Source organism: Phoca vitulina, unplaced genomic scaffold, assembly GCF_004348235.1.
Source record: "Phoca vitulina isolate PV1807 unplaced genomic scaffold, GSC_HSeal_1.0 scaffold15, whole genome shotgun sequence".
In the NCBI taxonomy this organism is placed as follows: domain Eukaryota; kingdom Metazoa; phylum Chordata; class Mammalia; order Carnivora; family Phocidae; genus Phoca; species Phoca vitulina.
Genome location: NW_022589718.1, coordinates 25,280,686 through 25,424,864, shown reverse-complemented (window position 1 = coordinate 25,424,864; position 144,179 = coordinate 25,280,686). Strand labels below are relative to the sequence as shown.

At 44.6% G+C, this 144,179-nt stretch overlaps 2 protein-coding genes across 7 annotated transcripts in view; both read right to left on the bottom strand.

Moving 5' to 3' along the window:
• The window catches only part of CENPU (centromere protein U), a 35,440-nt gene extending 2,473 nt beyond the window's left edge, over window positions 1-32,967 (bottom strand). Inside the window, exons 1-11 of the mRNA XM_032413793.1 lie at window positions 32,888-32,967; window positions 29,967-30,015; window positions 28,162-28,279; window positions 24,541-24,646; window positions 21,190-21,250; window positions 20,484-20,726; window positions 14,242-14,305; window positions 13,015-13,123; window positions 3,014-3,092; window positions 2,740-2,787; window positions 1,529-1,590 (exon numbers count right to left, since the gene is read on the bottom strand). Of these exons, the coding sequence (XP_032269684.1) occupies window positions 1,529-1,590; window positions 2,740-2,787; window positions 3,014-3,092; window positions 13,015-13,123; window positions 14,242-14,305; window positions 20,484-20,726; window positions 21,190-21,250; window positions 24,541-24,646; window positions 28,162-28,279; window positions 29,967-30,015; window positions 32,888-32,928 (980 nt within the window). The 5' untranslated portion in view covers window positions 32,929-32,967. The remainder of the gene's footprint in view (window positions 1-1,528; window positions 1,591-2,739; window positions 2,788-3,013; window positions 3,093-13,014; window positions 13,124-14,241; window positions 14,306-20,483; window positions 20,727-21,189; window positions 21,251-24,540; window positions 24,647-28,161; window positions 28,280-29,966; window positions 30,016-32,887) is intronic.
• A 15,671-nt stretch (window positions 32,968-48,638) lies between these two features.
• On the bottom strand, window positions 48,639-118,571 carry ACSL1 (acyl-CoA synthetase long chain family member 1). 6 transcript variants are annotated; one of them, XM_032413648.1, is made up of 21 exons: window positions 118,420-118,571; window positions 91,605-91,831; window positions 78,754-78,868; window positions 74,315-74,379; window positions 71,432-71,533; window positions 68,676-68,775; window positions 68,052-68,230; window positions 65,085-65,117; window positions 64,860-64,911; window positions 64,266-64,339; window positions 61,771-61,848; window positions 59,958-60,092; window positions 58,465-58,599; window positions 57,417-57,512; window positions 56,707-56,779; window positions 54,996-55,084; window positions 53,947-54,063; window positions 52,249-52,392; window positions 50,856-50,957; window positions 50,678-50,749; window positions 48,639-50,310 (listed from the first exon to the last, which is right to left on the bottom strand). In XM_032413648.1, exons 2-21 carry the CDS (start codon window positions 91,797-91,799, stop codon window positions 50,170-50,172), a joined length of 2,097 nt encoding a protein of 698 aa, XP_032269539.1. In that variant the 5' UTR covers window positions 91,800-91,831; window positions 118,420-118,571; the 3' UTR covers window positions 48,639-50,169. The 6 variants fall into 6 exon arrangements, with proteins under 6 accessions (XP_032269539.1, XP_032269545.1, XP_032269540.1 ...); XM_032413654.1 differs by lacking the exon at window positions 61,771-61,848 and adding an exon at window positions 61,619-61,696; XM_032413649.1 differs by lacking the exon at window positions 118,420-118,571 and adding an exon at window positions 96,334-97,144.
• Window positions 118,572-144,179: the final 25,608 nt, after the last annotated feature.

Genomic DNA, 144,179 nt, shown 5'->3' with positions numbered 1-144,179 from the left:
AGCTCAGGCCCGGTAGGGCAACAACGAAACGTGGACTGAACGCCTTCCCTCTGCCCATTTTCCAAGGTCCAATAAAACCAGTGGAAAACTTATCAGAGTGACTGAATGAAAACCGCACGGGTAGACTACTTTCTCTCTCAGGGGCTTAGGTTCTCATCTATAAGATAAAAAGGGACATGTGGAATTTTATGGACCAGGAAGGGAAGAGGCTGCCAGTTCTTTATTTTCTTAAAGATAAAAGGCAACTGTCCTCTAATACAATTTTAGAAAAGTCCTTTCAACAGTTTCGTCTGTGGGACAAATGCAGCAGTTGTGGAAGAGCTGACAAGGGTTGTGCTCAGGGGTGCAGGATCAGCCATCGGTCTGCAGATCTGGGATCCTGGCCCCCACTTCTGGCAGGGGGGGACTGTGGGTAAGTACCTCTCCCCCAGGCCTGAGGTCTTCCACACGTCAAGTCAGAATAACGACACACCACAGTTTTCTTTCTAGGCCCTTTCAAGATGCCCTTTACAACACCTAGAATTATATCTAGAAAAGGAACCAAGAGGCTGGTCTTTAAAATGCCCGATTCTGATGAAGCAGGCATCGTGACCCCCCTCCCAGGACTATGAGGACAAGGAGCGCATATATAAAGCGTGTAGGCGAGCGCGCAGCACACCCAGGAAGCTCGTTCGAACGTTTTCCTTAGGCCGGAGCCCGGAGGAGCTCTGCCCCGCTTTGCCCCGCTTTGCCCCGGGCCAGCGCCGCACCACAGCCCGCATGGGGAGCTCGCCCTCTTCCGAACCTTTCTGGCCTCTTAAGACTCGGCACTGTACTTACAGGCGCTCTTTTCTGGTAATTCCACTGTCTTGCCCTGTTTTGCAACACCTCGGAGCACAGAGTGGACCTGCTTCCCTACCCCTCAGCTCGCACCGTCATCCTGGCCGCACGGAAGGCCCCCCACAACCCCTCTGCGCTCCCGGCGCCTGAACCCCACCGCGGGGGCAGCCCTGGCCCCTCTCCCAGCCCCGCACGCAGGAGCGTGTTCACACGAGCACCAGGCCAACGATCCCGTTCACAAGAACCGGGAGCACACAGCACCGACTGAACGCCAGCTACCGTGAAGCGCTGTGTGTCTGTTCATGCATTTAATCCTCCCAGCACCCTGGGAGGGGTGGGTCTTGTGCTCGTTTACAAATGAGGAACCGAGGCCCTGGGGGGATAAGTAGCCTGCCCGAGGGTGCACAGCCGGTAAATGGCCGGCCCTGTGTTCAAACCCAGGCATCTAGTCCCAGAGTCTGTGCACTGAGTCTCTAACTGGGCTGCCTCGTAGGCCGGAGTTGAGAGATCTGATGGCAGAGAGCCCGGTGCTGACTTCTCCTTTGCCAAAAGCTCCAACTCGGCAGCACGATCACCTTCACTGAGTTTCCAGGCACAAAGAAAACCTGGGATTGCACTATAATACAGCAGAGGTTAGCAGCCCCACGCGATGTACTGTAATTAAATCCTTCCAGGTAGGTTCTCAGAGGAGTCTGACACATCATCTTACCAAAGCAGTTCATCCTGGAGTTCAAGCAAACGTTGCCTTTTCTTTTCAATATCTGAAATAATCTAAAGTAATAAAATAATTTGTTAAAATAACGCCTTAAATGTCCGAGCACTGCTAGCTACCCCGTACCAGGTGTTAGAAATGGCGTGAGAAAGAGACTCCATTGTCCCCCGCACGGAACTGTGGTCTAAAGGGAAGACCGGCGCTGCACACAGACCTGACATAACTACAACTCGTGAGGCGTGCTGCCAAGGGAAAGGACAGGGGACACTGAAGAATGGGAACAGCAGGGGCATTTACTCCAGGACAACTCTGAAGAGGAAGCAGGGGCCAGGTCTTTACAACCCTGTGAGCGACCAAGTAAGGAGTTGGGATTTTATGTAGGTACACTAGGAAAATACTGAAGCAGGAGAGTGCCCTGATCCAATCCGTATTTTAAAAGAGTATTTCCACATAACAAATTATCTCAGCCATCACTTTTAGGGACTACCAGACTATTCCACGGCTGGACATTCAGACCATTCCCTTGTAAGCAATGCAGGGTTGACCAGTAGGACAATAAAACTGAAGAAAAAACAACAGCAAAGGTGGCCTGTAATCACTGAAACGAAAATATATGTCTTTCAACTCCATTTCTATTATAAATGTGGAGGGGGAGCTGCTCTTCCATTCCTGGATTCCTGCAAGTGTGGAGCTCAGAGGTCATCTGGTCCACCCATACACTGATGGGGAAGTAAGGCCCGGCATTCACTGGCTCGTTTCTCCTCACATATCCCAGTGGTACAGTTTCCAAGAAGGTGGGAAAACATCAAAGTAGCAGAACCAGGACAAGAAATGAGGTCGCTCACCCTTAATGCAGTATTCTTCCTGGGCTGCCCCTTGAGACATGGGACAGTTCTTTATTCTAAAAGGTCTTACTCTTTGACAGCCACAAAAGCAATAAATATATATTACTTATATAGTTATTAGTTACTTAATAGCATGGAAGTGGTTATTTGGGGCTTGATAGCCTTTTTAGGCTGGTTGGGATCCCCATCCCTTAGCATGCATTAATAGTACACAACCACAAGACCACCCAAATAAAAGCCTGACTAAGAAAAAACAACTTCGACAAAGCGAAGGTCCTGAAACCCAGCGTCAGGGTGTTACTTAGCTCTGCACGGGTCAGTGTTCTATGGGACTGTATGCTTCTAATAACACATGTCATTTACTTTTGTGTTCTTCCTTTTCAGAGTTTTTGACATCTGGACTTCTTTAAGCTGCACAAAAGAAAAAATAAATATTTGTGTGCATTTTCCAAAATTAAAATGTTTATTAACTCACAATATATTGCATTTAGTTGAAAAACAACCTGTGAAACACAAACAGTTCTAATGAGCCCTTTCCCACGTTGCCAGCAAAGGCAATCTTTTCTAAGATAACCATACACTGCCTCAGGATAAGCAAACCAAATTTAGACCAACAAATTTATGTCAAGGAACTTACCATTTTGATGAGTTCTTCTTTCATATTAGAATGAAATTTTTTGATGGCTTCCTTACAAATTTTAGATTCTACTTTTTGTCTATAGCAAGAAAAAAAAGATCAAACTAGGTATCATATAAAGGATTTTGAAAGCTGTGTTTCATTTGCTTAGCACATCAACAAACCATGATTTGGCATACACCATTTTGAATATCTAAGATGGCAGGGCTAGAGATATTTTTCAGACTTAAAAAATATACTGGAGGGGCACCTGGGTGGCTCAGTCAGTTAAGCGGCTGCCTTCTGCTCAGGTCCTGATCTCCTGGGGTCCTGGGATCGAGTCCTGTCATCAGGCTGCCTGCTCAGTGGGCAGACTACTTTCTCTCCCTCTGTCCCCCACCTGGGCTCAAGCTCGCTCTCTCTCAAATAAATCTTTAAAAAAAAAAAAAAAATACTGGAGGGTGCCTGGGTGGCTCCGTTGGTTGAGCGGCTGCCTTCGGCTCGGGTCATGATCCCGGAGTCCTGGGATCGAGTCGAGTCCCACATCGGGCTCCTGGCTCAGTGGGGAGCCTGCTTCTCCCTCTGACCCTCTCCCCGCTCATGCTGTTTCTCGCTTGCTCTCTAATAAATAAATAAATAAAATCTTAAAAAAAAAAACAAACTGGAAACAGCCTCAACAAAAGAGAAGGAACAGGAAATATTTTCCCCTAAACCTTTAGGTATGTGGTCAGCTTCACTCCCTGCCACTGGCTATGTCCACAGGTGAAGGCAAGCGACGTAGAAAGGTGTACAGCCAGTCCCCATCCTTTCCTGCCACCTGATCCAACGAGCAGCAGACTTCAGCCCCCCCGCCTGCCAACAGCTGGAGGATTACTTATGTAACACATCTGGACTAGCCAACAAGTATGGAGAAGCCAGCTGGACTGAAGCAGCCACAAGCCTAGTTCTTCAAAACCTTACAAAGCTGACCCTAACAAACTGGTTCCGGTCCCCATCATCAGAAGAGGGCCCAAGGCTCCCAGTCTGGCGCAATCAGGGCCTCATGGCAGACCCCTGGTGTGCAGCGGCGGCCGCCATCTTCCAGGACAGCAGCTAACCCCCTACTCAGCCTCAGCGCCCTAGGATACCTTTTAATCGAAAGTAATAAATATTTTGTAGAAGTGACAGGTAATTAGAAAATGGTTTCTTGGGGGGAAATCCATGAGCAAGAAAAGTCACTCAGGAGAAGGGGACCGAGCTAAGCATAACACAAGAGAAGGCCTGTACTTTCGACTACAGATCTTTGTAAAAGGTCTCATCAAAAAAGAGTGTTAAAAGGTATTTCTAGTGACATCAGCAAGATAGTGGAATAGGAAGCCCCAGGCCAGGTTCCCTGCACAGGGAAACCAACCTAACCACTATATTACATCCCAAAAGGCCTTGTCCGAATCCCAGAAACCAATTAAGAAGTTGCAGGCAAGTTCAAAGTCAGAAACAGTCCTACTGAAATAGGTAAGAAAAGCGGTTTCATATCAACTTGGACAGCCCATCTCCCAAGCCAGCACAGCTTGGTTCAATCAAGAAGCTCCGCGCATGGTTTCTCCCTTGGGAAAGAAAGAGTGGAACGTGTGTCCAAGGTTCTGGCTTTTCAGGGGGCTGCCCCAGGAACTCCCTTCCACCGCGCCTGATCTGGAATGCTAACGGAAGCGGCATACGTGGGATGCCTGGTTGCCATGGAGACGAGAGTTCAGCGACTGCTGTAGTAACAGAAGCTGCAATGCTACCCACAGGGGATCGGGACAATAGCCCAGCTCGCACCTTCTTCCTTGGGAGGGAAAGAGAAGAGTAGAAGGTTATCCAACGTTTGGAATGGTTTCTGTGTCACCCGAAGTACAGCAATGGTGGGAACTGAAATAGTTTGGATGCCTTTGGTCAGAGAGATGAAAAAGGCGTTCAGCAGCTTGTTGCAGCACGAGAGAACCCACAGTACCACAGAGAGACACCAGAGGGAGCTCTAGTCTTTAGAGATTACAAATCCCTAAAAAAGAAAGAAACAAACCTCTCTAGTTGGGGAATCACATGCACAAGCCCAAAAAAGATACATCCCCAGAAAAGAACTGAGGGACCACCCAGGCTGATTGGCAAAGATCTTCCCCTGTACAAATCCAAAGATGGGGAGGGGTGGCTGCTTTTTAAATGTACAAAACACAGCAAAAAATAACAAGGCACTAGAAGAAACAAGAAAACATAACTCAATCAAGTGGGGGAAAAAATCCCCAGAAATAGACCCTAAATAAAGAAATGGAGACCTGTGAATTGGCTAACAAAGAACTCAAAAATAATCATCTTAATGAAGCTCAATGTGTTACAAGAAAACACAGATGAATAACTAAAACTACATCAGGAAAATGATGCATGAACAAAATGAGAATATCAACAAAGAACTTATAAAAAGAATCAAAATCTGGAGCTGAATAGTACAATGACAATTGAAAAATTCACTAGATGGGTTCACAGCAGATTTGATCAAGCAGAGAAAAGAAACGGCAAACTCAAGAATGAGTCATTTGAAATTATCAAATCGGAAAAATAAAAAAAAGAATGAAGTGGAGAACAGTGTATGGGACTTATGGGAACCATTTGATACACCATTATGTGTGTTATGGGTATCCCCAAAGAGGAGGGAGAGAAGGAGCAAAGAACTTATTTGAAGAAATAATGGCCCCAAACTTCCCAAATCTGAGGATGGAAATGGACACCCAAATTCAGAAAGCTCAAAAGACCTCAGCTAAGAGGAACCCAGAGAGGCCCACACTGACACACATTATATTCAAACTGTCCAAATTCAAAGGCAAAAATAGAAGGTAGCAAGAGAAAAGCAACTTGTCATATACAAGGGAACTCCCATAACGTTGTCAGTCATTGTCATTCTCAGCAGAGACATTACAGGACAGAAGGGTGGGATGATCTATACAAAGCACTGAAAGAAAAAAAGTGCCATCCAAGAATACTATACCTGGCAGAATTATCCTTCCAAAATCAAGGAGAAATAAAGACTTTCCCAGAGAAACAAAGGCTGGGTTCATCATCACCAGACCTGCCTTATAAGAATTACTAAAGGGAGTCCTTCAAGTTGAAACAAAAGGACACTAGACAATAACACAAAGACATATGAAAATATAAAGGTCTCTGGTAAAGGCAAATATACAGATGAATACAGAACCCCATAATACTGTGATAGTGATGCATAAATCACTTTTCATACTGATACGGAATTTAAAAGATAAAAGCATAAAAAATAACTATGAAACTATGTCAATGGTAACAATATACAAAGGTGAAATCTGTGACATCAATAACAAAGGGTTATCCCCATATGGTGGGGGAGGAAGACATAAAGGAGTAGAGCCTTTGTAGGTGATTGAGGTCAAGTTAACATTTTAAAGCAGACTGCTATAAGATGATTTATGTCATCTCCATTGTAAGCACACGTGCACACACAAAATCTATAGAAGCACAAAAGAATAGAGAATCAAGACATGCCACTACAAAAAAAAAAAAAAAATCAATGAAACACAAAGGAAGGTGACAAGAGACGAAAAGAAGGACAAAATAACTATAAGACTTAGAGAAAATAATAGACTTCAGTATTAAGTCTGTCACTATCAGGAATTCCCCAATCAAAAGACATCAGAGTGGCTGATTGGATTAAAAAAAAAAGATCCAACTACATGCTGTCTACAAGAGACTCATTTTAGTTAGGTATAAGGAAATACACAGGATGAATGTGAAAAAGATACTCCAGCAAATGGTAACCAAAAGAGAGCAATGGTGACCATACTTACATCAGACAAAATAGACTACGTCAAAAATAGTCACAAAAGAAGGATATTATGTAATGATAAAAGGGTCAATTCACCAGAAAGAAATAAAAGTTACATGTGCACCCAACACTGGAGCAATTCAACAATTCTGAATTAACAGGATTGAAGGGGAAAGCAGGCAGTAACACAGTAAGAGTAGGTGATTTCAATATCTCACTTTCAGTAATACAGCAACCAGACAAAAGCTCAATAAGGAAACAGGATTTGAACAAAACTATAAACCAACTGGATCTAATAAACCTACACAGAACATTCTACCCAATAACAGAATCCACATTCTTCTGAAATGCACACGGAACATTCTCCAAGACAGATCCCATGTTAGGTGACAAAATAAGTTTTAACCAACTTAATACGACTGAAATCATACTGAGTATCTTTTCAGACCACAGTGGAACAAAACTAGAAATCAACAGCAAAAGGAAACACAGAAAACTCACAAATATGTGGAAATTAAACAACACACTCTTCAACTACCAATCGTTCAAACAAGAAATAACAAGGGAAATTAGAAAATATCTTGGAACAAACAAAAACAAAAACAAAATGTACCAACACTTATGGGATGCAGCAAAAGCAGTACTAAGAGAGAATTTGATAGCAATAAATACCTACATTAAAAAAAAAGAAAAAATACTTCAAATCAACAACCTAACTTTACACCTCAAGGAACTAGAAAAAGATCAAACTCAACGATAGTATAATGAAGGAACAGTAAAGATTAGAGAAGAAATAAATGAAATGAGAAACAGGAAAAAAATTAATGAACCTAAGAGTTTTTTGAAAAGATCAACAAAACTGACCAATCCTTAGACAGACTAAGAAAAAAAGAGAGAAGACTCAAAAAATGAAAGAACAGGCATTACAACTGATGCCACAGAGGTAAAAAGGCTCTTAAGAGACTGCTGTGAACAATTATAAGCCCACAAATTGGGTAACCTTGACGAAATGCAGAAATTCTAAGAACATAAAACCTGCCAAGATTGAATCAGGAAGAAATAAAAAATATGTTCAAACCTACAGTTCATAAAAGTAGACTGAATCACTGATCAAAAACCTCCCATTTAAGACCCAGTGAAACCGGATGGTTTCACTGGGGAATTCTACCAAATATTTCAAGAAGAATAAACAATCCCTCTCAAACTCTTCCAAGAAATTTAAGAGTGCCGGGAGTAGGGTGGTGGGGAAACATTTCCAAACTTATTTTATGAGGCTGGTATTACCCTTATCAAAATCAGACAAAGATACTACAAGAAAAGAAAACGAGAGACCAATATCCTTATTGATACAAAACTCCCCAACAAAATACTCAAAAAGGAAATTCAACAGCACATTTAAATGATTATATATCACAAGAAAGTGGATTTCTGGAATGCAAGGATAGTTCAGCATACAAACTACAATCAGTGTAACACAATAACAGAATGAAGGACAAAAGCCACATATCATCTCAACTGATAAAGGAAAAAGCATTTGACAAAATCCAACACCATTTCATGATAAAAACTCTCAACAAACTATGAATAGAAGGAAATTACATCAATATAAAGGCCATACATGAAAAGCCTACAGCTAACATCATAATCAAAGGTGAAAAGTTAAAAGCTATTGCTCTCAGATCAGGAACAAAGTGGGGATGCCTCACTTGCCATTTCTATTCAACACAGTACTGGGAATACTAGCCAAAGCAATTAGGTGAGAAAAATAACTATACGGTATCCAAATTGGAAAGGAAGAAGTAAGTTACCTCTGTCACAGAGGACATGATTTTATATGTAGAAAATCCTGAAGATGCCACACACACACACACACACACAAAAACTGTTAGAATAAACAAATTCAGCAAGATTGCAGGATACAAAAAACACACAGAGAACAGTTGCATTTCTATATACTAACAATGAACAATCCAAAAAAGTAATTAAGAAAACAATCCCATTTACAATAGCATCAAAAAAAAAAAAAAAAAAAATACTTAGAAATAAACTTAACCAAGGAGGTAAAATATACATTGAAAACTGTAAAAACATTGTTGAAAGAAATTGGGAGATACAAATAAAAGGAAAAACATCCCAAGTTCATGGACTGGAATTCTTAATACTATTAAAATGTCCATACTACCTAAAGCAGTCTATAGATACAATGCAGTAACTACCAAATTCCCAATAGCACTTTTTGCAGAAATAGAAAAAAAAAATCCTAAACTTCATATGGAATATCAAAGGACACCAAATAGCCAAAACAATCTTGAGAAAGCAAACCAAGTACTTAACACTACTGAAATGTATACTTAAAAATGGTTAAGATGTTAAATTTTATGATATATAAATGCACATTTTAAAAATAAATAAAAAATAAAAAATAAGATAAAAATAAAAAAATTTTAAATAAATTTTAAAAATAAAAAATAAAAATTCACAATTAAAAAATATATCAGCTCTATCTAATAAAGGTATTTCTAATATAAATATGAAATCATGATTTTAAGATGTTAAAAACACATAAAAATTAGGAAAACTGATTAGGTCTTTCTGCATATGGCTTACAATGATGAGAAACTGGTAGACTGTACCAACCAAAATGGTGGTGGTCTACATACGATAGCCAGACGCAACTTTTTCAAATTCTAGTATCTTAAAAATTTGGTCAATTCCCTATAAATAACTAATTGAATCAGTTATAAAATAGCCTGTTTGTAATGTTTGCATTTCATGGCATACTTCCCTACTTATATATACATTGGTAAACTGCTTACAATCTGTAAGTTTAACAAATTATTCAGGTGGTGAGTTCCAGATATAGCGTATTAAAAATAGCACACCCTTCAATAGTTAATTTGATTTTGAAAGAACAAAACTTTTCATGTGGTTGAGAATACTTTAGGAAAATAAAACAAGACCAGAGATTCTACCAGAATCATGGGGTATGACAAATACACAGGGGTATAATTTTAAGTCTATGGAGTGCCTGGCTGGCTCAGTCGCTAGTGCATGCAACTCTTCATCTCAGGGTCGTGAGTTCAAGTCCCACATTGGGCATGGAGCCTATTAGAAAAAAAAAAAGGCTAACAAAAATACTATACCTCTTCTAAATCATTTCTTATATCAAGAACACCATGCTAAAAGGCAAGATACTGCCATTTTGCACAAACGTCAGAAATCTAAGTCTTTTCTTCCTTTTGAGGAGATCTATGAATGGGAAAAGGGTAACACAGTCAAGAGATGGTCTATAGTAAGAGACCTTCTGTACCAATTTTAATAGCAAACTGGCTTTAGAACATACAGTACCAAAAAAAACACCCCCAACCAACCAAACAAAAACATAGAGTACAGAAGAACAGACAATTCCCACAAAGATAATGATGAGTTAGCATGACAGGTGAGAAGGGCAGGGGCTGTGGCCCGGGACAGGAAAGGACAGGTCAAGGTTGGCCTCTGCTTCTTCCCCAGCATGATTCTCACAGCTGTGCCTGCCTCACAGCTGCAGCCACTTAGACCTCTGTCCCTGTGACTGTAAGAGTAAAACCTGGGCTGTGCTTGAGGGTCTGGAGAGAAACATGGACACTACCTTTGGGAGCTTTCTCCTCCGCCTTCCCCTGCCAAACCCCCGGGGCTGGAGAAGGATAATCTAAGGAGTGTAGCAGTTCTTAACGCTACTTATCTCTGGAGGGTTAAGGTTAAGTACTGACCTGACAGGTTACTTTGTGGGATAAGTGACTGAGGCTTCCCACCCTAGGCCTTATCCACCCCCATCCCTCGTACTCCTGGGACTGGATGTGAATCAAGGCTTGATCTTCCCTTATATACACTGTCTGTCTGACAAAGAAGCTGACAGACCGGGGTAAATGAGCTCATAGGCTGGAGTAACAACACACTGGAGGAACACAACTATATCAAAGAGAAAGCAAACTATTAGATCAGAAATTCTAAGAGAAGCAGGTATTTCATAATAGATGACCCAGTATTTTGAAATAAACCTAATACATATTCTAAAGAGGACAGTAGCAACAGAAAACATGACATAAAAGGAACCAAATAGAAATATTAGACACTGGGGCGCCTGGGTGGCTCAGATGGTTAAGCGTCTGCCTTCGGCTCAGGTCATGATCCCAGGGTCCTGGGATCGAGTCCCGCATCGGGCTCTCTGCTCCTTGGGAGCCTGCTTCTCCCTCTGCCTCTCTCTCTCTCTCTCATGAATAAATAAATAAAATTAAAAAAAAAAAAAAAAAAGAAATATTAGACAAAAAGTCATATGGCTACATACAGAACTCAGGAGATGGGATTAATGGCATAATGGATATATCAGAGAAATAAGTTAGCAAACTTCTAGTTTCTAGACTGAGGAAATCTAGAAAAACAAAGCGGAGGACAAGGATTAGAACAAAAATATTTTTAATTTTGGAATTAAAAAACCACCTTAGACTGGAAAAGTCAGACCCAATAGAGTGAAATTAAAGGATATCACAGACAAAATATTCTAAAAGCTTAGAAAGAGCAGATCACATATAAATAAGACTTCAACAGACACCAAATTTTCCAAATCAACACTAGATGCAAAAGAAGACAAAGGAACAGTGATTCCTAAATATTTAAGGAAATGATTTAGAACCTAGAATACTATATCCAGCTAAACTGTTATTCAAATTCAATGTCATGACCAAAATAATCCAAAGGATTTAGAAATTTTACAACATAAAGAGCTGCACTCAACAGTGTTGGGATGAAACAAATAAGAAAAGATACATTACCAGAGATTGTTGTAAGAAATGTATGAAATAAAGGTGATCAGATAAATACCTTAATAAGTGTTGTTGCTGTCTAAAAAAGAGAAAAAATTTATTTTACCCCAGAATTAAAAATCTCTGGGGTAGGGGTAAAGAGAGAGGGGACCAAGAGTTAAGAGAGCTTATTAATGGAGAGTTAAAAATTCTATTTTTTAACGAAGTTATAACTAAAAACAAAGTAGAACAAAAAAGATCTAAAGAAGTAAAAACAATGTATCAACACGTTCTTCCAAATATATTGGTAATTATAATAAATGTAAATGGACTGAAGCCAACAAAGATGGACATACTGGATTTAAATTTTACTATTTCTTTTAAGATTTCATTTATTTATTTGAGAGAAAGAGAGTGAGAGCACGAGGGGCAGAGGGAGAGGAAGAAGTAGACTCTCCGCTAAGTAGAGAGCCCAATGCAGGGCTTGATGCCAGGCCCTGGGGATCATGACCTGAGCCGAAGGCAGACGCTCAACCAGCTGAGCCACCCAGGCGCCCCTAAACTTTACTATTTCTTATAAAAAATTTTTTAAGGTCAAAGGCTGGAAATAAAAGGAAGTAAAAAGAATGTAAGTTCTAGCAAATGCTAGCAAAAGAAATCTAGTGACACAATACTAGCATCAGATGAAACAGATTTTAAGACCAAAAGAAGCATTTTTAGGAATGGAGAGGGTACTACAGAAGGATGAAATGTTCAGTCTACAAGACACAGCAGTTGTATGTATGTATGTATGTATGTATGTATGTATGTATTTATTTATTTATTTAATTTTTAAAGATTTTATTTGACAGAGAGAGACACAGAGAGAGAGGGAACACAAGCAGGGGGAATGGGAGAGGGAGAAGCAGGCTTCCCGCCGAGCAGGGAGCCCGATGCGGGGCTCGATCCCAGGACCCTGGGATCATGACCTGAGCCGAAGGCAGATGCTTAACGACTGAGCCACCCAGGAGCCCCGACAGAGCAATTTTAAACATGATGTCCTAACAGAATAGTCTCTAAATATATACAGCATAAATTGATAAGAGAATCAGGAAAAATAATACTGATTCTACAGAGATCCAATAATTAGATTCCCTACAAATTATGTGCTAGGCCATAAAGAAATTTTAAAAAATTACAAAAAATATCACGAGTCTATCAAATTTGATCAGGACATATGTAAGACACAAGGTTAATACAAAAATATAAATTAAAAAGTCACATATTTGGACATACCAAAACATACTACTAAATAATTCACAGGATTAAAGAAAAAATTATAATGGAAATGTAAAAATAGGTAAACTAGATGATGAAAATACACCAAGAGCCATGGGATGAGCAAAAGTGGTGCTTCAAGGAAAATTCATTGGGTGCATATATCACAACATCAGAAGACTTACTTATACTCTAGGATGGTTTTCTCAAATGCAGACAAAACGACATCTAACTCTGCGATGTCACTGGCTTTCTTTCCTTTCAGACACCAAATATGTACAGAGTCGGAAATATCTAGAATATTAAGAGAAGTCCATTTAATATACTGATTATATTTTGGCTCTAGGCCCAGGGTTCTGAAAGCCTACAACAAAAACTGCCCCACCAAATTGCCAAAAATAGCTATGGTTGAAGAGGCACGTGGGAGGAGACCGGACTCACTTCTCCCCAGGCCAGGCCAATCTCACAAATCCCCGTCTACATGCTCACTAACTGCCATCTCCTTGGTTCTCCCGTTTCTACCAACACAGCCTGAAGTACCGCTGACTCCCAGCTACCAGCTCTACCTTTACTGTGTAGTCTGCTGCTACCCAACACTACTTACTGGTCACGAGCTCTTCTTTGTTATAGTTTCTTAATTGTAATCTACCTAATAGGCCACATAGAGATTCCCCACTGTGCTGATTTAGTCTCAGTAATGTGGATGAAAGGTCAAGCGTTCAGTAAGAGGGGGTTGCAGAATACCTAATGATAAGGATAGGATCCTATGCGGGGTGAGCAGTGTCGGTAAAAGGATAGAAGAGTATATACCAAAAAGCAGGGTGGCTCTTTTTTGGGTGATGGGATTCGTAGGTGATTTTATCTTCCTTTCTATACTTTCCAAATGTTTCTAAACATATATGACTTATCTGTTAAAAGATTAAAAGATTATCTTAAAATAATTAAAATATATTCCTTAAAAGGAAATGAAAGAGGAAGGAAAGAGAGAAAATGCTTTATTTTCCTCCCATTTTTCAATAAACTTTTATTTGTATCAATAAAAATGCAGAACAATGTGGATGAATCTCAAAAAAGTTATGCCAAGTGGAAAAAAGAAAAAAAGCCTTTTTCAAGGTAAAACTATGTGATGTGTTCAACACTGTGTTTCAACACTGTGTGATGAAAAATTAAGGTGCTAAAGCAGGTGTAACAGTGAAATCTGGGAGTATAAATATATATTTTAAGATTCACCTTCGTTGTAGGTTGAAAATTTTCATGACATATGTTGTAAAAATCAGTTACTACAAAATCACAAATTTTTAGCTTTTTAAAGTAGCAATTTTATATACTTACAATTTACTACTTTAACAACAACAAAGTTTTTAAAATAAAATTCTTGAATGCTTGACAAAGTATAAAACACTATTTTGTACCTGAGTCTATGGCTTCACTTCTTGATTTCTCCCTTTTGCCACAAAACATCTTTCTCGGAGTTTTCTACAAAAAAAAACAAAACAAAAAACAAAAGCAAAGATGTTTATTTAGGAAAAGTTTTCATTCTCTTAAAACATGTAAGTTATCTGATCATGGTATTTCAAACACTCTCAATTCTGGCTGTTACTCTCATTTAGTTTAAATTATTATGTATACTATCTAAATTAATATAAAGAGACATTGAAAAATTAAATGGTCTCAAAAAGTAAATAAAACTTTTAGTTGGCTTTTAACAATGGTTACCTTGGGGGCGCCTGGGTGGCTCAGTCAGTTAGGTGTCTGCCTTCGGCTCAGGTCGTGATCCTGGGGTCCTGGGATCGAGCCCTGCGTGGGGCTTCCCCGCTTAGTAGGGAACCTGCTTCTCCCTCTCCCTCTGCCCCTCTCCCCGGCTCGTGCACTCACTCTCTCGCTCTCTGTCTTGCTTGCTTTGCACTCTCTCTCAAATAAATAAAATCTTTTAAAAATTAAAAAAAAAAAAAAACCAACAATGGTTGCCTTGGAGGAAGTTCAACTTTTATTACTTAAGATAATAACCTGTAGAGTCAGGCTGCTCTCTGCTCCAAGCTAGGATGAAGGAAGAGCTTCTGAACGAGCTCTGGGGCCACACCCGACCATCAGATGGGGCTGGGGAGGAGGCTCCTTTACTTAGGTGTAGGACCCCAGGGACCCGCGGCAGGGAAGCTCAGAAGGGGAGCCCTAGGAATGCCCGCTCCCCTCTGCACCCACACTGGGTGACGACTCCGCCCACAGCGCGGGACTCCTACTCTGCCGAGGCGCTGGGAGCAGGCTGCTCAGAAATGAGCACCGGGAGTCCAGGTGGGGGTGCCCTGAAGGTCCTGAGTCCTCCGCATGTGCAGAATGAGACTACGTCAAGCTTCCTGGAAAGCGGCTAGCACAGGATTAAGAATGTAGCAAGTAGGGGCACCTGGGTGGCTCAGTCGGTGAAGGGGCTGCCCTGGCCTCGGGTCGTGACCCCAGGGTCCTGGGACCGAGCCCCACATCGGGCTCCCTGCTCCGCGGGAAGCCTGCTTCTCCCTCTGCCTCCTGCTTGTGCTCTCTAATAAATAAATTTTTAAAATCTTTAAAAAAATAAAATAAAAAGGCTTTTTAGGCAGGACTGTAATTCAAAAGGATTGAGAAACACTACCCTTGAGTAAGGCCTACTCTACACCCACCCTGAGAAACCCTAAAACCCATCTCAGACCAGATTCACTAGAAAGACAGAGACTGGAGGTTGTAAGCAGAATTCAAAGATGATCCCCAGTGATTTGTAGAACTCCCTCCCTTGAGTGTGGGTGGGACCTGTGAATAGGATAGGATACTTGTTCCCTCTCTCAGGTTACCTTAGAGAAGACTCCACTGTAGCTGACTCGAGAGATTCTCTGGCTTTGAAGATGTTAGCTGCCATATTGTGAGAGGGCCACATGACTAAGACCTAATGGTGACTCCCAGCTTCAACCAGACAGAAAACAAAGAACCAAATTCTACCAACAACCTGAATGATCTTAGATGAGGATCATGAGTCTTGGATGAGATTTCTGTCCTGGCTAGCATCTTGATTTCAGCCCTATGGGACCGTGAGTAGAGAATTTGGCTAAGAGGGACTTCTGACCACCAGAAATTGTGAGATACAAATGTGTGCTGTTTTAAGTTATAAAGTTTGTGGTAACAAACATGCAACAATTATAACAGATGGTGAGTTGCAGTCGCAGCGAGTTTGAGCTGCTTGGAAAATACATTAGGCTTTCCACAAACTGACCCTAACAAAAGATAAAACCAAGCTTACAGAAGTTAAAGATGATCAGCCAATAAACAGGCCACCAATTAGAATAAAAAGTCAACATTCATAAGAAGATAACAGAATTCAGAGTCTCAACAACCCGTCAACAATATCCAATACACAATCCAAAAGTATTCAAAATGTTATACAAAAAATGGGACCCATAGTCAAAACAGAAAAAAATACTCAAGAGAAACTAACCCCAACTTAGCCCCAAACAAAGACTTTGTTAAAGGAGCTACTTCCCAAAGAAGTAAAAAGAAATGGTGGTCTTAATGACTAAAAAAAACCAGGGTACCTTAGCAGAGAAACTATATTAAAAAAACAAACAAACAAAAAAAAACCCTAAATGGAAATTCTAGAACCAAAGAGCACATAGCTAAGAAGTCACTGGGTCATGTTTGTTTCCTGTGGCTGCTACAATACGTTACCCAACTTGATGGCTTAAAACAGAAATTTATTCTCCAACAGTTCTGGGGGGCAGAAGTCTGAAATCAGTTCCAATGGGCCAAAATAAAGGTGTTGGCGAGACACTTAGGTCCCTGGGCCTATGGTGCTGGATCCCACAGCTCCCATCACAGACACTTATCTGTGGACGGATGCCCAACTGTTGTTGCTGCGGGGGGTACACAAAGGACGTCTTACTCGGCCATGATGCTCTTGTTTTTGTCTTTAAAGTGTATCTCTTGCAGAGTAGCATATAGTTATCCATAGTCTCTCCGTTACAGTTGGAATGTTTAGCTCACTTACTTTGGATGTAATTGTTGGTGTGGTTAGGTTTAAGGCAGCCATATTGCTCTTTGTTTTCCATTCATCTATTTCGTCCTGCTATTGCCTCTCCAAAAGTCCATTTGCTTTTGATGTAATTTTAAGTATAATTAGGTTCAAGTCTACCATCCTCCTTATTGTTTTCCACTGGCCTTTCGTTTTTCTTTTTTCCCTCTGTTGCTAATTTTGGATTAACTGAATATAATTCAGTATTCCATTTTCTTTCCTCGATTGGCTTCTTAGCTATGCCTCTGAATTTTTTTAAGAGTGGTTGCTCCTGGGTTAAAAATATGCATCCTTCAGTTAGCAAAATCTACTTAGAATCAGTATGTTACCACCTCATATCCTACTTTCCACTGCATAAATCTCATTACATAACCACATTATTTTCTTTATCCATCATCCTCTGTGCTGCTTTGGACACAGGTTTTGCTTCTACATACATTGTAAACCCAACCTTATGGTGTTGTCATTTTTGCTTGAAACAGCTGTTTCTTAAGGAAATTATGAGAAGAAAAAAAAATATGTAGTTTTTGTCACCTACTCATTTTTTATTTTTTATTTTATTTTTTTTTTTTTAAAGATTTTATTTATTTATTCATGAGAGACAGAGAGAGAGAGAGAGACAGAGGCAGAGGGAGAAGCAGGCTCCCCGCGGAGCAGGGAGCCCGATGCGGGACTCGATCCCAGGACCCTGGGATCACGACCTGAGCCGAAGGCAGACGCTTAACCGACTGAGCCACCCAGGCGTCCCGTCACCTACTCATTTTTTAAAATTTATTTATTCTCTTTAAGTAGGCTCCACGCCCAACGAGGGCTCGAACTCACAACCCTGTCAAGAGTCGCATGCTCTGCCAACTGAGCCAGCCAGGTGCCCCCCTCCTTTTTTTAATTGATTTTTCTTTTCCAGTTGTCTTTTCTCCTTCCTATAGATCTGAGTTTCCTTCTGATACCTTTTCTCTTCAGCCTAAAGAACATTCTGCAGCATCCTTTTAATGCAGGTCGGCTGGCAACACATTCTCTCAAATTTTCTTTCTGAATGTGTTTATTCACCCCTTTTTAAAGGATGTATTCACTGGATGTAGAATTCTGGGTTGACATTTCTTTTTTCTTCAGCTCTTTAAGTATGTCTTTGTATTGTTTTCTGGTCTCCACTGTTTCTGTGAGACAGCTCTGAGACTTGTCATTGTTCCCATATATATTTACTCTGTCCCTTTTCTCTGGCTGCTGTCAAGATTTTCTGCTTTTCTTTGTTTTTTGGCATTTTAACTATGATATCCTTAAGTATGGTTTTATCTTGCTTTAGGGTTTACTGAGCTTCTTGGATCTGTAAGTTGGAAAATTCCAGTCATTTTATTTCTTAAATTTTAATTTTTCTACCCCCATTCTGACTCTTCTTTCAGAACTCTTTTTTTTTTTTTTTTTTAAGATTTTAATTATTTATTTGACAGAGAGAGAGCGCACAAGCAAGGGGAGCAGCAGGGAGAGGGAGAGGAAGAAGCAGGCTCCCCGCTGAGCAGGGAGCCGATGTGGGGCTCAATCCCAGGATCCTGGGACCATGACCTGAGCCGAAGGCAGACACTTCACCAACTGAGCCACCCAGGCACCCCTCAGAACTCTTATTATATATTTTAGGTCCTTGGTATTGTCACACAGGTTCCTGTGACTCTCTGATTTTTTTTTTTTCCAAACTTTTTCTCTCTGATTTGCAAATTGGATAAACTTCTATTGCTTTGTTTTCAGTTTCACGGACTAAACTGGCTTTTAAAATCTGCAGTGAAGGGGGCACCTGGGTGACTCCGTCGGTTAAGTGTTCAACTCTTGATTTGGGCTCAGGTCATGATCTCAGGGTTGTGAGATGGAGCCCCATGTCAGGCTCCATGCTGGGTGTGGAATGTGCTTGGGATTCTCTCTCTCTCTCTCTCTCTCTCCCCCTCTGCACCGTCCCCTCCCCCACCCCCACTATAAAGAAAGAGAAAGAGAGAGGGAGGGAGAAAAAGAGGAAGGGAGGAAGGAAGGTCGTTTAGTGAAGCCCGTATGTAGTGAATGGTGCCCCTTAAGATATGTCCATGCCCATGAGTGTCATCACAAGCATCCTTTGTGAGAGAGGCAGAGGGAGATGAGACACACACAAAGGAGAAGATGATGTGAAGATGGAAGACAGATAAGGAAGTGATGTGACATCAGCTGAGGAATGCCAGAGCTACCAAAACTGGAAGAAACAGAAAACAGAATACGCTTAACTGACTGCGCCATCCAGGTGCCCCTAACGTCCTGGTTTTAATCACTGTGCTTTGGTAATGTAAAAAGCAAGAATTAGATGAAGCTGGGTGAAAAACATGTGGGAACTTCCTGCACTATTTTTGTAACTTTTAAGTGTAAAATTAAGAAAACAAAGAACTAAGCTACAAATTCATGATGCAAAACTCCGGAGAACTAAAGAGAATCCACAAAATTGGGATATTAAAAACCACCTGAGGCGCCTGGGTGGCTCAGTCGGTTAAGCATCTGCCTTCCGCTCAGGTCATGATCCCAGGGTCCTCAGTGGGGAGTCTGCTTCTCCCTCTCTCTCCGCCCTTCCCCCTGCTCGTTCTTTCTCTCTTACTCTCTCTCAAAAAATAAGGTCTTTAAAAACAAAACAAAACATCCAAAAACTCCACTTTGTAATCAAGTAGACTATTCCCCCACTATAAAAAGACCGTAAAGGAGACATAATAACTGAACATATGTCAGTCACCTTGACCTGAGAGCACATTCCCACAATACCTCAAACAACTACAAATTCAAGTTCACATGGGATGTTCACCAAGACAGACCAATAAGAGGCAAAACAACATGTATAATATGCTTCTATTTGTGTAGAAAGGGGAAACTAAAAGAAGAAAATAGATCCATATTTGTTTATACTGGCAGAAGGAAACTGGAAGAACACATAAGAACCTACTTAGAATGTCACTTGGATGTATATTTACTGGGTGAGGAAGATGGAAAGTGGAACATGATGCAGCAGAAACACATTAAACTTAAAACTTTTTTTGGACATGAGAATGAATTATTCAAAGCATTAAACCAAATGAATAAAATGATATATTAAGAGCTTGACCAAAAGATCATAAATGTCAAGAATTTAAAACAGAGTGCTTATAACCCAGAAATCCTAGCCACTTTTTTCCTAAGGAAATGATCGAGGGTGTATACCAAGATTTAGCTAGAAAAAAATTCATGAAAGCAATTAAAAATTTTTTTGAATTGCAACCATTTGTTAGAGATTAACTACACTGCAGCACACTCATGAATGAAATGGCGTGCGCTCATTAAGATGGTAGCCTAGAACACTCATTAAGATGGTAGCCTAGGACACAAGTGCCCAGGCTGGTCCCACTGGGGGTGAGCAAAGTGCAGGAAAGGCGCTGAGGAGCCTAGACCAAGGAGCAGGGTGGCTCTTTTCGGGAGATGGGATTGATTGTAGGTGATTTTATTTTCCTTTCCATACCTTCTGAATGTTCTCAAACATTTTTACAACAAAAATATATAACTTATCTTTTTAAAGAAACAAAGGAAAGAGAGGAAATGCTTTATTTTCCTCAACTCTTTTTTTTTTTCCCTCCAGGGGGATGGCAGGCACTCTCTTACCGACTGATGTGGTTCTGTCATGGCCTCTTTCTCAACAACTGACTTGGCACTAAGGGGTCTGATTTTTTTAGGAGTGACCGACTCAGCCAGTTTCTCTGGAAGCTCTGAAGATGGACATGGTGTATCTGAAACAGGTTCGTGTGGCTGTGTCCTTATTTTCTCTGCAGACTGAACTTTTCTTCTTATATCACCTTCTTCGGTGCTTTCAGATTCATCGCTAATGGGCTTGACTTTTCTTCTTGGCTATGGCAAGAAAGCAGCATTACTGGTTTAGAAAATACAAATGCTTTATCATCCTTACTGTAATAGTGGATAGCCCTAGTTAAGTCCACATTTCTCATTTCCCACCTTCCAGCTTGAACATAAAGGAAGATGGCAACGAGATTAGCAGGCAGGTGGGGAAACCCAGACTCAAGAGCTCCAAATAAACGCTCCCCACAGTTCGCTCTGCCTTTGTAGATCACGATCTAAACAGATGACATGAACGCTCTGAAAACCGACTAGGGACACAGAGATTGGAGGTCTCTATAAATAAAAGCACCTAAAATATGAAAAGCTATTTCCCTTTTTACAATAAAAGTATCTCCTGAAACGTAACATTCTTTCTCTATGTAAAATGTGGTTACGGCACATTTTCTCTATTTGCATCAATCGAAATAGGAAAGGAAATCTGTTGCAAGATAGAAGAGAGAACACTCCTACATACCTTTTTTGCACTTATCTCTATAGACATGTTTTCACCTGCTTCAATTTCGTAAGTGTCTGACCTGTACCGAAGAACAAACCGTCAATATCTTGCACCTATTTTTTTTTTCACGTCTTGTATAAGTCGCTCATCCAATATTAAAACAAGCTCACTTTCTTTTTTTTTTTTTTAAAGGTTTTTTTTTTTGTTTTTTTTTTTTTAAGATTTTATTTATTTATTTGACAGAGAGAGAGAGCACAAGTAGGGGGAGCAGCAGGCCGAGGGAGAGGGAGAAGCAGGCTCCTTGCTGAGCGGGGAGCCTGATGTGGGGCTCGATCCCAGGACCCTGGGATCATGACCTGAGCCGAAGGCAGACGCTTAACGACTGAGCCACCCAGGCGCCCCACAAGCTCACTTTCATGAGGCGATTTCCCACTTGTCCTGGGCGGGCCTGCCACCCTCCCAGAGTTATGGGTCATCTCCCACATCTTCCCACGCCCATGCCACATCAGTTTACTCTTGGCAGGCAAGTAGGCACCCCATTACTGCACCACCTTGTGGTCATGCCCCAGAACTGCACTTTCCCCCACGTTACCAATCCCGGCTATATATATGGCTCATCATTTGAAATAAAAGCTTATCCACAGACACCAGCCCCATCATTAGGGGATATAAAAGGGAAGTCCTTCTTCTTCCCTTTGAAAAGGAAAAAAAAAAAAAACAACCCTAAATTTCCGATGAGAGATGAGAGTTCATTTTTCCACTCAATTCAACATTCATTTAACGCCAACTTGTACACCATGCATTCAGAACGCAGGGGGCCCCCTGAAGGTGGCAGCATACCAGGGAGAGAAGACTGGCAGTTTAGAAAGATGGCACTGAAAGGTGTGGGGTGGGCGGGCCAGAGGGGAGAGAGCGGTTCTGGAAACAAGGGACAGCAGGCCCCTGCTGCAGGAACGTGGCGAGAGGAACAGGTGGCCAGACCGTGGCAGGGGCATGGAGAGGACAAACAGGACTGGTCAGAGCAGAGAAGCTACCAGGAGTGACTCCTAGGGGACAGCAGGACCATTAATCTAGAGAATCTCAAAGCAGCTTGCTGACACTGGGTGACAGAGGAAAGGACTGAGCTTGGTTTTGCCTTTGTTGAATCTGAGGTGCCTGTGGGCATCTAGGGACATATGGCCAATCTGCAGGACATGGTGGGCCCCGGAGAAAGGCTAGGCAGGACAGACAGACTCGGGGCGCAGTGGCATCTGGGTAGCTAACACCATGAGAGTAACACGGGGGGCGGGTGGAGAGGAGAGAGCCGAGAGCAGCATCACCTGTGCACATAAAGAGGGGAGAGGGGAAGGAGATCAAGGAACAAAGACCCAAACATCCCTGGTGAGGATCTGGACCTAGAGGCTGATGCCCCTGTGAGTCCTGGGAAATGCTGCTCTCTCTCGTCCCTGCTGCCCCGACTCCCCTTCGTGTCCATATAAATGGATGAAAGACCTAAATGGGAGACCTGAAACCATCAAAATCCTAGAGAACACAGGCAGTAACCTCTTTGACATTGGCCGTAGCAACTTCTTACTAGGTATCTCTCCTGAGGCAAGGGAAACAAAAGCAAGGGCCTTCATCAAGACAAAAAGCTTCCTCACAGGGAAGGAAACAATCAACAAAACTAAAAGGCAACCTACTGAGTGGGAGAAGATATTTGCAAATGACATATCTGATAAAGGGTTAGTATCCTAAATATATAAGGAACTTGCAAGGGGCGCCTGGGTGGCTCAGTTGTTTAAGCATCATGATCCCGGGGTCCTGGGATTGAGCCCTGCATCAGGCTCCCTGCTCAGTGGGGAGCCTCTTCTCCCTCTCCCTCTGCCCCCCACCCCCCCCCCCCGCTCACTTGCTCTCTCTCTCAAATAAATAAAATCTTTAAAAACTTTCATTTCTTAAAAAAAAACTTACAAAACTCAACACCCAAAAGGCACACAATCCAATTAAAAAATGGGCAGAAGACTTGAACAGACATTTCTCGAAAGAAGACATCCAAATGGCCAAGAGACACATGAAAAGATGCTCACCACCACTTACCATCAGGGAAATGCAAATCAAAACTACGAGGTATCACCTTACACCTGTCAGAATGACTAAAATCAATGATAAAAGAAACAACAGGTGTTGGTGAGGATGTGGAGAAAGGGAACCCTCATGCACTGTTGGTGGGAATGCAAACTGGCGCAGCCACTCTGGAAAACAGTATGGAGCTTCCTCAAAAAATTAAACAGCAAATTGCACTACTGGGTATTTACCCAAAGAATACAAAAACACTAATTCAAAGGGATACATGCATCCCGATGTTTACAGCAGCATTATTTACAATAGCCAAATTGTGGAAACAGCCCAAGTGTCCATCGACTGATGAATGGATAAAGTGGTGTATATATATACAATAGGATGTTATTCAGCCATCAAAAAAAAAAAAATGAAATCTTGCCATTTGCAATGATGTGGATGGAGCTAGAGAGTATTATGCTAAGTGAAGTCAGTCAGAGAAAAACAAATACCATATGATTTCACTCATATGAAATTTAAGAAACAAAACAAAGGAGCAAAGGGAAAAAAAAAAAAGAGCAGAGGGCAAACCAAGAAACAAACTCTTAACTACAGAGAACAAACTGATGGCTCCCAGCGGGGAGGAGGGTGGGGGGATGGGTGAAATAGGTGATGGGATTAAGCAGTGCACCTGTGATGAGAACCCGGCAATTAGTATTAAAATAAAAACTTTAGTACATGTGCTGCTCGAAACTTAAAAAAAAAAAAAGCTTCTCCCTCCCTCCCTTTACCTCAAAGCTAAAACCCCCTTCACAAGCATGTTTTCTAGGATAGTCTGCTGTCAATTATAACTACTTTGGGGCTTTTTAGATTAAATTGGACTGTTATAACTGAGGTAGAACTGACATATATTAGTTTCAGGTGTACAACGTGATCATTTGCTACTGTACACATTGCAAAATGATCTCCACAATAAGTCCAGTTAACATCTGTCACCATACAGAGCTACAAAACTTGTTTTTCTTGTGACGAGAACTGTTCAGATCTACTCTCTTCGCAACTTTCAGACATACAACACAGTATTAGCTGCAGTCATCCTGCCGTAATACATGCCCAGAACTGTTTTCTAGGACTGGAAATATGCACTATAATTAGTTACTATAAGTGTGTTATTTTCTGAGAACAAGTTTTCATTACCAGTTCTCTTGAGGAAAAACCGAAGTTGGCTCCGAAGATGTCTAGAAAGCTTTAGTTTTATAAGCTTCTATCTTAGAGAGCTTCTCAGAAATCCCATTGACCATGAATAAACGACTGCTTGAAATGTAACCGTACCCTTTCTCCACTTCTTTTCCTTGAGGAGTTGAGGGGATGGATGACCCGCTGTATTCGGAGAATTCTTCTTCATCAGCATATATAGCAGTGCTGTGTAAAGGAGGGTCTACAAAAGATTATTTAAAAAAAAAAAAAAAGCCACTTCAGAAGTCTGGCGGCTTGGGCAGTGTCTATGCCCTTTACCAGGGCAAGCTCAGTCTGAACGACTCACCACCACACAGGCGACTTACTCCCCAAATGCTTTTGAGCTCACACCTCAACACTAAGAAATTTAAACCGTTTCACTAGTACATACATGGACATTTATCAGTTATAACCTGTATTACTGTATTTACATACTATGTGGGAATTTTTTAATGAGCTAAAAGAAATCTAAATAGGAAGCCTGGCATTCTCTGTTCTCACCCGATGGAGCGTCACGGCTCTACGTGAGAGACCACTGCTGGGAAAGGCACAGAAAGGACTCAGTAAAGGAGGACATTCCTACCCGCTCAGGTCAATTGGGACCTCAGCACGCCAGGCCAGGCTGCTGGCTGACAGGGGGAGCTTGGGGGAGGGCGGGGGGCGGCCAGGGATTGCTGCAGGGTGCCTGGTAAGAGCCAAGCAACCATTGCTTCATGCTGAAATTTTAGCATGGTGGTGTAGATTTAAAAGACAGGTGTTCAAATAAACAGCTGCTTAAACGATGAACATTATCAATGCACGATTTTAAAGTTAGTAGTATATTCTGTGTTGCCCTCAACCAAGCAAAGGGATTTGTTTACAACTGCAAATAACAAAGAATAAAAGAAATAAACCAATCCTGAATCTCCATAGGTAACCAGTCATCCAAACTGGACTCTCACATAAAGAGAGAGATAACCCAATTTTAATAAGATAAATAATCCGATTTAAAAATGGGTAAATGATCTGAATAGATAGCTCTTAAAAAGATACACAAATGGCTAATAAGCACATAAAAGGATGTTCAAGATCATTAGCCACTGGGGAAATACAATTCAAAACCAAAATGAGGTACCATTTTCCATCCACTGGGATGGCTATCATCAGAAAAAACCCAAGGGAGGATGTGGAGAAACTAGAACCCTCATGGACTGCTAGTTGGAAATGTAACGGGAATGTTGCAGCCTCAATGGAAAACGGCATAACGAGGCCTCAAAAAAGTGAACACAGGATCCAGCAACCCTACTTCTGCATCTGTACCCTGAAGTGAAAGCGGGGACTCAAACAGATGATCGTACGTCCGTGTTTACGGCAGCGTTATTCACAGTCATCAAACGTGGAAGCAACCCCAGTGTCCATGGACAGATGAATGGATAACACAGAGGATGGAATACGATTCAGTTTTCAAAAGGAAATTCAGACACGTGCTACAACACGGACGGACTTTGAAGACATACCGCTAACTGGGGAAAAAAAAAAAAGGCATGAAAGGAAAAATACTGTAAGAATCCTCTCATACGAAGTATCTAGAGTAGTCAAATTGCAAGAGCCAACAAGTTGGGCTGGGAGGCGTGGACAATGAGGAGCTACTGTCTGGCGGGCAGACTCTCAGGTAGGGGCAAACGGGAAGGTTCTGGAGGTAGACAGTGAGGAGAGCTGCACAACGGCGTGCTGATGTCACAGAACTGTACTCTTACAAGTGGTGAAAACGGTCAATTTCACGGTCTGTAGAGGTTACCACACAAACACAATGAGACAGCACTTCACGCTCATGGCCAGAATCAGACAGTCAGGTGACAGCAAGGGCTGACCAAGCTGCGGGGAGACTGGGGCCTCGTGCATCGCTGGGTGGGGGGCGGCTGCTCGGTAAAGCAGTTCCGCAAAACGGTGACGGGGCACGACCATACGACTTAGCAGCTTCCCCCTCAGGTATGGACCCAAGAGAAATGAAGACACAGGTCCGGACAAAAACTTGTATATGAACGTTCACGGCAGGGTAACTCAGACTGGGCCCACAGGGGAAATGACCCTGTACGTCGACTGCTGAGTGGAGAACAAAGTGAGGTATATTCAAACAATGGATTCCTGAGCTAAAGCGTTTTTAGGAATGAAGCACATCGACACGTGCTACAATACATACGGCCCTTGAAACTACTGCGCTGAATGAAAGAAGCCAGTCACAAACGAACAGTGTATGACCACTCCATTTACAGGAGCAGGCACACCCATGGTCAGGAAGGAGGTGGAAGGTTGCCAGGGGCTGGGGGTGGGGGACGGAGGGGTGAGGAGGGACTGCTAATGGGTACAGAGTTTCCTGCTGGGTGATGAAAAGGTTCTGGAATACACAGTGGTGATGGTCGTACAATTCTGTGACTACACGAAAGTACCACTGAAGTGTACACTTGGGGCGCCTGGGTGGCTCCGTCGGTTAAGCAGCTGCCTTTGGCTCGGGTCGTAATTCCAGGGTCCTGGGATCGAGCCCCGCATCGGGCTCCCTGCTCACTGGTGAACCTGCTTCTCCCTCTCCCACTCCCCCTGCTTGTGTTCCCTCTCTCACTGTGTCTCTCTCTGTCAAATAAATAAATAAAATCTTAAAAAAAAAAAAGAATTGTACACTTGAAAACGGGGAATTTTTTGGTAAGTGAATTACATTTCAATTAAAAAATTTATGTGGGGGCACCCCAGGGGGCTCAGTTGGTTAAGCGTCCGACTCGTGATTTCGGCTCAGGTCATGATCTCAGGGTCGTGAGATCGAGCTCCGTGCTGGGTGTGGAGGTGCTTAAGATTCTCTCTCTCCCTCTCCCTCTGCCCCTCTCCTCCCTCCCCCTCTCTAAAAAATAATAAAATTAAAAAAAAAATTATGGGGTTTCTTTTGGATTCAGATCTTTTACATTTAAATTTCCTTTAAATAAGTAATTAAAACATTTTAATAAAGCCATAACAAAAGATGTATTCTGGTAATGCTTATCTTACAAAACGTACAATATTCTTTTATTAACAAAAGACTAGACTAGAAGATATTAGAGACCAAATTAAAAATATGTCAGAGGGTACAGGTTTTCAAAATGCCCTTTAAACTTATTCCAGCAACAATGTCTGATCACTGCTGATCTCAAAGCACCTGGCACTTTCGTGGAGTGGCCAGTGAGGACCCAGCCAGAAGCAGGCCCAGCTGGACAACTCACATACTCCTGGTCAACTGGGTACCAGCCCTGTTTTCCTCACATTCCAAGGAACACAGGTGAAGCTCTCCCCCGGCTCTCCTGAAGGAACCTCTGACTCAGTGTATTAAGGAAAAGGGAAAATTACCCCTCTTCTCCTCCCTAAATTAAAGCCCCTTACTGAATGACTCTATTCGTGGTATGGAGTGAGAAACACAGTTCATACTCTTCTTGTTACAGAGTACTGTAACGGGTGTCCTGATCGGACTGGCTTGTTGACAAATGCTACTAGAAGAGTTCCACCCCGATAAATGTTTAACAGAGTTCTTAGTTCCAACGTACCTAGAAGTGAGGAAAATTAACTCAAATTATCAAGTACTCCCCCAAACACTATAGTCATATGCAGACATTGGGTTTTTATATTTGAAGATATTTCCATATTTTTATCAATAACTAGCCTAAAGCTTTTAGGATAAACTACTTTAAAATTTTTAGGATAAAGACTTAAAATACTAACCAAAGATTTCGTAAGGTTCTTCATCTTTCTCATTTTCACCCAGTCTGCCGATGCTGGAGATAACAGAATTATCAGGAAAATGAAATACGTCAGTGGGCTTCTGCTTTGGGCCGGCTTTCTAAAAGTAGACAAAGTCAAAGTCATTGAATTGGCGCTAACAAGCAGGAACATTATAAAGCCGATTTATTTAGCAAGGACAATTCCGCTATTCGTGCTGCCGAATGAAATGATCCTTCACACTGGCTGCGGGACGAGGCACAGACCCCTTTGACAAACCAAGGCCAGGACTGGCGAACTTTTCTGGAAGGGACCAGACAGCAACTACATTAGCCTTTGCATCTGTTGCAACCACTCAGCCGCTACCGACTGAAAGCAGACAGCAACAATGCAGAAAGAGTAAACATGGCTGGGTTGCAATAACACTTTATTTACGAATACGGAAATCTGCATTTCAGAACATTTTCCCCTATCGTGAGATGTTCTTCTTTTGACTTTATTTCAACCATTTAAAAATGTAAAAATCATTCTTAGTCCAAAAAACAGGGGGCAGGCAAGATTTGGCCTCTGGGTCATAGTCTGCCGACTCCTGATCTCGGGAGAGCTCTGGGCCCTCTCTCCAGAAATACGCCCATACACCTGAAAGTTCATAAGGATACGGGGCGGGGGGAGCTCCCAACCAAAGGAGAGAGACAAAGGTTTATGGTTCCATATACTAACAAGCCCCATGAAGTTTGCTGCCCTAAATCCTCATGAATAGACCAAAACATACAGAAAATGAGAAAAACTTCCATTATAACTCTGGAAAATGAGGAAGGGTGCCATTAACAGATGAGAAAGTATGAGAAAATTCTGGAAGATATAAAGAAGATGGAATAAACTGAACAACAAAAAACAAAACTTTCCCATTTATAGACCTTCCATCTCCCTGAGGCAAACTGGCCTCCGGCATACAGCCGCCTTCGAGGGAAGAGGTCGGGAGAGCTGAAAAATCCTCCTCGGGCACTCCGGACTTCCTTCCGGCTACGGCAGGCTGGGAGCGGGGCTGAAGAACTTGGAGAAACCCACGCCAGGTACGCTGGATGTCAGCCACCGAGGGCAGAGAGCTGAGAGAAACCCATCCAGAGAACAAGCACGCTAGGGCAGTGTGGGAGCCCAGAGCTGAGCGCAACCTTTGCAGAGGTGTCCCAGGCCTTCCCGCAGGACAAGAAGGGGGTTAGGGCAGCAGGTGGAGAGAGCTCACAGGACAGGAGGGCAGGGCAGAGAGCAGACAAAACCCCCCACTCCCTGCACCCTGAAAGCAGCCACTCTCAGACGTCATTAATGTAGGTTTCCACTGCCAAGTGGATGAGCCACTGGAAAATAATATGAAATGAGCTATGGAGAGTGCTGAAGAAATATACCCGCCTTTAACGTACATTTATTTTAAGACCCTAAAGAGAAACTATAATGTGGACTAAATCAATAGCATGACATCATAAACAATTGTGGGAAACAAATGGAGAAGTGGTTAAGTGAAAAAAGCAAAATACAGAGAGTTGTACACATTTTTATAGGATATCAATTATCCAACTGGAAAAAAAACCAAAAAACAAAACGGAGGCCCAGAAAAAAAGATTCAAAATGTTAACAGTGGTCATTTCTTCCAATATACTGGCAAAGGTGGGAGGAAAAGGAATATGCTTTTCATCACAATAAAACACTGAGTTTACCCAGTGAAATCTATGAGATTCGAAGCTTCCCACGAAACATGTTATTTCATATCATCAATTACGAGAGAATCACATTAAAATACGAAGATAACTTACATCTTTTGTGGAATGTGTTCTTCCTACAGCGTTCTTTGAAGATCTCACACTATTAAACAGCAAAAACACACACAGGAGGAAATATTTAAAATAACTGGGGAAGCACCCTATAACTTGCAACCCTAAGCATTTTTTCTCCCCAAATTATATTCCTTGTTAGTTGCACGAATAGTGTGCACCCAGTGCAAGTCAGGTTATGGCCAAATCCTTTCAGAAAACAGAACCTGTATCTCACACATATTTTTTACAGGTCAAATCAGATCACCGGTGTAGAAAGTCGCACACCTCTCTCCCTCAGAGACACAGACACTCTTCATCCTGCTGTTATCCTCGGCCCTGAGGACAAGTCAACAGCAGCGACTGACCGTTTCTGCAGAACTGAGCAAAAGGGAGGTCCACTGGCATTTAAAAAGCACCTGACACCCGTTCCACCCCATGCCTGGCTCTTGCACATACATTTTCTCATTTGGCTCTCACAGTCCTATAAAGCAGAAGCGAAGCCCATGTTGCAGATGTCAATTCACCCGAAGCAGCACACAGCCAAGGAGAAGCCTGCATTAAAACGTGCACCAGTTCAAATCCAGCTTCCCTCCTTCCGCCCCTTCATGCCCCTCCACTGGACATTAGGATGAAAGGATAAAGTTGTACATCTTCAAGCTTAAAGTAAACAAGATGTAAAAACAGGGACTAAAATACAAACTGGAAATGAGAGTGGCAGGAAATATTATCGCCAGTGAATGTGTATCGAGTATCCTTTGTGCACCAGGCATTGTACTAGGGGCACTGGGAATGCTCTGGGAAATTCCATCCTCAGCCCCTGACTTTACAACACGCCATGCAGACACCCGTTTGTGGGTAGCAAAATCAGCTTAGTGTGTCTGAATCCCTATTTGAGTAATGTTGTATTTGATATAATTTCAAACTTACAGAAAAATCACAAGTGTAAGAACATTCGGTATATCCTTCACCCAGGTTCACCAATTGTTTCCATTTTGTCTCATATGCTTTCTCTGTGTACATGTAAACGACAGACACCATGCACCTTTACCCCTAAATAGTTCAGTGTGTCTCTCCTAAGCAAGAGAGTATATTGCATCGTCATGGTACAATTTCCAAATTAAGAAAAGTAACACTGATATGATTATATAATCTACAGTCTATATCCAAATTTCATCCGTTGCGCCATCATGTCCTTTAAAAATTTCTTTCTGCGTTTTCAAAAAGGAAATACAAAAGAATATAAAATGTAAGATTGCACTGGACATTGTATCTGCATAAACTCTTTCTTGTTCTACACGTGTGTAGTGCACATTTATGTACAGTGATGTAAAAATATCATTATTGTGAATCACAAACAAAAAAGTTGAACTCCTCAGAGCAGCGGTTTTCAAACTTCTGGCATCAGAATCACCTGGAGGGCTTCAAACCCAGATGGCTTGGCCCCAGCCCCAGAGTTTCTGATTCAGTAAGCCCAGGATGGGATCTGAGATTTTGCATTTCTAACAAATGCAAGGAACCACACCTTAAGAACCTCTGCTCTACTGGATTCTCAGCTCCCAAGAAGAAGATAGAACAGGTCTTCATTTTATGGCATTTATGATTCTAGGGTTTCAGAAAAGTGACTTATCCACGGTCATACAGCCAAGGAACAGAAATAGGACTAAAACCCAGATCGCCTAACTTCTTATCCTCCTCCCCACTGGCTCCTGCCTCCTCTGTGCTTAAGAAAAAGTCAGGTTTCCTCCTTACCTTAGCGTAGGAGCAAGGTGAGGTTTCTGAAAGACAGAAACCTCTGTGATACCATATGTAAGATTTTTGGTATATGTGCCGCAGTGCGCTTTAGGGGGAGGGGTGAACAGATTTCAGGAGTCTCAAAGGCAAGAATGTTACATGTATACACACACACACACACACATATGGAGAGAGAGGGCGAAAAATGGGGAAGGGGAAGTCAGGGGACAGAAACAAAAGCTACCTGGCCTATCAGAATAAGCTTAACTCTTGTCAGGTGATGTTAAGGCCCATATTCTTTCCCCATCCTCCCCTCCACTGGGAGAGTCTTCCGTTCTTCCCCACCAGCCACAGAGTCTAGTCTGTTTATTCCACCTGCCTGCTCCGCCCTGCTCCAGCCTTTCCCCGCCCTATACTCTGCTTGGCTCACCTTCCACAGTCAGCTCGCATCTAAAATGCCACCTCCTCCAGGCAGTCTTCCCACCGTCCTGGAGAACTCCTGGATTTGTATGACCCTGTGTACCCACTGTGGCAAGCCGAGACCCTTTAGTGCTCAAGACACTGCCAGTGGGCAAGATGTCAATGAATCCATTAAAAATAACATTTTGGAGAGCGGTTTGGCAGCCTATAATGCATGCCCTTTTTGATAAACAAATAAAAACCAAGTGCCTGACCCATCCTGGAGCGCCTCTTTTAAAAAATAACAAGCGGCAGCTTGGTCTCCCAGCTGGAGATTCGGTTCAGCTTTAAGGTCTGTGTTACAAAACCACCAGGGTCTTGAAAATAAGAATACTTACTCCCAGCCGGAGTGCAAACGTTTCTAGAATGTAATGTGTGGCAAGCAGCAGGTAATCGATGCGTTATTTATTGGATATTTTGTTTCAAAATATTTTGAGTCTACTTTAGACTACACCCGCCCACGCAAAGCTAGCATTAGCAAACGTTCTTTTCCACCCTCCAGGCACAGGGTTCAGCTGTTAACTCCTTTAAATCTTGCGGCAACCCTAGGTAGTCGGGATAATTATTCCCATTTTACAGGTGGAAACCGAGGCCCTAAGCGAGTTCCACAGTGGCAGAGCCAGGGAGCGTCGCTGCGCAGCACGAACAGCTCCGAGAGGCACAAACACCGCAGTAGAGGAACGAGATAAAACCTGTTCCCAGCCCGCGTCCCCCCGGGCCGCACAACTTACCCGCCCGGCCCCGGGCACCGCACCCGCCGCGGCGGAGCCATCCGAATCCACCGCTCTCCCCGCAGTCTGAGCCCGGAAAGCTCCCGCCAAACCCCGCGCCGCTCCGAGCAGCCAATCGGGACAGAGCACGCTCGCCTGCCCCCAAGCCCCTCCCCGGACCTTGAGCGCCAGAGGGCCCGGGGCTCCTCCCCGTCCTGGAGCGCGAGAGAAAACCCGGACTGGAATTCTGGGAAAGCTGGAGTCCACGCCTTACAACCAATTGCTGATGGTCTCTGAGACGTCAGCAGTTTGCCGGGCTTTTCTTCCCACCCGCGTTCCGCGCCAGTTTTCCAAAGCTCCGCAGTTCCTTAACCGCGTGGACCCGCCCACGGGGCGGGGAAGGGGAGGAGCCGGAGCTGAAAAGAGGTGGTGCGGTCGCTCTGTGGACCGGATCCAAATCCGGGTAGGAGCTCCTGGTGCTTAGGCTTAGAGCAATGCATCGCAAAAAGGCAGGATTTGACTCCGCTGCTGCCCTCAACCAGCTGTGTGAGCTGCGCGTGTTATTTTACCCCTATTCCAGTTTCCTCACTGCAAATGGGGAGGGCCCCTTCTGGAGTTAATATTCTCCTATTCTTTGTTTAAAAATGTATTGGCCTGCAAACCAACGTTGGGCCCTAACCATACCGTAAATAAAAATGTACTTAAAATGGATCAAAGACCTAAACTTGAAAACTATACAACTCGTAGACGAAAACAGGCAAAAACTTCATGACATTGAATTTGGCGATGATTTCTTGGATATGAGGCCAAAAGCACAGTTTGGGACGATGAAAAAGTTATGCAGATGGGTAGTAGTGGTTGATTGCCTAACCTGAATGTACTGAAGTAGTGTCGCTCAAGTGTAGAGTTACAAATGAATAAAATGCTAAATTTCATGTTATGTATATTTTATCACAATAAAAAGTTATAACGTATTTCATGCACACAAAAGAATAGAATATATACAATGTACGGATAAAAAGGAACACCCATGGGGCGCCTGGATGGTTTAGTCAGTTAAGCATCGGACTGGTGATTTAAGGCTCAGGTCATGATCTCAGGGTCATGAGATCCAATCCTCCCCACCCCCCACTAACGTGGGCTCTGTGCTGGGCATAGAGTCTGCTTAAGATTCTCTGTCTCCCGGGTGCCTGGGTGGCTTAGTCGGTTGGGCTCTGCCTTCGGCTGGGGTCCTGATCCCAGGATCTTGGGATCGAGTCCCGCGTTGGGCTCCCTGCTTCGCGGGGCGTCTGCTTCTCTCTGCCCTTCCCCCTGCTCATGCTCTCTATCTCACTCTCTTTCTCAAATAAATAAATAAATAATCTTAAAAAAAAATTTCTTTCTCTCCCTCTGCCCCTCCCTCCCCACTGCCTCTCAAAAAAAACGCAAAAAAACAAAAAACCACAAAATAAAAGCACCCATGTACTCACCACTGGATTAGAAAATAAACCATTATCTCCCCCCACCCATCCCGCCAGCGATAACCACTCTTCTGACTTGTCGTCAGACCCACAAACACAAGACTTACAAAGCTTTTCCCAGAAAATGGAGCTACCTTGATAAATCCCTAAATAATGTATGAATTACTGTATTGTTCTAAGCTTTATATAAATGATATTTGGTATTTATATATATATATATATATATATATATATATATATCTGCAAGTGCTCTTAATCAAAGCTATGATTTTTAGATTTAGCCACATCAATGCATGTAGCTGTAGTTCATTTTTTTTCATTGTCTTTGGAATGCATTAAGTAAATATTCCACATTTTATTTCTCCATTCCCCTGTGTATGGCTACATCAGTTGTCTTCAGTCTTTTTGCTCTTACCAACAATGCAGTGCTAAACATTCTTGTGTCTCACATGACATATGTCTGAGAGTCTCTCTAAGGATAGACTCAGTACTAATATTATCTCATAGGGCAATGACATTTTCAGCTCTCCATGGTAATGTCAATTTTTTTTTTTTAAAGATTTTATTTATTTATTTGACAGAGAGAGACACAGCGAGAGAGGGAACACAAGCAGGGGGAGTGGGAGAGGGAGAAGCAGGCTTCCCGCCGAGCAGGGAGCCCGATGCGGGGCTCGATCCCAGGACCCCGGGATCATGACCTGAGCCGAAGGCAGACGCTTAACCAACTGAGCCACCCAGGTGCCCCGGTAATGTCAATTTTTATACCCTGTTTGGTAGACTACAATTTAAATCCCCCATCAGCAGTATATAAGAGTCCCCTTGGCTCTCTATACTTTTCAACACTTAGAGCTTTCAAGACTTTTACATTTTTACCTAACTAGTGAGCTGAAATGCTATCCTATTATGTTTTTGATTTGCATTTTCCTTAAGTCCATCATCTTTTCATTGTTTATAGGTCCTTCTTGATTCCTCCTTAGTGATATAACCCCACCCAGGAATTAAGTGGGCAATTACCATTGGAGAGTAAAATACCTTTGAGGAATTGAAAGTACCTCCCGGCTAATGGGTAGAAATAGGGTTCCTGAAGCCACAGAAATCTGTGGATTTCCTATCCACCCTTAAGAGAGTGGATAGGTAGTTCCATTTTCTGGGAAAAGGGTAGTAGGTCTTGTGCTTGTGGGTCTGAAAAAAAAAACAACAAAAAACAGAACTGCCCAACTGTCAAGACAGAAGAGGTTCAGCACTCTGGATGAAATAAAAACTCAACCCAAGTAGAGTTTAAAAAATAAAAGGAATTTATGAGCTTGTGTCCAGAGGTAGAATGGCTGTCAAGCGCAGTTTGACCTAGAGGTTTGACAAGCCATCAGGACTCTGAATCCATTTTCTTGCCCTCCTTGTACATCAGCTTTTTCCTCAGGCTGGGTACTATCATCACCATCATCATCACCATCATCATCATCATCACCATCATCATCATCATCATCATCATCACCATCATCATCACCATCATCATCACCACCATCATCACCATCATCATCACCATCATCATCATCGCTTGGACTTATTGAGCATTTACTATGATCCAGGCATTGTTCTAAGGGTTTAGTACTTATTAAACCATTTAAACCTCTCAATAACCCTATGTGGTAAATACTCTAATCCCACTTTACAGATGAGGAAATGGAAGAACAGCCCCACAGGTGGTAAGTGGTGGTGCCTGCATTAGATCTTAGGATTCGGGCCCAGAGCTGGCACCTGGTAGCTGTTCCAAGTCTCACATCTGAACTCCACTGTTCAAAAAAAAGGGCATAGCCATGTCTAGCATTCCCAGAAAAAGCCCTAAGCTTTACTCAAATCAGTCCAGCTTTGGTGACATACCTACCTCGGTGAGTCAGGGTTCTCCAGGGAAACAAAACCAATTATCTCACACAATCAATTATAGAGGCTGGTGAGTCTGCAATGAGAGGCCAGGCCAGCAACCTGGAAATTCAGGTAAGAGTTGATATTGCAGCCTTAAGTCTGAATTCTGCAAGGCAGCAGGCTGGAAACTCAGGGAGAATTTTTAGGCTGTAGTCTTGAGGCAGAATATTTTTTTTTTTTTTAAAGATGTTATTTATTTATTTGACAGAGAGAGACATAGCAAGAGAGGGAACACAAGCAGGGGGAGTGGGAGAGGGAGAAGCAGGCTTCCTGCCGAGCAGGGAGCCCGATGCGGGGCTCGATCCCAGGACCCTGAGATCATGACCTGAGCCGAAGGCAGACGCTTAATGACTGAGCCACCCAGGCGCCCCGAGGCAGAATATTTTTTTATCATGCGCGAAATCCCAGTCTTTGCTCTTAAGGCCTTCAACTGGTTGGGTGAGGCCCACCCACAGCATGGAGAATAATCTGCTGTACTCAAAGTCTGCTGATTTAAAGATTAATCACATCTAGGGGCGCCTGGTGGCTCAGTCGTTAAGCGTCTGTCTTTGGCTCGAGTCATGAGCTCAGGGTCCTGGCATCAAGCACCTCTTCAGGCTCCCTGCTCGGTGGGAAGCCTGCTTCTCCCTCTCCCGCTCCCCCTGCTTGTGTTCCCTCTCTTGCTGTCTCTCTCTCTGTCAAATAAATAAATAAAATCTTAAAATAAAATAAAATAAAATAAAGATTAATCACATCTAAAAAATACCTTCACAGCAACATCTAGACTGGTGTTTGGCCAAACACATGACCCCTGAGCCAATTCCTGTGGCCAAAGAACTGGAATAGCATCCAGGAAGCCCATGGATTCCTACTAGAATGGCAGTGGTGGATGGGGGTTGGAAAGTGAGAAAGTGGGAAATGGATGCTGTGGACACAGGCAACTGAAGTCCTTTGCAGAAACTTGCCCAAGCCCATAGAGCTAGTCATAGGGAAGGCAGGATTCCAACCTAGGCTTTCTAACACCAAGCTCACATTTGTTCCTCTCATGCTCCCTTCTCAGTTAAACTGTTAGCTTAGAGCAGAGATTCTCAAATTGGGTGAGGGAAGGGGAGAGGAAAGGGGTCACATTCCAGGATCTCCGGGGCATGCGAAGTATGATAAAACAGTAATACTGTAACATAGAGAAGACTCTCAGTTGCTCTGGTCAGAGGGTGGGTGGGAGGGGCACCTGGGTGGCTCAGTCAGTTGGGCGTCTGCCTTCGGCTCAGGTCATGATCCCAGGGTCCTGGGATCAAGCCCCATGTCGGGCTCCTTGCTCAGCGGGGAGTCTGCTTCTCCCTTTGCCTGCAGCTCCCCCTGCTTGTGAGCTCTCTCTCTCACAAATAAGTAAAATCTTAAAAAAAAAAAAAAAAAAGAGGGTGGGTGGGAGCCTTGCCTAAGAATTTAGTGTTGAATGGCAATTTCCAAGCTTCTGTGGTTTATTGTACTGCTGGGGCGAAGACCAGAACTTTCATGAGCATCTGAACGTAGAAAGCCAAGTGTAGAGCCCAGTCTGGGTGGGAGGAGGCAAACACCAAGGCTCATCATAAGACAGTAAGAGAAACGTGGGGGCTGGGGGTTGGGAGCTGGCAGCTGGAGAGGGGAGAAGGGTTGGTCAAGCGAAGAGGAGAAGCCCAGCAGATCAGCAAAGCTGCAGCCAAGGGCAGATCCGGTCTCTGGGAAACTCTTTAAGGAAGCCATGGCCCATATTTCTATTTTCAGATGGTCCCTGTGTTGTGTGTGCTCTCTCCATCACCATTAACCTTTTGTGCATATTTGTTAAACTCAACAACCTTGTCTCGGTGTACGTAGGGATTAGGGCCAGGGGCCAGGATGGGGTGAAGCATGGTGTTGGAAGGGGGCTGAACACACAGGAGTGGAGGAAGCAGGGTCCTGACCCCTGCAGGTAGCCTGGGACAATGTGAGCAACCAGAAGAGGAAAGGTGATGGCAGAAAAGCTGGAGGATATCTTCATGGGTGGGTGGGTAGGTAGGCGGGGGCCCTTGGTAATAGAACATTCTTTCATGTTTGGAAAATGAAAAAACCCCACAATTATTGCTTTTATAATACACATGCAGAAAATAAAGAACTACAAAGCATCTTGGACGCTGGGATGAATGGAGTGGTTGGGCATGGACACTCCCTTGTGGAAATATATCTTCCCTGTGGATTTGGTTGATATATATATTAGTTTTATGTTTTAGAATTATTAGTTTGATTTTTAAATAAGAATATAAATGAGAATATTATTATTTATCTTACAGGTTTATCATGAAGGTAACAGGTAAAAAATATGGAATCTACATATATAGACTGCATTTATATACATATATATAAAATATCCATTTGTAATTTATTTTTTAAGAATACAAATTTTTGCTAGGAGTTTTAGGAATTGCTCTAACATTGCTTTGGTTTTTTGTTTTTGTTTTTGTTTTTTAATTTAAATTCAAGTTAGTTAACATATAGCAATTGCACTACTAGGTATTTATCCAAAAGATACAAAAATACCAATTCAAAGGGGCACATGCATCCCAATGTTTATAGCAGCAATGTCCACAATAGCCAAAATACGCAAAGAGCTCAGATGTTCATTCACAGATGAATGGATAAAGATGATGTGGTATATATATATATACACACACATATATATATATACACACACACACACACACACACACACACACACACACACATATACAGTGGAATATTACACGGCCATCAAAAGGAATGAAATCTTGCCATTTGCAATGACATGGATGGAACTAGAAGGTATTATACTAAGCGAAATAAGTCAGAGAAAGACAAATACCGTATGATTTCACTCATATGTGGAATTTAAGAAACAAAACAGATGAACACAGGGGAAGGGAAGAAAAAATAAAATAAGATAAAAACAGAGAGGGAAGCAAACCATAAGAGACTCTTAACTCAAGGGAACAAACTGAGGGTGTTGGAGGGAAGGGCGGAGGAATGGGGTAACTGGCTGATGGGCATTAAGGAGGGCGCGTGATGGCATGAGCACTGGATGTTATATGCAACTGATGAGTCACTGACCTCTACCTGGAACCTAATAATGCACTATATGTTAATTAACTTGAATTTAAATTAAAAAACAAAATCCAAAGCAATCTTGGAGCAATTCCTAAAACTCCTGGCAAAAATCTGTATTCTTGCAAAATAAATTACAAATGGATATCTCACTTTTGGCATAAACAACAACAACAAAAACAAAACAAAAGCGGCGCCTGGGTGGCTCAGTCGTTAAGCGTCTGCCTTCAGCTCAGGTCATGATCCCAGGGTCCTGGGATCGAGCCCTGCATCGGGCTCCCTGCTCAGCGAGAAGCCTGCTTCTCCCTCTCCCACTCCCCCTGCTTGTGTTCCCTCTCTCGCTGTGTCTCTCTGTCAAATAAATAAATAAAATCTTAAAAAAAAAAAAAAAACCCCACAACAACTTATTTCTTATTGGGCCTCTGTTTTTTTTTCAAGGGAGCTTTTCTGTAGAACTTTCTGTACAGAGCCACGGCCACCAGAGGGCAGACGAAGACTGGTCCTGGAGGTTTGAAAATGTAATTGGAGCGCTTGCATTTTCAGATGTTGTTAAGGAAAAAAACAGATGAACACAGGGGAAGGGAAGGGAAAATAAAAAAAGATAAAAACAGAGAGGGAGACAAACCATAAGAGACTCTTAACTCTAGGAAACAAACAGGGCTGCTGGAGGGGAGGGAGGTGGGGGGGATGGGGTAACTGGCTGATGGGCATTAAGGAGGGCACGTGATGGCATGAGCACTGGCTGTTATATGCAACTGATGAATCACTAAATTCTAACCCTGAAACTAATAATACACTACATGTTAACTACATTGAATTTAAATAAAAATTTTTTTAAAAATTAGAAACAAAAAGAAGTCTGTTCAAGATTAGTAACACTACTTTTTTTTTTTTTTTTTTTTTTGGAGAGAGCGAGAGAGAAAGTGAGCAAGCATGAGCTTGGGAGAGGGGGAGAGGGAATCAATCCCAGGACCCCAGGATCATAACCTGAGCCGAAGGCAGACGCTTAATCGACTGAGCCACCCAGGTGCCGCAAGACTACATATCTTAACTACCTGTTGCTCAATTCATTTTTCCTGGCCCTGCTATCATCTGTCAACCTCATTCCTGTAAGTTTCCCTGAAGGTGAAGGGGGTGATTTTCTATTATGGAAAAGAAAACACAGAAAATAATTTCTTTCTCAAATGTTCCTTCTGTGTTTTTAAACTTCCTGCAGCACCTACTAATTCCTGGGTGCACAGGAATAACCCATTAAACCTGGCCATTCTCTTCGGGAAAAAACTCAAGTCGTTATCTGTTTCCAACAGACCAACTGCTCCTCATCTGTGACTATGACGCTGCGAAATTAACCGGAAACGTCCCAGGAGGGCAAGGCCGGGGTGAGGAAGGAGGAGACCTCCGCTGGGATGTTCCCATTCAGAAAAAGAGGAAATTAAACCCAGAAAGGAAGTTTTATTCGGTGTATTTTAAAGTCGGAAGGCAGAAAGGTTTTTCTGTTGTGGCAAACTGCAATGACCTTAGACCCTCCGTGTGTCACAAGCTCGCCGGCATTTCCCTGGCTCCGATCCTCCACTGCTGAACTTATTTGCTCTGCCACCAACGTCCTACTTTTTCCAGACCTAACTGGCACCGCTCCTAGCCAAGCTGAGATCACATGGCTAATAGGTCTGACCACTGCATCAGGACCTGCCATGTCACATGTTTCGGATTCCATTCCCAGCTCCCTGCAGGGCTGGGTCTGGTGCAGGAACCCTGGCAGGAGCATTCTAGCAAAATCCAGGGTTTCTCCGGCCGAGCAATCGATGACTCCGACCTGCAGGGGAATTTGTTTTATAACTCAAACTTGTAAAAGGGACACATGAGCACATAAGTGGAGAAAGAGAAACGAAAGCACACCCCATAGGAAGAGATTTTCCGTAAGAAAACAAGAGACATAAAATTTCTACAGTAGAAATTTGTCTCCATGATTCGCTCTCAAGCTGTGGTCAAAAAAAAAAAGTTTCTGAAAACAGTTCTCATCCTTGTAATGACCTTGCTCAGTCTGACATGACTTTGGGGTGGCCTGACAGCACACACAGTTGTGCAGCTGATTTTGTTCCCAGAGTTCAAGGCAGCTAGTTCCCTACCTCAGGGATCTTTTTCTGCTCAGCCAAGAATGAAACAGTAAAAGAGTCAAGGTGCCATCAGCCAGACAACCTCAGGTCAGACAGGCTGCCCTCTCAAACCCCCAGGTGACACAAAAACCTTCTTTCTGGAACCTTCTGTAGGAGTAAACAGCTCCCCCCACCCCACCACCACCCTCTGGCTGCCGCCCTGTGTCTCACAAGCCACCTCTTTAACCCTGTCACTTAGCATAAAGAAAATCATTACCAGCTGCCCTACCCCTTCACCTCACACCACTGCCAGGACACAAACATGCCTGACTTTTTATTTCCTGGGCTTGGAGAATAGCAGAAGACTTCCTAGAGGAAGTGGCATTGACAATCGAGTTGGAATAAAGGGATAGGAGTCAGCTGGGCCAAGGTAGGAGAGGGCTCTAGGGAGAGGGCATATGCAAAGGCCCAGTAGTGAGCAAGAGTGGGATGCATTCTGGGAGCTCGAATACATTCAGTGTGGCTGGAACAGAGTTGGGGTGGTGGCAAAAGATGAGGCTAGAGACACAAGCAGGGGTTCCCCAGTTCCTTGCTCCTCAAAGTGTCGTACCCAGACCAGCAGCATCGGCATCCCCTGAGGAGCCTATTCAAAATGTACAATTTCAGGCCCAATTCCAAATTTATTGAATCCAAATCTACATTTTAAGATCCCCAGGGGATCTGATGCACAACAAAGTCTGAAAAGCCCTCCTCTAAGTATATGAAGCAGTTCAGACTTGGGAGCAACCGGAACTTTCTGAACGATAACACAGGGGAATCACATGATAAGACTTGTGATTTAGAAAATTCATCCTTGCTGCAAAGTGGAGGAAGAGAGGGTGAGTCAGTAGAGACCCACAGAGAGATACAGAGGCCAGTTAAGAGGCCGGTGCAGTTGTCCCAGCGAGAGTCGGCTGCCACCCTGCCTGGGCAGTAGGGATGGGAGATGGGGAGTGGACGCAGCCAATAGGCAACGGGAGAGCGCGTCCGCAAGACGGTGGTGGTGGGCGGAATTGCTCCCAGGTGCAGGGCCCACTGCCCACCCGGCCGGGTGGGGCCGGGGAGCTGGTGCGAGCTCAGCAGGGTGCGGAAGGCAGTATCAGTGGGTGTGGGAAAGCACAGGACTCTTCAGGGAGAGTCCCTCTATGTCTGCACATGTTAAAGCAGAATGTGAGCAAACCGGTTTCATGCATGCTTCACACGTGTCCCATTCAGGGCCTGGTGCTTGGGTACCCCTATGACAGGGCCCCCCCCCCCCCCCCCCCCGCCGTCACTCCCATGACTCACCCTCGGATTTTAACTGGCCACATGCAAAGCAGGAAAGACTGCCTAGAGTTCCGGGGGGTGGGGGGCGGGGGGGAGGGTGAACCAGTAGCCTTAGCATTGAGCAAGGACAATTTCTGTAAGGGAAATTTGACAGGCAAGACCATTCCCCCTTCCCCCATTAAAAATCGCAACACGAGTGAGTGGCTAAGAACTTAATTTAACATGTATTTGTGAAAAACCCCTGCTTCTGGCCAAGAACAGTCCATCTCTGTAGCTTTAGGAATGCTACTGAGGAGCAGAAGTCATCCAGCAAGACTTCTACATGTTTGCAAGTCAACAGTGTGAAGGAGTTAAAAGTCAAAAAGGAAAAGTGTGGGTTTCTTTTTATGCCAAATAGGAGGCTCGCGCTAACCTGCAACTGCACTTTCTCAGCTCCAGGCGCTGAGGCTGGTCCAGCCGGGAAGGATGGAGGAACGGCCTCTGTCCGGGCCGACTGAGGCCACGGCCAACCTCCAGGATAGATGCGGAGGGGGCTGGAGGTGGAGGAATGGGAGGGGCGCTCAGTCCAACAGCCCCGCGGTCCTAGCCTCCCAAGGTGCCGCCGGGCCTTCTGCCCTCTGTCCACCTGTCCTGCCTGCCATCTAGGGCAGGCTGGCTGGCTTCTCTTCTGCTTATGCTGCCGTGAAAAGAAACAATTGCCACAAATACGGAAGAAAATTCCAGAGTCCACGGCATTTACCAGTCTCCACCTTGTGACATGGCATAAGCTGCAGACAGGTGCATTTACAATGGAGAGATTGGGGGCCCCTGGGGACTGGCTAGTGAAGGAAATGTGTCCGACACGGTGACGGGCATCACACTGTGGAGGGGAAGGCACAGCCAAAGAAGGTGACCCAGGCACGAGAAGTGGTGCAGTGGGAAAATTCCGGACTAGTTAGCTGATCTTCCTGACTTCGCAGGAGCCCACGCCCCCACTCGCTCCCAACGGGCTTCTGTCCTCACTGCTCTGCTGGAACACTTATGTCCAGAGTTGTCACCGTGGTGGAATCCACTGGAAGTTCCTCTGTCCCCACCGTATTCCACCTTTCAATAGCATGTGACGTAACTGATCCCCTCCCTCCCCAAAACTTTTCTCTCTTGGCTTCTGGGACACCACCTGCTTGGTTGCCCACCTTCCTTCATGGCAGGTGATTCTCAATCCCCACTGGGGGCTCCTTAATTCCCTTTCAAATATGCAAGGCTGGTTCTGTCTTGGGACCTCCTCTATTTCCCATCCAGATTTTCTGGTTCCCCGGGTTACCTGGCGAAGTCTCTTTGACCTCCCGTACACTGCTGACTTGCCCATGTGTTATCTCCAGCCTGCCGATCTCCTGAGCCACAGACTCCTATCTTCACGGGCTTGTCTAGCAGGCACCTCCAGGAGAAACTGTGTCCAGATTCAACCTCCTGATTCCCTCTCCCAAAGCCCATGCAAGTCTTCCCAGCTCAGCAAGGGCAGGTGCTCATCTCCCCAACTGTGTGCACACCCCAATCCCTCCCTTTCCCTGGTTCCACCTCCAACCCCTTTCCTATCTCCGCGGCCACCAACCTGGTTCAAGCCGCCATTATGCACCATGCTGTCCTTGCATGGTCTCCGTGCTTCTCTGATCCCTCTGTGACAGCCAGGAGTAGTCTTTGAAAAGGGTAATTCAGGGAATGTTACCCCTTGCCTCAAAACCCCTCATTGGTTTCCTCCTGAACCCAGAGTCATATCCAGATTCCTGTCTGGTAACCCGGCCCTCCTTCTGTAACTTTTCCCAATACTACACTTGCCCTCGCTTATGATGCTCTAGCCTCACTCACTTTCTTTCAGGTCCTGGAATACATCACACGCCTTCTCACCTCAGGGCTTTTGCACTCACGATCCTGCTTTTTGAACCCTTTCCCCAAACCCTGTGAAGCTGGTTCCCCTTCCTCATTCTTCAGGTCATCACCATAAGTGTCACCTCCTCAAAGGGACCTTCTCTGACCCCAACACTGAAACCAGGCCCTGTGGTCCCCTCCCCAATACTTTCTCAGTTGTTTCTTTCAAAGCGCCCATCACAATCTGAACTCATTTGTTTGTTGATGGTAAACACATAATTGTGGATTCACCCTCCAATGGGTCTCTATAAGGACTGAATGGGGACATAAGTAAGGAACGAACACAGCATAGCACAGGAGTGTACTCCCTAGGATAATCCCACAGCTGCCAGGACCCCCATCCCTGAGGATTTCTTTTTTTTTTTTTTTAAGATTTTATTTATTTATTTGAGAGAGAGAATGAGATAGAGAGAGCATGAGAGGGGGGAGGGTCAGAGGGAGAAGCAGGCTCCCCGCTGAGCAGGGAGCCCCATGCGGGACTCGATCCCGGGACTCCAGGATCATGACCTGAGCCGAAGGCAGTCGCTTAACCAACTGAGCCACCCAGGCGCCCCTGAGGATTTCTAGAGCAACTTCTGAGGGATCTCATGAAGCAGCTGTATGCCTGTACACGGCCGCACACACACTCTCCTCTAAAACAGTGGCTCGTTCTACCAAACTTTTAGTCCTTGATGGATCTGGGGTTACCAACATCACAGAGAGCAACTATATTTAATTTCGGATAAGCCATAAAACCAGAACAAGACTCTGGGAAGTGATATCAGGCCCTGCTGGGACGAAGAGCAATCGTAGGATAGGAATCAAAACCATTTGTACTGACGCTTAGAGGCAGAACGGGTAGGGCCGAGAAATAATCCACCGACCTGTTTGGTCAGAAGTTCACGGCCAGGGCACCTGGGTGGCTCAGATGGCTAGGCGTCTGCCTTCGGCTCAGGTCATGATCCCAGGGTCCCGGGATCGAGTCCCGCAGGGCTTCCTGCTAGGCGGGGAGCCTGCTTCTCCCTCTGCCTCTGCCTCTCTCTCTCTCTCTCTCTGACTCTCATGAATAAATAAATAAAATATTAAAAAAAAAAAAAGTTCACGGCCAAAGGTGGACAAGAAGAACCATCCACAGCATGAGGTTGGAAGCTCAGTTCCAGCTTCCGTTGTCTGGTATGTGGCAATGATCCCATCACACATGTGCTTTGATTTCCTCGTTGTAAAATGGGGACAGCAGTAGCATTTGGCTCCAAGGGTTGTAACGTAAAGTGGGGCATCTGGGTAAAATGCTAAGAATAGCGCCTGGCGCGTGGCAACATCGGATGCATTTCAGTTCTTCTTCTTCCAAGTCATTGAAAAAGTGGGAGGCAAACCTATTTACCAAATGCCAAATATCCTTGAAAACAAACTGCCTTTCTGAGTTTGGATCTAGAATGTGGGTGTGTCATGGGGGGGGTTCTGCAGGGAGGGGCAGGACGAGCTCTGAGCGCAGAGAGACGACTGTGGTTTTAGCTCGCTCCTCCTCACTCCTCGTGCATCCTCGCTCCTCGTCTATAGGGAGACGCCTGCTCTCTGGCTGTTCCTGAGAGAAGCTTAACACACAGGGGGTCTGGACAGAAGAAAAGACTGCCTCATTCCAAGTCAGCCGTCCTCTTCAGTTCCAGCTGCGTTTGAGACACAGACCACTGGGCTCTGGAGGTGTGGTCTGATTTGTGGGAAGAGTGCCACTAAATATTTACTGCTGTTGAACAGGCTCAGACCCCAAACAGTGCACCGCGGAAGTTAAGAATTGAGACAGTGTTTAGGGATTAATATCCAGAATATATAAAGAATGCCTATAGCTCAACAAAACACACAAATAACCCTATTTGTAAAAATAGGCAAAGGGCTTGAAGAGACACTTCTCCAAAGAAGATATACAAATGACCAGTAAGCCCAGGAAAGGATGCTGACCCTTACTAATCATTACAGAAATGCAAAGCAAAACCACCACGAGATACCACTTCACGCCCATTAGGATGTGCGTTATCACAAACACAGAAACCAACCAGAGAGGACGTTTACAGACAGGATGTGGAGAAATTGGAACCCTTGTGCATTGCTCGTGAGAACATCAAGGGGTACAGCCACTGGGGCAAACAGGATGGCAATTCCTCAACAAATTAAGCATAGAATTACCGTATATATGATCCAGCAATTCCACTTCTAGGTGCATACCCAAAAGAATTGAAAGCAGGGACTAAAACAGATATTTGTACACCTGTGTTCACAGCAGTATTATTCTCAATAGCTAAAAGGTCCGAACAACTCAAATGTCCATCAACAAATGAAAGGATAAAGAAAATGTGGTCTGTGCCTACAATGGACTATTATTCAGCCTTAAAAAGGACGGAAATCCGGTGATGGGCATTAAGGAGGGCACGCGTTGTGACGAGCACTGGGTCTAACATGCAACTAATGAATCGTTGAACACTACATCAAAAACTAATGATGTACTATACTATACAGTGGCCAACTGAACATAATAAAAAAAAGATCAAAGGGAATTAATAAGAGTGTAACAAAGAGTACCCATTCTCCTTCAAAAAGGCCAGAGGTTATTACTTTGAGTTGGTCATGAAGGACATATAATCTTGGCACAATAAATTGGCCTGGCGCTAAATAAAATTTACTATTGTAACAAAAAAATAAGTAAATAAAAATAAAATAAAAAGGAAGGAAATCCTGACCTGTGCTACAACATGGATGAACCCGGAGGATATTATGATAAGTGAGATCACCAGTCCCAAAGACAGATACGCTGTAGGATTTACCTGCAGTGGAATTCACAAAGACAGCGAGGACAAAGGTGGTTGCCAGGGGCTGGGGAGAGGGAATGGATGAGCAGAGTTTCGGTTTCACAGGATGAAGAGTTCTGTGGACAGATGGTGCATGCACTTAAAGCCTCTGAACGGTGTGCTTAAAAATAATTAAGATGAGGGGCGCCTGGGCGGCTCGGTCAGTTAAGCGTCTGCCTTCGGTTCAGGTCATGATCTCAGGGTCCTGGGATCGAGCCCTGCATCGGGCTCCCTGCTCAGCAGGGAGCCTGCTTCTTCCTCTCCCTCTGCCCCTGCCCCTCACTCATGCTCTCTCTCTCAAATCAATAAATAAAATCTTTAAAAAAAATAATTAAGATGATACATTTTATGTGTTTTACCACCTTTTTTTTTAAAAAAAGGATAAAACCCAGCGTGAAGATCAACCTCATTACAAGAGAAGCTTTGTTCAAAATTGCAAGTATTTGTTCACATGAGATTTAATGAACACCTACTGGTTTGCAGGCCAAGTTGGGCGCTCAGGGAGGGAAGAGAAAGGTCATGCCCAGTGTGAAGACGCTCACACTCACTCAACTCGGGAAGAAGAAGAGAAAGGGGAGACGACGAGGGCAGACAAGATAAGCAGTTTATTAGCTCAAGCCAAAGGCAGACTGGATTAGGAGCCTCACCCGAGACATGTGAACAGGGCTTGGGCTTTAGAGGAAAAAACCAACCACCTCCACACCAGACATGAGATTTAAGGGAGGGAGGCGGATTTCAACCCCACACACTAGAGAAGGAACTGGGGGCTGAACACCTACAGAAGAGGAAAATCTTTACAACGACAGTGTAGCCTGGAAACCAGAGGAAAAGGAAAGAGAAAAAGTTGGCTGCTACCAATGAGCCATCTTCTAAAACAGTGCTTAGTAAGAGAATTGCTAAAATACACGGAATTAAATCCACCACAGAACCGCCACCTACAGCCAATGTGTCCAGAAACAGAGCTTCCCAGCAAAGAATTTGCATTTCCAAGAATATCCGTATTATTCACACCATGGTTTCTTCTGCACAACATAGCAGGGCTGTTGCCAGAGAACACGGCCGGAGGCCCCGGGTCACCCTCCGTGGGGGTCAGGGAAGTGGCCGGCGGGCAGGTCTGTGGCCGAGGGCCCATTCTGCTCTGCACCCGCGCACGTCCGAGGCTGGCCCGAACACCACCCCGGTCAGGAAAAGAGAGGCTTTCACTCGCTTGAAATGCAGAAATATTTATTTTGGTTTCCTTCATTGTTTTTGGAAATTCTGTTTTGGTTTATAAAACATAGAAATAGCCAACACTTAAAGCAAACATTCAAAACCCCAAGGTGACAAATTATTGACTTTTTGTGCAATGAAGAACACACATATGAAGTTAGGCTACCAAATAGTGTTACTATGATGACAGTTCTTCGGTGCCAACCCCGTCGTGCTTGTATAATACACGGAACACTCACAAACCCAAAACCAGCTGCTTTCAATGTATAAATGACAACTTAATTCAGTCACACGTAGCAAAGACTTGCAGTCAAGTGAAATGCAGCTAAATTCCCAAATTAACTTTTTCTTTTTTTAAAAAAATCCCTTGAGAAGTTAATCCCAGAAAATGAGTTTTCCAGATTTCTACCTCCTAGAATTTTGGCTTGTCAAACACATTTCATAAAAATCAGGTAGCATTATAAGACCATTTGCTTATTACTGTCCATTTCAATAAGTACCCAAGTATATCTATTCCCTTAATAGGTTTAAAGACATGCCCTGCCTGAGAATTTATTTGGGGGTGGAAAAAGCCACTTAATCACAACACAATCTTTTGATATGAAAACCACATTAAAAATCCGTTGGCCATCACAAAGAATGACTGGTTCAGCGATGATAAAGGGGACAGTTCATGAGGCGTCACAGTTGAGCATGGGCGATCCAGGTAATTATTTCCTTCTTGAAATGCTTGTCTTCGCTGCAGAGTCTAAGGCAGATTTTTTCATAACCCCTGGGAGGGAGTAGTGGGGGGTGGGGGACGGGAATCGGGTCTGGAGAAGAGGGTCTGAGATCATTCTGCTCCGTGGGCACCAGAAGCCGCTCGCTCAGGTGGGCGCCCATTCATCCGAGACGACGCCTGTGCTGTTCTGAGTCGGATCTGTTCTCTCCGTCCCCGGGAACCTTTTGCTCCTACAGGACACCAGGGACTGCTGAGAAGCACGCGCCGCTCCGGGACCCGACAGCAGAAGGCTCGTCGGAGCGCATGTGAAGTGGGGAAGGCGAGGAGGCAGGGGTTTAAAAAAATCTCTGGCCCACTTGCCACGTTCTCCAGCTGGGACAGTTGTTGCTTTGAAGGGACAGCTTCCCCCAGTGCACTGCACCTTGCAGAGTGGAGAATCTGCGGCAAGTAGCAGACATCTCAGGAATAGCAAAGTCCTAATCCCTTGGTTAGAAAACTGGGAGACAGAAGTTTTCACCGCCTTTTTTTTTTTTTTAAACAGAGGAAGTCTCAAATAACTTAGCACGTGGATCGTTTCCCCTTTACGATTTTAAGGCTCATTTTGGAAGTTGTGTATCACCATATACTTGGTCTGCAACAGGAGGCGACCGTAAGGCAGTGTTCCGTGTCCTCTGAAATTCCTATGACGAGAACCCCGAATGCACAAGTCAAACGTGGACGCTCCCTTTCCTACGCGCACTCTAGTCAAAATTACCAACGTGAAGGCCATCAGCAGGAGACTGCGGAGGGGTGTGGTTTCTTCCTGGCATTAAACTTTGATGGTGGAATAAAGTTCGTCTATCTGTGCCCTGAAATAATTCCGAAGCTCGGGCCGTTTTGCCTTCATCGTTGGAGTCAGGAGGCCGTTGTCGATAGAAAATAATTCAGTGTGGAGACTAATGCCTTTGACCTGCAAATAAACGAGGCCATTAAAGCAAAAACCGAGGGCAGAATCAACCTGGGCCTAAAAGCATGTGGGTCAGAACGGATGGAGACCCCATGGCCGATCCAGTCCCTCCCTGGACTCGGGCCAGTGGGCTCGCTCAACACAAGGGAGGGGCTGCTCCCAGGACAGGATCCGGGCTTGGACCCCGACCTCCAAGGGAAGAGAGTGCCTGCCCTCGGTTACAGAAATCTTTCCCCCCTGGCCAAAGCTCGCCCTTACTCATTCCTCGTGGGTTTCTTTAGGTCCCCTCGTGCTCCATACCTATTCATACAGAACCCTCAGGTCAGAAACCTGTTTTGTAGGGGTGCGTGCACGGTGATGCAAATCTCACCTGTTCAAATGGTTTCAGGCCAGATTCCTTCCCAAGCCTCACCATGTCTTCCAGGATGGCTTTTTTGACGTCCTAGGAAGGTGAGGAAACAACACGCTTGCTGTGCTGCAGGTCTCTGGAGGCACGCTCAATGCCAAGCCAAGGAACAGAAGCCAGACCACACACTCCCCGAGCCTACCTTGTTCCTGCACAGTTCCTCAAAGGAGCCTTCAAATCCTTTCTTTCGGGCCCAGGAACATAATGTCTCGACATCTGGTACCACAATTGCTATGAGAAATGCCTTTAAAACAGACAAGTGAGTTATTATGTGGCTTGATCCAGATGTTCTGAAATAGAGATTCTTTATCATTCTGCACGATGGACCACGGGAGAATCTGATAGATGTTACAGACCCTCTTTTCAGAACATATTACCAGCCCCAGGAGTCTACTGAGCCCAGGTTAAGAGCTCCCGGCTCTAAAATACAGACAGCAGCAGGAATTTTGCAATTAAATGTTTTAAAAGGACCACTAGGAATCAAAACCTAACAAAACCCTAATTTTTATTTACTTTTGCATACATATTTATATATATATTTTAATAAAACAGTTAAATAAGCAGACAAGATAATGGATATCAAGTAACTGCTTTTAAAAGGAGAGAAAAAAAATTTATACAGATGTTTTTAGATCTCCAATGCCACATTTTTTACAATTTAGTAACAATAAAACTAAATAAAAATCGAAGGCATGTTAAGACTCTAGGTCAAAGAGAGGTGCCTGGGTGGCTCAGTCAGTTAAGTACCTGCCTTCAGCTCAGGTCTTGATCCCAGGGTCCTGGAATCAAGTCCTGCATCAGGCTCCTTGCTCAGTGGGGAGCCTGCTTCTCCCTCTCCCTTTGCTGCCCCCCCCCCCAGCTTGTGCTCTCTCTCTCTCTGTCAAATAAATAAAATCTTAAAAAAAGAAAGATTCTAGGTCAAAGAAAAACAGGTATACTCTCAAAGAAAAATAGGTGCATTCCTTATAAGATAATAAAATATTCTTCCACAAGTATCTAAAAGTCTCAAGATTCGTAAAAAGATTAGCTTTCAGGAAACAAGACCACTTTCTCTCCCTTGCCACCGTCTGCCCAATATTTTGGCAAAGAGACATTACACTACAATATTGACCTTGGTTTTCAACTTCATGTATATACCAGCTCACAACCCCCACTGCTCAAACATGATTTAGGAGACACAGCATAAGTACGCTGGGTCTAATATGTTGAAAATTCTAAACTTTCTTATAATCTATCAATATTTCCTTTCATAGTTTAAATTAGAAGCCTATTTTACCCACTCCCTAACATCTTTATTCAACTCCCCTTGGTACGCCAGACCACTCTAGTTAGGTAAAATAAAAATATGGAATTTAAAGAGAAAAACTTTTCTGGATGAGAAATGCCAAGCGGCAAACCCCAATAATATTCCAGCATGCCACAGGTGAAAGGCAGTTCAATACTCATCGCAGACCTTCCACCGCACTGCAAACGTCTGGAGTTCGAGGCGCCGGGCAAACCTGTGCAACACGGCTCACACCCCAGAACACACGTACCTGCAAGCTTTCTCCGTGGACAAACACCTGAGCGATAGGTTCACTTCTCAGGTAGATATTCTCAATCTTCTCGGGTGCTATGTATTCTCCCTGTGCCAGTTTAAATATGTGCTTTTTCCTGTCGATAATCTTCAAGGTACCATTCTGTTTATTAGAGGGGAGGGGAGGGGAGGCGCTGTGAGTGGGTCCGTGGCTGGGGGATGCCCCCCTCCCAGCCCCATATCAATCACACCCAGTCCAGGGCACTTCTCACATGCTTTCCTTTAATCCTGGTAACACTGCCCAGGGGCCAGTTATCAGCCCATTTTAGAGAGAGGGAAACTAAGGCTTGGGGAGACTAAGTAACCTGCCCAAAGCCAGTGAGTCAAGTACAGAGAAAGGGACTCCAGAGTCCACGCCCTTCACTTCATCCCTGGTAGCCCACCAGCCGCGCTCTGTGTGCTGTGTATCTGCCTCCCCAAGGATGAGTCATGCTCCTTAAGGGTACAGACACAGATTGTCCTCCTAGAGCACCCTGCACAGAGCAAGGGCTCAGTAAAAGCTCCTATAGAAAGGCCAAATGCCACCTTCGTCATTGTTTCAAGGTGGAGGCAGGGGTGGGGGTGGGAGGGGCTCGCTCCTGGGCCCCTGGAGCAGGGTCCGTCAGCGGCCCACATGGGGACCGTGGGAAGGATACAACCCCTGCCCTAGACGAGCCAAATGCCATCGTGTCCACCTCTGGTTGCCAAAACCCCCAGCTGACTGTCCACCCATCCCCACCCCCGGGGTCCTTCCTGTGCTTCCAAAAGTCAGCTGTAGGCAAGTTTCTCCGGTTCTCTCACTGCACGTTGGTTCTGTGCCATTTCCCCAAGGAGCAGACTGAGGTCCAAGGAGACGATGAAATGTGTTCACTAGAGCCCGAGCCAGAATTGGAACTGACGCCCAATCCCTCTTGAACTTGAAAAGAGGGACTTAATTTATTTCTGAATAACTTGGGTATTCTGAAGTCTGAATTAACTGGGTGGGGAGGAGGAGTATTTTCCAAATCTAAAAATTTCCGGGAGTGTCGCATACATTAAATCTATAAGAATCGAACAACATGCAATAATAAAACTTGCCTTAGCCATTTTAGTAATAGCAATTCAACACATTGACAACTTAGAAAAAGCAGCGGCAAGCCAAAATGGTCAAACCCATGGGTGGCGCTTCTTGTAGGTTCTCTTCCCTCCTCTGATGGACCCTGGCCTTTGTCTACAGTAACAATTCTGAGACTACCTATGTGTGAAGGCGTTGGCCTAACCGTGGGACGCTTACCCTGTTTTTAATGAGATGACCAGCCTAAGAAACATACACTTGCAACTTCTTGCCCACCACACCTTCCTGGTCGTCGACCACAATGTCCCCCCTACCTTGCTCAACTAATAAGGCCTTCACATCAAGGCCCAGCACTGATATAGAAAAAGCCATACATTGTCTCTCTGGATTTCGAACAGGAAGCCGCAACCGGAATTGATGTCACGCATCAAAACCAAACATATTCGCTACAGTTCAAGTGACAACCCTACCCAGGCACGCTAAGAGTATAAAACTGTTCCCTGCAGGAAATGGAAGAGCCTCCCCCCTGCCCCCCTCAGCAGGGAAAGGGAAAAAGTGAGGTCGCACAACAGCAAATGGCAGAAGAAAAGTATCTGTGAACGAACGGGGGAGGTGAGTGCTTACTGGAAGCCACTTTCCAATGTCCCCCGTGTGTAACCAGCCGTCTTTGTCTAGAACTTCTGCTGTTTTCACTGGGTCCTTCAAGTAGCCTTTAAATACATTTGGCCCTTTCACACACACCTGAAGAGAGAAAGTTTGGGAAGGGGGGGTGGTTAGGGGGAAGTGGAGGGAGGGGGTCGAAAGTTCCAATTAGGAGACAGGTAAGCACCGGGGACCGAATGTACAGCCCAGCGACCACAACTCACACAGACACGTGATTGTATTTAACAGTTAAGAGACGAGATCCTCAGAGTCCTCATCATGGGGAAAAAAAAAATCTTTTTTTTTTTCTGTTTTCCTTGTATCTGTGTGAGATGATGGAATATTAACGAGACTCATTGTGGGGAGTAATCCACCATAGATGGACGTCAACCCATTATGCTGTTTCCTTTAAACGCATACAGCATGTATGTCAATAACATCTCAACAGAACTGCGGGGGACAAAGGCGATCTGTAACAGTGTTTACGGGGGTTCTCCAGAGAGAACGAGTATGTGTGTGGGGGGGTGCGTATCTCAACCTTTAGCGAGAAGCCCTGAATTCCATGATCCAGAGTGCACCAGCACAACCACACTGGGACCCTGGAGGTACGTCCAATGCCCCTGTTCCCTTGTCCTCACGACGTCAGCTGCAGTCAAGTTGTAGGGCTAATGCTTGCCTGAGGTTCTGGCTCAAAGCCCCAAAGGGGAGGAAATCACTTTGAAGTCATTAGGCTTTCCTTCCACTAGCCAGTGGCTCACTAATAGGTCTCCAGGGCCATGAGCTGACAGAAGCTGTGCTTCAGGTCTTCAGGCCATGGAGACTTTGCATGCTCTCGAGTCCAAGTCCTTGCGGTGTCTGGTGGAAGAGACGTTCGTGGTCCCCCTCCCCCATAAAGGCCCTTCAAAGAGAAGCCCGTTTGATCCAGGATCACCAATAATATCAAGTTCAGAGGCTTTATGGGACGCTGCCGAGAAGCGGCCAAGCTATCAGGGGGATGGCAACGTGGATGAGCGACTTGGTGGTTCACTCACCTCACCCTCGCCCTTGGAAGCCAAGTAGTTCATTTCTTCCACGTCCACAAGTTTTATAAGGTTGCAAGGCATGGGAGCACCAACATGGCCTGCATGGTAGATAGAAGAATGATCATTCCCAGGAGGACTCCTACTACCCTTAAGCCAAATGACGTTTATGGCCAACAGGCCTGCTCGTGATGGGAACAGCTGATATAAACGTCTGTTTGCAGCAATGCCAGCCCGGCTCCCCCAGTAAATGAGCACAGAGAGTGTATTTCTAGAATAGAGACAAACATGCACAAGTCTCTTAGGATCTTTCCCCAGTTTGATGCCCCAAATTATTTTTTCAAAGTATGAATAATTTGGCTGTCGATTGTAAGGGTTTCTACAAATACCTGGAAGCAAGCTTTCTAAAACTTTTACCAGGCTCCTATGGTCTGACGGCCCCTGCTCATCATTTACCACCCCTCACTCACACAGACTTCTTCTCAACATCCCCACTTTCTCTAAGAAGAGAAAATACACAACTTTGCCAAACTGGATTATTCTCGCAATGTCACCTGGTTCTGACCAAGATGGTCTTTACTTCCTTAAGTATGGGTGAACACATTTTAAATTTAAATTTATTAAGATAGGATGGTGCGGGGGCACCTGGGTGGCTCAGTTGGTTAAGCGACTGCCTTCAGCTCAGGTCATGATCCCAGGGTTCTGGGATCGAGTCCCACATTGGGTTCCCTGCTCCGTGGAGAGCCTGCTTCTCCCTCTCCCTCTGCTGCCCCACGTCCTGCTTGTGATCTCTCTCTCTCTCTCTCAAATAAATAAATAAATAAAATCTTTAAAAAAGAAAAAAAGAGCATCACAAATAATTCCTCCTATGTTTTAATGATGTTTGTGTAAAGAGATCACTGTTCCAAATTCTCTAGGCTGGTAAGGAACCAGGGGTTAAAAATTAAACCAGGAAGAAGGTTCAGAGACTGTTAGTACAAGTCCCAGCAGAATTGTGCTTCTAGAGTCCGGACATGAGAATCCATGTTCCTAGACGGTGCTCATATTTATAATATACCAAATAAATTAGTGGCGTTTGCGTATCAGAGTGCAGAATGTACCACCGTCAGAGCTGGGTTGGAATCCTGGCTCGGAAGCATAATGCCGGGTAAATTCTTAGACACTGTTTATGTGCTTTTTCACCAACACTCATTTCCTCTCAGAGGTAACAGGACTTAGGCCACAGGGTTGGTGCGGGGATGAAACGCACCCATGTGCTTAAGGACAACTGCTCTGTCGATTATTTTTGTATCTGCCTCTCCTTGTGCCTTTTGGGAGAAATGACTTGTTTCTTTCTCTCTGTGGTCTCAACACCCGGCCCAGCACCCAGTGTAGACTCAAGTCAAATTTACCAGCAAATAATTCGACCCCAATCCATTCCCGGAAAGCTCTGTGGGGCCAAATGTTCTGAACCTGGGGGAAAGGGCTTTTATCCCTCAGCTGTCAGCTTCAGATTCTAGGTGAATCTAACGCCACCCGCCTTCCAGCTGGTCCTCCAAGCATGGATGCTCTGCCGTAGCAGCCCTTTCCCACAAGGGTCCCTGATTGACAAGACTGTTCGCCCCAAGGCCTAATCACTCGAGACACAGAACTTCCATTGGTCAACGAACCGAGGAGGAACCCAATTCCAAGAACGCCCACCGGAATAAGGAGATCCCCATAAGGAGTGTCCCATGGCTCCTACCTGCTGTCCAGTCCCCAGGTATGGTCAGACAGCAACCGGCGGTGCACTCGGTCTGTCCGTAGCCTTCATAAAACTGGGCCACCAAGAGACGAAACGTTATTAAAGAGAACAGTCACACTGTGCTGCAAGGGCACAGATCAGGACGTTCTCCTCACTCCTGAGCGATGGCTAACCGTGGTGACACGTCTCTTTTTAAAATCTGTTCAGAACTACCATGATAGCACCCAAACATCTTCACCCCCAATCCGAAACCCCGGCCACTGTCCGTGGTCATCTTCTACTCGCCCTACTGTAGACAGGCGAGGGGGCCACCAATACGGCCCGACAAGTCACACTGCACACGACCCACCCAGGAGTGCACTCGGTGCTCTGTCCGCTCACGGCTGTGCCTCATGCCTGTCCTGGTTGCCCAGTCTCGGCTGCCTCCCCCGCCCTCTTTAAGGCAGGTTCTCTCCAGGGTTTGCAGGTCGGCTTATTACCTGCAACCCATCCCCGTGCCCTCAGGCCGGATTAAAGGCAAGTTTCCTGGCTGTGCTTTACCTGTCTGTGGTGGCCAGAGACGCATCATCTCCTGCCTTGGGGTCTCTAAGCAACCTGGGAATAACGTGATCTTCCAAACCAAAATGAGACACACACTTATGACTTTTTGGAAAGGAGAGTCCTGGGCTTGAAAAAGCCCGAGACAACCAGCCGCGTGACGCCCACCTCACCTGACAGCCGAGCGCTGCTCTCAGAAACGTCAGCACGGTGGCGGACACGGGCGCGGCTCCTGTGATCATCAGCCTGACTTTTCCTCCCAGGCTCGACTTACAAGGCAAGGAGAGGGGAGATAGTGAGGGGCCGACGGCTGCACGGGGGCGGGCTCCTCAAAGACCCCTTCTGGGAACCCGGGGCCCGGATCCACTGGCTCCTTCTCTGCAGGCCACACGGAGCTCACCAAAGTGCAGAGAACTCACAGGCATTCAAAAGAGGAAGGCCTGGCTGGAGCTGGTTTCCTCCTGACGCTACACCCTTCTCTCTCAATGGGTATGAAAAACAAGCCAATACCTCTACCTGCAGGTATTTTGAAGGAATTAGAACAAGACTGTGGTGGGTTGGGAGGCAACCACCACATGTGGCATTTTTGGGGACATAGTATTATTATTCCGCATTCTTTATCACTGGTACCTAAGAAATGAGTAATGTACTTGCTTCAGAAAAGGAAAGCAAGATAAAAAATTAGAAAGGCCCAGGGTGCCTGGGTGGCTCTGTCAGTTAAGCATCTGACTCTTGATTTCGGGTCAGGTCATGATCTTGGGGTCACGCCCCACGTCGGGCTCTGTGCTCAGCATACAGTCTGCTTGAGATTCTCTCTCCCTGCCCCCTCCCCACTCCTGTGCTCCTTCTCTTTCTCTCAAATAAATAAATCTTAAAAAAAAAATAATTAGACTGATGAATCACTGAACTACTACATCTGAAACTAATGAGGTACTCTATGTTGGCTAACTGAATTTAAATTAAAAAAAATAAAAAATAAATTACAGAGGCTCTACTCCCCTGAGGCCTTTTCTGCCCTTCCATGTTACCATGTTGTTCAGGTTTGCGTGGGACACTGAGGTTTATGTACCAGCTTTGTCCTTAATTTTTAGAAATGTGCCCGGATAACTAACTACATGCCCTTCTCCCTCACCATCACACCTCGCTTTAAGAAGGAGCCCTCATAGACACTCCGAAGCCCAAGGTAGTCTCCCTAGCAAACAAGAGTTGAGAATGTGGCACCTGTATCTTGTGGAAGATGAGTCTGTCCCACAGGCTATTGTTTCTAATGATGCCACTGCGAAGCTCTGCTTCTTTCCTCTTGGAGGCGAAGTCCAGCAGCCATCGCTTCAGCGTGGTGTTTGCCTGCCCAAAAATCTGATGGGTCAAGAAGGAAAAGACGGTTACAAAATGACAAGGATGGCGAGAATCGAAAAGTCAGATAATAACAAGTGTTGGTGAAGATGTGGAGAAATTGGGAGCCCTCGTCTGCTGCTGGAGGCGGGGAATGTAATAGGGCATAGTTGCTTTGGAAAGCAGACTGGTAGTTCCTCAAATAGTGAAACACGGAAGTACCACAGGACCCAGCAATTCCGCTCCTTGGTAAAGTACCCAAGAGAAATGAAAACACGGGTCCACACAGACACTCGTATAGAATGCTCGTAGCATCATTATGCATGACAGCCAAGAAGTGACATGATGCATGAAGGGATAAATAAAATATGTTCTAGCCATACATGGAATATTACTTGGCCATTAAAAGGAATGGAGTACTGTCACGTGCTCCCACATGGATGAACCTCGTGAAAGAGGCCAGTCACAAGAGAACACATGTTGCGCGATTCCATTCACATTCCATTCCGGAAGAGGGAAATCTACACATTCAAAAAGTAGATTCGTTTTGCCTGGGAGTCGGAGGGGGTAGAGGACAGCTACTGGGCAGATCCAGGGTTTCTTTCGGAGGTGATAAAAATGGGCTGTGGTGATGGTTGCAGAACTCTGTGAATATACCAAAAACCTTTGAATTTTACACTTTAAACGGGTGAATTATATGGAATGTGAATTATATATTTCAATCAAGCTGTTTTTAAAAGTTTTTTTTAAAGGACTATTAAAAAAGAGAGAGAGAGAAGGTTCTCATAGATCACAGAAGCCCTGCCTTACAATAAAGAGAATGAAAACTGCCCCGTCCAAATTTATCTTGAAGACTGCTCATGTCACACGCTGGTCTTGCCCGGGATGTGTGGTCCATGCCACAATGACCCCCCACAGAGGGGTTGGCATTCTCTCCATCCCTGGCTTGGCCTGTCACTTCTTTCCATGTGGCTAAGTAATGTTACATGCTCATGGGCATTACAATTTCTAGAACCATTTCATAATTATAGTTATCATGTGATGCAATTAGCAACTTTATGAGCTAGACAGCAGGAGGAGGTAACACAGTCCATCATGCAGATGAGAAAACAGAGGCTCTAAAGAGTTTATGGTACAAATAATATGACCTTCCATCTTCTACCTGTATTGGGCCTTCCAGTTTACAAAGTATGTTCACCTGTTCTCTCTTATCATCTTCACCAAAGGCTCTGTGAGGTAAATGCATTCAGGCTTTACCACTGGGTAAACTGCACTTTTTTGAGATGGCGTATAGAAGGTCCCCGGAGGGCCCAATTCAAACCCAAGTCTCGGACTCTGGGTCCAGTGCTCTGTCCCCCACTCTGCTGCTCCTTGGAACTTACTCGGTCAAACATCCGGTTCAGCAGTCTGGGGACCACAGGAAAGATTGTGGGTTGAAGTGCCTTGAGGTCATCCATAAGCAGCCTGATATCTCCTTGGAAAAATCCTATTTTAGCTCCATGACACAGCATTACACACTAGGGCAGTAAACAAAAATAACCCACGTGTCGTCATCAAAGCAGGGACTACGCAACATACACACAGACACACAAGGCTTCTGTTTTAGCAATTTGGACCAGTTTCCAGAAACCATTAAGTTCCTGCAAGTCGACAGCTTTTCAAAAAATGTTCTTGCATTCCCTGGTCATTGCACAACATCAAAGTGTGGTTTTTTTCTCTGGATCCCCCTGAAGATAAAGGAGCTGGTAAGAAACCAGACTATGCTGTTTTTAGTGATAATCATGGAGCTTCTGCTGTTTTAGCTTTAGGACAAATAGCTGGTGAATGAATGACACGGTGTTATGTAATCCAAATATTGCACTTGCCTGGAAACTTTAGGCCTAATTTATTCCCCAAAAACTTAGCTACTTGCAAACTTGGCTATTTGCCAGCTTATTAAAGTCTCATTTTTAAAATCTGAATCTCATGAAGAAATGTCTGAAAGGCCGCTGACTCTGTTGCAGTTCAGACACTGGGGCACCAAACAGCAGACTGGCTTGACGTTCCGTTATAATCTACTGCACGGATTTGTTCCCGCCCAATGCAGATCGCACCGGCAAGCCATACGCACTTGACCCACAGTCAGCCTATTTTAAACTTTAAAGAGAAAGAGAGATTCAAAAGATGATGCCACGGAAGTACAAATGGTCTCAGGCTTGAAAGCAGAAACCACTGGAAACGTACACCCTGGTTCCCGGTTTAAAAACTCAAGCTCAGGGAGTGTGCTCCCAGGCACACTTCCAAAACCACTAGGTGTATATGGGCCATTATCAGCTCATTTGAGATCACTTTGGAAAGTCACAAGACCTCCTGAGGTGTGCAGGAACCGAGGTAACAGATGCAAGGTGGGAATCTCGTGACCCTTGATCCTTCAGGGTAAGTGCATCCTACGGGCCAGCAGCCAATCAAAGGGCCGCTCGCTCTCAGTCAGTCACCTCTCGATTCGTCTCGGTCACTGACACCTCGCACAGTGCTTGGCACAGAACTGGTGCTCAATAAATATTTGTCAAATGAATGAATGGTGCCCACTGGTTTTTCCTAGAAGTATATGAGCCAACATTGTCCAAGAAGGAGAAGTGATGGTTCTCGTCACAGTTGTATACACTTGACCCAGGCCAAGGTTAGCTAAAGATCATCCTGCTTTTCCAAGGGCACTGGGAATATCGGTGAAAAAAATGAATCTTAAGCCGACTTGTGCATTATGAACAAGCCAAGTGAAAACCGGAAGCTATTTACAGAGGCAGAAGCTTCACGAGGCTTTGCAGGATGGCGTTCATAAAAATTCTACTTTTTACAGTTCATCTTTCTGGAATCACACCCATGTGCATAGCCTTCAGAAGTCTGAGCATCTAATTTTAAAATGAATGATTAAGGTTCAAGTATTCGGACCACCCCCACTTCCACTCCCAACATTTATACTCTTTTAGGTAATTAGCACCATTTCTAAAATGGGGCTGAGCAAAGAATTCTCTCTGGGGATGACAGTCTGCCCGTGAAAACTTACCTGAAGCAGCTGCTCATACATGTGTGCAAGTGGTAAAAACGAAATGTGTGTGTCACTGGCATTCAGGGCAAGAACTGTCTGTAAAACACAACAACTTAGCAGAACACCAACAAACGAGCAAGCCAGCACAAAGAAAACAAAACAAGGCCTACCTCTACAACTCTTTCAAACATATGCGCGAGAGGCAAGAAAGATATCAAAGTATCATCTGGGGAAGGGTTGGCTGTATTCTGTAAGCAAAGACACCAGCAACGAGAGAAGCCTTAATATTCCCACTGATTTCCCATTTTATTTCAGAACACATAATACCTTAATGCTAAGGACAAGTACCGTTTGCTTACAATCTGCAGTTATTTCTCACCAAAGGATGAAATGAAAAAGCAATACTTTAACTAATTATTCAATTAGAGTGGAGGTCATTCCTCATGGTAAAGTAAACCCACTCTAGGCTTTAGCCCAAATAGGGAAAATTTTGTCCAAATTGGGATATCAATTAAGGGATCATGTGCTTTAATCATTTAGTATTTCAAAGTTACCAGACCCCATTGTCCAGCAAGCTCAATTCCACCTTAAGTAAGAAATAAAGGGTCCATTCCAACAGAACATAGCATATGTTGTGGAAATGGAAGATCTATTCCAACATAAAATAGCATTTTATGTTGTAAAGGGATAGAAGGAAGGAAGATAAGAGAAACTGATTTCCAGGCTGCTTTAATTTATAGTATGAATGCATTTTGAGCATTTTAGTTTGATCAACATCTTTACTTGAATGGTCTGCTTTACACCCCATGAAAAATGTCTCGGTTTGTTTAGTGCATGCTCTGATCTGACACCATCTCCTATAAAATGCTGATTTGTGACAGGGGTCTGCATCAGGCTGAGGGGGACATCTGGTTTCCATTGCAAGGCTGAGAACGGGCTTTACTTAGAGCCAGGCATAGTGAGGGTTTGCGCGGAATGTTCATGTTATTCACATAAGGAATTCTGGCCAAAGCGGAGACTGCCTCTAGCAGCTGCTGCCCAACCCCCCCCAATTAAGAAATGAAGGCCCCGTCAGGTGCCTATGCAACCGCTTCCGGGCCATGCCCACCCCCCCCAAAGTCCTGAGAAAACCCAGCAGCCCCAGAAGCACGTGATGTAGCCTGAACCTGCCACAATCTTAGATCAATTTTATTCAAGTGCGATCTGCATCCCGACTAGTTCATCTCAGGAGGAAACAGTTTATATGAGAAGTCAGACTCAGTAATTTCTACACTTTTCAGTTTTCTGATTTGGTACCCCAAAAAATGTGCATTAGCAAGATTAGAAGTTTTACAAAGTTGAGAATGCCCCGATCTTACCATTAATTTTAAACAAAGTCTGTAATCATTTGCCTCAGTGAGCCACGAGTGTATTTTAAGTTTTCTTCGGAGGCTAATTAGGAAATGAAAATTCCACCTAGGTGAGGTACTAAATGTTGAATTCTGTTTATGAAATATACGCCAAAAAAGGTATCTGGGACTAAGAAAGTGTGGGTGGAGGCAGGTGTGAGACACGGGCCTTCTGTAACCACCAAAGACACGCATTCCCCAAAACCATTAAGCATGGGGGCTCCTGTCGTGAAAATTAGGGCTCACAGAAGAACCCTCCCAGAGACTGCAAAAGCAAATTATGTAAAATGTGCAAAGGTATGAGGGAAAGGCATTATATTGCTCAAGAAGTACTTTTAAAACTCAAGTTTGAAATATACTCTTGCTGCTATAACTGAATTGTATCCCCCTCCTCCCCAAATTCATGTTAAAGACCTAACCCCCAACGTGACTGGATTTGGGGATGGAGCCCTGGGGTAGGTAATTCAGGTGAAATGAGGTCATGGGGTGGGGGACCTGATCCAATAGGGCAGGTGTCCTCGTAAGCAGAGGAAGAAACACCAGAAACCTCTCCCTCATTCTCCATGCACACACAGAGGAAAGGGCAGGTGAGGACACAGTGAGGGGGTGGTTACCTACAGGCCAGGAAGAGAGCCCTCACCAGCAACCGAATTTGCTGATACTTTGATCATGGACTTCCAGCCTCCCGCACTGTGAGAAAATAAATATCTGTCGTTTAAGCCACTACGCCTGTGTGATTTTGTTACGGCCACCCAGAGGACTAGGACACTTGGGGGGACAAACTTTAAGATTATAGGAAACCAACGAAAGTTCAAGGCTTTAATCTTTCTTATAAAATGGAAGTGAAGTCAACTGTGATAAAGTATAATAATTCAGAAACCTTCCGCGTACCATTGAACATTTCATTTGTCCACTTAAAGAAATTATTTTCCCCACACTGGAATAGTAGGTAGATAAGAGCCCAAGAGAGTCATTTCTTCTTGGTCCTGTCCTGGAAACATTTATAGAGCAGTATCCATATAAAGTTGTACCCTATAAAAGTCGTAATAACTTCTGTCAATTCAGCTTTATGGTCACATGCAGGATTTGGGAGATTAGGTCCACAATGAAAACAATTTGAGGGCAGGTGACTTAGACCATATTAAAGCTCAGATCTTATCTCTACCTCAAATACAGCCGGGGCCTAACGTGGCGGGGCTGCCTTTACCACTCTCATTCTTGAGGCCTCATGCCAATCAAAGAACATGAAGAAAGATGACAAAATCCCCAAAGTTTACCTCTGTGACTTTCACAAAAGCTGAACAGTCGCTCACTACATTTCGATGAGTGATCAGTGCTCCTTTGGGGTTGCCTGAAGAACACACAGGAGCAGAACAAAGTTAAAGAAAGTCCATCCAAAAGTGACAGAAATTAAGGAAGCCGAGAACCCTGTATAATTGGGTTATGCCTCTAGCCTGAGGTGCACCCAGGAAAGCCAAACACTGAATGACCTTACATTCCGGAACAATCTGCCATACTTTACATGAAACTTCTTATCATAAACAACGTTTATTAACATAGGTGACTTTTAGAGGGCACGTAAGAGGAGAAAACACAGGAACTTTATTTCTGGACATCAAATGTCGGTTTGTCCCAGGAAATGGGGAATCTACTGTTGCCTTCCATAACCGTCTGAGGAAGTACACGGCACGCTCAGGTTCTGAGAAGGTCGGATACGGCGACAAGAGAAGAGCGCTCGAGCCCCTCTAGGTCCTCTGCTTTCGGTCCATCTGTAGCTCAACTAAGTCCCCCGTCACCCACCATCCAAGAAAGGGGGTAGGGGGTACACACTTCCAGATACCACTCAGAGGCGACCACATTTCAAAACTTACCTGTAGTACCACTGGTGAAACAAATGACCGCAAGATCTTCAGGTGCTGGAGGCTACAGCACATTAAAAAAACAAAACAAAACAAAACAAATCACAACCGAGGTGGTATAAGTCAGAACTGAAAAGAAAACTGTAAGCCATTTGCTAACCCCCAAGATGTGTACTAGTCTCAGACACAACTAGATATTGGAAGGGCTGAAGCAGGGGGCTGACATTATGAACTTACCTTAGGCCTCTGTCTGTTGGCTCTTCCCAGGTCCTTAATGAGAAAAAAAAAAAATCTTAAATGGAAATATTTTCTAGATGTAAAGAAGAAGGTGACATCCAGTCACTTCAAGCTGACTTTACTGTGGGATTCACTTATCGCTGGCTCAAAGACAGCAGACATTTCAAATGAAAGAAACTGGCAATTTTAATGAACCTGAAGGGAAATGTTTACGCATTGTTCTCAGACGCCATTTTCCAGTTGTCTTCTTTCATATATAAAACCATATAAATGGTATGAGGACTAGTCTTTGAAACAGGATTTACTCAAAAGCCAGTAACCAGAGTCTTTGACGATGGATTTCTTGCCCCCACTCCTACACCCTTTCATGGTCTTTAGCAAAGCCCGGCTCTTAACCAACATCAAACCATAATTATAATCCAAGAACTGAAGATGTTCTGCATCCTCCCAAAATCAACCAATTCTGGGTAACTGGCATCTTCTTCAGTCTGGAGAGAAAAACCCATCTCTGCCAGATGAAATGCTGGAGGCTCAAATATCTGTACCCCCCACATGGAGTGGATAAAAAAAAAAAAAGATTTGGGAACCCTCAATTATAAAACAATCCTCTTGAATGGACATAAAGAGCAGCAGGTTCATTTCTGAGGGGCGCATCTCTCAGCGGCTGGCTCCCCGTCACTACCAGGGGGTCATTTCGATGCTGTTCAGTTCACTGCACGGAAGCATCTCCATGGCCACTTTAATTAGCTATTAATTTCACTAATGAACCATTTATATTCTTTTCCTATTAAAACTGAATGGCTTGAATGAGCATATGGAGTGAGCATACCTAGAATTAAATGGAAATCTGATGAATGTGCTCAGGGCTCAGGGAGTTTCTGCCGGGTGTATGGTTTTAAACTGTTTTTAATCTTAATTACATTTTAAATTATATCTATAAACAGACCACTGATTCAAAACAGGAACAGTGAAGTCCAAACAGAAGTCAACCAAGAGCTGAAGCAATGGTAATTCCATTTTTTTTCCCAAAAGAATCTTCATCAGACCCAAATCTCCACTCATCTGTTCAAAATTCTTACATAACTTCAATAGTTACATGCGATTTGGCTTTTAATTTATCAGGAACAAACATTATCCAAATGAGTGCCCTATTAGCCAAGAAAGTCCACAGCCTCAAACCTAAGGACATCATGTAGAAGAGTACAGCAACCTTAAAAATAAACGAGTTCCCATCTTCAGGCTCCAAATGCCAAAAACAAAACACCTTAACCAGAAGAAAAACCGAATTCTAGTTAATGATTAACATGCTAAAGTATTTAGGGGTGCCAAAACTAGAAGTTAATGAAAATGCATTAAAATAATAGATTCATGAATGAATGGAGGGACGGAGTGATGCATGAGTAGATGATGAAGCAAATACATTAAAATGCTAGCTGTGGGGTGCTTGGGGGTTGTACGGCAGTCTACTGTTCAATTCTCCCAACTTGCTTGCCTGTTTGAAAATTTTCATAATAAAATACCAAAAAAAGCAAAAATTTCAAATACCAATATTTCCCTTTTTGATCCTATAAAACTATCTATTACTATAAACTTGATCACATGACCAACCATAAAGCCAATTTTAAATCCACATCTTGAAAATTAACCTTCTGCTTACAAAATTTTTAAAAACCAAGTATGAATCATATTACACGGGGAAGTGTGGAATAGCGTCTTTTATAAAATAGAGCTTATAATATAAACTTTATATTACAATCTTAACTTACCTAAATTTTTTCATCTTAAAATTACTTCATTGAAGAGCCGTCGAAAAACACCAAAAAATTCCTGTGTGTGTAAGTGCGTGCGCATGTGTGCGTGTGCATGTTTGTGTGGTGGGGTTAGGGAGAAGGAGAAAAGATGGAAGGAAACGATGACATTATTGTGATTGGCGATCACAAGTAAAAAAACAAACGTGCAGAAACACTAGGTAAAAAGCTAGCTAAAAGCCCAATTAAACAGTATAGCACACCCGTTCTTAAGGACTCAGCTTCTCTGCTACTCTGTGTGCGTGCGTGTGCGTGCGTGCGTGCGTGTGTGTGTGTGCGTGCGTGCGCGTGCGTGCGTGCGTGTGTGTGTACAGGTATGTGGCAGAGGCTCTGTTAGAACAAATTACAGTTCCCCTACAAAGGCTAAGTTCCTCCGTAAAGGCATTACATAGATCCTTGCTTATAGCCTCCAATTCCTTGTAGAAGGAGAACTATAAATAAAATTTGAAACCCTATTTATAACAGTTCCAGGAAAATATTTATAACATTTTCGGAAGGAGAACAACTTACTGTATTTAGCCTATTCCAGTGATATGTACCTGATAAGATCCTCCTCTTACCAGCTTCTGAGGATTAAACTCTAATCCAAATCCTACTGGGAGAATCTGCTTCTTACACGATGTTATGTCAAACAACCGATTTAAACATAGGCCCCACTCATTTTCCTAGAATGGCAATTACCTTTAAAGTGTTGATTAATGTGAATCTTAAGAAATTTAATATAAAAATAAACCAAATCCAACATCTATGCTGGAAATTCACAACTTGGGAAAAAGAATAATGAGGCAGATTTCTGTAGCTGGCTCTGTTTTAGAAACAAATCAGTAAGTAAATGGCATGAAAGCTACTATAAGGACATACAAACTTAAATCTCCGCCTGAATTGGAAATGCACATTTCTACCATATATTGGCGTGGCCTGTCAGTACTCTAGAATAAATATGTGAGCATTGCAACTTGTTTTATGAGAATACTTTCTATGTGATGAATTCACAGTGGGGCATGCATGCAGAATTCTTCTTTCCAGCAAGGAGACAGGAATTTCCACTCTGCATCTGTTATGGGTTGCTGAGCTGGGATTGTGTGATTGCACTGGATACCGCATTTGAGCCAAAATGGCCGCAGGGGCACCTATCAGAGAAGTGGGCAGGATGACTCACCTCCATTGCCTTCATACTGGTGATTTCCACACCACACCTTTTGCCTCGTTCCAACAGATCGATGCCATAGGAGTCCATGAGGACAATGGTTTTAAGGCCTGGTGTTAACTTATTTTCCATACCATCTAATAAGAGGTTGGCCTTCTCTGGCTTGTCAACAAAAACCAGAGAGAGTTCAGCTGGGAAGGAAGAGACACAATGAAGAATGAGCTCTGAGATATTAAAAGCCTGACTGTATCATATCTGACACCAGGTTATTTTAAGGACTACAGTCTTTGAATAGAAAGATAGATGTGCATTTAAACATAAAATCCTGGGGGCGCCTGGGTGGCTCAGTCAGTGAAGTGTCTGCCTTCAGCTCAGGTCATGATCCCAGGGTCCTGGGATCGAGCCCCGTGTTGGGCTCCCTGCTCAGAGGAGAGTCTGCTTCTCCCTCTCCCTCCACCCCTTCCCCGGTTCTTATGCTCTCTCTCTCTCTTCCCCTCTCTCTCTCTCTCAAATGAATAAATAAAACCTTTAAAAAAATAAACATAAAATGCCTATCAAATCAAATATAACCAAATGTAAAGTGACCAAATCTAGCTGATAACTAGGCCAACGTCCACCCGGAGACCACAGACATACCTTTGTTGACTATGTAGGTGATTGCTTCTGTTCCAAGGGTATCATAGAGGGGAACGATCACCATAGAGTAAGCAAAGCATCCCTGTTCAATGATCACCCACTAAATGAACAGTAAAGATTGGGGAAAGAAAACGAGATGTCGTCATGGAACCACTCCAAGGAGAACAACACTCTAGAGAGATTCAAAGTGGAAACACGAGACGTGGCAAAATTCACATTTGTGTGTCTACTACTACGTGCCAGGCACCATGAGGGACTCATCATGAGAACAAAACACCTGCCCCCTTCTTAGAAGGAAAGAGCAATTTGCCGGAAGAACTGAGGCAAATATGGGAAAAGATAATTAACAATACAAGAGAGTGACCGACTCGGACACGAGGGAGCCCACGGTGGGCCACCTTTTCGGGGAAGGTAACTGAGCTCACCCTTTGCCAAGGCAGCATGGTTTGGACAGACAGAGAGAAAGGCAAGGACCCCAGTAGTGGGGACTGCATGATGGAGAGCAGGGAAGAGCGGGGTGAGCACCCTGGCCGGAATGGGTGTTCCAGTAGGCAAGGCTATGGTGGGCAGGAGCAAGGCTGCGGCTAGGGAGGAGCCTGGCTCCATTCCCTGGAGGATGCACAGCTGCGGAGGGCTTCTCGGCACAGCAGAGGCTCTGGGGTCTGAGAAAGACCAACCTGGCAGCTGTGTGCAGTAGGACCTGGGAACTGGGGAAGGAGGGACACACACTTGTGTAACAGGAAAAATGTTCTGGCAAAATCTCCCCAGAAAAGTGGTGAAGGGAAAGACGTGATACAGTAACTGGTCCCCTTGCCTCTGAACTCATCAGCCATGCGGCAGCTACTCAGTCTACACGGCAAACATGGTGAGGTCAGCCTTTCACTTAAAATCCTTGGCGGCACCGTTACCTCCAGCTGCGGTTCTCGAACCCCCTGCAGAACGCCGACGCACAGATAAAGACGTAGCTGCTGTAGGAAGGGAGCACGACGCACTCATATTCACTTGGCCCAGAACTATTTTTCCCCCTTTGCTTTCCTGGCACCAGTGTGAAGCTGTGAACATGGAGGTCGGGTCCAAGCTCCTCAGCAGGGCCGTGTGGTACATGTGGTCCTGTCTTTCCTGCACCTCCAAGCTCTACCGTAAGAAAATGCCTCCTTCCCCAACACAGACATGCTGCTTGATGCAAACATGTGGTTGTTCCTGACATTCCCTTGGCTCCCCCACCCTCACATCCTTCAACACGCCACTGGGAGGCCACCTCCAGGAAGTCCTCCTTGACTGAGCTCCCATAATACTTTTTCCCTGTGTCCACGCTTACCATGCTACAGAGAAAGCATCAGCTTATGGGCCGGTGTTCCCTCACATGGTACCTTAGGAGGAGGATCCAAGTCACTGTTGTGCTTTGGAGCCTCGCGGTGCCTGGCATATAGTAGGTGCTCAATAAACATTTATTAAACTAGCTGATAAATACAGGAAGGCGCTTACTCTGTGAAGTAAGGAATACCTGTCCTCGTGATAGATTCATTATAAAATTCCACTCGCGCAAAAATCTGGGATGTGTTCCCTTGAATGAGTTTTACTTGAGATGAAAGAAACTAAATTTCATGAGCCTGGTCATCCAGCTGTGGGAAAATGCTCTTTTTCCCGTACCAATACATAAAACTGTAGGAAACCATCCTCATTTATAAAACAGTTGGTAGCACAGGGATGGAGCCCACACGTCTTTTGGACACAAGAATCAATTCAATTCCTTCAAGCTCAGGTGCTTGAATTTTTCCCAGCCAAGTTATGCCACTAATTTGTTCCTGAACACTATAAGCAACAGCTCCAAAAGGGCTTCTCACGTAAACTGACCTTTAATGCAAGGATCTGCAGAAGTACGATGCAGCGGACTCGACAGCCAGATAGACTGCACGCCCACATTAAGGCTGACACACGGTCAAGGCACTTTCCCCGCTGCTCAGGGTATTTTAAATTTTGTAACCTGATCAGAGGGCAAGCTCCTACCTTTCAGAGAGCAAAGAGGAGAGTCTGCAACTGACAAAAATGTGTCCAAGTTTCTCTACAATTTACAGATGCTATTTTTCTAATCACAGACATAAGCCTTAAGGTAAGAAGAGTCTTTGTGAGTTATTTGTTCTAGTAACCTCTTTGTTAGTTTTTGTTTGGGACCTGGTTTTAAAAAAACAAAACCAATAATCCAAAAAGTGATTCCCCCCACCCACCGCAACATAAAGGCCAAGGAGGCCCCGGTTTGGGTTTTCATATGTGGCACTTTTTAAAAAATTTTATTTATTTTTATTTAAATTCAATTAACATATAATGTATTATTGGTTTCAGAGGTAGAGGTCAGTGTTCATCAATCTTATATAACACCCAGTGTGCTCATTACATCACATGCCCTCCTTAATGTCTGTCACCCAGTTACCCCATCCCCCCACCTCCCCTCCAGCAACCCTCAGTTTGTTTCCTATGGTTAAGAGTCTCTTATGGTTTGTCTCCCTCTCTCATTTCATCTTGTTTTATTTTTTCCTTTCTTCCTCTATGATCCTCTGTTTTGTTTCTTAAATTCCACCTATCAGCGAGATCATAAGATAACTGTGTCACTTTCTAAGGAGTAACACAGAGACATATATTCTCAGTAGAGATCAGAGCACAAAATCAGGTCCTGGGCAAAGGTAGGTGTGATCTCCCAACTGGCTCTTCCATCTGAGAACTCTCAACACCACACACAATTGTTGTCTCATGGTTAATACCTCGGGTCTATTCTGAGCGAAGATGCCAATGAACTGATCCGGGGCAGCCTTGAAGCCCTTCTGGATGAGTGCTGAGCCCACACACTCGGATATCTCTGCAACCTAGAACGGGGAGGACAAACATCAGGAACTGCGTCAGGCCCAACGCAAGGAACAAAGCTCACGGGGTGACGGCCAAGCCTGACATCTTGGCCAGCACCAAGGGGGAGAGCGGGAGCAAACAGGCACTCTTTCTGCTCTACATTTTTGTAAAACGCAAGGCTTGATTCACCAGAACACACCATTAAGGGAACTGATCACAGGGCTCCTTCTGAGAAGCGGACGAATCAGACCCCGACAGCTGCAGGTCACAGGTCAGTGGATACCAGGCCTTCTGACGCATTTCTATTTTACACTTTAGTTTTATAAAATTATAAAAGTAATACAAGGGCACAGAATTATTATTATTATTACTGTGACTATTGGTAGTTATAAAGAGCAGCAAAACAGCCAAAACTTGTCATTTGCTATAAATACAGAAAGAGCAAATTTGGGGGACACCTTCAAAAAACTTGTAACAATTTTAAGTAAAATAAATAAATAAAATAAATACTCTTATTGCAAATAAAAATAGGTAGATTCATAAAAATTAGGTAGGACTATAAACCTGGCCCTGTCCTCTCCCCATTCCTATCCCAAAGTAACTAAAAAATAATTTTTTTTGAATCTTCAAATTTGGAATAATTTTCTTGATTCTCAGTTGATGGCTTCTCAAGAGCACTTTGAAATTGCACCCACGCCTGTAGGGAATAAAGCCACACCTCTTCTGGCCCAGAACTCTGTTTGTCCTGCCGTATAGCATCACTGCACTCTGCCTATGGGAAGGAGGGCTGACAGGTGAGGTGACAGCAAGAATGATATGAATATGCTTACTGTTTTTCTACCCACAGCCTGTTTCACAACCTCTGCTCGCATGTCGGGGATGGGAACCCGTGAAATGCTGAGCATATCGGGATAATCTGCAGGCATTTCTAGCTCTAGAAAGAGGCTCCATACCTTTCTTGAGAAAACCTCAAAGGGGCTCCTAGCCCCACAAAGGTCAGAGTCGCTAGGCTAACGAAAACACTTCAATGTACAAATCCAGAGTTGGCTTCCGTGGGTCTAGTTTATTTATTTATTTTTAAAGACTTTATTTATTTAACAGACAGAGAGCACAGCAGGGGGAGCAGGTAGCGGGAGAGGGCGAAGCAAGCCCCCTGCAGAGCAGGGAGCCCGACTCGGGGCTTGATCCCAGGACCCTGAGATCATGGCCTGAGCCTAAGGCAGATGCTTAGCCGACTGAGCCACCCAGGCGCCCCACCCGTGGGTCTAGTTTTAGATCGTCACCAGCCTCTGGCTGAAATGTACAAAAACACAGATTAACGCCTTCAGAAAACTCACTGATTTTCAACCCGCCTCGAAAAATCCAATCTGCCGTGGACTTGCCTTCTCTGCCTTCCAGCCAGCATACAACAGAAGGAAACAGACAGCACTTGGGGATTCTGTGAGGCCTGAAGCCCCAACCATACAACATTATGTGTCCCACACACATCAACTGTTTATACACCACGTGTGAAAACGAGGAGGCTCCGCAGCAACTTTATTTTGGCTCTGGTAATGCAAAATAAAAGCGGTGGATTCCCTCTGGCCCCTGGGGCTACACAGCTCTTCGCTCCCTCCACAAGAAAGGTACACCGAGCTGTTTTGCCTCTTTGCTCTCTGTGAAGAGCTACGCAGGCAAAGCCTTTGCATTTCATTCCTCCTCAGAGGAGCGCAGGGGAAGAGCGTGTGGTGTGTGTCTCAGTCTAGGGAGGGCCTCAGGAGCTCCTCGTGGCTCCTTGGGGCTCCTCGGGACCATCCCCTGTCACGTACACTCCAGAGCGTGCCAACTGCTAGAAGCACCCTTCGCACCAAACATGGAAGGAGGAAGCTCATTTGTATTCACGGATGCCACAGGCCGACCTGCCCCTGGAGCACAGAGCTGTTTCCTGGACAGCTGTGCTGGAAACAAAAGGCAGCAGAGCGGACACTTCCAGGGGCTCCCATACACCCCTGGGGTCCTACGTCCATGGGGGCGGGGGAAGCAGGAGCTTCGAGATATCCTGTTATCACGATAAAAATAAAAAGCAATGTCTTCCTGCTCTGCTCCCTGCTGTCAGAAACTATTTAAACAGCTGCAGCTGTGGATCAGTTGGGCTTGCAGAGGGACAAGAATAAATCCGCCCAGATCCCAGCTTCCTTTGTGCTTGTACCAGACGGCAGGTGTCGTCTCTGAGCCTCTGTACCGCTCGCTGTGGCTGCCCTGGGGTTCAATGTCACACCAGTCCCAAGCTGGCCGGGTTCATACGATGCACTGAAGAGCCCTAGACCAGAAGATGTGGAGCTCACTTCCGGTCCTGTTTCTGCCACTGACCAGCTGTGACCTTAGGCGAGTGCCATCCTTTCCTAGGGGATGTTTTCTCATCTATAAAATGAGAGAGTTGCTCTATACTGGGGCTTCTAAATGTCTCTAGTACCCCGCAAGGCAGAGAATTTCTATCCCCCCATGGGCTCTGGGAGAGAGTCACCTGCTTCAAACACATTTCTAGAACGTTATCATAGAATTATACTCTACTTCACAATGCATCCACTTCAGTTCTACAAGAAAGTGCTTTTGACCCACCAACTAAGTTACTTAACCAGTTTTTCCCAAATCTTTGTGTAAAACTTCTCCCTTTGGATGATGCACGTTTACCCCAGAGCTCTGAGCTAGTCCAGCGCACAGATTCTACACCAAGCTTACAGCCCTCACAGTCAGTGGCTCCAAGAACGGATGGATTTCAGCCCTACGGCATGCATGACGACCCACAGAACCAGAAAACTCACCTGTTTGTATGAAAGCCATTCATAGGGTTGGTCTGGCTTCCGAGAGCCTAAACATGGGCCATTATCTAAAAAAAGGAAAAAAAAGGAAAAAACAAAAAAATGGATTTAACGTGCATAAATATTCTAATTTGTATCCCACTTTATTCTACAAAGTATCAGGCAGACTTTGGTCCCCGGATTAGAAATAAGGAGTTCAGATTGGAAATGTGTTCTCCCTGGGTTCTTGTCTGATTTTTTGTTTGTTTCTGTTTTGTTTCTCAAATGGGGCAGGAGAAGAGGAAAGATAAGAGATTATGAGGCAGGGGTGCCCGGGTGGCTCAGTCGGTTAAGCCTCTGCCTTTGGCTCGGGTCATGATCCGGGGGTCCTGGGGTCGAGTCCCGCATCAGGCTCCCTGCTCAGTGAGGGGGTCTGCTTCTCCCTCTCCCTCTGCTGCTCCCCCTGCTTGTTCTCTCTCACTCACTCTCTCTCAAAGAAATAAATAAAATCTTAAAAAAAAAAAGGATGAGGCAAATACAATTTTTAAGGACACTCAGTCTGTGAATTCTTCCATACCCTATTGGTTTAGAAAGGAGTCAGCAGCTGCATGGTGAAGAAATCCTGGTGTAGGTTTTCAGAAGAATTCCTCAAAATTTCTAAAGTGTAATGCATTCTAACTCAGAATATAAGAAGGAAAAGATGACTCTTAATTGCCCAAATTCTGATGACCTGAGATGTACTTACACGGGTGAAGCCTTAATTGCAGAGAAACAAAAATGAGGAAAAGAGGCAAAATCAAGAGAAAATAAGGGGATATTTGTGAAAGCAAAAACTAAGAAATATCAGGATGTGTCCTGACCCTAATTTACGTACTGAATAAGCAGGAAGCAAGAAGACCCATATTAAGTATTCACACTAAGGGCTAGCACAGTAATAATAAATATCACTCGAATCATTTATATTTGGAATCATGAGATTCCTTCTACAGATTAACTCCAAGCTCACTTTATGCTCAGTTTGTAGCTGTTGAAGGAAAAGCTATGTCCACCTAAAAAAAAAAAAAAAAAGAGAAAAAGCTGCCATGTTCCGATGATCAGAGCTGACCACGTACAAGAATGCTTCCTAACTAACCCAGGCTCGCCCGCCAGCTCTGTGGTAAGCTGGGCCTCATCATTCCTTCTACAGGGTGTTTTTTGTCATCTCCCCTCTGGAACAGGGGATCTACATTTCTGTTTTTTGTTTTGTTTTGTTTTTAAGATTTTATTTATTTGACAGAGAGAGACACAGCGAGAGAGGAAACACAAGCAGGGGGAGTGGGAGAGGGAGAAGCAGGCTTCCCACGGAGCCCGATGCGGGGCTTGATCCCAGGACCCTGGGATCATGACCTGAGCCGAAGGCAGACGCTTAACGATTGAGCCACCCAGGCGCCCCTCTACATTTCTGTTTTGAGACTATAATGTATGCAGCTTCCCCATTCTGGGTTTGAGTGTCAGCTAAGGTGTCCTGATCCGGTTTGGGGGCCTGGAGGACGGGGGCAGGAAGGCAGAGCACGGCCCCATCAGCAGCTCTGACGAGGCTGGGCCCATGACATGGAGTTTTGTCCTGGAGAAGAGAAGTGGGATGCGTGCGTGTGTGGGTCAGTTGTGAGGATGGGGAGGACCCAGGCTGGACCGATTCACTGCTTCACACTGACTTTTGGCTGTCTCTACTGCTCTGATGAAAACAGAAAGATCACAAAGGGCCTCATTCTCAGACCCTCTGCCATTCACTGGGACTGCAGTGAAGACCAGGCCGGATACCTCAAGTTCCATCAGTTGTTTTCAGACATGTGCCATATGAAACGTTATTTTATTCTTCGAGAACAGGGACTGGCAATGTCTAGGCTGCAGCCAAATCAAGCCTGCCACCTGTTTTTGTAAACACAGTCTTATAGAACATAGCCTCACTCGTTCATTTACATATTATCTAACACCTTCAGCTGAGCAGGCCTAACAGAGACCACGTGGCCCGAAGAGCCCACATATTTACTATCTGGCCCTTTTCAGAAAAGGTTTGCAGACCCCAGCTCCAGGACAGTAGGAACTTAAAAAAATACCATACTCAGGCCCTACTAACCAAAAATTTTTTAAACTTTTTTTTAAAATTTAAATTCAATTAATTAACATATAATGTATGATTTCTTTCAGGGGTACAGGTCTGTGATTCATCAGTCTTATATAATACCCACTGCTCATAACAACACATACCCTCCCCAGTGTCCATCACCCAGCCAAATTTTTGATATAATTGGATGGGGATGGAGCCTGGGCCTCAGTATTTTTTCAAAGCTCCCCAGGAGATATTGCAGTGAAGCCAGGGACAAGAATCCACGGATTCACGGGCAGAGGCCTCCTCCTTATAAGCAGCTCCCTGTGTACAGTTTGAAAAGACGAGGTTTAAAAACTCCTCGCTGGCTTCTCCTGTCATTCAACAAACTCCCAACTACCTTATCTAGATGCTGGTTTTTGCTCTCCTATAAAGGCTTATCTTATGGTAGTCTAGGAAAATTAAAGCTTAGAATAAGGGCGCCTGGGTGGCTCAGTCGGTTAAGCGTCCGCCTTCGGCTCAGGTCATGATCCCAGGGTCCTGGGATGGAGCCCAGCATCGGGCTCCCTGCTCAGCGGGGAGTCTGCTTCTCCCTCTCCCTGCCGCTCCCCCCTGCTCGTGCTCTCTCCCTCTCAAATAAATAAATAAAATCTTTCAAAAAATACTTAAAAAAAAAACCTTAGGATAAAAAGCTCCTCTCGGAAAAAAAAAAAAAAAAAAAGAAGGCAAAAGTGACCTGCAAAGCAACTTCCTTCAATCAGTATAGGTTAAGAAGAGTGAGCTCTGTTTTCTTCAACTTCTCTGAAACATTCATATAAGACTTTCATTTTCTAAGTACAGAAAGTGACCAAAAAAATAAAGGTACTGTCTTGAGGTCAGAGGAGAGTCAGAAGTATAATGTAAGTCACCATACTACCAGGATGAATTCATTCTCCGCTAGAAAAACGTAAGAACATTTCTACACATGACTTTGTGGTAATGGTAAAGATTCTATATACATATATACACATCTATACATAGAGAAGTGTTTAATATATAAATATTTTGAAGTGGCTATATGGATATTTACTATCACAGACCAACCCTGACCCTGACACTGACTTTGAACAAGTTCATAATATAGAAGTTTGCTTTCTCTTTAGAATGGGGCTTAATGAATCTGTTACAGCAATACTGGTCAAAAACACATTAGAGCAATCCGATGTTACCAGTACCCAGTAAAAAACAGGGCACTTTTGAGCACATGTCATATGCAGTCCCTGACTGTCAGGGGACTCTAGTCTAGCTAGTTGTAGCAAAACTAAAAGCTAACCACCAAAAGATTTAAATAACAAACATGGATCCCAGAGACCATTTCTAGGGAGTAACCTGGAACAAGCCAAAACGAAGAGGCTAAAACACAAAGGGGGGCGCGGGAAGCGGGGGGTACTCTCTCCATCACTGAGGACACATTAATGGAGCACCTACTGTGTACAGGGCTGTGTACCAGGGCTGAGAGAAGAGACGGCCACCTGTTCAAGGAGCCCTGGCGAGTGGGACGGAACAGCAGGTGAATGCCTCTGTGCCCTGGCGGGGCTATTACAGAAATAAGTACAAGATGCTGGGGGAGGGGGGACCCCTCACCTGGAGGGAGGAGATGAAAATGACAGACTAGGGTGGCGTTACAGAAAAGGGAGAAATGCAACAGGAGCTGTAGAGGGTTAGTAAGTGCATCGCAAGCACCCTGGGCTGGAGGTGGGAAAGATGAGGCTTTATGATCAGGAAAAAGACAAGTGCACAAAGGCGTGGGGTTATGAGAAAGGGGAGGAGGTCCAGGTTTTGCAAGAAGTTCAGCGTAACTTGAGGAGAGTCTACCCGGAGCCTGGCAGGAAGAGAGGCCGGAAAGGTAGGCAGGAGCCGCGGAGGGCGGGCCGGGTTTCTCAGGCCACTGTTAGTACGGAAGCGTGGTCCCATGAGCCGACCCTTGCAAAGGGTCTCATAGAACGCTGCTTCCTTGGGATGTCGGTGTTCATTTCTCAAAATATGGGTCTCATGGTCAAGTAAGTCTGAAAATGTTGGATCGGGCCCCATTAAACCTGTCTTTTGACCTCAGGAAATGTCAGAGCCCAATAATGAGCTGATGTATGTGAGACTCTCCATAAAACCCAGGACACGCTGCAAACCTATTTGACCATAGAACCCACTCTACCTGGGGAGCAGCAAGAGGGGCTCATGTGCTTTGGGGCTCACTCTGGGAGATGCTATGGGAGGAGGGGGACTTGAACAGGTGGAAGTAGATGGAAGATGAGAGCAAATACAACTTCCTCAAGAGAGACCACTTGTTTGTTCTGAATGCAGATCGTTAAGCATTAGTCACACAAGTTCAGAAAATGCTTACTTGACACCTGGATGCCCCTCTGGAAGCCTTCATACAAGGTTCTGACATCATCGTAGAAATACACCAAGGGCTCATCGCTATCCAGTAGCGGGGATCTCCGAGCACCATCACTACCCTGTGGAAAGAGACAGACGCATGAGCACGTTAAGAGGAAAATGTTAAAAATAAAAAGCCTAACGTGCATGCCCACCAGGCCCTCCATAGGGCCCCTGTGGGGGAGCTGCTCAGTATTTGTTGAACGAACGGAAGTGCAGGATTTGCTAAGAGAACTCATTTGTCTGGGGTCAACTGCAGGCTTCAGAGAATCAAGGCTAAAACCAAACAGCTGTCAGAGAGTCCCAGGGGTCTGGCTGGATAAGGCGAAGAGAGCAGGAGGACTGGAAACCTGCGACCAACACACATGCCTTGGGCATCCTCAGACCTCCACCATCAATGGCCCAGGAGTCCAAGGCTGCATCAGCTCTCACGGAAATGACACACCATTCGCTTTTACTTCCATCATGTTACGTATGTTCCTTTTGAGATTACTGCCACTGTTTTATCTCTGTGTCAACAGCAATATAACCTGTTAGGAACTTCTGATTCCCCGGGGAAATCAGATGAGGATACAAGAACTTCGGGTACTACAAGAAAGGACCACTCACAAGTGGGAGACATCGTTTCTAGCATGAGGTTTGAAGAAAGCAGAGAGGAAACCCTTCACGAAGAAGGAGCAAAGGCTGGGTCTCAGAGAGCAGAGTCTGAGCACGCTGAGCTGATGGAGAAATGGGATGCATTCCAGGGGGAAGAACCAACATGGAGACCCTTTATAGGTCATGACCACCAGATAGATTTTGACGTCTCCTTTTTCTTCTTCTTCTGTTTTTCATTTGTTTGTTTGTTTGTTTTGTTTTTAGGATTTAGGTAAGATTCTTCATATTTCCTCCTACAAGCTCTCTCCCCAACCAATTTATCATATATGTACTTCAAAAAAAGCAACAGTACAGAAGTATTTTAAGAAAAAAAAAATGACTAGCCCCTATTATCAGTTCGATGAGTTCCTTCCAGACTTTTTTCTATGCTTTACATTTATATAAACTCTTTCATTATCTACGATGTACTAAATATGTGTTTGACACTTGATCTAAAGCTAATTATCATTTTCTGGAATAAATATCACCCAATGATATATGTTACTCATCATCACAGTCTTCTCTATCTTGGCAGACACTTTCTAATACCTGCAGCCATGATTCCAAACATGATTATTAATTATAACACACTACTTAATAAAGCAGAGAAGTTATTCTTTGTGTGCACAATGGCGGGAAAATCTCTGCTCTGTAGAATCATGCATTATTATTACCTAATCTCTGAGTCTGTTTGCTTGTCTGCAAAATGGGGATCCCATGTATCCACGTCCAGGGTTGTCTTTAGCTAAACAAAATTGGTCCTATCAAATAGGTCCTATAAAATATGTAGAATACTACTCAGACACCCTGTAACGTGCCCTAACTATAATGTGAGTCCTGCTTAGCCTGGACTCCAACAAATACTCGGATTAAAATTCAGAAGCAATTTTGTGGCTTTACCATAAGCACTGGAAGCCTTTTCAACCCAGGAAGCCACCCACCAAAAAGAACCAGGGTATCACGGCTAAGGTAGGAGAAAAAGGAGCAAGGGATGGAGTGACAGAAAATGGGAAAGAGAAAAAAGCTAAGAAAAGCGGTACGCCCGGTAGAGAGGAGCGGACTCTGCAGTAAGTCACGGCCTCCTGCCCATTGGTCCAGCCCAGCCCACTCCCCCTAGCAAGCATGGCCAGGAGGCACAGGCAGCCTGGTAGCCCAGACAGGTCCTCATGACCTCAGCTTAGGAATGGGCTCTCCTCCACCTCTCGTCCTGACACTCGATATCACTTGCATGGTATCACTCAGGGGTTTCTCTGCAAAAGCAATGCTGTCCTCCCCAAGTATTCCGCTGCGAACTCCTACAGCTGTCAATGGGGCAGAGGGGAATCAGGTGAGTAAGACACAGAGCTTTTCCCGAAGGAACCCAAGTGACTCTTATCCTTACATCCCCAGAGGGGCTCCATGGCGCACTGGTTGAGGCAAGAGTGCTCAGGAAGTCAGAATGAATAGACAGGAGTAGCCTGGAATCTTTGGAGCACAGGCTCGTCCTTGAGCCAAGGTCCCCGAAGGATGGTCTGGGGGAACACCAGGCCCTTCTAAGGAAAGCAAATTAGCTCACCCTTCACCAGATCTACTGAATCAGAAACTCTGGGAGTGTTATCCAGCAGTGCAGCAAGCCCTCCAGGGGATTCTGGAGCATGCTGAAGTGAGAACCACTCACAGGGGACATTAAGGTCCCAGCAGGAAAGTAGTGAAAATTGGAATAATGCTTCAGAAAGAAATCTACAAGAAGCAAGTAAGCAGCATGAAGAATGGCATGGAGGGAAAAGGACTAGAGAAGAATGTACTCATGTGGGCCTGGGTGAGGGCGGTGGCAAGTGGGAATGGGGAGAAGGGTGACACCAGAAGTAGGAAGGGTTAATGAATGGGATCTGGCCAGTCACTGGGTCTAAAGAAGGAGGTCTAAAAATAGCAGTTCCATTTAATCAAAAATAGAAGACTGGGCATGGGCACCAGGTTTGAGAAGAGCGTCAGTTTAGCTTTGGATATATGGAGACCATATCCCTTTCAAGATAGTAGGTCAACCTTCCAATTCCTATTTTGAGAATCGCTGCTCTAGAGTATAATCTTATAACAAACTTTTGGTTAAATAATTCTTTGGCTAAGGTTAATTTTTTGGTGGTATACAATCCTCAAAACTTTGAGAAACAGGGAGGTAAAACAGCCAAATCCAAGTTAAAGAAGTTAATTATATCCCAAACAGCCATCATCTTGACAAAGTAACCTGAAGACAAGATATTTATTATTATTCTAATTAGCAATTAGAATATTTAGCAAAGGTTTGAAGATGAAGCAATAAATGAACTCTATGCCAAAAAGGTACACCGTTTAAGGAACAGGTGAAACCGGGTAAAAAGTCACACTGTCACTTACTTGTAATATACTCTGTAATTTCAAGAGAGGAGTCTGAATGAAAGGGGAAGGGGGGGCACTAAGCAAGATTTGTGCTTTGAAATTTGTTGCTCTATGAAATGATCACATGCTCCCCCGAAGCAGCATCATTTTTGATGTGCATATGTGCTATTCTTCCTGAACAAAATGCTATTTGTATACGCTGGGTGTTAGCAACCTTAATTATACCTACAAAGGGGAGGGACTGCACTCTGAGTGTTGGGAATCACAGCTAAAACAACCGAGCTCAAATGTCTATATGTGCTACAAATCGAGCCATTTCAAAAGGAGGGCATTCCATTACTGGGTCATGCAAGTGCATGTCGCTATTTCTAGGAACACCTACTTAAATGAAAAAAAAACAAATACTTCCGGACTTCTGATATAACCTACAGATGGAGGGTAGAGGCCAGGGTTTCAATTCTGCTCAAGAAACAGGGAGAGCGGGGTTCCTGGGTGGCTCAGTTGGTTGGGCATCTGCCTTCTGCTGGGGTAGTGATCCCAGGGTCCTGGGATCGAGCCCCGTGGAGCGGAGGGTGTCCCTGCTCAGCGGGGGGCCTGCTTCTCCCTCTCCCTCTGCCTCTCTCCCCGGCTTGTGCTCTCATTCTCTGTCAAATAAATAAATAATAAACAAACAAACAAATAAATAAATGAAAGAAAGAAAGAAACAGGGAGAGGTAAGCAGACAACCCCAATTAAAACGTGCAGGAAATCAGTCAGTAAGATTGAGTGACAAGGAGGATTATGCTATACACTTCTTTAATGTGGTTTTAGAGATTTTCCAATTTAAAAAATTAGAGAAGATCGTGAGTCAAACACATTACGATCACATCAGTGGTCCTGAGTCCATTCGGCAACATCTATATAAGCTAAGGTTCCTCTTGAGGTCAGTCTCCCAACGTGAGCTGAATTAGGACATGAAAGTTCAAGTTCCACGTGGGGCCAGTAAGGGCAGGACCACAGCGGACATCTGCATATCCATGGTTCCCAAGACCAGGACCTTTGCCAATACGGGCCCTTGCTCCCGCTTTCTGAAAGTTCACTTTATGACACTTGACCTTTATGAAAGACCCACATTAGTAGTACCTGTTTTCACTAACCAGACGAAATCTGAAGAGGAGTTTTGCGTTCATGCGAAGAGGAGTTTTGCGTTCATGCAAAAAGGAGTTTTGCGTTTACGTAGGTCTTTTGTAAAACGGAAGTGGCATAACTTGAACTTTTGGAAAGTGGGGGACACTCTTGCTTTACGCCATTTAGGCTTACAAAAGCTTTCATAGGGGCGCTCTACTTTTGGATAGCAGGGGAAACCTGTATTTGATAAAAAGGACTCTTGATGGTGAGAGTCATTTTGTGCACTCTCATATTCAAATGCCAAAAGGGAATTACATCCTTGAGGATTTCTGGGGGATAGAAAGATCCAGGCTTTATAAACCGGTCTCGTTCCTCTCAGTCTAGAAAATGGGTATCTGCAGGCCGTGATATTCAAGTTCCTCTTGTGTTACTACTGTTTACTCCTGCTGGGGGGGAGGGGCAGGAAGAGGGAGGGAGACAAGGCAGGCAAGGAGAATGTGTAACCTGTAAGGAAGCTGTTGAAGACGTGGCTGGATTTTAATGTTAAATCCATCTCCAGGGGGAAAAGCAGCGGGTAGAATCACAGTCCTGGGGGCATGGGCACGGGATTTTTTTGTTGGCTTTTTTTTTTTTTTCTGTTGCCAATATCTTCCATGTGAAATATTCTTCCCAGCACTTATATTTTTACATGCATCTTACCCTGCCCAGAACACCACTGTCTGCTTCTCAGGCACAAAAACCACTCTTCCATCCAGTGACCTCTTAGAGAGACTCCCTGGCCATCGATTCTCATTTCCAGCAACGCTAGATCTTTGCTATATGAGCCAGGGCCTTTAAAGGCCAGCCAGTCGGTGACTTTCCCAACCATACTTCCCGAACACAAACAGACAAAACACACTTAGACTCCCCACGATATGCTGAACTGTCTATGTCCCAGGATAACGGGGAACCCTCAGGTTCACGGCTCATGCTCACCATTGAACTAGCTGACTTCCCGAGATCCTTTACGCCGAGGAAGGAAAGAAAGGGCAGAACCATCACATCACAATCAGTGCTGGGTTCTGTCATCTGAATGCAGGAAAGCTGGAAGCTAAGTGAGTATTTCCTGAGCGCCTCTTACACACCAGGGGCTCTTCAGGTGAGAAAACAACCCCAGGGCAAGGCTTTGGCAGGACATCTAAAATGTCCTGGACCGAGCTCCGTGGACATCTGGTATGGTAAGAGGTTTTTGTGAATCCTGAGCAGGTTCAAACTCACCCACATACCGCTCATCTCTACCTTCGAGGAGCCAGGCCCAGATCACCGGGGGCCGACTCGGTTATTTGGTTCTTCAACACTTTCCTCTAATCCTCAGAAGGGCTTCCATTTCAACCCCCCTCCCCAGTTTCCTACTTCCTGAGCCCCCACTATCCCAAGGGGAGGATGTGCTTCGGTGGGGATCGGGGGCTGGCACAGCACTTAGAAACTATAGTTCTGTGCCCCCAAGCCCATTTCAATGTCATCACCAGGGCAAACCAGCCAACCACCAAAGGGAAAATAGCATCCTCCCACCTCCACGAGAGGGAAGAAAGTCTGGAGCCATCAAATCCAAAACCCACAAACACACATTGTTCCAGCAAAACAAAACTGCCTACAGCATCTCTATATGCCTGCCATTTAGAATATGCGAGACATTCTGCTCCACTTTTGACTATTCTAAAGGGAACCGGTGTCTTTCTTATCCATGGTTGGCCTTCTAGACACGAATGTGAGAAGCAGGGATTTTTGTCAAGAGGCTCAGAAAGTTGGTATTTGTCATTTGGCACAAGTTGACCCTGCCTGGGTGCAGGCTATCTGTAAACTTAAATAAATATTCCAGCACACACTTCTGTCATTTATAAATATACACGTTCCCTGCTTAACGAAGCCTCTGAGAGGCAGCATCCTTTGTACAAAATCAAATTGCATTGTCAGACCTGCTTTACCGTATTCCTATTAAGTGAACGGATTAAGCTTTTACTGCCCAGTTAAATGGAACCGAGGAATAAATATTTCTAAAACAATCATCTTTCTTTCTTTGAATTCCTAAAGGCAGCTACTTAATATCCTCTGTGGCCCGGTCTTGGCAGGGAGATCAGAAACTCTGCCTTCAGTTCTCTGTCATGCCTGTCCTTCGCTTTTGCGCCCACTCACCCACCCACTACTGTCCCGTGACCAGCACCACCTCATTCAAAGCCCTAGTCACTTTCAATTAGTAGATGAGCCTAAAAACATATAGAAGCTCAGTTAAATTTCCTACAATGTGACTGTAGTTAAGAAAAAGTAATCAGCAAGGTTTTTCATACTTGGTCATTAAGAAGCCTATAGAGTCTTAGAAGAGGTGCTAAAGTTACGGCAAGGTATGAGAATGCTGATGTTTGCACACTCCCAGAATAATACGTCTAAACAAAAACACCCCTCCAAATACATTCTCTCCATCCACTCCCACCGCCCCAACTGCTAGGACTGCTTGTTGAAAATGCCCTCAGATGCCATAACGCTTCAGAAAAAATGTGTTTGAAAACTCTCTGAACACCACAGCAGCCAAGTTGCTAGGGATAAGATTAAAAAGGAAAATCTTTAAAAAAAAAAAAAAAAGAAAGAAAGAAAGAAAGGCAAATCTTTGCATACATCTTTGTTTGACCACACACCCCGTTATTTTGCCATCAGGTGAGAAAACAGCCCCAGGGCAAGGCTTTGGCGGGACATCTAAAATGTCCTGGATCCAGCTCCATTGACATCCGGTATGGGGAGTGGGGGGAAGCATGGGCAGTGGGGGAATACTGACCAGACACCTGCAATTACAAACGGCAAGTAAATGAAGGTTAATGCCCCCAAACAGGGATTTACACAATTATCTGTACATTGAATATACACAATTTACACATTATTGACAGGTTTGAAGCCAGCGATCAAACCAGGAGATTCTCTGGAAGTCCCACCCAGACTTCTCGTCGACCATTCCGAGTCTTCCCAGGGATGAGAATTCTGTTTTTATTTAGGTTTCTATTTACAAGTGACTGCAGAAACAACTAGACTGTTCCTAATACTCCTCCCTTCCTCTTCACGCTCCCCTGCGACCTCCCACCGGGTTCAAATTCATGAGTCTAACACCCCCTCTTACAGGTGCTCTGCCACAGACCGCCAGGAAGGCGGCCATGCTTCCACCATCTGAACACACCGGCCCTTCCCAGACAACGTCTCTTCCTGCTCTGCCCTGGCAGCTCCCACGCGGACCCTCCCTGCACCTCTGCCTCATGGCCGAGTTTGCCCCTGCCCCACTGGACAACAGCGCCCCCGCTCGGAACCAGCCCCAGCCATTCAAGTCCAGCGCAGCGCCATTCTTTGCCTTTTGTTTCTTCCAGCTTTACTGAGGTGTCATTGATAAAACCGTGAGGCCCCTAGAGCGTACCCAGAGTGTTGCCTACAGTGTGAAAAGACTCTCGCCATGGAGTCATTAACATCTCATCACCTCAGAATTTACATTATTTTTTCATTTTTCGGTGAAAACACTTCAGTCCTACTCTCTTAGCGAATTTCAATTGTACAGTGCAGTCATCTCAACCACGGTCGCCATGTTGTAGGTGAGCGCCATGTTGTAGGTGAGCGCCTCAGCCCTTGCTCGGGGGCAGCTGAAAGTTTGGGCCTCCAGCCCCAGGCAACCCCCCTTCTCCTCACTGCTGCTGTGAGTCAACTTCTTTGGGTCATTTTCACTCTCTGGATTGCCAATGTCATTACCCCAGAGGCAGGCCGTTTGTCTGTGCAAGTCCCACGCGAGTCTTCGTCAAGACTTAAAACCACGCTATCTGTGGCGTGTTGGTTCACAGGCCAGATGTGTGACTTTTAGTTTGCTCCTTTCAGAGTTCTTATGGGAGAATGAACCAGAGTTCTAGCTCGAGGGCAGGAGTCCTTAGCGGTACTGCCCTCTGGCCTGTAAAGTGCAGGAGGCCAGCGGCCTCTTCTTCCCAGGGATTGTGCACACATTACTTGGCCGATGTTCAAGTGCTTCTGAATGGATGTCTGTCAGATCATTACTCTGTGACTCACGGAGGATGAAATCCAGAGTGTCACATCCTCCATAGGAGACCATCTGGAGCACGGGATTAAAATGCTACGGCAAGCTGCTAACCATATAGAGCCCACCATGTGGACGGGTCAATCCCAAACTCTCGCGCTGAAGGAGGAGCCAGCCAGCATGCGCCTGAAGGTCACTAGCTCCCCTGGTGTGAAAGTCATCTAACTTAGACAAGATGACTGACACCCAAAGAACCGGTTCTGCATCTTGAAAGATATGAACCCACACTAGAACCAAGGAGCCATAACTAACAAGTTTAAACAGTGAATCTGTTACAGACTAATTGGTTTAGTTGACAAAGGTAAATTTGAAACAAAGTTCTGATATTCTTAAAATGAAGTCTCAGAAAGGCTATGGATTTATTGGTATAAAAAAGTTTTTTGGGGGCACCTGGGTGGCTCAGTCGGTTAAGAGTCTGCCTTCAGCTCGGGTCATGATCTCGGGGTCCTGGGATCAAGACCAGCCTTAGCTCCCTACTCAGCGGGGAGTCTGCTTCTCCCTCCCCCTCAGCCCCTCCCCCTGCTTGTGCGCTCGCTCGCATGAATAAATAAAATCTTAAAAAAAACACAAACTTTTTGCATCCTACAATTTACTTCCTTCTCTAATATTTAAAAACAAAGCAAATAACTTGGGTTTTCATTTAAGTACATTATAATCTAGCAGTAGTTACCCAAAATCTTTCCATCTTAATTTGACAAGTAAGCTATCTCAAGGCCTATCTCTCACTGGTTAAAGGAATTCTCATATTCTTTCTACTACCTCCTTCAGCAATTACAATGATTCCTTTTTATACTTTGGAATGGTTTGTTGCCTTGATCCCTTAAACTCTGGTAGGTGGGCCTCTGACCCCATCAGCACCAAGTTTTGCTCTGACCCCATCTATCTCCAACCTGGTGCAGGGGCAGAGGAGGAGGAGAGGCAGAAGCTCACCAGAAATCCACTTTTGCTGCTAGCTCAGTTCCATGTTCCCAGCCCCGGGCCTCACTCCCATCCCATCCTTGATGGTGTCTGATCCCACACCCAACCTGTGCGGGAAGCTCAGACTCTATTCTCCTATTACCTGTTCCTTTTCTTCCTTCCATTCCATCACTACCCTACCTGAAGACTCATTTGCCTGCAATACCCATTTTCAGAAGAGGCTGCTCCTGGGTCCAAAGGTCTAGCCACTGGCTCTTCAAATTAATCTAGATAGGGGCACCTGGGTGGCCCGGTCGGTGAAGCATCTGCCTTCAGCTCAGGTCATGATCCTGGGGGTCCTGGATTGAACCCTGCATCAGGCTCCCTGCTCTGAGGGGAGCCTGCTTCTCCCTCTCCCTCCCGCTCCCCCTGCTTGTGCTCTCTCTCTCTCTCTCTGTCAAATAAATAAAATCTTAAAAAAAATTAATATAGACAGACCCAAACTTTCCTTATTATCCTTATTTTCCTCCTCCCCCTGCCCCTGAAAAGCCCTAGCTGTAATATGTAACTTTCAACTACCGTAATGAAAGCAGCAGAACAGAGCTCTTGATATTCCACTAGCTGTATGATACAATTTTGCTTCTTTGGATTCAGCTGTTTTCTTGTATATAAAACATGATCGTTAAAAGAGAGGCCTTTTCAGAAGAAGAAAACTAACATTTACTGAACACTTAGTATGGGCCAAGTGGACATTCTGCAAGTATCTATGCAGTCCGCTTAACATCCCCAAGGGAGGACAGAAACTGTCACTCCTGTTTTCCAGGAAGCTGAAGGTCAGGAAAGTCAGGGGAACTTGCCCAAAGCTGCCTGGTCTAAGCAGAGGAGCCAGGCCCAGCCTCTACCACATCCGCCACCTCCCTGGTCCCTTCCAGCGCCATCATGCTCTCCTCTGTCCCTTAGCCGCAACCACCACGGCCTGGGCCCTCACGGGTCCCGAAGGGTTTCTAGTCACTGCAGCGAAGGTCATCCTCACCAAGGGACATGGGGATCTCAGGCAACAGGCAGAGGCAAGCTGAAACCTGGAAACATGCACGTCACTTGTGTAAGTGATTAAGGGCCACACGGACACAGAAAAACTCGCTTCCCTCCACAGCTCAGAGTTCAGGCAGCCCTTCGGGCCCCGAAACCACAGGCATAGCCCTCTAAACTCGGTCCAGATCAAACATGCCTGAAAGTTAGGAAAGGCTTGTTGGATTCTGTTCCAAACTCCGGTTTCTCTGTCCTGTTCTGCAGCCTATGTCCTCACTGCCTTTCCTACACGGGGCTACAGCTCGAGTGCTAACATAACTTTTTTTTTTTTTAATTTTCTTTATTCATTTGAGAGCAAGGGAAAGGGGGAGAGAGACAGAGCACAAGTAGGGGGGCAGAGCACAAGTAGGGCAGAGGGAGAGGGAGAAGCAGACTCCCCACTGAGCAGGGAGCTCAATGCAGGGCTCGATCCCAGGACCCTAGGGTCATGACCTGAGCCTAAGGCAGACGCTTAACCGACTGAGCCACCCGGGAGCCCCTTTGACCCTGACTTATAAAAGGAAATGTCAGAAGCTGTAACTTATCAAGAACTTCTGTGCTGCTACTTTACGAAGGTGTAGCTTGGAATCAGCCGCTGTGAGGAGTAATGAGATGCAGCAAAACCGAAAAGTGCAGATTCCTCTCGTTTTAATATCCAGGTAAGGTTTATGGGAAAAGGAGGGTAAAAATCTGGATGCGAAATCGGGGCAGGGGGTGGGGGATCAGGGTGTGGACTGGCAAATGGCACTTACTTGTTTTCGAAGTAGGAACAAAACAACATTTTATTCTGGCAATCAGTTCCTCGGACCGTGCCAGATATGCCGGCTCTTCATGAATACGTAATGAAATGAATTCAGTGCTTCTTTCTGCCATAGCAGTCCGTATGACCATGCTAGCTATATAAAAGCCCCTATAATTACTGAGCATCAGAACTCAAAGCTCGTCTTAAATTCAATATTTTAAGTTCTTTCTTAGAAACGCAAAGCAAATTTTGTAACTATTCCTAAGACCTAGAAGTTCTGAAAATCAGAGCTAAATCCATTTCTATAAGCAAAGAGAAAAATCAGGAGGCCTCTCTGCGAGGTAGTGGAATTGGAGATTTTAATTTTCTTTCTGCTCATCGGTAATTTTTAGTCTGTCCTACGGAGGACATGCATGCTTATTTTCCCAAGTCTCACAATGACTTTATGCTTAGCTGGAGCTTAAAAAGCACACTGTAAGCACCTCCACAATTTCTCATACAATACGAATTAGGCATTTACAGTTACTGCTAAATTATAAATATCTTAAATCTGCACTTGCCAAGTACTCTTTCCATAGCGATGGTAATGCTACTATGAGACACCAGGTCCTCCTCCAGAAAAAAAGGAATGTCAAAAACCTCACACACATCTATTAGGAAAATTGAATTCTACTCCTTCATGGTTTGCGATTAGCTGAGGTAAAATATTAAGTCACGTTCACCTTCTAAATAAGGTATCGAACCAACTTTTCTTGGCAATAATTCAGTCATTCTATTTTTACATTTTGGCATGAATTAGACTGACATATCTTCTATATATTTTAGAAGTTTCAAATTAATGAATCCAATCAATCGTCTAGAGGAAAGCAAAGAACTAAAACCCTATAAATAACGAAGAGGTACTCAATGAAGGCCAAGGCTTCATTTGAAAGGGCACCTCTCCTGCCCATGGCCATCAGCCTGGGGAGCAGGGCAGGATGGGGAAGAAGAAACATTCTTTACGTGTGTTGAAAGTTATAAATACTGAAAATCGATTCTGCCCTGGGTAGGGGAAAGCGAGAGACTACAACGCAGAGAGTAGGCCAAGAGGCCCAGCACCAGTGAGAACCTGGCTGCTTCATCTTTTCAACCCCTCACGTTTTGTACTGAAGAGATTCAGAAGGGAAGGAAGGCAGAGCCAAAGTATAAAGAAAGAATCTTTCTGAAAAGCGTCCTTAGCTTTCCCCGTGCCATCCCACCCATTCAGCCCTAATGAGGGAACACACGCTCTGGTTTCATTTTCATGACGACATGAACATGGCCTGTAATTTGCCCAAGTTCTACACAACCATGGTCTTCAACAACTCAACCTTCGATATCTCCTGAACGCCCTTGGCTTGTTCATGTCCTACCTGAAATTCTGTGGCCATGTTATTCTGGCAAGTTCCTAGCCTCACCTTTTCCTAGGTGAAATCTCAGAGTCCCTTTCAAAAGCTGGGGGAGGTGTTCTAAGTATCAGGTATACCACAGATGAAATCCTTCCTTCTGGAACGTTTGTTCGACAACTCTCTTCTCTGTGAGCCCTGCAGGAGCAGCGATTCTATGCCTATCCTTTCCCACTCACGGAACCCTCTGGGCCTCCTGCAGCGCCTGGCATAGGGTTGAAACTCAATAGGATTTGTGCAATGAGCCTCTGTGTGACTAAAGGGAGACACCCACCAACAGCACCTCCTTTGTCCTTCTGCCCTATATTTTGGCCTCTACCCTCCATCTACTACCCCGTTGACAAACTTTGGTGTGTTGAGCACATTTTGGCTTACAAAGCGCCCTTGCAAACAAGTATTTGAAGGTGACTGATGTCGACCAAGATAGCACTCAACATGGGAATCCGGGGGAACACAGAGATAATGCACACGGCAGGCAGGCCGGCCCCTCCACTTACCGCCACCTCCACAGACTGCATGGAGAGGTCGCATGGCGGCTTCAGGGCTTTGGGCCTCGTGGCGTACCAGAAGGTGGTGAGGGCTGCGAAAGCTCCAAAGCCCATGAGCGTGTTGGTCGGCAGCGTGCGAACGTACTGTCGGAAGTCAGCCAGCTCTGGCATTCGAAAATACCGGAACAGCTCGTGGGCTTGCATCGTCCCGTGTTGGTGGTTCCCTAAGCTGAATTCTGTCAAAAGAGAAAAATGTCACATTCCTCTCAGGAAGGCAAGACTTGTCTCCAGAATTCCCAAAGGCCAGCCATCCGGCTTGATGCCTGGCTGACCGGTCAAGGCATTAAACCCACAGTCTAATGGTCCAGCTCTTTTCTTGGCTGTCAAATGTCATTTCTCTAAAAACCCTTTAGAAATTCATTTTATGTCTATCATTTTGTGTCGAGCTTCCATTCCCCACATTAAAAAGGTTTCGCTCACGAAGAATTCTTGTCACAACACGCTCAAGTGGCGTAAGTTACCACCTTCTTCCCTGATACTGTCTCTGTTCTCTTCCACCTGATCAGATACACTCAACTCTCCTTATCATGGCTAATGAGAAGAAAGGGACAGAAGTACAAATAAGCCCACACCACCTAACGGCCGTCCGCGCCTGCTTCTTCCCACACATCTCAGAACTAGCTCCCAATGGGTAAAATACACCAACCTAAATTCCAGCGTGCCTCTCACCTTCCCCATACTCTGTACCACAAAAGCAGCAATACAAATGCAAGGCAACTGTAGTTCGCTATTCTGATCAAACAATCTCCTTTATATTCCTTGAGATATTATAGTTAAAATAATATAATGATAAAAGGGTGCACATAAACTTTAAACCAACCACCAAATATCTAGAGAGAGACTGCAGCATAGTATCTGAGAAAAAGTACAGAATGGTACTTAAGATCCCAGATTCGAGAGCCAAATCCTGTCTTCCCAGCTTATTAGCTGTAGGATTGGGGACACATTACTTCGCCTCCCTGAGCCTTGTTTCCCTATAAATGGAGGCTGAAAATAGTAGCAATCTCGTGGGGCTTTTATAATGACTAAATGATTTACACCGACAGCTTAGAATGGCATGGGGCACCAGAATCTGCTCAGTACATTCTAGGTACTATCATTATTTCACCTACCAAGATTCTGTGATTAGTCCTGTGTGCAGAACAGGAAGGGATAGAGTTAATTAAAAACAACGCTTGCCCACAAAGAGTTTACAAACAAAATTAAGAAGCCAAAAACACACAGAAGAAAACTAGATGAAAAGCCTCACACTGGATGTTACAGACAACTTATATATACATCAATATAAAAAGCATGCAGTACAGATAATAAATAAGAATAATTCTAACGAGAAAATTATTGATGAAGAAGTGCTTTAAAGTGCCTTTGACAGTAAAGGGAAGGGCATCATAGTAAATGCTCTGAAGGCTTTTCTCAAAAACTGCCTGCCAACCCACCAAGTGCTAACGTTTTAGCTATCATTCAGAAGGTATTTGTGAGCTACTTATTATATGTTCTTTTAAATAGCTAGGTCACAAAGCTGAAGATAATTTTTTTTTTCAAATACAGACATCTTTACATTTCAACCTATACTATCGTTCTTTTTTTTTTTTAATGGAGTAGCAGAGGATTCGGCTTTCACTGGCCACCAATCCGGTAGTATATTTGCTCAGCTCAGACAGTCTTGTGCTACAACAGCTCTGTGTAGGCGCGCGCGCACACACACACACACACACACACACACACAGAGGAAATTTCCAGGTTTTACGTAACAGTCGAGAAGGAACAGATAAGCAAGACTTCTTCAGGTCATAATCGTGGAGACAGAGCTCCAGGACTCACAAAACCACTCACCATCTGTGCCACCCAGAGCTGACGGCTAGGTGACACGCCATGCAGCCATGCAGAGCAGAAGAGGTGGTGACGGTGGGGGTGGGAGGGGGGCTGGAGGAGCTCAGCTGCCGCTTACCCGACCTGCCAAGGTCTCTCAGGGCATTAGTCACATGCCGACTCCTGCACTGGGCTAAAGGTAACTAGCAGACAAAATTCATACTTGACTTCCCAGGAGGAGACAGGGTGGAGGATGGGCCAATGAGCAGCTGGGAGCAGAGTCACCCCACTGCTCCACCCATGGGCAGGGACAGGCATCTGCCAGTGCCAGATCTGAAAACAGACACTGTTTTCTTTCTGCTTGGCTTCCCAATAAGAAGAGACAATGGACAGAGTTTTTTAAAAACACCAGCGAAATACATGATCAGATGTTGGGTGGTTATGTCAGACCAAGGAAGAAACAGATTGTCCATAGTATACTCCCAGCAGATTCATTCTAGATGAATGCATAGGAACTGAGCTACTCTGGTCAGTATCCAGGGTGGAGCACCCGACATGTGCCAGGCCCTGTGCCCAGCAGCCGGGAGGGTGGTGCTGATGACCCAGTGCAGGGTCTCCATGGGCAAACTGGCTGGTAGGGAAGGCACGAAATAAAGCAAGAAGCGTTACCACCAGTGGGAGCCGGGATGAGGCAAGGCCTCTGGGAGGAAGTCACACGCGTACACTGAGACCATGAGGATAAGCAGACAAATCGAGTCCGGCCCCTTTTGGCACCAAGTGGGCAGGTTTCATAAACAGCACTGCCACCCTAAGAACGTGAAGCAAGCTGACGTGTACAATGTGCAAACCTGCCTTCCCCTCCAATCACCCCACCTTCCAGCCATCCTCATACCCACGGCACCCCAAATCTGAAGAGGACTTTCCCACCCCCCACACACACACACACACACACACACACACCCCTGCCCTTGTCTCTTCTCTCCCACAGGTCCCTGAGGTGATTTCCATAAAACCTAGATCGCGTGAATTCGCAGGGGCTGCTCAACAGAATCCCATCTCTGTGTGAGAATATGAAATAATTCCCCCATGAACAAATGCACTCAGAAGCTGGTGATTTTTTTTTTTCTATTTTAAGCATCAGCAGTAGCCAAGCTGTAGACAGCATTAGACTAAGAAAGAAAGAAAAAAAAAAGTCTATTTCTAGAGATAAGAAATAAACTAAGAGACTAAAAAACTAAGAAAGAAAACCTGGAAAAAAACAAAAACTTCAGAAAATGACTGATTTAGTAGCACCCATGCAAGAATATTTAATCTGACACGAGTCTGTAATGCTAAGGGTTTAAATCCAGCTACATTCTTATCTTTAGCGGGTAATGACAAGGTATAGCAGTTTAATTCATGCCTCTCAGTGGGCAGCCAGGTGACAGGCTGCAAACCAGCTTCACTGAACCCACCGGTTAATGCTGTGCATCACAAAACTATAGTCCATCCAATAAAGAACTAAAGAAAATCCTTCTTTTAGATCCACGTGAAGAACAACTCGTCAACGTGAATGGAAAGCATTATAAACCTTCTCCCTTCTATGGAACTGCTATTAAGGAAAAAGTACTTGGGGTATTTAGAAATGGAGGCAGACCCACATTCAAAGAAAACTGGCCACAATAAATAGCCTTTCAAGGCTGCAGGTGAATATAAACACCACGCTTTAAGACAGTCCCCCAACAGGTCTCAAAGAAGAAGAATCAAGACTCGTACGTGCCAACACATGATTAAAAGCCAGACTGACTTTATTCTTATTCCAATGGTGTTCCCGTTGGAATATTTTTAAGATTCTTTCAAAAGCAAATTTCCACACATCCTCTCTGGATGTTCACAGGCCAAGCAAATAACAATGCTACTGCTGGCTAAGAATATGATTCAATCGGCTTAAAGGCTTAAGCTGTCAGTATTTCTTGGTCAAGAACGCACAAGCCTATGGGCAGCTAGTTTCTCCTTCCCCGGCAGCTACTCCTGCATCTCCTTCCTCCCCACACCTACGAAAAGTGGGTTTGCTCACTCGGGTCCTGGAGTCTAAAACCACAGAATGACAGAAGACATAACAGTGGTCAGGGAAGCATGGTGCATGTCCGGGGCAAAGAACCAGAGGGAAGGATGCCTGGGCAGAAATAGCTATACGGGGCCAAGTAATAGAAACTGGATCGCATGACTCTCAGAAAATAGAAATCCTGGTACTTATCGACCCACACTTTGGGAAGCATAGCTAGCAGCCCAACAAACGCCGATTTAGTGTTTCGGGAAGGCTTTCACATCCTGTATTGCACTGTCTTGCAGTACAAAATGATCCTAAGGAAGCTGAGGCTGGAGATTTAAGAGGCTTCCCTGAGGTATGTCCCATGACGGGGATACCGACCTAACTCTCAAGTCATGCTTTTTCCTCTAGGCAAACAATTCCTAACCTCTGCGGAGCCGCTAATCCTCTGCACCTGGAACACGTGGGTACTCCTTTGCATGGGGGGCTCGCAAGTCCCCTGCAGCCCACCCCGGCTCAGGAATGGTGAGGGCAGGTGCTCTCTAAAGGTCCTTCCGGCACTCACATTTCATGGCATGATGAGAGCTTAGCATCTGAACTCCATGCGAACGCTCCATGTCTTACATAATCGCTCGCGTTTGCCCCATGTCCTGGAGTCTGAACATATGGGTCCAAGGCCACCCAGACACAAACAAAGGTTCACCTCTTACCATTTTGTTTACACCAGGAAAAAGTGCTGTGGGGCAAGGTGACTCATAAGGGCATCACTCTCTAAGGACACAGGGACATGCGCGCGCACACACACACACAGCTCCTGTGATTCCATAAATTTATACTTACATCAGCATTTTATTTTCTTCCTGTCATTTACAAACCAAAAAAAAAAAAAAAAAAAAAGGGTGATCTGGACGTGTCTCCCCTTCTAAAGTTCCTCACGCTTTCATTCAGCTGAATAACAGTGGTCTGATGGAATACTTCACTAGGAATGCAGCCTCCAAGCAAACCCACATAAATAGCACCCTTGCCCCGGCAGCCGCAGATGAAGAAATCCTGACATCTCTCCTTAAAAGCAGCAAGCCAAGCTGGCAAGATGCTGCCTCCCTCCTTGCTCCACCTCCTCTGCTTGTACAATAGGCTATTTACAGAAGGCTGAAACTCCCCCTTTGTCCCGGCGCCGGCTGGGCAGAGCTCGGCCTCGGGGAGGAACAAGGGAGCGGGCGGCCAGACCGTGCGCTGTTCTTTCAGTGTGCCCCTCCAGAACCGCTGGCCTCGTGCTCCTTAACCCTGGCTGGCAAATCACCTAACGCTAGATTTGCTTAAGCCATCCCTTCCTGAACCAAAAGAGCAGCCGGGCTCCCCCTGAAGAGGGATGTACGGGAGGGAGCTCCACAGGGATGCCAGAGTCCACCAGTTAGAGAGGAAAAACAGAAGTCGCTGTCCAAACCCCATTCTATTCAGGACCTCCAGGCCACGGTCACTGCCCTGGGACCATCCTCCCATTCTGAGCATGAGAAGGAGGAAGACCACCCAGGGAACTCCGGGATCCCACACAACAGTGGGCAAGTCATTCCCCAAGGAATTAATTACTTCCTTCCACTGCCTTGAGTGTTTCTTTCCAACTAAGGATAGTAAACCTTTTTTTTTAAAAAGATTTTATTTATCTATTAGAGAGAAAGAGTGAGCACAAGCAGGGTGAGGGGCGGAGGGAGAAGCAGACTCCTCACTGAGGAGGAAGCCCAATGTGGGGCTTGATCCAGGACGCTGGGATCATGACCTGAGCCAAAGGCAGATGCTTAACCCACTGAACCACCCAGGCGCCCCAAGTAATAGTAAACCTTAAGCGTGCTTGATTTCCATGAAAGTGATTCTCTGGGTCACCAATTCAACTTCCAAGAAGATTTTCAAAGGAGAAATGAAGCAGAGATGCTCTGCTTTTAGAAACCTGATTTATGGAAATATTCAAGTCAAGTTGAAAATTCTCAACTAAACCACTCCCTCCCTGCCCATCTCCCCAAAGTCAGAAAGAGTAGTACATAAAGCTTTTAAAGCATCAAGCTCGACCAATTTGTAACCAGCAAGATTAGCGCAATACCTCACCTGTTCATATTGGCCACCAAGCCACAACTACCATATATGTCCCCAAGTGGTGAGATTCCAAATATAATGTGGGTAAACAGATAGGAACATTTAGGGATGATGAAATGGTCCAATGCCTACTTATGACAGTTTCTGTATTCAGTAAGCTACATATATACTTAAGTCACATGACAAAATAAGTTACTTGAGAAGTGTGTGCTTTTTCCCTATTTACATTTCACTGATATTTTATTAAAATTCTTTGAAAATGCTTCTTCAAACAGGATTTTGTGCAGTCATGTGTGTGGCCATCACTGAACAAATTCTCCCACGTCATAGGAACGTATTTGTATAATGTTAGGACAGTTTAAAAAATGTGTCTGATGGGTCCATATTCATATAACTCAACGTCATACTTGATTGCTTTTTAAACTGACTTTTTAAAAGCTTTTGACAGTAATATCCACCATTTGCCTTTGTAAGGTCAAGCCTCCAGAAATAACAACCCAGCTAGTGTTAAATTTCTTTGCCTTAGAAAAGCCTGAAATCAGTTAGGTGGGTTTTATGAGAACCCAAGACTAGGACTGGCAGAGGTGGTTTCGGGAAAGGGGCCTTCTCTACCTGATGGGTGTTCAAACTGAGGTGACCGACAGGACCCCTCACAAAATGAGAGCCTGGGTGACATATGATGACTGACAGAGTTTGGGGGAAACCCTCACCCTCTCTCGGGGCATGTACATTATTTACTCTTCATGTGTGGACCCCATTCATGAGGCTTGGAAGTAAAAGACGTAACACAAATATATATATACAACATAGTGAAAAACAAGGCATCAGTCAGTGCAAAAGAAACGAGAAAAGAGGTCACACACCCTCAAGGAGGACCCGCATGCAGAAGACACAAGGGAGGCTGGTCCTCAAGGGATGAGTGTGGTCTCAGAACATTAGCTCTGCTATAGGGCACAGGGGCCAAACAGGATGGCGAGAAGCAACTCCCCAGCTCAGCTCTAGGATTTTTGGCAAATTAATCTGGAAGGAGTGACAGGATTAAATTGGGTTCAGGAGAAGGGAAGGAAGACATTCAGAGAAATCAGTCTGAAATCATGATTTCTTTAGGAGCCATTGTGCTAAGCAATTACAAACATGACTAAATGCAATCCTCACAACAGTCCTCACTGTAGGGAGATGTTATGAGCTTCAATTCAAAGACAGGAGACTGTGCCTGGGAAAAGTTCAACGTCCTGCCCCAGCTCCACGTGAGAACGGGACTAGAGGCCAGGTCTGAAGGCAAAGCCTGTGGACATTGAAAAGCATGTGTTGCCACCGAGGCACACGGTGATTCATATCTAGACAAAGGTGGGAGGCGACGCTCGGGATGACAAAGAGCCATGACACACAGGGCTTTGAAAAGCCGGGATCTGAATCCCAACGCTCATCAACAGATGGAGGGACACCCAAGATGTGGTACCTGCAGACAACGGAGTATTATTCAGCCTTTAAAAAGAGAAGAAAATTCTGGTGAGAACTAAGCAAGATGGCAGAGGAGTAGGAGACCTGGATTTTGTCTGGTCCCAGGAATTCAGCTGGATAGGGATCAAACCACTCTGAACACCTATGAACTCAACAGGACATCAAAGAAAAGAATAGCAACAACTCTCTGAACAAAAAAGCGACCACTTTCTGGAAGGTAGGACGTGCGGAGAAGTGAATCCGAGGCAATATTGGGGAGGATAGACGGTGGGGGAGGGGGCCTCCATCGGCCGCTTCTGGCAAGTGATAGAGCAGTGGAGCACAAAATCAGAACTTTTAGAAGTCTGCTCCGCTGAGGGACGTCGCTCCAGTGGCTAAGTGGGGGCGGGGACCCTCGCGGGACAGTGTGGTCTCAGGACCTTCGGGGTCAACAGAAAGACCAGGGGTGCCTGAGTGCGGCAGAGCTCCCAGGTATCGGAGCGGGGAAGCCGGCTGCAGAGACAGAGCAGAGGAGTGGGCTTTCAGCTCAGGGTTGCCATAAACCATGATCCAAGGCACAGTCGGGCCACTGTTCCTCCAGCAGGGACCCAACAAGCGGCAGATCCGGGGAGACTCCCCTTCCTCCCCCGGGCACCGCAGGGATCTGCTGGGTTTGGAGACTCCACACGGGGTTGTGTGCAAGAGACAGAAACCCTCCGTCACAGGCCGGGTGAGCATGGAGTGCGGCCGGAGACCAGGGAGATGGGAGTGATTGCTTTTCTCTGGGGGTGCACTGAGGAGTGGGGCCCCGAGTTCTCGGCTCCTCTGGGGCAGAGATTGGGAGGCCGCCATTTTCATTCTCATCCTCCAAAGCTGTACGGAAAGTTTGCAGGGAACAAAAGCTCCCGAGAGCAAACCCGAGCAGATTACTTAGCCCGACCAGCAAGGGCGGGGCAATTCCGCCTCCGACAAAGACATTTGGAACCACGACAACAGGCCCCTCCCCCAGAAGATCGGCAAGAACAGCCAGCCAAGACCAAGTTTACCGATCAATGAGAACGGCAGAACTCCAGCGCTAGGGGAATACTGCACATAGAATTCATGGCTTTTTCCCCATGAATCTTTACTCTTTCAAAGTTAATTTTTTTAATTTTCTTTTTTTTCTTTTTTTAATTTTTCTTTTTCCCTTTTTCAACCAACATCTTATCAATCCCTTTTTTAAAAATCTTTTTTATTTTTCATTTTTAGAGTCATATTCTATCCCTTCATTGTAGTTAACCTTATTTTTGGTATATATATAAGTTGTTCTCTCTTTAAAATTTTGGGATACAGTTTCTTCTAACAGACCAAAATATACCCTAAATCTCTAGTGTATGACTTTGTTCTAGTCTTCTCCTGCCTGATCACATTCTCTCCCTTTTTTTTTTAATTTCTCTTCTTTCTTTCTTCAACAAACTTCTTATCTTAACAATTCCTTTTATAAAATCTTTTATAATTTTCATCTTTACAGTCATATTCCATCCCTTCATCATATTTGCCCTTATTTTTGTACATATATAAGCTTTTCTTTCTTCAAAATTTTGGGAGGCAGTTTCTTCTAACAGACCAAAATACACCCAAAATCTAGTGTGTGGCACTGATCTATTCACCAGCCTGATCATATTTGATCATATTCTTTTTTTTTTCTTTTCCTTTTTTTTCTTTTTTCTTTCTTTCCCTTTCTTTTCCCCTGGTTTCAGGTCTCTTCTGATTTGTTTAGTGTATATTTTTCTGGGGTCGTTGTTACCCTGTAAGTATTTTGTTCTCTCATTCATTTATTCTCCTCTGGACAAAATGACAAGATGGAAAACTCACCTCAAAAAAAAGAACAAGAGGCAGTACCGACTGCCAGGGACCTAATCAATATGGACATTAGTAAGATGTCAGAACTAGAGTTCAGAGTGACAATGATAAAGATACTAGCTGGGCTTGAAAAAAGCATGGAAGATACTAGAGAAACCCTTTCTGGAGAAATAAAAGAACTAAAATCTAACCAAATCAAAATCAAAAAGGCTATTAATGAGGTGCAATAAAAAATGGAGGCTCTAACTGCTAGGATAAATGAGGCAGAAGAGAGAATTAGTGATATAGAAGACCAAATGATGGAGAATAAAGACACTAAGAAAAAGATAAACAACTACTGGATCACAAGGGCAGAATTTGAGAGATAAGTGATACCATAAGACGAAACAATATTAGAATAATTGGGATCGCAGAAGAAGAAGAAAGAGAGAGGGGCAGAAGGTATATTGGAGCAAATTACAGCAGAGAACTTCCCTAATTTGGGGAAGGAAACAGGCATCAAAATCCAGGAGGCACAGAGAACCCCTCTCAAAATCAATAAAAATAGGTCAACACCCCAACATCTAATAGTAAAACTTACAAGTCTCAGAGGCAAAGAGAAAATCCTGAAAGCAGCTCGGGACAAGAGGTCTGTAACCTACAATGGTAGAAACATTAGATTGGCAACAGACGTCTCCACAGAGACCTGGCAGGCCAGAAAGGACTGGCATGATATATTCAGAGCACTAAACGAGAAAAATATGCAGCCAAGAATACTATCTCCAGCCAGGCTGTTATTGAAAATAGAAGGAGAGATAAAAAGCTTCCAGGACAAACAAAAACTAAAAGAATTTGCAAACATGAAACCAGCCCTACAAGAAATATTGAAAGGAGTCCTCTAAGCAAAGAGAGAGCCTAAAAGTAATATAGACCAGAAAGGAACACAGACAATATACAGTAACAGTTACCTTACAGGCAATAAAATGGCACGGAATTCATATCTTTCAATAGTTACCCTGAATGTAAATGGGCTAAATGCCCCAATCAAAAGACAGAGGGTATCAGATTGGATTAAAAAAAACAAGACCCATCGATATGCTGTCTGCAAGAGACTCATTTTAGACCCAAAGACACCTCCAGATTGAAAGCGAGGGGGTGGAAAACCATTTCCCATGCTAATGGACATCAAAAGAAAGCTGGGGTGGCAATCCTTATATCAGACAAATTAGATTTTAAACCAAAGACTATAATAAGAGATGAGGAAGGACACTATATCCTACTTAAAGGGTCTATCCAGCAAGAAGATCTAACAATTGTAAATATCTATGCCTCTAACATGGGAGCAGCCACTTATATAAGCCAATTAATAACAAAATCAAAGAAACACATTGACAACAATACAATAATAGTAGGGGACTTTAACACCCCCCTCACTGAAATGGACAGATCATCTAAGCAAAAGATCAACAAGGAAATAAAGACTTTAAATGACACACTGGACCAAACGGACTTCACAGATATATTCAGAACATTCCATCCCAAAGCAATAGAATACACATTCTTCTCTAGTGCCCATGGAACATTCTCCAGAATAGATCACATCCTAGGTCACAAATCAGGTCTCAACCAGTACCAAAAGATTGGGATCATTCCCTGCGCATTTTCGGACCATGATGCTTTGAAACTAGAACTCAATCACAAGAGGAAAGTCAGAAAGAACTCAAATACATGGAGGCTAAAGAGCATCCTACTAAAGAATGGGTCAACCAGGAAATTAAAGAAGAATTAAAAAAATTCATGGAAACAAATGAAAATGAAAACACACTGTTCAAAATCTTTGGAATGCAGCAAAGGCAGTCCTAAGAGGAAAGTATATAGCAATACAAGCCTTTCTCAAGAAACAAGAAAGGTTTCAAATACACAACCTAACCCTACACCTAAAGAAGCTGGAGAAAGAACAGCAAATAAAGCCTAAAACCAGCAGGAGAAGAGAAATAATAAAGATCAGCGCAGAAATCAATGAAATAGAAACCAAAAAAAGAACAGTAGAACAGATCAACAAAACTAGGAGCTGGTTGTTTGAAAGAATAAGATTGATAAACCCCTGGCCAGACTTACCAAAAAGAAAAGAGAAATGACCCAAATAAATAAAATCATGAATGAAAGAGGAGAGATCACAACCAACACCAAAGAAATATAAACAATTATAAGAACATATTATGAGCAACTATATGCCAGCAAATTAGATAATCTGGAAGAAATGGATGCATTCCTAGAGATGTATCAACTACCAAAACTGAACCAGGAAGAAATAGAAAACCTGAACAGACCCATAACCATTAAGGAAATTGAAGCAGTCATCAAAAATCTCCCAACAAACAAGAGCCCAGGGCCAGATGGCTTCCCAGGGGAATTCTACCAAACATTTCAAGAAGAATTAATACCTATTCTTCTTAAACTGTTCCAAAAAACAGAAATGGAAGGAAAACTTCCAAACTCATTTTATGAGGCCAGCATTACCTTGATCCCAAAACCAGACAAAGACCCCATCTAAAAGGAGAATTACAGACCAATATCCCTGATGAACATGGATGCAAAAATTCTCACCAAAATACTTGCCAGTAGGATCCAACAGTACATTAAAAGGATTATTCACCACGACCAAGTGGGATTTATTCCTGGGCTGCAAGGTTGGTTCAACATCCGCAAATCAATCAATGTGATACAATACATTAATAAAAGAAAGAACAAGAACCATATCATCCTCTCAATAGATGCAGAAAAAGCATTTGACAAAGTACAGCATCCTTTCTTGATTAAAACTCTTCTGAGTGTAGGGATAGAGGGTACATACTTCAATATCATAGAAGCCACCTATGAAAAACCCACAGCGAATATCATTTTCAATGGGGAAAAACTGAGAGCTTTCCCCCTAACGTCAGGAACACGGCAGGGATGTCCACTACCACCACTGCTATTCAACATAGTATTAGAAGTCCTAGCCACAGCAATCAGACAACAAAAAGAAATCAAAGGCATCCAAATTGGCAAAGAAGAAGTCAAACTCTCCCTGTTTGCAGACGATATGATACTTTATGTAGAAAACCCAAAAGACTCCACCCCAAAACTGGTAGAACTCATACAGGAATTTAGTAAAGTGGCAGGATATAAAATCAATGCACAGAAATCAGTTGCATTTCTATACACCAACAACAAGACAGAAGAAAGAGAAATTAAGGAGTCGATCCCATTTATAATTGCACCCAAAACCATAAGATACCTAGGAATAAATCTAACCAAAGAGGCAAAGAATCTGTACTCAGAAAACTATAAAAAACTCATGAAAGAAATTGGGGAAGACACAAAGAAATGGAAAAACGTTCCATGCTCATGGATTGGAAGAACAAATATTGTGAAGATGTCAATGCTACCTAGAGCAATCTACACATTCAATGCAATCCCTATCAAAACACCATCCACTTTTTTCAAAAAAATGGAACAAATAATTCTAAAATTTGTATGGAACCAGAAAAGACCCCGAATAGCCAGAGGAATGTTGAAAAAGAAAAGCAAAGCTGGTGGCATGACAATTCCGGACTTCAAGCTCTATCACAAAGCTGTCATCATCAAGACAGTATGGTATTGGCACAAAAACAGACACATAGATCCATGGAACAGAATAGAGAGCCCAGAAGTAGACCCTCAACTCTATGGTCAACTCATCTTTGACAAAGCAGGAAAGAATGCCCAATGGAAAAAAGACAGTCTCTTCAACAAATGGTGTTGGGAAAATTGGACAGCCACATGCAGAAGAATGAAACTGGACCATTTCCTTACACCACACACAAAAATAGACTCAAAATGGATAAAAGAGCTAAATGTGATACAGGAGTCCACCACAATCCTAGAAGAGAACACAGGCAGCAACCTCTTCGACCTCAGCCACAGCAACTTCTTTCTAGAAACAAGGCAAGGGAAGCAAGGGCAAAAATGAACTATTGGGACTTCATCAAGATAAAAAGCTTTTGCACAGCAAAGGAAATAGTCAACAAAACCAAAAGACAACTGACAGAATGGGAGAAGATATTTGCAAATGACATATCAGATAAATGGCTAGTATCCAAAATCTATAAAGAACTTATCAAGCTCAACACCCAAAGAACAAATGATCCAATCAAGAAATGGGAGAAGACATGAACAGACATTTTTCCAAAGAAGACATCCAAATGGCCAATAGACACATGAAAAAGTGCTCAACATCACCCAGCATCAGGGAAATCCAAATCAAAACCTCAATGAGATATCACCTCACACCAGTCAGAATGGCTAAAATTAACAAGTCAGGAAATGACAGATGTTGGCAAGGATGTGGAGAAAGGGGAACCCTCCTACACTGTTGGTGGGAATGCAAGCTGGTGCAGCCACTCTGGAAAACAGTATGGAGGTTCCTCAAAAAGTTGAAAATAGAGCTATCGTACGACCCAGCAATTGCACTCCTGGGTATTTACCCCAAAGATACAACTGTAGTGATCCGAAGGGGTACGTGCACCCCAATGTTTATAGTAGCAATGTTCACAATAGCCAAACTATGGAAAGAGCCAAGATGTCCATCAACAGATGAATGGATAAAGAAGAGGTGGTATATATATACAATGGAATATTATGCAGCCATCAAAAAAAAAAAAAAAAACGAAATCTTGCCATTTGCAATGACGTGGATGGAACTGGAGGCTATTATGCTGAGTGAAATAAGTCAATCAGAGAATGACATGTATCATATGATCTCACTGATATGAGGAAGTCTTAATCTCAGGAAACAAACTGAGGGTTGCTGGAGTGGTGGGTGGTGGGAGGGATGGGGTGGCTGGGTGATAGACATTGGGGAAGGTATGTGCTATGGTGAGCGCTGTGAATTGTGCAAGACTGATGAATCACAGACCTGTACCTCTGAAACAAATAATATATTATATGTTAAAAAAAAAAAGAAGAAGATAGTAGGAAGGGAAAAATGAAGGGGGGAAATTGGAGGGGGAGACGAACCATGAGAGACTATGGACTCTGAGAGACAAACTGAGGGTTCTAGAGGAGAGGGGGGTAGGGGGATGAGTTAGCCTGGTAATGGGTATTAAAGAGGGCACGTATTGAATGGAGCACTGGATGTTACATGCAAACAATGAATCATGGAACACTACATCAAAAACTAATGATGTAATATATGGTGATTAACATAACATAATAAAATTAAATTAAAAAAAAAAGAGAAGAAAATTCTGATACGCACCATAACGTGGATGAACCTCGAAAATATGATATATGTTTTAGGGACTTCAAATGAGGCAAATTCGTAGAAACAGAAATAGAGGCTACATGAGTGGAGGGTGGGAGGGAAAGGGAGAGTTATTGCTTCACGGGTACAGAGGTTGTGTTTGGGATGATGAAAAATTCTGGAACTCCATAGCACTAATGGTTACACAATATTGAAAACGTACTTAATCCCACTGAATTGTATGCTTAAAAATGGTTAAAAGGGTAAATTTTACGTTATGCCTATTTTATACTAAGAAGTTTTTAACAACTTAAAAAAAAAAAAACCACAGATTTTGGTAACTAAGTGGATATAAAGGGGAAAGAGAGAAGAAATCGGAGGGCTGGGTTTTTGAGACCGGGAGAATGAACTGTGGAATGAGGTCCTCTCCTGTGTCTCTGGGTGAGCTCCCCTCCTGGCGCCTCGCAGTTCCTCCGCTGTGCTCCTGCCCTTCCCTGGAACCCACCAGAAAGTCTTCACTAGGCCTCCATGCCCACTCTGCATCCCCCTCCCTTGCTGTCTCCTTCACCTACAGCCCTTTCCCTGGCCCTGATTTAAGATGTCCAGCCTTACCCACATAGGCCACTTTCTCTCATTAACTCGTAATTACATGACCTAGGAGGTCAGAAGCAGTCAGTCCTCCTCTGAATTCCAGGAGTATGTTCCTTGTAGCCCGTGGTGCGATCCTCAGCACCTCCTACTTAAACTTGTGGGGGGTGTATGCGTCTCTCTCTTTCGGGGCGAGGGCCTCTTCCCATCTGTCTTTCTATGCCCCTGATGCCTTGCCCAGAACAGGTGCTTCATTAACCATTACTGAGCTATGAATGACCCTCTGTGATTCTCCCCAATTCTCTGCTACCCATCCCAGGAGGGTGTATTAATAGAACAATGATTCTTCAAAGAGAAAGGAGGTATTCAAAGTATTTCTAAACTTTAGCATTCTCCCTCTATACCTCACATTGCGGTGGCGGCTGCCATGAGCCCGTGTGCTAGAAGGTGATGTGGAGGGGGGATTTAAAGGTGGAAAACCACTGATTTAAAGCTACATAAAAATACTCTCCTGCCCATCTTCCCATGATGTTTTTCAATTCTCAGACTGTTTCACTTATGTATAATGTCACCCAAGGTCACCAAAGGACCAGGGTCCTTTGGAGCCCAATGCGGGACTCGATCCCAGGACCCTGAGATCATGACCTGAACCGAAGGCAGACACTTAACAAGTGAGCCACCCAGGCGCCCCAAACAAATACCTTTCTTAAGGAGAACTGCAAATGTCAGAAGAAGGGCTTGAGTCCAGAGCCTTCCACCAGGCTGGCATCCAGCTTCTGTAAGCAAGTCTCCTATGACACAAAAGAGAAGCCTCGAAACCAGAGAAACTTCCCAGGAGCTGCTGGGGAGCAATGGCGGGACTGCAGTGAGGAGAGCCCTTGGACACGCCCAGGGCACCGGGTGGGTGGCCATCTGAGACGTAAGGAATGCTGCAAGCAGGACCTGCCTGGCATTCTCCGGAGAGCAGGGAAAGAAAGCCAAAGAGTTCTCCTTCCATCACCCTTCAACATTGATATAAAGACATGTCACGTACAGCCACTTGGGAGAATGATAATTACAGTTTGCACTTGCCCGGTGAAGACATCCAGGCAATGTGAGGTGGCATGGACTTAAGAGAAGTTTCCATTCGGAAAAAAAAAAAAAAAAAAATCCTAAGGGAAGCAAGAGTTTTCCATTGGTCTTCAAACATTGATTTAATTTTGTTAAGTGAGTCCTCGGAAGCCATGATGAGCCAGGGACGTTTCCTGGTACGAGTTCAAGAAGGGGCAGGCTGGGCGGGACAGGCCTCAGTCAGTCGCCTCACTTGAGCTGATGGACACAAGACCCGCTGGCTAGGCCAGCCCAACCCTTCTGCAGGAACCGAGACAGAAGAGCCTTCTGTGGGTCCGGCTTCCCACTCATCCACTGGATCCAACAAGGCATGATACTCAGTTGACATGTGGCACAGAGAGAGCCCTAATTATGCCTGGAGCACAGGAACTCCTCTCCACTCAGGGCCCTGGGACGGGAAGGAGGGCCCATTTGTTTGAGAAACTGCACACAGAGAAGGTAGCTAAGTCCCGGGGTCCCCTCAGACGTTGTGTCCAAGAGAACACTAGTCTCAGAGGCAAAAAGTTCATCGTTCTAGGTACCAGCGGTGTCCGATGAGCTGGAGAATCTTGCACCCGCTTCACTGCTGCCTGTGTGGACCTCAGAGGGGATAAAGGAAGGATGGGAAGAGAGGAAAGGTACGCCCCCTTCTGTCACCAACACCACGGAGCATCTCCAAGAAGGTGCTAGAGAAAGCAAAAGGTGGCCACAGAGCCCTGACTCTGGGGACTCCATAACAGGATTCCCACCTCCGCGCAGAAACTCCAGAGGACGGCACAGTGCAGAAAGAAAACAAGCAACATTAGAAACTGTCTGTTCTATGCTTGTGCCCCATAGGTATTTGTTTTGTGACTTTATTATTCTATGTACCTTGCTGTGTTATTATTATTTTTTTATTTCTCAAGATAATGAAGATATCACTAGGGTCAAGACAGTTCATTTCCTCTTATACATAAGTATCTCCCACCTGCTCCAGAAAATGGCCTAGCGTGGCAACCTCTCCTTCTAGGAGAGGGACAGATGTGTAGAAGCCCCTCCCGGGTAATACACACCAAGACTCTCACCGTCCGCCCTGTGTGGGGCCCTGGCGCAGCCACTGACCAGCTACGAGGCAACTTCCACATAAGGGTCCCTTTGAGAAAGGTCCCACTGCGAATGAACAAAATCGCAGGGGGAAGAAAACCACTCTCCCTTGTCCCTTGCCAACAGAAGGCCAACCGCATGAGGACGCAGCGCTCCAAGCTCTTCCTCTGCCTTCGACGAGGTTAGGGTATCAGTGAAAACAAACACACCTGCAGGAAAGATTTAACCAAACTATCCAGACAGAAGGTGAAGAAGTAAGCGGTGGAGGGCTTCGGGAGGGAGAAAGCAGGATGGATGGGCCTGAGCGTGGAGGCAGGGCCTTCTAGAGAGCCTGCTGGAAGCAGGCAGAGACGGTGGGGGTGGGGAAACAGCCTGAGAGCCAGCCCAGGCTGGCTGGGGGGGGGGGGGGGGGAAGGGGTGGCTGGCTCGTTAGGAACCACGGTGCCACAAACCGGGGTCACGGTCACGCCGCCAGGGCTCAGGCTAAGCCGCAGCTGGCTGCAGAAGCTTGTCCCCCTGCAGCGGGGAGTCGTCCGCAGAGTATTATCCCGTGTCCCCACCAGGACGAGGCCTGGTGCGGGAGACAGAGAACAAGGCCCAGTCCTTGCTGCGCACAGAGGTCGCGACGATCAAATAGCAGTGACCTGGATAAGAAGGCTGAAGGGACACAAGGTTGGGTAGAGTTACTTACACCTCTCAAAATAGACTGCGGCTTCAGGGGGACTGATAAACTAGAGGGACGGCTTAGCCGCACGGGGTAAGTGGGAGACAGAACACAGACAGACCTCTCCCCACACAGAGGAGGGCCAGCCACTCACGGATGGGGACGCCTTTGAGTGTTTACCGATTTCAGCACGGAAATTAATTGTTTCATTTAATTGTCTGTGTCCCTAAAAAGCAGCGATGAAGGGAACCTACCAAATATCCTTAAGCGGTGGGCTTCCTCAAGATCAAATGGAGCCTCTGAAGAGCGTGGGACCCCATTGTGACCTCTAGATGTCGTCAGCTCTGTGGGAGACCTCGGTGGTGGGGCAGGAAGCGACATGTGAGACACAGACAGGGTTGAAGGATTAAGCTCATTGTAGGTGGAGGGAAGAGGGCGGGCTTGGTGACAGCCGTGGGACAAGAGCTAGAATAACACCCAGAGTTTAGGTAACAACAAGAGGAGGTGGGTGGCCCTAGGAAGTTACAAACAAAGAAATCCAACAAGTTGCAGAGGACTGTTGAAAAATGACGCTGTGTTCAAAGGGGAAGGAAGAAAAAGAGATGGTCTCATCCAGCTATTACCTACTTCCAACAAGTGACACGAGTTTGGGGTCTCTATTTTCCCCTTGTGTTTTGTTTAAATTTTATTATGAAAATGTCCACATGGATTCAAAGGTATACAGAATAGCATAAGAAGGCACAATGTGCCCCTAATCCCAGCTTCAGCTTTAATCATGATCAATGTTTTGTGACCACTGTCTCCTTTTACACCCATTAAAAAAAAAAAAAAGATTTTAAAGCAAATCCCACACATCTTCTCATTCAGGTGACACTTCGGAGGCCCACCCAGCACGATGCTCCTTCAGCTCTGCGAATGGATCTGCTGGGAGTCACGCTGACTGACACATTCCCTGCATCCTGCCAACTGACTAAAGGTTTCAACAAAGAAAGCCAACCTAAATATTGACACAAAGTGCCATACCCAGCATGGTATTTAATTGTCACACAAGGAAAGGTCCATAAGTCCAATTTGAGAATATTTACTGTGTATGCACTCTATATCAAACATTGCTCCAGCCTCGGGCGACACAATAGTGAATAAAACAGAAAAAATAAATAAAATCTTTGTCCTAGGGACGCATAGGGTGGCTCAGTCAGTTAAGCATCTGCCTTCAGCTCAGGTCATGGTCCCAGGGTCCTGGGATCGAGCCCCACATCGGGCTCCCTGCTCAGTGGGGAGTCTGCTTTCCCCCTCTCCCTCTGCCCCTCCCCCTCCTCATGCTCTTTCTCTCTCTCTCAAATACAAAATGAAATATTTAAGAAATAAAAAATAAATAAAATCTTTGTCCTAATGAGGCTTCTACATTGTTAAGTTTTGGTCCAAAGTCAAAATATACTCTGGATTTAACATGACTCTTCGGACGTCTGAGGCCAATTTGACGTGAATCACAACCTAGTTTTGCAAAGCAGTTTTGATCCCCCCTTAACTGACAAACTGAGTTCTCCCTCTCTCTCTCTCTCTCTCTCTCTCTCTCTTTTTAATGGCATTTATAGGTATCTTGCCACGCTGATGTAGAGAAGGAGTTAATTTTCTGGTTCTCTAAACTTTTTAAAATGCATCCAAAATAATAAATAAATGTGTGCTTAATATGTAAATGCACTCATCTATGAACTCTAGACATTTGCAAATATTTTCTGAACATTGTAAAATATACATATATGAATTTAAGCTAAAAAATAAATATCTACAGAAGTTCTAATACGTCCACTCTGCACGGTGGGTGGTCTACCCCCACTGCAGGGCACGTATGCCCCATTTTGGAGACTACTACTGAGCAGTACCTAAATTCTCTGGGCGCCTGCCTGGCTAGAGTCTGTCAGTTCCTGAGTATGAGAGGCAATAAATAAAAGGGCTAACTGGAGCACCCTGAAAAGCTCGCCACAGCTAGGGGGCAGCGTAACAGTTGCGGCCAAAGCCCACACACAGACTTCCCACCTAAGAGGGAGACAAAGATACTCAACGTTGCCCATGAGGGCAAGAAGTGTTCTGGAGAGGACAGGACATTGCCAGTGACGTCACTGGCCAAGCGTGAGAGCCCAAATGGACTGGGCCAGTTAATCTGGAGGAAGGAGAATCAAGACCTGAGGGCCACGGCCGACCACGAGGCTGGCCTCATCTGAGGAGGCCTCTTCTGGGGAGCCCCTAGCTTCAGCCCCTGCCTCAAGGGCCAAGGGTCTTCAGTCAGCCTACACTCTAGAGAGGTGCTGGCATTGGTGGTGCTTATCTCTGAATCCTGTCCGGAGAGGAAAACACTGGCTGGCTCTGGCTTCGGAGTCTAGCCTGCCTGGGCTGCCAGCCACACCTCTGGATCGCGGTTCTGTCCTCTGGGAGGTGGTTGGCTGGACGGCTTGACAGGCAAGTTCCCTGCCAGCTCCACAATCCGGGGTACCTCAGAAGCTTGCCTGAGCCACAATGTGGGTAAGTGTCCCTACAGAAGGAACAAATAGCTATCTGACCATTTCACTAGTAAGACAGAAACGAGGTATGGTTTTAAGGAGAAAAACCAGGTAAACGAAGACTACAGTACAGTTACGTAAGATTATCTGGAACTTGACACTGATCTGCCTGCCTCCCACATCCTGCAAAGCCGCAACCACCTGCTGCTCGAAAATCTCTGAAATACCCTGAAAGAGATACCCCAGACGGACCCCTAGCCACTAAGTTCAACCCGATGAAAGTTCAGGCTCTGGTCTAGTGATTTTTGATGCCTTGATCATAATACACAAACCTGGAACATTTAAATGTGTATTCTTGTCAGTGACCCCCTTCTATAGGACACCTGACCATCTGAATGTCTCCTGGTCTCAACCAACCATCAGATGATACTAAGTGCTTACTCACGGTAAGGTCCCATGTTAAATGCTGCTGAAAACACACAAATGACAATGACTAGGTCTATTAAATGCCCAGGGCCTAGAATGTAGCTGAGGAGCCTATGTGAGGGAGCAAGATATGTTCACATGAGAGGCAGATGAAGGAGGGAGGGAGGGGTGCTATTCCAAACAATGAATAACCAGTACAGCCAGGCATCAACCTGGGAAAGAAGTAGGCCACTGGCCCAGAACAGGCTCAGGAGATCCTTGGATGGACCAGGCACTAACTCTTCCAAATCTGATTTAGGGGTGGGGGCACTTTGGGGTGGTACTTATTTCTGACCAATATGGGAGTGTTTCGGCATTTTATCCATCCTTGTGGCTGCTGTGCGCCCCAGCTAACTGAAGGTCAGCCTAGGGCTCCAGTGAGTGATCTGGAGTTTCTAAGGAGCAGGGCTACGAGGAAGGAGGGTGCAATGAGGAATTGCAGACAGGTCATGCTAAACACACAGGGTCCATGAGGCCCTTCCAGGACGTAGGAAGGCCAGTCAGGCAGAAGAGAGAGCTCATGGAAAGGGTCTTGGGATGCGGAGATCTTGAATGCAACCCTGTGCTTCCAGAGTCTGCTTTCCAGAAGTCCCAGGATGTGGCACGGGAACAGCAAGTTGGAAGCAAACTCTAGAAGTTCCCAAGAGCCAAGCTAAATAAAGACTTGGGGCTTTCTAGAGGAAGCCCTGGAAGGCTTCTGAGCAGAGGAGGGATTCAATCAGAGTTCTGCATTAGGAAAAGTAATCACCCTCCCTCTTTTTTTTTTTTTTTTTTTTTATAAATGAAGGGTCTCTGCTAAACCAGAGGTGACGTGCTATGGATTGGCAGTGACGCCGAGGAGAAAAAGGAAGAAAGGGTATGTGTTGTGCAATACTGTACAGAGAGTAAATTAGGAAAAGCAGATTGCAGGGCACAAATCAAGGAGTACATCGAGATCCGGTCATTCCCCGAACTGGCCCAGGAACAAACTCCACCGTGTGCCATGGCCAAAGGGGAACACAGGTTGTGTAACCTGGGCTAAGTCATCCATCTCCCACACAACAGGTCTGCCCAGGGAGCAAGTTAGGCTATTTCAGTGTTCTGGGGGCCTGGGGTCATTTGGAAGTCCCTCAGACCGGGGTGACCGAGGAAGCGAGCATACATGTGTGAGCTGGGGTTCCCTCCCCTCCCCACTTCGACCGTGGCAGCCCTGCTTTTGTACGCTATCTTGGGGTTCTGCCTAAAATTTTACTGGAAAAAAGGCACCCGTACCCACTAGACGATACCACCATTGTGCCTTCAAACCCTGAAAATTCACTATTCTGTTCTCTTGTCGAAAACATGCTGAGAAAGTCTGTTTCTGGTACAAAGTACCCTAAGATATGCAGCAGAAAGCAAATCTGTGTGTCATGGCGAGGCTGATCTCTTCCTTAAGTGAGTGGCGCTTGACCATCTCTGCTAAGCCTTGGTCCCTGTTCCCAGCCATGCACCCTCTTCCTTCCACACACCTGATGCATTAACCATGCGCCTCAACTGTTCGCCCGTCTTAGGAGACCCACTTCCAGGGCAGGCAAAGCCTTTTACTCTTTAATTCTCCAGAAAGTCGTAGCTGTGTAGCAGGTGATCTTGCCGCTCACCAAACCAAGCTGAACCAAAATTGTTGTCATTTTCAGCACTCTGGTGGTATAAGACGGAGTGTAAAAGTGAGAAATATCAGGGAAATATCAAGGAGCAGTGACATGGAAAAAGAATCCGCTCTGTCCTCAGTCTCGCCACTAGCTGGGTAACCTGGAACTTTCCAGACACTCCTGGACTAGGAAACTTTCAAGCTCTAGGGAGGCAGCCGAGCCAATTAATTAGGAGCTCTGACCCTGAAGCCTGACTGTGTAGGTTCAAATCCTGGTTTGGGCGACTTAAGCCCTGCACCTGTTTTTATATCTTTTGTAAAATAGGGATAATAGTAGGACCTCCCTTGCAGGGTTGTTGGGAAGATTAACTGAGTTAAACATGAGAACCACTGAGAACGGGGCCTTGTGGGGTTGGCTGTTATCACCACCTATCATGCCCTGAGCCTGTCCCTGCCCGGGCTATGGCCACAAGATTAGTCAGCTGATAACTGCCCTGCTTTGTAGGTGACAGCTGAGCCTTGAGGGAGAAACTAGTCTCTGCAGCAACTTTCTCTTTACTCTAGTTATTAAAAGAATAAATGGTATTCGAGGTATCTGGGCCTTAGATATACAGATATTTCTCTCATAACAGACCTGAGGGGGGAGGTACCCATTTTTTCCACAGCCAAAACTGTGCACATGGACAGATAATACATTTATCAGAAGGCCTTCCAGAATGAGGAAAGGGTATAAACAGCAACCCACATTTCCTCCTTTGATGCCCTAATTTTTTCCATTTCTCTCTCCAGACCATGAAATCCTTATTTCAACAGCTTCGGACTAGAATACATGAACCCAAAAGTCCATTAAAATCATTCACCAACAAAAATAATTTTCAGGGGGCGCCTGGGTGGCTCAGTCGTTAAGCGTCTGCCTTCGGCTCAGGTCATGATCCCAGGGTCCTGGGATCGAGCCCCACATCGGGCTCCCTGCTCAGCAGGGAGCCTGCTTCTCCCTCTCCCACTCCCCCTGCTTGTGTTCCCTCTCTCACTGTGTCTCTCTCTGTCAAATAAATAAAATCTTAAAAATAATAATAATAATAATTTTCAAATCATTGTCAATTTCAACAGTTTTAGAGCAGAACATGCCCTAATTTTTAAAAAAGATACATTTAAATATATGAGAAGCTTGTCAAACTGTTCTGAAATAGTTATTCTTAAATATCCAACAATATTGGATTGAGCCTGGGCGGCTCAGTCAGTTGAGTGTCCAACTCTTGATTTCAACTCAGGTCACGATCTCAAGGCCCTGGGATCAAGCCCCAGGTTAGGCTCCGCACTCAGCAGGGAGTCTGCTTGAGGATTCTCTCCCTCTGCCCTTCCCCCTCCACATACACACACATGCGCCCTCTCTCTCTACAATAAATAAATAAATCTTAAAATATATATATATCCAACAATAGGAGAAGGGTAAATAAATCGGGACATATCCCATATACCACATTATGCAATCATCCTCAAAACTCATTTTTTGAGGAGCAGGTAACAACATGGAAAAATGTTCACCATATAACTTAGGTGATTCAAATTAAGTTATTAAAATTTTTATCTTCAATTAAAACTATATGCTTAAAGTAAAAAAAAAAAAAGTTTAGAAAAACACAGATAGGGGGGTGCCTGGGTGGCTCAGTCGTTAAGCGTCTGCTTTCAGCTCAGGTCATGATCCCAGGGTCCTGGGATGTAGCCCCAGGTCCCCAGGTCGGGCTCCCTGCTCAGTGGGGAGTCTGCTTCTCTCTCTGCCTCTCTCCCCGCTCATGCTCTCTCTCTTTCAAATAAATAAATAAAATCTTAAAAAAAAAAAGCTCTCAGAGCCCCTTTAAGTATGACAATGTTTAAAACTAAATTCAGCCACTGGCAGCTTCAGATCAGCTCTGTTCGCTGAGATGTAATCTCCAGGAGTGAGTGTCAAAGAAAAGTGACCCTAAGATGTTTGTCTGCCTAAGCTGGAGTGATAACCTTCAGTAAAAACTCTGGCACCTTCAGTCTGTCTCCTCTGACTGACCTGCCCGTGAGAGAGCAAGGCTTGAAGACCAAGATTTCAGGTTAGGCCACAGGATACCAACAGCTTGGAGCTGCCTTAAAGGAAGTTCCTCTGTATTTTTTAACACAAGAGTCTAACCTATTGCATCATCCAAACAATACTGTTCATAAAACATTATTAATGGATCCTAACTCAACAGAATTTGGATATAAGAGAGAGTAAGTGCAAAAGAATAATGGACATATGCTTTATGCGGCGAACTTGCATAATAAATTCAGCAACTGACCTTAAAAATTATATATTCATCTCAGGTTACTGAGTATCAACAGAAATTACTAGTATTCTTATAGTCTTGCCCTTTCCAGAAAAGTGAAACTTGAAGAGAGAGAAGAGAAATCCCTAACTATGATGACAAAACAATCTGATCTTTCCCCGGCCCCTCCTCTGAACACGTCTGTTTTCCACAAGACAGCTACATCAAAAACGAAAGATGGAGTAAGGCCTGGACATGAGGCATGACACTGTGGCATTCGGGGACACTTTCAGTTCTTTCAAACTTCATTCAAAAGATAGCTAGCTATGAAAACTCTACCTCTGTGATACAAACAGAAACCCGTCCCTACCTGCATTTGTCCAAAGTAGTTATCTCTTAAATGGCCCAAATTAAAACGCCCAGAGATCTCTTTTTAGTCAGGCTGCCTGCAAGAATAATAAAAGTACTGCCAAAATATGCGTAACAGAGACAGGAAGGAAATAGGTCAAAATGCTTATAATTGTGAGGGAAGGGTGATAAAAAAAAAAAAAAGTCTTCTCTGTTTACAGTAAATGCAGAAAACAGATCTATAATATATGGTCTATAATATGTCTATATTATTTTAAGTGAGGAAGGGAGGTATGAGGTTTGCTTCTTTTAAGGATCTTCTTTTTCCAGTCACAGAATCTTAGCTCACGAAAGACTTTAGCCTAATGCAGTCCTTCCACAAATAAGGAGTCAAGTTTCAGACTGGGAAGGGATTCTCCCAGTTGAGTGAGGACACGAAAGAACGTCTCCATAGACTGGCTCCACGGTGATGGGAAGCAAGTTTTCCTTTAAAAGTTCGACCTCCTCGACCCCACTCATCTGCCAATCTAACCTGCCATCTCCACTTGAAAGTGCAGAATCAACCAGAAATTTTTGACTGACGTTTTGTTTGTGTTAAGCAAATAACTGTTTACACTGAGATAATCACAGGTGAAATTTGTGTCGGAAACTGTGAGATGTCATGCTTTTCTCATGCTAAGCAAAGACAAAAAATAAATAAATAAATAAAAGGAAGGGTATTGACAGTCGAGGGCACTTTGGATACTCCTGCACCAAGAAGATGCTTTTTTTTTTTTTTTTAAGGGTCAACTTTAAAAGGCAAAGAGCACTTTTATAATGGTCTTAATTAAGCTCCATAACCTTGAAAGTAGGTGGACCGGGGCAGGGGTCTGAGATTCTAACATACACACTGATTATGATTAGCGTCTGTCTCTAGGTTCTAGTCCACGTGTCCATTCAAGTCATTTACCACCACTCTTCGTCTACGCTGCAAGGAGATAGATATCGTTTCTGCTTCCTAATTTCAAGACACCAGGCTTCGTACACCAATGACTCCAACACGGCTATGTGCCGCGGCTATGGGCACTCCTCTGGAGACACCGCGAGAATTTCTACATTTGGCAACCGGCTTTTGATGCTGCATTTGACCCTCCTGCACGCGCTCCGCGCAGGGGCCACCATCACGCCGAGGTAGCAGGACCGTCCGGCTCCGATGCTTCCAGGCGCGGTCCGAGAGCGCCTCAAAAACCCCTCCACGGGGACAGGAGGGACGCCCGTGGCCGAGACACCACCGGCCCCAGCCCCGCGGGATCATCCCTCGCATCTGAAGCTCGGGGTCCGGCTTCTGGGCCGGGCCGGTCCCCGCCGCCACACAAACAGGAGGCCGGTCCCGCGGCGCGCGTCACCCGGACCCCGCCGTGCACCAGCCCCGCGCCCGCGCAGCCCGCGGGAAACGGCGGCGGGGCATCCCCGGCTCAGGCACAGGAAGCGGCGGCTGCTCGGGCGGCCCGAAGGCCTCCGCTGCCGCGGGAAGGGGAGCCGAGCGCAGAGGCCGGAGAAGCAGAACGTCGCCGAGAGCCGAGGGGAGGCTCACGCGTCTCCGCTGCGGCCGCCGCCTCCCGGGCTTGGGCCGGCGGGGCAGCCTGAGCCCCCGCGCCTCCGCCGAGACCACCGGCGCCACAGCCGGAAAGGACGCGGCTCCCCGCGGCAAGAGCACTCACCTCGGCTGGCCGGGCCGCTGCGCCGCAGGCTGTCACAGCAGCCCACTGCCTGTCCAGCCCCGGTTCCGGATGCTATTTAAGGGCGCCGCCGTAGCCACTGCGCCCTGGCTGCGCCCCAGCCTCTGCCGCCGCCGAGCCAAGCTGCTGCCGGTGCGCCGGCCACGCCCGCCCCGCAGGCCCCGCCCCGTCCGCAGGCCCCGCCTCCGCCAGCAAGCCCCGCCCCCGACGCGCGCCCGCCTCCCGTCTGGAGAAGCGGAGCTGGGCTGCCTGCTGGCGGGTGCAGGGAGGCGGCGAGCAAACTCAGCAAGAGTCGCTTCGCGTGCCCTCGCTTTCGTAGCGAATCTGTGGAAGGGCAAAGAGTATATTCAAGGGCCTCAATCTAGAAGCCCGGCCGGCCCTGGGGTCCCGTTGCTACGGGGACCGGAAGACGCCCTTTTGCGTCTTCCACTCCCAATTGCCTGCCTTGCTCACTGACTTCTTGGCGGACCGGGGCGGGGGCGCATTACAGCGGAATGCAGACCCAACGTTACTCAAGGGCAATATCCACCTGCCAAATTCTTAGGGCCTGTGTATCTTACTTAGCCCTGGCTGTGGTTCTGAGAGTTTCTGCATCCGTGCGATGCCCATTTGGCATGAACATTTTCCAGGTCCTATCCCAAATGTTACTTTTCCTCCTAACACCTGAGGCCTGCCAGTGTCCTTAATCCCTAATAACGGTTCGGGTTACGGTGGTACTTGCGCCCAGTATTGGGAGGAGGGCTACTATCTAGTACTTCTTTGAATTTGAAGAATGAGAAGCATTATTGCGATGATAAACCCCTCTGATAACAACAGCTACAGTTTATTGAAACAGTTCACACACATTGTCTTCTAGAATCTTCATCATAACCCCATGAGGTGGATGCTGACATGATTCCCCTTTTACAGATGAGGGAGAAACTGAGGCACAGAGGCTGAATGCTAGTGCGGGCAAAACCGCACTTGGAACTCACGCAGTCGGCTTCCAGAGCATGCACATAATAACCACCGGACTACATTTTGTCCTTACGTTTTTGTGAGCCTGTGCTCACTGGAGGCCACAAGCATATCAGGTTGACTTGAGCAAGTAATATCCTAAGGACTTTCCTCCCAAAGTGTGCCGGGCACCATAGGACAGTGATGGTGAGGGCAGCCCACACTCCAGTGGCCTCTAGCAGCTCAGTGCTCTAAGACTCCCTTCTACACAGAGACTGCCGAAGATTAAAAAGGGACTCCACTTTCCTTTCTGTTGGTTTCCATTTGGATAATCCTTGGTTTCTCTGCTCAGGTCTCTTCCTCCTCACCCGTGATTTCATCATTTTAGCCTCTTCATTTTTCTCTTGCTTCTCCAACCCCTTCAGTCCTTCAGCCCCTCCTTAGGCACTTCAAAGTTGTCTGCCGTAGTGGTTTGTCAGGGCTGCCATTCTGAAGGATCACAAAGCAGGTAGCTTAGACAATAGAAATGTATTGTCTCATAGTCCTAGAGGTTGGAATTTCAAAATCAAGATGTGGACAGGGTTGGTTCCTTCTGAGGGCAGCGAGGGAAGAATCTGCTTCAGGCATCTCTCTTTGGCTTGGAGAAAACGGTCTTTTCCCTATGTCTCCTCACCTGGTTTTCTCACTGTATGTGTCTGTCTCCATATTTCTTCTTCTTATGAGGACACCAGTCCTAGTGGATTAGGGTCCACCATAAGAGCATTAACTTGATGCCTTCTGTGAAGACTCTATCTCCAAATAAGGTCACATTTTGAGGTACTGGGGGTTAAGACTTCAACAAATAAATTTGGGGAGAGGATGGGATGCAATTCAACCCACAACATGTGATAGCTGTCACTGACTGTCTTCCCTAACCCTTCCCCCTCCAAGACACTTTTCTCCTCATCGGTATGCTCTTCCTTGGTTTCTAGCCCTAATGCAGGTAACTGACCACCTGAGAGTGGGAAAAGCACACAACCAGGGATTACATCTCAATTCCTACTCTCTCTGGTAAAGCTGTTGTGTGACTTAGGGCAGCAAGTTCAGGTTTCTCCTCTGGAAATAAAGGGACTAGATGAAATAATTTCTCAGGTCCCTTACAGTGCTAACACTTAAAAAAAAAAAAAAAAAACTTATCTCCCTAATCATTTCAGAAAGTTTCACAATGTATGGGGTTGTCCCATAACCATGAAATAAAGACTTTGAAGGTAGGCAGTATTGCACAGTGGTTAAAAACATAGGCTTCAGAGTTGGGCATTAAGCCCCATCTCATCCTCTGTAAGACAAGAATAATGGTACCCACCTTAGAAGGGTGTCAGCCCATGGCCTCAGTTTTCTCATTAAATGAAGGTTCCAGACTCCATGGTTGGGGGTTTCATTTTGTGACTCGGGAAGACGTAGGAACACAGTCTTAAGTCTCTTTTCCACCTACTTTTTTCCCCAAACGTTTCTGTAGCCACCAGAACAAAAGCCAACTGGATGTTGCAGTGGAGTAAATCTCCTAATGGAAGTTTGAGTCTCTGATCAGTTGTTCTCGGCCCCATTTTGGCTTGATTTAAATGTTGTGGCTAATTCTGGCTAGATCCAAATCTATTGAACACCGATTGAACCATCTTCTAGAGAAGCTAAAGAGAGTCAAGGTCCTTTTTGGGACAAGCTGAGGGACAGGTTGACCACGATCTTGTCTCAAAAGCTCCCCTTGTGATTGCCAACTGTAGAGTTGTGACTATTATAGATCTTCTGTGTCTACTGCTTTTGAGCATGGTCATCTGAAGATTAGCCACATCAATTAATAGTGGCCAATGTGCCTTTAATTCCAGGATAGTTAAAGAAAGGGTTGGCATCAATGGCTGGGTGCTCCTCACTCAGTCTGTTTTGAGGCTGCATCTACGTTAGGCATGTATCCATCTCCCCCATGAAACTGTTAATGCCTAGAGAGCAGGCACTGTGTGCCATGAATCTCAGATTTGCTGGGCTTCCAGCAATAGGGAAAAAGGATGTTTCCACCAAACTGACACCGTTCTATAACTATTGGTGATTATCACATGGTCTCCAGTGGCCCTCATTGAAGCCATAGTCCTCCCTTCTCCCATATCCCTTTTATTGTTAACGTGCATTTGATTCTCTGATTTCATTAACTTTATGAGGGCGAGTTAGTCTACAGCTCTCTAGGCAATAACTTCCACGGGTGTACCCCTCTTCCCACTGGGAGGCTCCCAGAGGCTCTCCGTGGCTCCTGTCCAGCTGGATGGAAATACTTGCAGGTTAAGAGCAAAGGCTTGGAGTCAGACTGCTTGGATTCAAATTCCACAACTCACTGGTTCCTTGGTCAAGAAACCCTCTAATCCCTAGCTTTCTTTCTTTCCTTTTTTTTTAAGATTTTTATTTATTTATTTGAGAGAGAGAGAGAGAGTGACAGAGAAAGCATGAGCAGGGGGAGGGGCCAAGGGAAGAGGGAGAAGCAGACTCCCCACCAAGCAGGGAGCCTGACACCGGGCTCCACACGGGGCTCTATCGAAGTACCCCAAGATCATGGTCTGAGCCGAAGGCAGACACTTAACTGACTGAGCCACCCAGGCACCCCTAATCCCTAGCTTTCCTATCTGCCAAGTGAGTATAATATTGTATGGCAACCAATCTAAGTCACAATCCTTTGTAAGATGAATCATTATTTTATGTATCTCTGAGAAAGAAAAAAAAATGCTCCACATTATAATTACAACATCACAGTTGAGAGATGCACCCTATGTTGCTTAGCTTTTACTGCATAGCAAATCACCTTAAATCTTAGTGGCTTAACGTCTGCCTTTGACTCAGGTCATGATCTCAGGTCCTGGAATCGAGCCCCTGCATCTGGCTCCCTGCTCAGCAGGGAGCCTGCTTCTCCCTCTCCCTTTGCCTCCCCTGCTTGTGCTCTCTTGCTCTCTCTCTATCAAATAAATAAATAAAATCTTTAAAAAAAAAAAAGAAAATAAAATCCTGTATCTGATTCCTGAATAAACACTGGGATAGATATGGATAGATAGGTAGATGATGATGATGATAGATAGACAGGTAGATAGATAGATAGAGATGGACAAAGAGATAGATATGCTTGGAGTATAGTGGGCCTTTTGGGGACCAAGTGTCATCCTCGATCCAAGAAAGGATGATTATGTTTAAAAAAAAAATGGGGGGTGGTGGTGAGTTGCTCTGTGAGATAACTTAGTACCGTGCTTGGCCCCCCATGAATGCTCTATAAATACTATTACTTTTGCTTCTCTTTGGAAAGTCTTTGTAGCTTACGCTTCTTTCTACCTGCAACCCTGTAAAGTCTTATTTATCATCCAAAACCTAACTCAGGCATCCCTTTCTCTAGGACACACACACACACACACACACACACACACACACACTGTGTTGTCCCCAGAGCGGTGCTAGCCTGCTCTGGTCGCCTGTTGTAACTAACAGGTTATCACTTCTGTGCTTGTAGGCCCATGGGCCTGGCTTTGAGCTCCCTGACGGCGGATATTCTGTGCCTAGCCATCTCCTACCCTCATGCCAATCCAACGCCTGACACGCGATACACGTTTATTCAACTGAACTGCTATGTCCCCTCCAATAGACCTGCTTCTCGTTCCCCTAGATATAATTGTTCTTTCCTCTGGAGGTGCTCCCACAGCTCTTTGTAATGTTTCCGTCATAGGACTTGTCACATTCAGGTGTGATTACTTGTTTGTGTAACACTCACATGGATAGAATGTGGCTTAGTCTCCTTTATATCACACAGAGACACACACCCCCCTTTCCCTGCACTATGCCTGATAGGTAGCACTCTATAGATTCCTGTAAATGAATAAAAACAGTGTTTCAAATCCCCATTCTAGTTATACTCAGGATGGCCTGTGGCCTAGAAGTCCGGAGGAAATTTAGATTTGGCTATGTAATTCATCAATAGTTACTTCTAGTTCTTCCCTAGAACATGAGGTCCTTGGCTTCCCTCTCCTCTTAGGTCACAGTGCTGCTCCCTCACCACATGCTTGAGACAGTGATCAGTGGAGGCCCATCCCACCATCCCTGGGGCCTCTCTGACCCTCCCACCCCCACCCAAGGAACTTTTACATGGCAGGCCCACAACACCCAGCAGTATTTTAAGTTTCTCTCAGTGAATAGAATGTGTCTAAAAAAACCATGGGGAGTGTGGGGGACTTGGACCAGATCATTGGTCACCCCATGTCCCTGGGGCCAGGACACTGGTAACTCCCCTAAGGTTGGCACATCAACTCTGAGAGGTGTTGAAACTGGGTGAGTGGAGCAACACGCAGCCTCCCTCAGATCTGCTCTGGCCTCTCCTTCAACCCCACTGCACAAGCCCAGCCCCTGCTTGCCACCCCCAGCCCACACCTCAGCCTTCTGGAGGCCACCGCCCACCTTGAGAATCTGATGAACGATCTGGATCCTCACTTCATAAATGTTCACCGTATGCTGTCTACGGGTGTCCGAGGGTCCCTAGTTTAAGAGCCTCTGATCGAATAGAAAGAGTATTCAATTTGGAGTTATAAAGATTTAAATTCAAGGCTGGACGCTACCTCTTAGCCGTATTTTAAAAATGGTTAAAGAAGACAATTTAAGTGATATTGATGAGGGAGCAGAAAGGAAACTGAGGGCAAAGCACAATCTGACACCCCACAACAACCTCCCCCCTCCACACACACACTCCAGATGGGATCCGTGTGGCATTCCTCAGGCACTCCTGACTGCCCTAAAATTAAGGGAAAGAAAAAAACAAATGGTTAACTAAGAGTGATCACAGTCCTGCCAGACCTGAGTCTCTATCAGTTTACAAACGTCTTAGTGATTTACAAGAAAAAAGCATTCTTATGGGTCTCTGGAAGTTAGGTTATTGATAGACCCGTAGATTCAATTTCCTGGAGCCCCAACATCACCCTCCGTGGGAAACAAAGGTAGAAACAAATGTAAATAAAATGGAGTTTCCTTACAACTTGCAGCCCATTGACAAGTACTTGAGACTAGCAGCAAAGAACCTTCCTCCAGGAAACTCCCAACTGTCTGAATGTTAATGCTTTGCTAGAGGAAAAAAAAAAAAAAAACAACCCTAGCTGGACAATAGCAAGGCCTCCAGGATCCTGAGAGTCTTCTTTAGCGTATCAAAGTCCTTTTGGACACCTCCCTTTTTCCTTACCTCCCCCAACTCCCAAGTGTATCATCAGCCTCACAAGCCCAGTGCAGCAACTCTTTCCGCCCAAAGGTCCTGTCCCCTCACTTTAATAAAATCACCTTTTTGCACCAAAGATGTCTCAAGAATTCTTTCTTGGCCCTCGGCTCCAGACCTCACCTACATTCCCAAACTACCTCAATATGAACAAATTACTTCTCCCATTCAACAACTGTAAAGTAGGGAGGAAGGTGGGAAGCATTTATAAGATAAATAATACAGAACAGGGAAGACAAAAACAGAAAATATCTGATTGGCTGGGGCTACACAGTTAACCTTGATTGGAGTGAGAAGGAGCAAAGAAATATGTATATGTGTAGAGCCCGAGTTGGCTTGGCATTTGGGGATTGGCCGACTCAATATACTGCGTTTCTGGTCAAGTGGAGCATTTATAGGGACACAAAAGTTATCTGAATTTTGGTTTACTGATGGTACACCCAGGGCAGGAGCAGATCCATCTTGGGCTTAGAAATTTGTTTTAACGCTAGCCTTATTTCCCACATCTGAAACTACGGGTTGTAAGGGGCCTGCCACCTAATAGGTCCTTGGTTCTAGGTTCCCCAGCCCAACATTTCAGGTATGCTGCAACCATTTTTAAGTGAATGGTGCTATCAGTTTGGCACGTGTAAGCAGCGAAGGATTGATCTTTTATTCGAAGTTCAGCTCTGCATACCTTCACTTAAAAACATTTGCTGGGCATTTACTAGATGCTATCCAGGAGGCTGGTGCTGGAGCATGCGGGTATGCGTGTGTCCACGTGTGTATGCACCTGCTCATGAAAGATGTTCAGAGTTGACTAATATATGGGACCGCAACTCACAGTATGATGACCTCGTGCCTCTCAATCCCTAGAATAGACTCTCTCTCAAAAATTTTAGCCCAAAATATTTTACCTAATTCACTCACTAAAAAGACCTGGTATGGGTGCCTCCAGCATTTTGGCCATGTGATCAAAGTCGGACCCTTGTTTGGTGCCCACCTCTGTCTGTGAGTACCTTCTCTTCCTTGACTCTTAAATTCAAAGCCAAGAGTCTCCATCAGGAATATTCTTACATAGTCAGAACTGAGGGAGATGTCTTTGGCCTAAATACACAGAATACGTGGTTTTTCGAAATTAGTTCAATGTGGTAGATATCAATGTTCTCACTGACTGAATAAAATTGATTATAATATTCACTCTGCCCAGCTAAAGGCTATTAAAATGTGTTTTGCAGAGGACTGGTTTTGCATCACTGTAAAAAATCCATCTACTTTTTCTTTTTTAGAGCTGACAAGCTATTCTTCAATTTAAAATGCAGGCAGCTCACATACATACGGGCTTCTGGTCATTTAGACTCACTATTAAAAACATTTAGATGCCTCTACTCTCATGGGGTCTTCTTCAAGTCAGTCGATTTGCCAAAATTTACAAAGCTCCCACTTTGCCAAGCACTTGGCTTTTTGGTAACCTGGAGAGGTTACCGAAGACTTAAATAATTGTAATTTTCTGAAATGTCTTTCTGCTGGGTGTTGTTCCTACTGAGGTACCCCATGCTATTTAGTTTCTATAACTTTCATGTTAGATGAAAAAAAAATAGCATAATCTAGTCTAAATGTTGGGTTAATAGGTCTGCTTTAATTGGTCTCCTTTTCAGGTTTATTGAAAAATCATCTCTACCATCCACTCACATTTACTGAGCAGGCCCCATCTGGGGCTAGGAACTGTTGCGGGTATTAAGACATGACTTCTGTTTGCAAAGGTTTTTAAGTTAAATTGGGAAACTGGGATATAATAAGGAATATATTTGGTCTTTGTCCTTGATTCCTGGCATGGAGTCCCTAAAACCCTTGGAATTTCCCGAGTGATAAGTGTCTTTTATTACTCAAAGTGAGTCCCTTTAGCTTGAGTTTATGCTAATGAGGCGATTTAGAGTGGTCTCAGGATAGGGTTGATCTTCCAGCCTCATTCATTGACTTCAGGAAGGGGCAAGGGTCTGGAAATTACATTCTATAAAACCTCTGAAAAGAAGAAATTTGATGAGCTTCTGGGTTAGTGGATGCATTCACCTGCCGGGAGGGAGGGAGGGTGGTATAGCCTCACTCCACAGAGATGGACACTCCTGCACTCAGGACCGTCCTGGTCCTTGCCCTATGTACCTCTTCATCTGGTGGTTTACTTTTATCCTTCATAATTTCCTTTAGAGTAAACCAATAAATGTAAGTGTTTCCCTGAGTTTTATCAGTTGTTGTAGCCAATTATGGAACCTGAGAAGTTGGTCAAGTTGTAGCCAAATCGGACATAAGTGTGGGGCCTCACTACTCGCAATTGACATCTGAAGCTGGAGGGCAGTCTTTTGGGACTGAGCCCTGAACCTATAGAGGTTTGTGCTGACTCTAGGTTAGGCACGGAATTGATTTGTTGACGTCAGCAGAAAATTGGCTGTTGGTGTTAGAAAACATCCCAGGAACACAGGATATATTTATTTAAAGATAAATAAGAATACCAAATAGCTCATGAGAAATGTGAATGAGTGGTGCCTCAGTCAGCTTGTGCGAGGTTTTGCTACAGTAACATGAACTCTAAAATGTCAGTGGCTGATATACTTGTGTTTATTATTCTTTCTCATGACAGCTGAACTAGAGATCAACTGTGGATGCCACAGATCTTCATCTTTCTAGGACCCAGGTTGGAGGGAACAGCTTCTCTCTAAGCAGATGCCACTCGTGGCAGAGAAGAATGTGCAAGGGAAGGGCCACGAGATCACTCTCAAAGCTCTACTTGGACGAGGAGGGGGGGGCATATGTCACTTCTGCTCACGTTTTATTGGCCTTGCAGGTTATGAGGGTGATGTATAATCCTTCCACAGGCTTCGAATAACAGGGCCCAAGAAACCCATCTATCATAAATAGTGTAGGGAAAGAGCACTCCAGGAACGAAGAGGGGGTACGCTCTCTGGAAGAGTAGCTATGGTGGGCCCTTCAGTTGGAGCCACTGAAGGGGCCTTGAAGGATGGTTAGGATTTAGATAGATGGAGTGGTGCTGAGCCCTTAGATGCGGTGGCCAAGTGCCCAAGACATATTCAGATGACAAGAAATAGACCATTCAGAAAGAATAGGGTTGGAGGAGGCAGGTTGTTTAGGAGAAAGGTTGAACTACTTGAATCACTATATATAGATATATGATAGCAACTGCTATTTATTGAACTTTGCACTAGGAGTTTCGATAAACATACTCTTCTTTAATTCTACCATGAGATTTCTCCCCATTTTAGAGAAACTGTGAGTTCGAGAGGTCGAGCTCCTGGCCCGAAACCACAAAGCTGGTGACCACAGAAGTCAGGATTCAAACCGAGACAGTCTGTTGCAGAAACACACAGTCTTCACTCCACCACTGCACGGAGCGCCTGGAGGGATTAAAACACCTGCCCTATGCCCTATGCCAAACCAGTTGGTTTCTTAGCTGTAAACAATAGAAGCCCATTATGACTGATGTGGATAGATCTGGAACACTGGAAAGAACGCACAGGACATTCAGGACATTCACCTGGTATCTAAGCCAAGAAGCAGGAAGAAGCCTAGCCATCTCTTAGCAAGAACAGTCTTGTTAGAAGGCCACCACCACAGCCAAGGTACCTGCCAACCCTCCCTTTGTGTCTGTTATCTTCACTCAAGAGTCCAAATTCTAGGATGAGCTTCTGGCTGCCAGCCTCTGGCCCTGGGCCTGTGCCCTGGCTGCCAGGGGTAGAGAGAGAAAGAGGGAGGATCTCTCTGCTTTGTCATCGGGAGTTGCCAACAAGGTAGCTTGACCCCACACCCCCAAATAGGAGGAGGGTTGAACACTGCAGAGTAGAAAATGACAAATGTCCACCACATTCTGTAACCCCGTGGGGGGGGGGCAATTTGGTTACATATACCATATATATCATATGCATATATATGCAAACATATGCATATATAACCTATGCAATGATAGAGGCAGGTGCTAGGATTGGAATTAATGTACAGGAGGGGAATTAATTATTTCTCAAGGGCTTGGGGTGTTGGGATTACAGTAGGCCTCAGGATGGGGTAGCCCCTCAAAGTTTTGAAGGATAAATGCATAAGAATCATCAAGCTGACCATAACAAGTCCAGGCTCCCATGAGCATGTAGGGAGGTACAGATGTGTGAAACAGAACCGACCTGAAGTACTGGGAGTAGAACAAGGACTTGAGGCCGCCATGACAGTTGCTCTCAGCCAGCCCAGCTGGTTGCCCTGGGTGATGGAGAGGTACTCAACAGTTTCAAACAGGAAGGGGCTCACATTTGCATTTTAGAAAGCTCACTCCGATCCCTGGTGGAGGGTGGACAGCAGGAATGGGTATGGGTTGGGGTTAAGCCTGGTAGGCCATGGGAGATTAGGTTTCTATTTCTGGCTCTTACACCAATTAACTGTGTGATTTGGCCTCCAACTTAGGTTTTGCGTGTTTAGGCCTCATTATTCTCATCTTTAAAATGCTTTGGACGGACAAGATAATTTTTTTAAAGATTTATTTATTTATTGGGGCACCTGGGTGGCTCAGTCATTAAGCATCTGCCTTCGGCTCAGGTCATGATCTCAGGGTCCTGGGATCGAGCCCCACATCGGGCTCCCTGCTCCGCGGGAAACCTGCTTCTCCCTCTCCCACTGCCCCTGCTTGTGTTCCCTCGCTCCCTATGTCTCTGTCTGTTAAATAAATAAATAAAATCTTTTTTAAAAATTTATTTATTTATTTTAAATGGGGGGCAGAGGGAGAGGGAGAGAGAGAGAATCTCAAGCAGACTCCCTGCTGAGTGCAGAGCCTGAGGCAGTGTTCGATCTCATGACCCTGACTGAGATATGACCTGAGCAGAAATCAAGAGTCCCACGCCTAAATGACTGAGCCACCCAGGCGCCCTGGATGGATAAGATAATCTGAACGTGGTCCATTCTCCCTTTAGAAGTGCAGGTTTAGTCATCCCAAAGGAAGATTGGAGTACAAGTATAAAAGGCCTTCAATTCCAGGGTAAGATATTTGAACTACTTATTTACTTATTCAACAAATATTTATTGAGTTTTCTATGTCAAGCACTGTTCTAGGGACATAGCAGAGGACAAGAAAATTCTCCAGTACTGTGTGAGCTTTTTGGAATAAGAGCTTACATTCTAACAGGGTGGGAGGTCAACAATAAAGAGACATGTCTAATAATATAAGGTGGCAATATGTGCTATCAAGAAAAATAAAGCAATAGAAAAATAGAAGTTGGGGGGTTTGAGAGTGACAGGAGAGAGGCACTCCTTACATGCTGTGGCAGGGAAGGCTTCTCAAGGAAGCAAAAAAGATTTTGAGAAGATATATAAATGAAGGAGGGATCAAATGCCATGAAGACAGGTGGGAAGAATTTTCCCAGCAGAGTGAGTGAATAAATGGCAACTGCATTTGCAGCGACGTGAATGGAACTAGAGAGTATTATGCTAAGCGAAATAAGTCAGAGAAAGACAAATACCATGTGATTTCACTCACATGTGGAATTTAAGAAACAAAACAGATGGACATAGAGGAAGGGAAGGAAAAATAAAATAAGATAAAAAGAGAGGGAGGCAAACCATAAGAGACTCTAAGCTCTAGGTAATAAACTGAGGGTTGTTGGAGGGGAAGTGGGTAGGGGGATGGGGTAACTGAGCCACCCAGAGAAGGCACGTGACGTAATGAGCACTGGGTGTCACTTGCAACTGATGAATTGCTAAATTCTATCTCTGAAACTAAAAAGAATACAAAATAAAAAAATAAATGGCAACTGCAAAGGTGTCAGGGAGTTATGTTTAAGGGAGAGCAGGAAGGTCAATGAGGCAGAGCAGAGTTAAGGAAAGTTTCAGGTAAAGGGAAGACCGAAGGCAAAGGCTCTGAGTCATGTCTCAGGAAGGACAGGGCTATCAATTCGGAAGAACAGAGCAAGCCAGAAAAAGGGTTTCAGTAGATGACTTCAGAGAAGTGGCTATGGGCCAACCTTCCTCCATGACTTGTTTTTATTCCATTATTTCAGTGTGGTAGGCATGGGGCTAAGCTCTAGGAACACACCCATCAACTGGCCATACCTTCAAGGATCTTAAAATGCTTCTAATGCACTCACAGGTTGTCAAACACATTTTTAGTCATCGACCGTATTTTCCAGCACTTCATATCTTGCCAACTCAGTCAAACTCTTCTCATCTATCAGGTCTTCCTTAACATGTTTGCTTTGCCCAGCTTTGCCCTTATTATCAACCCACATATCTAAAGCTTTTTTGTCTTTAAGATAAGCTCAAATACCAGTTTCTTCAGGAAATGTCTTATAACCTAGGTTGGAAGAAATCACACTATCCATCGATTTATCCATCCATCCATCCATCCATCCATCCATCCATCCATCCATGTGTCCATCCATAATCCTATTCTTTGATTCTTTTTCTTTCTAACAGGAAGCAGATCTGTGCTGGGCATTGTTGAAGCAGCAGTAAACAAAACACAATCCTGCTTTCAATTAAGTCAGAACATAATGGCAAAGTTTGACAAGAAAATCAACCATTGAAACACAGGAAACATTACAATTGATTGTTTTTTAATCAGGCACTTCCTGTTTGCCGAATGCCAATATTAAACACAATGAATAATAATAAAAAGTGAAATATCAAATCCCAACTTTAAGCATATCTCCTGTTTTACAAATAGAATTTGTAAATAATTTTTCAACGTAGAAAAAAGATATTAAATATATGTTGATTAAAGGCTTCATATAAAGTTCAAATAATAGAAATTCAATTGGATAATTTACTATGATGACAAAAATAAATACAGTTGACCCTTGAACAATGTAGGAGGCTAGGGGTACTGACCCTCCCACACACAGTTGAAAATCTGCGTAAAACATCTGACTCCCAAAAAACTCAACTACTAATAGCCTACTGTTGACCAGAAGCCTCACCGATAACATAAACAGTCAATTAAACCATATTTTGTATGTTATATATATTATATGTATAATATAATATATAATATATATATAATAAACCAAGCCAGAGAAAAGAAAATGTTAAGAAAATCATAAAGAAGAGAAAATACATTTACAGAACTGTACTGTATTTATCAATACTGTAACTTTACATCATGTTTACAAAATGAATCATCTGTCAGTACCTACCTCAATATTGTCTTATATGATACAAAAACACTGTAGATGTTAATACATATTAATAACACTAGACATCAACAAATGAAAATATAATGTAAAAAATTCATATTTATTTACAGGTATAATGATTCATGCATTGATAATGAAGAAGCAGCTAGATGATTGTTTTATGGTAGCCTAGTATATCCTGTATGATTACTTCACAGGAGCCTAGCCCACACGTTAATGAATGAATTGCTATAAAATTTTTATGGCACACAGCATTATAGTTATATTCATAACACAGTTACACAGTACTGAAAACACTGTTGCATTGTTTAAAACCACTTACCCATGATTGGCCAATATGTAATTTCTCCAATTATGAGAGAGAGGCGTACTGTACGGTGATGTAATTCTTTGAAAGCAAAGTTATAAAACAGTAAGAAAACTAAGACATTATTAATGTTATATTAAATACTACTCATGCTGTGCCTACATAAGGATAGGCCATCCATTTCCACACAAGTCTTGCTCACGGTATTCTATGCAGTGAATACCTATCCCACAGCAAGGATGATGACACAGGAACATCTCATACAGTTCTTGTCCTACTGATGTTAGATTTTCACAGACGTCACATATACATTCTTAATGGAATGGCGTGATAATGATATACTATTCATTAAGTGGAAGAGAGTCATCACAAAGGTCTCCATTCTCATCATCTTCACATCGAGTAGGCTGAGGAGAGGGACGAGGAAGCATTGGTCTTGCTGTCTCAGGGCAGACAGAGGAGGAAGGGGTAGAAGAGGTAGAAAGGGAAATCAAGAGAGGCAGGCACACTGGGTGTAAATTTATAGAAATATATTGTAATTTCTGCCTGACTTTTTTGCTTTTTCATTTCTCTAAAAATGTTTCTATATGGTACCAATCTTTTTTCCACTGTTTCAGTTTCAGTGTCCGTATCATAGAAGGGTCCATGTCATTAAAAAAAAAAAAAAGTCAAAAGCAGTCTTGAATGATCAGATTGTTTTCTGCCTGATTGTCCAATGACCATTTTTCGGGCACTGCCCTCCTGCATCTTCTCCCTCATGGTCTGGCATTGGTTTGGAAGAATTCATCTCCATCAGGTCATCTCCTAATTCCTCTGATGTGGCATCTATTCATTCTTGAATTTCTCTAAGACCCATATCTTGAAACCCTTCATTCCCTTACCTTTTCCTTCCATATCCATAATCTCTTTCCTGATTTCCTTGATTGGCTCTGTTGTAACTTGTGTGAAGCCACGCATAGCATCTGAGCAGGTTTCTCCAGCAGGAATTCATTGCAAAGGGCTTTGGCCTTCATGGCTTTTTCTATAACAACGTCTCCAATGATGTAATTCTTCCAGACTTTCATGATTTCTCTCTACTGGGGTTCTTTTATATAGCTTTGGCAATCCTTTCTATAGAGTAACGTGTGTAATGAGCCTTAAAAGTCCTTATGACCCCCAATCTAGAAGCTGAATTAGAGATGTTGTGCTTGGTGAAGTGTCTGCCTTCGGCTCAGGTCGTGATCCCAGGGTCCTAGGATGGAGTCCCGCATGGGACTCCCTGCTCAGCGGGAAGCCTGTTTCTACCTCTCCCACTCCCCCTGCTTGTGCTCTCTCTCTCTCTGTCTCTCTGACAAATACATAAATAAAATCTTTTAAAAAATTTTAAAAACCCATTCGGGAAGATCTTTGTCCTCAATGATTTTCTTAATGTGTCTGGGAACTTATCTGTTGCCTCTTGGTTAGCAGAAGCTGCTTCTCCTGTTATCTTGAGATGATTTAAGCCAAACCTCTTTCTAAAATCAAACCATCCTTTTCTGGCATTAAATTCTTCAGCTTTAGATCACTTGCCTTCCTTTTGCTTCAAGTTGTCATGTCAGGACTCACTTTGTCTTGAATCTTGTTAGAGGCTCTAGGTATGCCTTTCTTACAGCAATCCTGCACCCCGATAAAAGCTGCGTTCTCGGTGCCTGGGTGTTGCAGTCTGTTAAGAGTCTGACTCTTGATTTCGGCTCAGGTCATGATCTCAGGGGCATGGGATCAAGCCCCAGCGTGGAGCCTGCTTGAGATTCTCCCTCTCCCTCTGCCCCTCCCCCGCCCAACTTGCACATGCACACATGTTCAATATGAGATAAAGGATATTTAGCAAGGCGTGCAAGGTTTTCATGCCTGTTGGCATAGTGTGGCGATGGCGTCATGAATTTTCTTTTTTTTTTACAATGGTCCTTATGCTGGATTCATTTACTTGAAACCACAGGCAGTCACAAACTATAGATCACAATCTCCCATACATATCAAGCAATTCAACTTTTTTCTTGTAAGGTCAGGACTTTTCTCTGCTTCTTGGGAGCACTTCCAGCATCACTAGTGGCCCTTCCTATGGATTCCATGGCATTCTATAGAATTTAAAGTAACTAAACTAAAGTAAAATAACATTCCATGTTATTTAAAGTATTGCACTAAACATGATGAAAAACACGCAAGACCTGTGAGTGATCACTTTTTACTGTGATGCACAGTTTACTGGAGAGATGAGTGGCCAACATGGAGATAATTAGCATTACAGGGCATTTTCAGAGGATACGTGCAAGAACAGCAAGAGGTGGCTATGGAATTATTAGTGTGGTGCAATATGTACTACAGTTAGTTTAATGCAGTTATGATTTAATACTGCCTCTCTATGTTTGTTTACATTTCTCACGACTGCAAATCGTGGCATGTAGAGTCTGTGTTTGTGCGTGTTTTGATCAATTGTGACTTTTTATAATAGATTTGTGTATATTCTATGGTAGCAAGTGATAAAATAGGCTAGTCTCTACATATATTTAATTCATTCATGACATAGCTTTTCCTGTATTTCTTCTATTCGTCTAGGCTATGTGGTTCGTCTATGAGTTTTTTCAAATTGCCACAACTCTCCAAATATCTTTCCAATATTTCATTGAAAAAATCCGTGCACAGGGGGGAGGGGGGATTGGTTAGCCTGGTGATGGGTATTAAGGAGGGCACGTACTGCATGGAGCACTGGGTGTTATATGAAAACAATGGATCATGGATTACCACATCAAAAACTAATGATGTATTGTATGGTGACTAACATAACATAATAAAATTTTAAAAAAATATTGCGAAACATTCTACCAACTAGACACTGTGGGAGAACCCCACTTAAGGTATTTATATTTATGTTTAACTGTGGGGATAAGACCCACACATATGAAAAAGTAGCTGCATTAAAAAAATAAGACGGTGAAGGATAGCAACCAAATTAGTAGTTTACAGAAAATAAGTGATATAAATTCAGAACAAGCATTGAGGAGGGAGGCTTTGAATTGGTCTTTCGCGATGAGCAAAATTCATAGTATGAATACGAGTGAAGGTGGAACCCCCATTTGGGGAAATAATGACAGCAAAGGCCTGTTTGAGATGGGAAAGTATTAAAAATCACAGGAAAGAGTGTGGAGCTCATTCAGACTTAGGGAGTTAGCGCTGGTCTGTGTTGTTCATCATCATCCCCAGCATATGGCCTGACATAAACGTATGTTGCATGCATGAATTTTAAAAAAATGAATGAATGAGCCATAGGAGCTACGCAAATTCCTATTTAGGAAAATGACTTAAAGATAATGGTGCTTCTAGAAGATTCGCCTGCCACAGCAGAGTAGGAGAGAGTGAAGAGAGGGCCACCCTGGGAAGTGTAGCGTTACATGGAAGAGCCAAAAATCACACCAGAAAGAGCCAAAGATGACACCAGGGATCAGAGGGATGGCGGTGTGTTTGTAAGGGAGGAGGGTGTTTGAGGAGAGTCGTCCTAGGAGAAGGTGAAATTCGGGCGGGGGGGGGCGGCGAGCATGAGGATATAGAGCCCCCCCGGTCCAATTCCAGAGAAGAGCATTGAAGGTTCCTGCTCTCCTGTATGGAAATGGGCAGGCAGAATCCCATGGGAAATATTCCAGCTCAGCGTGCCCTCTTCCTTCAAGCTAATTTCCCCTGTAATTCTGTAGCAATACGAACTCTTTAAATAACGAAATCAGCAAAGCGTGCCGGTGATTTATTTCCATATGTGTTTGATATCTCCTTCATCTTATCTGATCCAGCAGATGAAAGCTATTATTTTATGTTTTGTGTTTGTTAAGTGGGGGGCAAGGGGTGCTTGCTTGCTTCTTGCTCTGCTGCTGTACCCAACCCCCAGGAAAGGCTGGGGTGATACAGCTAATAAAGGATGGGGTTAAAGCCTCTGCCGGCCTGTCTCTGGATCCCCCATCCATGGAGAGTTTTATAAATAGAGCAGAGTTTTGTCTGGACAAGCTTGAGACCTGTCCGAAGGCTGGTGTATATTTAGATGACTGCCCACTTGTATCCATCCTGCAGTTTTTGTGCTCTATTGAAACACATTTGTTAAATACAAATAAAAGTCATCTTACTGTAGAGTTCATTACGCATCCATTTCTTTGTCTCTGTCAGCAGGATAATAATGGTTCACAGAATTTCTGAGCGCCATGGCAGCACTACGTGGACCAACTGGGAACAGCCGTGCCAGTGACGGATGATGGTGGCTTCTACCAATGTGGCAGCAGGGATGGTGGAGAAATCTGGTATATCTGGAATATATTTTGCAGTAGAACCAATAAATCTTATTTCTTGGTTGGATGGGGTTGGGTGGTGGTATTGACAGGAGAAACAGAGGACTCCAGAATGACTAGGTTTTTTTGCCCTGAAAGACTGGTAGATCAGGGTGCCATTGGACTGAGAACCAGGAACCAGCTTGGGAAGAATGTAAAGAATTCTGCTCTGCAGATGTTAAGTTTGAGATGTCTGTTACCCACCTCAGTGAAGTTTCTGAGCAGGCAATCAGATATACACTCAGGGGAGTTCAGGGCTGGAGGTTCAAATTTGGGAGATGGATTTTTGCAAATCTCCTGCCTCTTCCTCAGACGTTAGAGGGGGGCTAGAGGGGGTAGAAATGCTTCTTGCTTCAGAGAAATGAATAACTGATGTCCATTTGCTCATTCATATTGTCATTCATTCCTCAAATTATTTATTCAGTTCTTTTCAGTGCTAGATACTGTGTTAAATTCTATGAGTACAATGGTGATTCAATGAGCACAGACAGACGCAATCCCCACCCTCATCGAGTCTGACATCTAGAACAGCACTGTGATATAATCTGAGCTTCCCGACGTAAGTTTAAATTTTCTAACAGCCACATTAAAAAAGTAAAAAGAAATAGATGAAATCATTTTAAGAATATACATTAAACTCAGTATGTCCCAAATAATGTCATTTCGACCCGTAATCAATATTAAAATGATTAATAAGATATCTTCCATTCTTTTTTTTTAAATTTGGTTTTCAAAATCCATTGTGCGTTTTATACATAGAGCACGTCCCAGTTCAGATGAACCCTGCACTTGAAGGACTCAGTAGCCACACACAGCCCAGATCTAGAGGGTGTTGTACAACTTTGCTCTTTGATGTCTAAACCCCTCCCTTCTTTCTTTTTTTTTTTTTAAAGATTTTATTTATTTATTCATGAGAGACAGAGAGAGAGAGAGAAGCAGAGGGAGAAGCAGGCTCCCAAGGAGCAGGGAGCCCGATGCGGGACTCGATCCCAGGACGCCGGGATCATGACCTGAGCCGAAGGCAGGCGCTTAACCATCTGAGCCACCCAGGCACCCTAAACCCCTCCCTTCTGCCCGCTGGTCATCTCGGGACACTGGGGACCATTTGGAGCTCTAGGATGCTGTCAAATAGTGCGGCCGAAACTCTGAGGATCACAGTCCCAGAGCCTGCTCCCCGAAGGGCCGGCAATGGCAGCCTGATGGAACAGGTGCCATCGAGACACAGCCCAGTATCCAGCTATCCCCAGCCACACCCGGAGTAATTGTTGACCCACTGGAGGATAATTGCTGTGTGTTTTTAAAATGACACCATCACCACCAGGGTAAATACGTGTAATAGTAGGGTTAAAAAAAAAAAAGTTGATCTTCAGTAAATCAAGCTGTCTAAATCCCAGGGTCTCCCCCAGACAGCCCCCCTTGTCTTATTTCCTGGCCATGTGGTAGTGACTCCATTAGTCAGGCTGGGATGATCTGGGGCCCCTGAGAAGCAGTAGCCGAGGATTTGCTTCGGGAGCTGGAGAAGAGTGGGATTCCCGTCAGACTGTCCTGCAAGTGTGACCTTGAGTGAAGGAGGGGAAGGAAGGTGGAGTGGACACTTCCTCGGTTTTGGTGCAATCAAGAAAGTTGGGCAAGGCCCAAGGGCGTCCTGAGACAAAGTCACCAGTCAGACCAGTCCCACGGCTCCTAGGAAAGGGGCCCGTTCCCAGCACCTGCCACGTCAGTCATCAGTGGGGCACAGCCTGTGGGAAGCGTGGCCTCAGCAAGGCAGAGACGATTGCAGAGCAGAGTGCAGGGGCAGGTACCCTGGGCCAGTTGCGGCCCCGAGTAGTTGGAGGTCTGCATCCTCAGGGGCCCCCTGCAGGCCCACATCCAGGCTCTCTCTCAAACAAGCTGTGCGGGCCCAGCTTGGCTCGTACACAGAGCAAGTCCATGTGACATGGTGGAATGTGCCCGAAGAATTGGCATCGAGGTTCTGGGCAGTTGAGCCCAGAGTCCCTGATTGTCACTGGCCCTGTGACCTTAGATGAGTCACCTAACCTCTCGGAGCCTCGGTCTCTTGATTTTAAAGTAACACCTATCTCACAGTGTGGTGAGGAATGAAATGAGCACACATGGCATAGAGTGCTTTGTATGATGTTGATACGAATGCACATGTTGTAACAAAATCAACAAAGCGCAGTTATTAAAGACCGATGACAGAAAGTCTGGAATTTTGCCGTCAGAAAAGTCTGTGGCAATGATGGGGATTTGCCCATCTTTGTGGTCACATTTGTACAACACTGTGTCCTCTTCCAGGATTCAGATTCTAGAGGGTCTCATCACTTACTAGATGTCAATTTCTAGATTATGCTCTAGGCAGATATTTATTAAAAAATTTAAAAAGGCGCAGGGATTGAGGGGGGACAAAGAGTATTTGCAGAAAGATCTAACATTTTATAGAGGAGGGCTATTCTGCTGCTCCCAAATAATTCACGGTTGATGATAATTCATGGTAAGTCAGTGGTATCGGCTCACTGCTTCCCTGCTTTCCTTTTCTGCCTTCGAGGATCAGCAGCATTTTCCTGCTGATGCAAAGCTGTTTTAGTTAAAGGATGTCCCTCGGTTTATATTCTTGGCAAATACTGAGGTTTGAAAGGCAGGACAGACACCTCTTAGACGCTGCAGGGCATAAGATGACAGGCTAAGCAGTGGCTCTGAGACCTCATCCAGAGACTCAGATTCCAGATCACTCATTTTGTGAAGGATTCTAGAAGATGGAGTGCGGAAAGCTAGAAGAACAAAGCTGGAAAGACTCCATGGATTTATTTCTAAATAGTTGAAGGATTTAGAATGGTGTAGATTTCATTCTGGAAGAAAAGAGGGGGGGGGGGGGCTTGAAGTAGCTAACCTGATGTTACACTCTAGGGTTCTAATGTTGGCTCTGGGGTTGTGGGTAAGTGAAATGAGATGTTGGACTGGTAGGAACCGGGTAGCCAAGGGTGGAGGCTGAACTGTCCCAAGTGATTCAGCCCAGTAATAATGTACTCAACTATGAAGAAACAGGTCACTCCACCCAAGGACACCCCCAGAGAGAAGACTCCCCAACCAGGCTGCTTGTCTCCCTGCTGATCTCAGTGAAGTGCTTTCATTCATTTTGCCACCACCCAGAGATTAAAGGCGGTGATTTCTCCTTCAAAGCCAGCCTTAAAGTTATGGCTTTCCCAACTTCTCCTTCCTTCTGGCCATGCTACTTCTTCTACTTTATGGCAGTCCTGCATCCATGGCCAGTTCAAAGGGCACATGACTACAGCAAGAGGGAATAAACTAGACCTGGACAGAGGGGGTCTGACTAAGCCAGAGCTTCTGAAAGTAAGGTCCACCGACCCCCTGCATCAGAGGCACCCGGAGAGCTCATTAAGGAGGCTTCATCACACTGGGTGTTGTATGTAAGTGACGAATCACTAAATTCTACTCCTGAAACCAATATTACACTACATGCTAACTAACTAGAATTTAAATAAAAATTTGGAGGAAAAAAAAAAAAGAAAGCTTCCTAGGAGTTGCAAATAAGAAGCAAAATGAAAGAAAATGTCAATCAATCAACCAGCATCAAAGTCATTAGCTAACAATGGTAAAAATAAAAATAATATTACTATTGTTATCATTAAAAAAAGAGAAAAATTGCAAATCATGTATCTGATAAGGGGCTAATATTCAAAATACATGAAGAAATCACACAACTCATTAGCAAAACAACAAGCAATTGATTAAAAACTGGGCAGAGGATCTGAATAGACATTTTTCCAAAGAAGACATACAGATGGCCAACAGGCACATGAAAAGATGCTCCATCGCTAATCATCAGCAAAATGCAAATCTGACTCTTAAATACAGAGAACAAATTGATGGTTGCCAGATGGAATGGGGGTGGGAGAATGGGTAAGATAGGTAAAGGAGATTAAGTACCAACTTCCAGTTATAAAATAAATAAGTCACAGAGATGACAAGTACAACATGGGGAATATAGTCAATAATACTCTAATAACACTGTATAGTAACAGATGGCAACTATACTTACCGTGGTGAGCACTGAATAATTTATAGAATTGTTGAATCGATATGTTGTGCACCTGAAACTAATATAACATTTTATGTTAATTATACTTCAATTAAAAAAAAAAACACAATGAGGAAAAAAAGAAAGGAAGAAGAAGGAGGCTTCATCAGTCCCACCCAGACCTACTTATTCAGAATGCCTGGGTATGGAATGCAGATCTGTGTTGTTTCCACACATACACTAATTTGGACCCACACATACACTAATTTTCCCCCAAGTGATTCTTTGCACACACAAGTGTGAGTACCAATTAGATGATGTCTAAGCTCTCAGATCAAAAGATCCTGTGGCTTCATGACCCTGGTTTGAGAAAATTTATCTTGTTTTTCAGTTATTTACAGTTTTAAAGTTTTAAGCTCCTTTTTCCCTTGGGTATTTTCTCTGTGCCTTCTCTTTTATTAGTCAAAGATCTATTTTTTAAGTCTCAGCAAATTATTTTTAAAAAACATACATAGCACATTATATGCAAGATGCTATGTTTTGCATGGGGGATGGGATACTTGCAAAAATATATGAGGTGCCTGCCCTGAAGGTGCATATAGGCCAGAGAAGGAGCTAAGATCTTGTGGAACCAACTTCGTTGCACGGCTGAGGTCAATCCCCAGGCTGATAATTCAGGAGGCCCTCCCTTCTGATTTGTCAGTCCTTGGCCATGCCAACTGATAAATATTCTGAATATCCATCCTGGCAATAAGCACTATATAAATAGTAGAAATGAAGTTCTTCAAGATTTGAGAGGAGGAATATATTATGACCAGCTGGGGCAATGAGGAAGCTCCATAGAGAAAGAGGCAATTGAGGGAGACCTTTAAAGATAGATAAAATTTCAATGGGAAAAGGACATTCCAGTGGAAGAAGTGTTATGACAAAAGGCACAGGTGCAGGGAATTGTAAGGTGTGATAGTGAGATTGAGTTTGGAGTGAGCGGAGAGGGGTTTCATTGGAAACATGGAGTGGTGAGCCTGAAGGAGAAGACGAGAGTTCACAGAGGTCAGATGAAGACTGTGGACCTAGTGTTGGGCAAAGGGGACATGTCCACGAAGAGATATGCTGTGGGAAGGGATGGGGAGAAACTGAAACACACTCTGAGGATAATTAGTGGTACTGGCCTCTCCAGAAAACAAAAAATAACCTCCTGTGTTTCCTTTGCTACTACCTCTGGCCATATTAGTTATCTAGTGCTGCATGACCAACCACTCCAAAACCTAAAGGCTTAAAATAACAACAATCACTTCTCTTGCTCAGGATTCTACAACATGGCTTTGTCCCATCAGTGTCAGCCTAACTGGAGCTGGGGGATGCACTTTCAAGATGGCTTCCTCACATGGCCGGAAGGTTGGAGGTGGCTATTTGTTCTTCTGTAGCTCAGGCTTCCTCACAGCTGTTGGGTTGCAAAAGTAAACATTCCAAGAGAGCCAGGTGGAAGATATCTCACCTTTTATGACCTTTTTTGGGGGGAGGCATAGTGTTGCTTCTGCTGTGGTCACAAGCCCACCCAAATTCAAAGAGTAGGAACAGAGACTGCAACTCTCAACGGTAGGAACTTCAAAGTCTTTGTAAGAAGAGAGTGCAGGAAGGGAGATATTGTTGAAGCCAACGTCAGAAAATATATGTGAGAAGAAACTCCAATAATGCATTAAATAGTAATATCAAGTGCTTTTTAAAAACATAGGTGATTTAGGGGTGCCTGGGTGGCTCAGTTGGTTAAGCAACTGCCTTCAGCTCAGGTCATGATCCCAGGGTCCTGGGATCGAGCCCTGCATCGGGCTCCCTGCTCAGGGGGAAGCCTGCTTCTCCCTCTCCCTCTGCCTGCCGCTCCCCGTGCTTGTGCTCTCTCTCTCTGTCAAATAAATAAATAAAATCTTTAAAAAAATAAAAATAAAAACATAGATGATTTCAGTACATATATCATAACAGCTTTCCAAATAAGCAAAGCAAATAGTATTCTTATTTTACAGATGAAAAAAAAAAAAAAAACTCGGAGAGATGGCATGGGAAAGTGGATTTACCAGGAGTTTAATGAAGCTTTAGCTTCAGTGCCCCTCACTAGCTCTGACACCTTCTTCCAAAGCCCTACGAGGGGCCCAGAATTGTGGTTACATAGTCATACGTTTGGTAAACGTTTAGAGGTAAGCTACATTAACTGCCATTGGTTAAATCTACCTTACTTTTTCACTTCAACCTCCCCTCCATCACATTGTTCCTTGTGTCAGGTGTCATTGGAGTGGGTATTGGCATTTTGAAAATCTAGTTAAGGAGAAATCAAATTATGGATACATTTATTTTTGGTGGAATAGGATAGATTGATGTGTTTTTGAGGAACTTCAGCATATAGTTAAGGTATTACTGGGAATCCCAAAGTAGAATGACTTTCAGGAATACTCCTAGAACTTACTGGCTGACTCACCCAGCCCTGCGATACTGAAGTCCGGGACGTGAGGTTATACTGTGATATCTGGAATTAGACTGGAAATATACATGTAGTGGTGGAGAAACAAAGTTAAAATGTACATAACCAGAAGCTTGTCCGTGGAGAATGCTTCTGATTAGGACGTCATTGCTGTATCTTTCCAAAGGCAGAAAAAAATGCAAGGAAATCAGAAAACATTATGATACAAGTGTTAAGAAAGAGGGTCTGTCCTGAAAGTCTCTGAAAGGAAGACAGGCTCTCAGAGCTGCTGACAGGTAAGAAGTGATGTCTGCAGTGGGTTGGCAGGAGGTGAAAGAGAAATAAGGCTACCTTGTTGTCACCATAAAGAGGAACCTGCAGAGAAGAGGAGTGGGGTCATCATCATTATCAACCAGCAACAAAAAGCACTTATAAAGTACCACTCTTTACATGACACTGGGTGGGGATACTGGAGTGCAGAAAGTGACCGCTAGTTAGACACACTGAATTAGACATGGTTTCTGACTTGTATGATACAAGGTAATGTCAAATGAAGCTAACCCAAGCTAGCCTAGTGGATGAAACCAACAAAAGAAGGAAAAGTAAACATTACTTATACAAATGTGGCAATTGTGCCTACATTATTCATTGGCACATAATATTTGTCACCTGAGATGGAATATAGGTGTCATGTTTGGGAAGGGGATAGATGGAAAAGAATCACCAAAGTCCCATGCTTCACCAGGGCAGGAATTTGAGAAACCCAACAGGAGAGGCTTTGTGGAGGAAATATAATCCTAAGAACCACTTCCAAGTGGGCTGGGGCAGGGAGGTTATTCCCATGACGTGCTCCAAATAATAGTTGGGGGGTACAGCTCGTGATGGAATTCCGGGGTAAGAGGGGAAGGAACTTTGAGTGTGTTTGAGGAGTGATCTAAAACCCACAAGGATAACAGTTGCTATTATGTTTTTAGACACCTGTGTCAAACCAGACAAAAAAGAACTTAGGTAAAATAACCTTCAATCCTGATGATGCCTTTGAAAGAGAAACAATCTTTGATGTGGTTGTTAAAGGTCATAGGCCCCAGGATATCATCAAACATGGCGGGGTTGGGGTCAGATGGGTCAGGTTGAAGAGTGGTGAGACCTGAAGGAGAAGACGAGAGTTCACAGAGGTCAGATGAAGACTGTGGACCTAGCGATGGGCAAAGGGGACATGTCCACGAAGAGATATGCTGTGGGAAGGGGTGGGGAGAAACTGAAACACACTCTGAGGATTATTGGTGG

What these genes read in the sequence shown, in the direction of transcription:
- ACSL1 (XM_032413648.1), bottom strand. Translation starts at nt 91,799, where the DNA reads ATGCAAGCCCACGAGCTGTTCCGGTATTTTCGAATGCCAGAGCTGGCT. An exon ending in TGAACCGGATGTTTGACCGA is followed by an intron (nt 58,600 to 59,957) that starts GTAAGTTCCAAG and finishes TTGACCCATCAG; the next exon opens with ATTTTTGGGCAGGCAAACAC. An exon ending in GCCTGAAACCATTTGAACAG is followed by an intron (nt 50,311 to 50,677) that starts GTGAGATTTGCA and finishes GTTTATTTGCAG; the next exon opens with GTCAAAGGCATTAGTCTCCA.